This window comes from Prorops nasuta, unplaced genomic scaffold (assembly GCF_024137725.1).
Source record: "Prorops nasuta isolate Cenicafe-Biocafe unplaced genomic scaffold, Cenicafe_Pnas_1.2 PNAS00015, whole genome shotgun sequence".
NCBI classification, from domain to species: domain Eukaryota; kingdom Metazoa; phylum Arthropoda; class Insecta; order Hymenoptera; family Bethylidae; genus Prorops; species Prorops nasuta.
The window spans coordinates 6016466-6146362 of NW_027116812.1; the positions used below are offsets into that span (position 1 = coordinate 6016466).

The window sequence follows — 129897 nt, forward strand, 5'->3', positions numbered from 1 at the left end:
ACACTATACAGACTCGGATTTTTAAAGTAGCAGTGCGCTACGCGATTTCTTTTAAACGTACACTACGCGGGAGAACCGCACTACGCGACGAGCAGTTCACGACTGTCACTACAGATTCTGATTTTTAAATCAGCAGTGCGCTACGCGATTTCTTTTAAACGTACACTACACGGGAGAACTGCACTACGCGACGAGCACTTCACGACTGACACTAAAAGACTCGGATTTTTCAAACTGCACTGCGCGACGCGATTTGTCTTTAACGTGCACTAGGCGGGACAACCGCACTACGCGACGAGCACTTCACGACTGACACTACGAGACTCGGATTATTCAAAAGGCACTACGCGACGCGATTTCTTTTTAACGTACACTACCGGGACAACCGCACTGCGCGACGAGCAGTTCACGACTGTCACTACAGATTCTGATTTTTAAATCAGCAGTGGGCTACGCAATTTCTTTTAAACGTACACTACGTGGGAGAACCGCACTACGCGACGAGCACTTCACGACTGACACTAAAAGGCTCGGATTTTTCAAACTGCACTGCGCGACGCGATTTGTCTTTAACGTGCACTAGGCGGGACAACCGCACTACGCGACGTGCACTTCACGACTGACACTACGAGACTCGGATTATTCAAAAGGCACTACGCGACGCGATTTCTTTTTAACGTACACTACCGGGACAACCGCACTACGCGACGAGCTGTTCACGACTGACACTATACAGACTCGGATTTTTAAAGTAGCAGTGCGCTACGCGATTTCTTTTAAACGTACACTACGCGGGAGAACCGCACTACGCGACGAGCAGTTCACGACTGTCACTACAGATTCTGATTTTTAAATCAGCAGTGCGCTACGCGATTTCTTTTAAACGTACACTACACGGGAGAACTGCACTACGCGACGAGCACTTCACGACTGACACTAAAAGACTCGGATTTTTCAAACTGCACTGCGCGACGCGATTTGTCTTTAACGTGCACTAGGCGGGACAACCGCACTACGCGACGAGCACTTCACGACTGACACTACGAGACTCGGATTATTCAAAAGGCACTACGCGACGCGATTTCTTTTTAACGTACACTACCGGGACAACCGCACTACGCGACGAGCTGTTCACGACTGACACTATACAGACTCGGATTTTTAAAGTAGCAGTGCGCTACGCGATTTCTTTTAAACGTACACTACGCGGGAGAACCGCACTACGCGACGAGCAGTTCACGACTGTCACTACAGATTCTGATTTTTAAATCAGCAGTGCGCGACGCGATTTTTTTTAACGTATACTACGCGGGACAAACGCACTCCGCGACGAACACTTATAGACTGACACTACGAAACTCGGATTTTTCAAACGGCACTGCTCGTCGCGATTTTTATTTCAATGTATACTACGCGGGACAACCGCATTCCGCGACGAACACTTATCGACTGACACTACGTAACTGGGATTTTACAAACGGTATGCGCGACGCGAATTTTATTTTAACGTATACTACGCGGGACAACCGCACTCCGTGACGAACACTTATCGACTGACACTTCGAAACTCGGATTTTTTAAACGGCACTGCGCGACGCGAATTTTATTTCCACGTATACTACGCGGGACAACCGCACTGCGCGACGAGCAGTTCACGACTGTCACTACAGATTCTGATTTTTAAATCAGCAGTGCGCTACGCAATTTCTTTTAAACGTACACTACGCGGGAGAACCGCACTACGCGACGAGCACTTCACGACTGACACTAAAAGGCTCGGATTTTTCAAACTGCACTGCGCGACGCGATTTGTCTTTAACGTGCACTAGGCGGGACAACCGCACTACGCGACGAGCACTTCACGACTGACACTACGAGACTCGGATTATTCAAAAGGCACTACGCGACGCGATTTCTTTTTAACGTACACTACCGGGACAACCGCACTACGCGACGAGCTGTTCACGACTGACACTATACAGACTCGGATTTTTAAAGTAGCAGTGCGCTACGCGATTTCTTTTAAACGTACACTACGCGGGAGAACCGCACTACGCGACGAGCAGTTCACGACTGTCACTACAGATTCTGATTTTTAAATCAGCAGTGCGCGACGCGATTTTTTTTAACGTATACTACGCGGGACAACCGCACTCCGTGACGAACACTTATCGACTGACATTTCGAAACTCGGATTTTTTAAACGGCACTGCGCGACGCGAATTTTATTTCAACGTACACTACTGGGACAACCGCATTCCGCGACGAACACTTATCGACTGACACTACGTAACTGGGATTTTACAAACGGTATGCGCGACGCGAATTTTATTTCAACGTATACTACGCGGGACAACCGCACTCCGTGACGAACACTTATCGACTGACACTTCGAAACTCGGATTTTTTAAACGGCACTGCGCGACGCGAATTTTATTTCAACGTACACTACTGGGACAACCGCACTACGTGACGAGCAGTTCACGACTGTCACTACGAGACCCGGATTATTCAAAAGGCACTACGCGACGCGATTTCTTTTTAACGTATACTACCGGGACAATCGCACTATGCGACGAGCAGTTCACGACTGTCACTACAAATTCTAATTTTTAAATCAGCAGTGCGCTACGCGATTTATTTTAAACGTACACTACGCGGGAGAACCGCACTACGCGACGAGCAGTTCACGACTGTCACTACAGATTCTGATTTTTAAATCAGCAGTGCGCGACGCGATTTATTTTAAACGTACACTACGCGGGAGAACCGCACTACGCGACGAGCAGTTCACGACTGTCACTACAGATTCTGATTTTTAAATCAGCAGTGCGCGACGCGATTTTTTTCAACGTATACTACGCGGGACAACCGCACTGCGCGACGAACACTTATCGATTGACACTTCGAAACTCGGATTTTTCAAACGGCACTGCGCTACGCGATTTCTTTTAAACGTACACTACGCGGGAGAACCGCACTACGCGACGAGCACTTAGCGACTGAAACTATGAAACTCGGATTTTTCAAACGGCACTGCTCGGCGCGATTTTTATTTCAACTTATAATACGCGGGACAACCGCATTCCGCGACGAACACTTATCGACTGACACTTCGAAACTCGGATTTTTCAAACGGCACTGCGCGACGCGAATTTTATTTCAACGTATACTATGCGGGGCAACCGCACTGCGCGACGAACACTTATCGATTGACACTTCGAAACTCGGATTTTTCAAACGGCATTTCGTGACGCTAATTTTATTTTAAGGTATACTACTCTGGAAAACCGCACTCCACGACGAGCACTTATCGACTGACACTACGAGACTCGGATTTTTCAAACGACACTTCTCGACGTGAAATTTTTAAACGCGCTCTCTCACTCTTTAGTGAAGTCGCTAACCGTAACAGAAATAAATTATTGCATGTAATTTTATAGAGTTAATTTTAATTTATTTAACTTTAATATAATTAAAGTAAAACTGGCAGGCTTTAACAGTCTTTGAGGCTTCTGTCTTTATTCGCTGCAGCACTCACACACACATACACAATAGACACGCTCCGCACTGACTGTAGTCACAAATTTTCTATTTATTACGCGAATTACACACAGATAAAAGCTTTTATTTTCATCACACACTGCATTCATTACTATATATTCAATTAAAATATCCCAACTGCATTACTTAAATTTCCCTCTTGACATAATTAAATATGCGGAAATTATATAGAAAAGTTAAGTTTAATTTTTAAACAATCTATTGTCACCAATGCCGAATACTTATAATTGCACAACACTATTAAAAAATTTTAACCAGAATTTTAAATTTATTTAGAAATTAATAATAGTTAATAAAATCTTAAATAAATTTAAATTGTTTGTATAAAAATAATAAAAGCTAATTAAATTTATTTAAATTTTATAAAACGCGGCACAATTTTATTAATATTATAAAATAAATAGCTCATATGTGATGAAAATAAAACATTAAATTATTTTTAATCGCGACTAATTTAAACTAAATGTCAGTACTCAGTGGTTACGAAAAACCACAACGCGGGATCCACTGACGACCGGTACGCGGATAATTGATAACTGAGTTGATGTACCCGCTACGCGAGAGGGCTATGCGGAACAGGTGTCGCTTATTGTGGGCGGGTTAATTAGCAATCGCACCTGATTGGTTGCAATTTGATATATTCCGCAAATCAGTTGCGACTGCTATCGGTATGAGTAGGATCTCTTTCACCAACTTTTAAAATGATTATTTTGCCAAGTACGGATTGACCATTTTTTCGAAAATACTTATGCTAATACATTGCAATGTTAACAATTTTATATCATATGGCAAATTTAGCGTTTTAAAAGCCAGTGAAAAAGAATCTTAACGAGTAGTACCTGTCCCGGATGGTATTTTTTTGAAGCGCGAGTTTCAGTTTATCTATCAAATTTCCGCGTATGAGTTGTCAGTAAATCGCGCTGTTTCTTTTTATAATCACTGACATTTATTTCGCATTAGTCGCGATTAAAAATAATGTAGTGTTTTATTTTCATCAAATACGTGCTATTTTATTATTATGTTAATAAAATTTTACCACTCTTTAATAAATCTATGTAAATTTAATTAAAATAAATTATTTTGTTACAGTTTAATTAATTTTAAGTAAATTTTCATTCATTATTATTGATTTTATAGAATACAATAATTTAATGGAATACTGTATGTGATGAAAATAAAAGCTTTCATTTGTAAAAGAAGTGTAATAATTAGAAAACTCGTAAAAATTGTCAGTGTGCAGCACACGCGTGTGCGTGTTTAGTGCTTGCACGATTAAAAGTAGAAGACTCAAGGACTCTCTTAACCCATAATTCTCATCATTTTATTTTGAAGTTAAATGAACTCACTACAGTTTAATAAAATAATATTTGTTATACATTAGACGATCTTATTCTAAAATGAATTCGCGTTTAAAAATTCCACGCCGTGTAGTGACATTTAAAAAATTCGTGTCGCGTAGTGCCGTTTAAAAATAATTCTTTTGTAAGTGAATATCGTCATTATATATGCTGTTTTGCAATTATTTTACAATAAAAAATGTAGTTAATAAATATTTTAAAACATCTGCATGTTATAATAAATGATGTTCTGTTAAACAAATGTCTGCATTTATACTATTTATAGTTCCCGCTTACATCTGACGTGTATAACGAAATTTACCGAGCTCAGACGAAGTTTTTTATAAGTTTTTTTAATAGTGTATAGACACTGTGGAAAATTGATCGCCGTCTTTGAAATTCGTAGAGAAAGTACGAAGTGAAGTTAACTGAAAGGTCGCCGAATCAATTTCCTATGGTGTATGTAGGCCGTGTTCCGTTATTGACTGTGAGTACTAGTAATCTATAGTTTGCGTGACATAAACTATAGATTTTCAGTACTCACAGTCAATAACGGAACACGGCCGTAGTGCACAGTGGGAAATCAGTGGAAAATTGAATCGTGTGTGGTTCAGCTAGCTTCACTCTGTAATTTAACATGGAAAATGATTACTATACACTATAGCTGAAAGCACACACGATTCAATTTATAGTTGTAGTATATACATACGAACGAAGCAAGCGAGTGAGTTAGGTGCGCGAAGTAAAAGCGCTGGTCTTTTTAATGCGATTCCTAAAAGCATCGAAAAATTATGGGAAAGCCATACCTGGCGATTACTGTATGTACATGCATACATATGTGGTCTAGGCCGTGTTTCGTTATTGACTGTGAGTACTAGTAATCTATAGTTTGCGTGACATAAACTGTAGATTTTCAGTACTCACAGTCAATAACGGAACACGGCCCTAGAGTCTGGACTATATTAAGAGAACACTCACAAAAAGGGTCGTTTCTTTTCTTTATTTTAAAGAAATATTCATTAGTAATTAATTGATTTGACAGTATCCTATTAATTATTGTAATTTCATGTTTATTTAAGTTAGAGTTATTAAACCAAGGAACTTTAAATTTTATTTTATTGAAATGTTTGAAATATAAACCTTCTGATTTGTTTAGATTATCATAGTTTATATTCAAATTATTTTTATTATAGTTTTCCATTAAAGAATCATGAATGCTATTTAAAGATAGTAAATTAATGTTAACAGTACTAGGGATATTTTTGTTCTTCGTTATTTTATCTGCTATAGAAGCGTGCATTACTTAACGAAAAATTGTGAAATTTAAAAAGATTCCTTCAATAGGTAGAAGTGGTAGAACATTAGTTTCCCGCCATTGAAGGAATTTATCAGTGACGTAAGACGAAATTACGTTGACCAATAGCGCTGCAGTCCATGTGCAATATACATACATACATACATTAGTGCTTTTAGTATAGCGCGCGTCATGTCCGTCATGTCTATCAATGTGTACAAATTTCAACGTTCAATAACATAAAAATTAACAAATGTGATCTTGCAAAAATTGATCTACAGAGTTTGTAACACCTGTATGTACTTAAATGTTTCAATTCATCCATAATCAAAGGGTAAAATAATGTAATTTAGGTAGCTCATTGTTTTGACGCGAGCAGAAATGGCGGATGCTATATTTATCACGCATTTTATACTGTTGTTGACATTCAAAATATGTCCAGGTATGATGTGAATTTTATTTATTTATGGTAATTAGGATCCTTAAAATTGTCTATTGTTGTTTATGATGCATATATCCATTATATCTTATAGAGTAATTACTTATGTTCACTTTAACAAACCACTATATAGCCCTTGCCCTTATTATAGAAATTACTTCATAACACTCCAGTACAATGTAGATTTGTTATGCAAGGTTCTGTAGTAGTTTGTAAATTTTTCTGACTGAAAATTAATTTGAAACAAAGCTTTTTAAAGGAACCTTAAAATGTAGAATATACTTACAGTGACAATTAAAGTAATATATATTTGAAGTGAAATAGAGCATTCATTTAAAAATACACCTCTTATGTTTAGGAGAAAGACCAAAAACTGCTTTATTGGAGAATGATTTTTCTCCTGACAGTGAGGAGCCCCCAGATCCTTCTGAAAATATTGATCAAAAGTTTAATGATAAAGTTGGTATAAAACAACGCTTTAACTGTCATACTTGCGAAGAACCTGATTGCTATCCTACAGAAATTTGTACCAATGCTATCACAGTAAGTTTCCTTAAAAGTGCATATCCGTAAAGGCTCGTAACTTGTGCAATATATAATACATGTAACATGAACTATTAAATTTATAAGCATTTTGGGCCTTAAGTGGAACATGTTTTAGGTAATAAATAGAATGTAATTAATAAAAATATTAACAAATTCTTTAGTGCTGGAAATCCAAAATTCGGGAGTCTGATGGCAAGGAAAGAGTGAGTAGAGGATGTATTACTCAAGCACAGCAAATGCCTTTTTATTGTAATAAACTTGGAAGTCCATCTAATATTATAGCTGGAAATAGTAGGAAGAGGCATGCATATGGATCTTCAGGTGGTGCTCAATATTATGTAGAATGTTGCCAGGCTGATCTCTGTAATGATGGCCCATTTCCAGTTCTACAAGATTATAATGGAAGTAAGGAAGCTCCTATTTCAATTTAATAATTATTTAATATATTTTTTTATTGCAATATTTTTTAAATTTAGGTGTGGAGAAGGAAGACTACATCTTTAAGTTGACTCTGGCAATCCTAGGCCCGATAATAGGTTTAAGTGTAATTGCTGGAGGCATTGTTTTCTATGTCCTTGCTCGCAGAGCCCGCCGAAAAAGACCATTAGCCACTAGGAGAAATAAGCTGCTGATAGATGCCGAATTAGAACCATCAATATTAAACTTTTCTTCCCCTTCATCAACATCAACAACAACTTATCACCCACATGAATTAAGAGCAACTGCTGCAGGTGATAGTACTCTTAAGGTATGTGTTGAATGATAAACAGTTGTTATCAATAATTTTGAATAATTAAATTATAGTGAGGCTGATACTAATTTATAATTCTTTGTATTCAGGAATACTTGGATGGACGAAGTTTAACAAGTGGCTCAGGATCAGGTTTACCTTTATTAGTACAAAGAACATTAGCAAAGCAAGTCGCATTGGTAGAATGTCTTGGTAGTGGTGGCGGAGGTTTTGGCGGTGAGGTTTGGTGTGGAGTATGGCACGGAGAAAACGTTGCAGTTAAAATTTATTTTTCACGAGATGAAGCTGCATGGGCTAGAGAAACTGAAGTTTATTCACAGCTTTTACCCTCGCGACATGACAGTATTCTTGGATATGTAGGAAGCGACATGACTAGCAGAGGTAGCTGCACTCAGCTTTGGCTCGTAACTCATTATCATCCACTTGGATCCTTATACGATCATCTAAATCGTCCTTCGCATTCACTGACTCATCATCAAACATTAAATATTTGCCTAAGTATCGCAGACGGCTTGCTTTACTTACATACGGAAATACATGGAACGAGAGGAAAACCAGCCATGGCTCATCGTAATTTAAAATCGAAAAATATACTTGTCAAAACAAATGGGGGTTGCGTTATCGCTGACTTTGCATTAGCAGTGACACAAGACCGCCTAAACTCTGATAGAATTGATCTTCGTCAAGGTACCAAGCGTTACATGAGTCCCGAAATACTCGAGCAAACGTAAGTTATATTATTTTATTTGATAACAATACTAAAATATAAATAAACAAATGTTTAAGAGTAACAACGGTTTTTGTAGAATAAATACAGAGTGCCTAGAAAGCTTCAGGTGTGCAGACATCTACAGTTTAAGCTTAATATTATGGGAAGTTTGTCGTAGATGCATCAGCAATGGTGTAGCTTTAGAGTATGGAGCTCCATATTCTGAATGGCTTTCAAATATTAATCAAGAACCATCTATAGAAGAGATGCGAAAATTAGTTTCACTTGATCAACGAAGACCCCCACTCCCTAATCGTTGGCATTCTGACGCGGTAAAAATCATTCCAATTTTAAAATATAGTAAGAATTATATACAAACTAACTGTAACATAAATATTTCAATTTTCAGACTTTAGTTGGAATGAAAAAGCTTATAAGAGAATGCTGGCACGGAAAACCTGCGGCACGTCTCCCTATTCTTAGAGTAAAGAAAACACTTGTGAAACTAGCGGCTAATGATCCTCGAGTTCATTTACCTCTTGATTGACAGTGTCCTTTTTTTCTCGTGTATATTTATTATTAATATTCTATGGAGTTATCACGCTCATTGGAAGTTCAACCATCTTCATAATCAGTCATCTTATCGGATTGTTACCTCAAAAGGATAAAGAAAATATCATTTCTCAACATATCGAAATTATGTCATCGATAATTGCATATAAATCCATCTTATAATTTTAAATTTGTTATTATATCAATTTTTAAATGAATTTTAATATCAAACTATGTAATTCTTTCATAAACTCAAAATCATGTCATTGATAATTGTATAAGTTCATCTTGTTATATATTTCAGCTTTTTTTATTATATCAAATTGTTTAATGAATTTTAATATCAAATTTTATGTGATTATTTCATAAAATAATGTACAAAATCTTATAATCCATATAAGAAACATTAGCGCACTTCTTCAAATCTTTAATTATTCTCAGCTATTTGAGAACAAAAATCATGTACAGTTTATCATTATATTATGATAATAGCCTTCTGCCTCTTTTAGTTACATACAACATTCAAGTTAATGTTTAGTTTGTAATTACTGTATCTGCAATATCGCTTGTACATAATATTCTATTTTTACGCGCAGTTTTTACATTGTTTGCAATTTTAACGATAATCTAAATGAATTGTTAAAAAGCTTTGTAAATATCTCTTATATTAATAATACACATATTCTTCGTAAGTCAGAGTTATAACAATTCGTCAACATTGGTGAAAATTGCAAACGAGATAATTTTTATAATATTAGAATATTATCAATTATTGAAGGTGTTAATTTTTTATAGTACTTAGATAAATATTAATAACCCCTGACAAATGTTTAATTATAAATAATTTTTTGATTAATAAAAAATATTAAGTAAGATTTAGTATAATCCTTTAATACAATTTTTCCATTATGATAATAGCTAGGAATAAAGAATATTTTAAATCAGGAGTATCTTAAACTTGTACATATACCACTATAAGTGTTATGTCAAAATACTGTATACTTTATTCTATATTGTTATAAAATTCTGTATAACTTGACAAATCTATTAAACAATTTCTTTTATAAAATATTTAATCAGATTATTTTATATACAAAAGCTTTTCTAACATAGAAATCTCATCCAAGCCTCTATTACCTAAACACAACTCTAAAAATTGCCTCATAGTGGTAGGATTGCTTGAAGGACTGTGTAAAAGAATAATTAACATATAACGCCAAATTAATGGCTCTAAAATATTGTCATAACTTAATATTGTGGGAAACAAATCTTGGATCTCTTTCCAATAATGATGCCTTAAATATGACCTTAATTCTGTTAATGCTAATTGTTTAGCGAAGCCTGTTACTATTGCCTGTCTCCTTTTTTGCCCAAATGGAGTATATACACAATGTTGTGACATTTTTTGCTCTGATTCTTCCTCTTTTTCCAATTGTTTTTCCCATCTGTTTCTTTTTTTCCCAATTTGTGTTTTTTTTACTAAATCAAATGCTTTTTCCTAGAATTTTCAATTCAATTTCAACTAGGTTATATAAAGCATTAAATTTTTGAATATTAATATATCAAACTGATTTACTTACTATACTAGCTTTGCTAATTTGGCGTACTTCCATTTTATAGAAATAGGGAATCCTTTAATTTTCTTTTTTGTCAGATTAAAATTGTCTTTGTATAGTGTTGATGCTGTTGATTATCCGTAGATAAAGTAAATTGAAGTAAATAGAATAGGATAGGAGATGCACTCAGCTAACTTCACTTTGTTTTTGCCAGTGCAAAATATCTATTCTTTGGATTGGAATACTTTAGAACTGGAATATCTTCACTAACAGTGCTGACTGCTGAGTCCTGAGTGTCCTGAGTGAGCCTGAGTGGCCAGTGAGTGCTGATACTTCTGACTGTGTATTTGTAGGACATACAACTATATATAGGCTGTGGTCCGATACATGCCGTTTGTTTCTTTTCGCTGCACTATCGAACTAATGCAATTAGTTGAAATAAGACAAACATATGTTTTCTCCACTCTAACTTATTGCACTAGTACAGCAAACAGCGAAAAAGAACAGACCTATGCATATGCACACTTAGGGCGTATGCCACTTAAGGCCAATAACGCCCACAATATATAATACGTGTAACGTGAACTATTACATTATGAGACATTATGAGCGTTTTGGGCCTTAAGTGGAATACGCCCTTAAAGAGCTAAAAATCTATAACAAACGTAACGTAAACTATATACTCAGTCCTCAGAGCGTTTTATGCGCGAATCGGACCGCAGCTCTGGAGTTGCACTTTGCCTGCACTGTTGCAATTGTATTGTAACACTCGTAAACTGAAGTAAGTGAAGTAACTGGGACTACTGTGGCCTGCTGTGGCCTGTGGGTGGAGTATACTCACACTGACTCACACTACTCAGTGTAGACTGTAGAGTGTATGTAGACAAGGCGTGTATGGTGTATGCAGTTTAGTCTGACTTGTATGACTCGATTTCAAGGCAATAGAAAGATTTTTAAGCGATTTGATTTTGCAGTTTTTCAGGCTTTAATTGGGTAGTCTCGAGTTTGACGTTATAATATTTTCTCTTAATATGAGTTGCGGATTTGTTACTTGCGGCCCTAATGAGGCGCTTGTAGTTTCAGGTAATCCAAAATCTTATTTATTTAATTGATCAACGTGATACAAATTTGTTGTTTTTATACTTCATTTACATTATAGCCTAATTTTAAATAAGTATAGTATATACGAATATAGGCTAGATAAACAATTGATTCGTTCTTTACTTTTTGGACAGTGAAAAGCCTAGAATCGATCGAAGATAATTCTGTTAATTAAGTTCAATACTATTGTTGTGTAACTTATTTAAAAGATACACTTATTTTGATAGTATTCCTACTTTACAATTTTAGCCTTTAATAAATTCTTTATGTTTACTATCTCATAATTACCATTTATACTTAACAGTAATTTTACAAACATTATTAATTTTTTACTTTCCTTGAATTTTATGAGCAAAAATGAGTTGTTTTTTTTTTAAAGTGAAATGAGTAATCCATTTACTAATTTTAATCATTATACTATTATACTTTCTATACCAGAACATTGTAAATGCTGTTATTTTCTAATTATTTTTAAAAATCGGATTTATCCCAGTTTTTTAAAATAAGTAACTTAAATGTTGAAACTTTATTTTTAAATGTAATAAAATTTTTAACTATACTACAATCAAAAATTTTATTTTAAATATATGTAAAATATGTTTAAAGGATGCTGCTACAGCAAACCCTTATTAGTGCCTGGAGGGCGTGTATTTGTGTGGCCAGTAGTTCAACAAGTACAAAAGTAAGTTGAATCCAGTAATTAAGTAATATTATAACTTTATATTTTATATGATTAATTTAATGAATAATATATCATAGGATCTCTTTAAATACTATGACTTTGCAAGTTGAAAGTCCTACAGTATATACTTGTCAAGGAGTACCAATATCAGTAACTGGTATAGCTCAAGTAAATATAAATAGATATACTGTCTTATGGATAATTATTAAACTAATCAGTTTTGAATAAAATGTAGTTTCATAATATTTTTTCAAAAATTTAGGTAAAAATTCAAGGGCAGAATGAAGAAATGTTGTCTACTGCTTGTGAACAATTTCTTGGTAAATCTGAAGAAGAAATACATAATATTGCACTTGTTACACTAGAAGGACATCAGCGTGCAATTATGGGAAGTATGACTGTTGAGGTAAGAAAATTAGTAGTAACAATATTAGAAAAATGTTTCAAATCAAAGGCTACAAAATATATTGTGCTGCAGGAAATTTACAAGGATCGTAAAAAGTTTAGTAAAGAGGTTTTTGAAGTTGCTAGCAGCGACTTGGTAAACATGGGCATAACTGTGGTTTCATATACCTTAAAGGATATAAGAGATGAAGAGGTAAGCTTATTAATTTTTTATACATCCTTTAGTAAAAAAAGTTAATCACTGGTAATTGCTAAATGAAATCACTGATAAATTTTACAAGCTTACACACCAATACAAGTTCATGTTCAAAGTCCCTCTTTAAAACTATATAATTTATAAGAAATTGATATATTTATGATTATTATTTAATTGCTATGATGTGAATATTGAATACATTTTTTTTTGATACTTGCAGGGGGCAAAGGTATGTTAAAAATTGGTTTTACCACTGTATTCATTAGTAGCACACTACAAACCCTTCTAATGGTTCTAAATACAAGACAACGATATTCTGTGGAAAGGAATTTCCTTGTGTGTGTGTGTGTGTGTAAAATACTTGCTGAGATAATTTTGTTGTATATTGCAATATCAATATATACCGCTATTATTACACAATATTTATTAAATCATTAAAGACACAAGTGTCTTTAACTGTTAACTGTCAATTTATTTGTTTGATGTAAATTTAAATACTTGAAGTACAATGTATAGAAATAATTTCTTATAGGGCTATTTAAAAGCACTTGGTATGGCTCGAACGGCAGAAGTAAAACGAGATGCACGGATCGGGGAAGCTGAGGCCCGCAGGGATGCACAAATAAGAGAAGCAATTGCGGAAGAGCAACGTATGGCAGCACGTTTTCTTAATGACACTGAAATTGCCAAAGCACAGAGAGACTTTGAATTGAAGAAAGCTGCTTATGATGTTGAAGTTCAAACTAAAGTCAGTAGTGTATACATGGTGTAAATTGTTGCTGTGTAGTTTCGTGCTCTCTATAGATTTAACTTACTTATAGAAAGCAGAAGCAGAAATGGCTTACGAGTTACAAGCAGCTAAGACAAAACAAAGAATTATGGAGGAGCAAATGCAAGTTAAAGTTGTTGAAAGAGGACAAGAAATTGCAGTGCAGGAGCAAGAAAGGATGCGCCGTGAAAGAGAATTGGATGCTACTGTACGTCGACCTGCAGATGCTGAAAAATATAGGTACATCAGATTTTGTAGAAAATTATAAAAGTGATAAAAAGCAAACTTAATAAATTGAATATATATCTAATTAATAGGTTGGAGAAAATGGCAGAAGCCAACAAATTACGTCAAGTTATGGAAGCTGAGGCTGAAGCAGAAGCTATTAAAATTCGTGGTGAAGCTGAAGCATTTGCCATTGAAGCTAAAGCCAAGGCTGAAGCAGAGCAAATGGCTAAAAAAGCAGCAGCTTGGAATGAATATAAGAGTGCTGCAATGATTGATATGATGCTGGATACTCTTCCAAAAGTATAATTTTTCTTTCTTTTATAGTTTATATTTTTCTAAAAAACTCATAAAATGTGTGATATTTATAATGTTATTTTATAAATTAGGTGGCTGCTGAAGTAGCTGCTCCTCTCTCACAGGCAAAGAAAATTACCATGGTTTCAAGTGGCAACGGAGCAATTGGTGCCGAAAAATTAACGGAAGAAGTTTTTAATATCGTAACACGCGTTCCGGAACTCGTTAAGAATTTAACTGGCGTGGATATTTCAAAAGTAAGTTTTGTGAAGTATTACCACATTAAACTTTTTGTTACTAGTATACAAATTGTAATTTGCTTGTTTTCAATCCTTTCAGTCTGTACACGCAGCATAAATGTGCATCATAAGCAAATGAAAATTAAAAACCAACTTTTTTTTCTAAGAATAAATAATCGATATAACTTTAATAGATCTGATTCTGCTAAAGCTATTTTTACATAAAAGATAATTATGCATTCCATCCTTAAATTTTGTATTTAAAATTTTTTTTAAGCGATACGTGTTTAGAGGTAATAGAGGTAAAATCATTAAAAATTAAAAACTGTACGCACCGTTGCCGTTCAGTTATGTCATTACCAAACTTTGATGAAACAGATGACTATAAGGGACTAGACATGTTATTTTTAACTCTAGTCATTGATTAAATTTCAATATCTTAAAATAAGATTCGTCGTTGTCATCGGATTTTTCTAGTAATAATTGGTTATTTTCTGTGTAACATGATTATTTGTTTAAATATTATCAGTAACATTTGAATGAAGAGCTACAATTTAAAAAAAATGGTATAGGAGTTTTTTTTTCGAATCATTCTCTTTATCTTAAATTTTTTAATTGACAATAAATGAGCGGCCACGGTGAATTTTCAAAATTATATTTGAGATATTATAAATGTATTAAATATTAAACGAAATATTTCGCTGAATTATATTTTTAAAATGAGAAGTATATAGGTTTTGCACACAAAAGTTTCACTCGTCTTCAAGATATTTTTATACACTGACGTATTTTGTGGCAGTAAATATGAATTCGAATAAGTTATTTTATTGTATTTTTATCAATTAAAGATGCCATAAATGCCATTATGTAATTGATTTAGAATATCGTTTGAGTATATATATAACGTTTAATGTATGAATTACATTTTTATAATAATTTATATTTTTTCGATGGTAAATGTTTATTAATCGATTTATATATTAAAGAGAAATTTTGTACCAATGTGTGCCGAATATCTAGTTTAAGCAGTAATTCGTGACACAATATCATAAATATATATATATATATATAGATATGATAAAAGTTTAGCCTCAGTGGCATTTCCTTGCGTGGATTAGTGTCAACTTTCTCTCTAGTCTATTTAGTCTACAGATTAATTACAATTTATCTTTATGGAAATGCTTGGTAAAATATTTTCCCTACACATAAAATATATATTAACATAAATCGAACCTTTATTTCTAATATAAAGATAGTTCGATCTGTGATTTAAAATCTACAAAAATTGTAGTACATCTAAAAAATAAAAAATATTACAAATACAATTTTGCGACCAAGAAAGCGTTTCAAATCTAAGTTAAGCACTAATTGTAGGTGTAGATTCTCTCTAAAACAAAAATAAAAAACTGCGATAAGAGTATTTCTGCAGTTATATATGTTATATATATATATGTATATATGCATCTTTCATATCAGATGGAAGTAATTTTGATATTCTGTAAGTTTTTGGCGGATTTAAAAAAATATATACGAAGAATTGATGCGGCAATAAAAATGTATATGACTTACAAATATTGAATTGTACTAGCAGCACTGAACATCTGTTATGATTTATAGCATGATTTTTATGTGACATTCTTTTAGGGAAATTAAATCTAGAAATAAAATGTGTATAACTACCTTTCTTTGTGAAAACCAAAATGTCATTTTTTTTTAACCAACACTACATCTTTCTTTACTGTTATCAATGATTACCTACATAACAATTGAATATATAAAACATGACTCATTTTGTTTGTACAATTAAAGTTCGCTCTAGAATATCTACTGTATGATCAAACAAGTTTTAAAATTAAAATAATCAAATTTTAATTTTAAAATTTAGTAAGGAATGCTAAACATTTAAAAATTTAAATGAAATAAAGGTTTCCTTTTTATACTATTTTTCACCGTTTGTTCGGCGCTAAATGCGTTTAGGGTTATTGTGGGCTTACTAACAGCACTGAAGAAATTAATATTTATTGCAATTACGAAGCGTATTTTGTTCAGCGCTTACTAAGTACAGAACGCAACCACTAATTATTTAATTATAAAACAGGACTTTGTTTATTTCAGATCTAAAACATGTTTGATTAGTGTAATAGGTATTCAGCGCGAATATATTATAATTTAAAATGATCATATGTTTTTTAAAATCCTACACTAGATCATCTTTCCAATTAAAACAGCTTTGTTGTGTGTGTGAATCACATTTTCTAATTCATGTGTGTCAATACACACACACACTATTAACTTCTATGAAGTTTTCGTATCATTTGAGGGTTTATAAGTTTGCATTAGATTTTCATGATATCATTAATTTTATGTACTTGATAACGAATGCTTTCTAATATATTTACGATTTGATAACGATCTATAGTCTTGGCAGTAAACTATATAAACCTTATCTAAACTGCGAGTCCTTTTGATTTCTCTATAGCTCTATACTATCAATTCATCGTTAGAATATACTTTCTTGCATTGAAGTTAATAGGTACTCGACTAAATTTAAGATGCTAGAAGGTACAGTACTTGCACGGAATTCAATTAATCTTCAATTAAAGGTAACGTGCAAGGATATTCATTAATGGTTTTATATTTATTAGCCCATAATTCATACGAAGTCGTAATGATTATTTTGTTAACTAATATGGCCGGACTCGCAAACTCAGATAATGAACTTCGTATCATCCCGTTATATATTTTAAATTTTAGTTTACGAATAGTTACTGAAAACTGAATTTACCAAATTTTTGGACAGTTTTAGTAAATCAAAGAAAGTACAATTATGGGATTATAACTCTACCAACTACTATATTCAATAAGATAAAAGCTTTTAAGAATAATTAAAATAAATATTATATAGAAAATGTGAAGAATTTCCCCCTTTTCTTAAATATACTAGTACTTTCTATTTTTACGTTTAATTGATCCTTAAAGCGCAAATTTTTCGCCCGTTTAGTTTAATAACCTTCATTGTTTATTATAGTGTCGTTTTCTCTTAACTATAATTTCGATCACTATGCTTCATGCTAAATTAAATAAAATTATAATATCTAGATGGTGCAATCAAATAACATGAAGCTAGCTATCATATGCTGTGCCGTTAAAATAAATCTTGCACGAAGAAATCAATCATTAAATATATAGGAATAAAATAAGAGCATTTAGTAATAATTAAAATTACTCAAATTTGAAATAACAATTCTATATACTTCGAAACATTCGAATACAATTTACGAATACTGCTACTATTACTATTATATTTCCACGTTGAATTAACAAACAAAGTCATAATATATAGGTTTATTTTCATCAGTTTACATGTATTTCCTCCCTTGAATGGATTTCTCACACCGATATTATAGAAGAAAACGCGCGTCAACGAACAAAACGGCATTAAAAGGCGACAGATTTCAAGCTCATTATATTTTTTCAGTGACATCGCGAACAGTTCTTTCTGGTGAAGTTGTCAGTTTTTCGAAAAAACGAAAACAAATATTATTGTTAAAAGGACAATATTAAAAAAATGTTGCTTTTCTTTTTTTTTTTTCAAAAATGTGATTATTATACTCGAAAGAGCAGCTCACGACGTTACTAAAATGGTATAATTAGTTTGAGATCAATCGTCGAATAATACGTTGCATCGTTGACATGCATTTTGGAATTTCGCTCTGTATATATAGTGTCGATATAAGGGATTTCGTTAAACAGAACAGTTCACAAATCGTATGGTGATTGAATTGTTCTTTTTCACTTATTACCTTGTTCTTTGCATTATTTTCCGTATGATTTTTAAATCTCAACACAACAGCTAAAATTAGGTATATTATATATCTATAAATAAAATGTGCACAATTACTTTCTTCGCCAAATCAAAATATCTATAAAGTTTAATCTCATGGTCATCGACATAACAAGTGAATAGACAAAATATGCATATGGCTCATTTCACTTACATTTAAAAAATCGATTAAATTAAAAATCTTACAATTCTGTGTGTTATCTTGTTTCAATATTTATAAAATGGATCATCATAAGCAATTTTTGATAGACTTTCTAGCTGGAGGAATTTCTGCAGCAATCGCGAAGACATCGGTTGCTCCAATAGAACGAGTAAAGTTAATTTTGCAAGTACAACATACTTCTAAACAAATCAGCGCTGACCAACAATATAAAGGTATATAATTCTACTGAGTCTTTCCAAGCTTAAGTTTAAACTCAAATGCAAGCAATTAAGAAGTCTTTAATTATTAATTAGGTATGATCGATGCCTTTATACGTATTCCGAGAGAAACAGGATTTTTGAGTTATTGGAGAGGCAATCTTGCTAATGTTATCAGATATTTCCCGACTCAAGCGTTGAATTTTGCATTCAAAGATAAATTTAAGGTTCTATTTTTGGGAGGAGTACCTAAAGATGATTTTTGGAGGCAATTAGGTGGAAACTTGGCGGCCGGTGGTGCTGCTGGAGCTACTTCTTTAATATTCGTTTACCCTCTAGATTTCGCTCGTACAAGGTAATCTATTTGTATATAGACTATTTTGTTTAATAAACCCATGAAATTTAGATTAGGCGTTGACGTTGGCAAGCACGATAAAAGAGAATTTACCGGACTGGGTGACTGTATAATAAAAGTCTTTAAGTCAGACGGATTATTTGGGCTCTATCGAGGTTTTGTTGTCAGTGTACAAGGAATAATTATATATCGTGCAGCGTATTTCGGATTTTATGATACAACGAGAAGTCTTTTACCTAATCCAAAAACCACTCCGTTATATATTAATTTCATAATTGCCCAAGTAAGGAGCACCTTTCTTATTAGTAAATATCTTTTAACAGTTATGTGCTAATCGTACAACTGATAGTTATGAATCCTATCTATTAATTAGATAGTAACCACAATTTCGGGATTCGCTTCGTACCCTTTTGATACTGTACGAAGAAGAATGATGATGCAGTCAGGTCGTGCTGCAACAGATATGATGTATAAAAATACACTTGATTGCTGGATAAAAATTTATAAAACTGAAGGTTCTATAGCATTTTTTAAAGGCGCTTTTTCAAATATTCTTCGAGGTACTGGCGGAGCTATTGTTCTCACTTTATATGATTGGGTTAAAGATATGATTCAAGATTTAACAACAGTTAAAAAACCAAAGTCAACTTAAGATTTTCATCTTATATTTCTGCTTAATCATTAAATGTTGCTTATATACATCTATAATAAGTTTTATAATTTCCTGGTATTGTAAATTACAATAGCAACAATCTTTTCAAATTATTTACAGCACTTCTAACAGTATGCATCAAGCATTATTGTTTCTTAAAACTATATATTAATATATAATTTAGATTTGAATGGAGCATTTAAAATATGTGCATAAATAAAAATTATATTTATATACATAGCTTTTGTTTATATTTAAATAACCGTTCGATAAAAATATATATCTTTATTAAATAAAAATTAATAAATATACAGCTTTAATCAATTATGAATATTAAATTTTAATTATCTGTAGATTTGAATGTCTTAGCAATATTTTAGCTGTGATATAATTTACTGCTCGATGAAAATACATTCATTCATCACTCAAAATTGATAATAGGTTTTCTAAACCACACATTATATGAAAACTTTAAAAAGAATAATCTGCAACAGCTTATGAAAAATTATATTTATGATATTAATTGTTTATAACAATTGGGCTCTTAATTAAGCATGCTATGCCTATCATAAATATTTCGTCTTTGCTCCCTAACTTGGCGTTTCCATTTATCTTGTTGATGACCGACACGATTCAAGACATTACCCCTTTCTCCCATCGGATGAGATGTTCCAGGAGCCATTGATGCATCATCCTATTAAAAATAAAAGGCTCAAAATCTTTCTTAATAGCTTACTTTGAATTTAAAACACTAAATTAAAAGTAAATGCTTAAGAAAAAGCTAAAAGAGAAAAGAAAATTACACATTTGAAAATGGCAAAGCCATACCTAAAGTTCCCTATATTTCGCATTAAATGTGTATTAAAAATTTTACTACATTTTAAAACTATTACAATAGTTATACTAAAATTTACCTCTTCATTATTGTGTTCATGATAACCAATATTGGTTGTAGCTTTATGCATCCTTTTGTTTAATAATGGATCTAAGCATATTAAAAATAACATGTAGATGACTAACAGTGATATAATCCAAATAACTATTATCACCACAATCTAAAAGAAAAAGCTCTTATTATGCATTTAAAAAACAATTAACTTTACAAAATCTTTTAAAATAATTTACCTTAATAATAGTTGTATTTCTATTTTCGTATTTACATTCACATCTTGAACAGAACAATTCTGCTTTTGTTTTTATCTGAGCACCCAGCTTTGGTAAAACCACACCTTCACAATTACTGTTGAAACAATTATTAATATTATTTAGATGCAACAAATGGAAAATATATTTTTATCAAAATTTATATTAATTTTCATACCACTGTGATGGAGGAACATTTAGAATATATGGTAATCTTTCTTGATTTGCAGTTGTTGTATTAATAACAGACGAAAGACTAGGACATATGCATTTACATCTTTTATCATCGTATTGTGCCTAAAATAATATCTATTAGTATTTGGCAATAGCATTGAACATTATATTCAATAAAACGTTCTTACTAACCTCGCACTGCGTTAGATATAATAATACACAAATCGATCCAAGAGATATAAATTTCCACATAATTAAATAGTTTTCTATTACAAAACTAAATTTTCATGAATAAATGCACTTTTATGAACTTGCGATCTAAATAAAGAAATAATTCACAAACACAATAACGACACTTACTATTGGTATTTAATCAAAAAAGAAACACGCTATCTTCTGTTAAATATATGCTAAAGCTTTTTAATACATAATTAAAAGTACATGATCAACTTTTAATCTAAATCTTTTAGCTGCAGAACATCTGTCAAAAATGTCGATTAAAGACACTACCAATATAACACATTAGACGATTCCAGTAATTCCGCCTTTTCCATCCCTCCCCTATTCTACTAAAGTTGAGGGGGACTGGGGGGGAGATTGATTGCCCATGATAGGCTTCTCGACGTTCATTTTGTGACGTCACTTTTAGCGCCATCTGTGATATCCAGGACCGCGCGAATAACTAAAATATATGATTTCTTTTTTCACCAATCATTTTTTGGATCAACTGTAATTCTCCGATGATATGAATTTTAAAGCAAATTAGTGCAAATTTATACAGCTACGAAATTGATTCGGAATCACTTGTAATTGAATGCAATGGTTAAGTAAAATTTTTCTGATTTACACCACAAAGCTTTATAAAAGATATAGAAAAAATCTTTTCTTTATATGTGTGATCGACAACTTATTCGGCGATAATTTGTTAATTTCAGTTAATTTTACCTGTAAAAAATTATTTATGTCAAGATAAAGACACGTTGCAATTTGGAAGGTTTTCGTTGGTTTTATGGATTTTATAATAATTTATACTTATATAAAAAATAGTAACTCTTTTATTGCTTTGAATGAGATTGTAAAAGTATTTATATAAGGATTTCATTTTAAAATTTTGACATAGTTTAGTTGGTATAACATCGACGAAAACACTTTGAAGAAAATGAATAAGATCGATTTGTTATTAAAATATTTATTGTTTTCTAAGTGGCAGTTTTTCTAAGGATATCATATAATATAATTTTGAATGACAATACATTGCATACTTTTCATATCACTACATTACATATCGAATTGTTATTGCTTTTCTAATTTTTTAACAAAAGTTTTATAACATTTATGTAGAAGATATATCTAGACTCTGTTTTAATGCAAGTTAAATTATTGGATGCGCAACGATGACACTAGTAAGTGCATAAGTATAATATTGAAGTGTATATTTTATTGTTTTCGATTATAATGTTACAATTAAACGCATTAGCTTTTCCAAACGTTTAAGGCTTACCATACTGTTGAACACAAGTACTGTAGTATTGATTGAAATCATAATCCGTTTGATGAAAATTGTCCTGATAAAAGAATAGACAAATTTATAAGTTATTTGTGTGTTACAATATAGTATTGTAATTAACTGTAAGACACTAAACTACGACTCTTATAAGCCAGGGGATTAGACGTATGAAAATTGATCTGCATAACTATTAGAGAGATGTCAATTCATAGCATGATATATTTTAAAACTGATTTTTATCTGTATTCAAAGGGAGTTTTACAAAGAAACATTGATATCTCTTAAAGTTACGTAAAAAGAAACAGTTTTTTATTTTGCGTCCCTGCCCTCTTGGATATCATAAGTGCATCATTCTATATCATATAGAAGAAGCAATGGTCAATCGCACAAATTAGCGGAACCAGTAAGCTGCGGTAATACATGTGTCTTTGACATGTTATCAAGGTCAAAAGATCCCACGCGCGACTTTTTGAAACCGTATATAGGTCTGTGAAAACCATTTCAGAACATGTAAAGTTGGTTCGGATGAGGGAGGAAGTTGAAACACTTATATAGAGAAATAGAGATGGTGATCGCGAAATAAGTTTGCTATAACTTGACATTCTTAATTTTTAAGTATTAACCTTCCCACCTTCCTAAATATTTTTCAATTCCATTTGATTTTTTTACCTTCGCATCTCTTAAAGATATATGACCGCCCCACCATTGCAATGGTTCCGTTGTACTTGTGAGTTAACATTTAAATTCCAATGATACCTTGAACTCTACACCCTCTAAAGGTTCGTAAATTTGTTTAATAATTACCGTAAATTTCAACATACAGTCTGCGAAACCTTTGTTGTAATAGGGGGATGATGATACGTCATTCACCATAATTCCAATCAAAACTAAAACAAGAGCCAACAAGTACACCTTCATATATGTAGCCTCTAGTAGGGGTATGTGTGCACTGTGATTTTAAAAGTATGTATAGAAAGTTGACTTTGCGCGGACGGTCTTTATACTTTTGCGATGTAATTAATACTCGCATAAAAAAAGGTTATCTATATATATAATCGAAATTACTGAAATCTATGCATACAGTTTAGATTAATAAAATAAAAATATATGAGGAAAACTATACTTCGCGTCTTATCATTTGTAGTTTACTTGAGTCCCCTGATCTATTATTATTCTTCGATCAGCTAATTTCTTAAACGTGATGATATAATAATAAACTTTGTTCTGCGTTTATATTTTGTTATATGTACATCTCATTAAACATGTAAAATGATATATAGAAAACATTCAATGCACTAATTTTTTGTTGACAATTGGTGCTTTTCTTAAATACACATATACCAAATATATAGTAAAAAATTATTACTGCACATACAAATAATTGTTCCTTCAACTGTTAAATACACGTCTATTTATTATTTTTTCTTTATTATTAACAATGGACTTTTTTATTCATATTATCCTTTAATTAAGCACACATCAGTAAAGTTATAGTATTAATCGAATAGAATTGAATAGACGATGACCCCTATGCACCTAATTAAGGATTAAAAAACGTTAATTAAACACAAGTGGCTAATTTAATTTCGTTTTAAAGTATTAGTTTTAAACAAACGTTTATTGAAAAAATAAAATTTGTCGGTTTATTAACATTGATACGAAAGAATGTTCATATTTAAATGTGTTTAATAAGAGCCTAGATTATTTTATGGATTAATTTCGACTTATTTTGATAAAAAATAAATATTTATTAAAAAAATAGATTTCTTCCATGTATTAGCGTTGTGTCGATACAGTTGATTACTTTAAACGTTTTGAAAAATTCATTAATTCTAAAAGTAAATTTATGGTTTAACTTGATTTTCTATCAGATTTTTAATACTATCTAAGATTTATTATAAATGCTTTCGAGTAATTCTGACTAGGTATTTTGAGCATCCAAATAGCCGGCCTTTTAAAGATTCTCTGAAATTCCGCCGCCCTTATTCAACAATTTTCGAAATAGAATGTATTAACATTAAACACGTTAATCATCGTTTTCTGACATGTATATAATAGTGCTGTATTGTCGAATGGAAAAGTGAATTAATTCCCACATTCATGTGTTTCACTATCTATTTATCTATTTATATATACATATATTTTTTCTATCATTTATTATACAAATCACTTAAAATTACAAACTCGAGTTTGAAAATTATGCGCTTCGGTGATTGAGCCACTGTACGTTTAGGTAATCATTATATTAAAATTTATAAACTTTTCTAATTACAAATAGTAAAAGGCTTAAAAGAATCTTATGCAATAACTGAATATATCTTATAACAGCAGAAATGCACGTCTTTTTCCAGCTATGCGTTGAGACATTTTAAGAGATGAATTTTGTAAATCAAGATATTAGAAGTTTATAAAACATATACATCTAATATATTGTGAAATACATGCGTCTATGCGTTTAGCTCACGCATTTCTCTTCGTCGAAAAATTAACAGATCTACCATGTACGCTTTTAAAGACATAGTCTCATAATTATTCTCACTTAATAATTATTTTCTAAATATGACAAAAACAAACAAAAAAACAGTAGGATTAAAAATGTATAAAACATTGATATGGTCGTGATGAGGCTATAATAAATATGACCAACATTTTTATCGCATGCATGAGGATAAGCGCTGGAATGTCGTGTTGGTTTCACATAAATTTTAGATAACTATAGTTACTAGCCTTTCATCAACTTCAATGTATTTTTTCCTATTTTTATCATAGCTTACATTTGTTTCACAATTTTAAGATATCATTTATAGAATTATTATATACTTATTATATTGTCAGTTAAATTTTACAGTAGATTAACTTTATACTTCTAGAGATGTTCTTCATTGAAAATCAATTTTTCTGTTTTAGTAATCTGGAACTTTTATTGCATTTTTAAGATTTTAATAAAAAAAAAAGGACTTAAACACTTGATAAAATCGAGTAGTTCAAGAAAAGTATAACTTGCGACTGCTTTGTGAAAATTTGAACTTCGTTCTGTACCTACTTTTGAGACGAATATCATTTAAAGGTGTTACTTACACTTGAAATTTATTTTTGCTATATAATAAAAATAACTGTATCATGCGAGTTCGCGGTGATTTAACGTGAATACCTTATATAATATGTATATCGACAGTTTTGTAGATCTAAACTCATGTTTTAAAATTTAACCTTGTACTTATTCTTAGTATCGTACTTTAGTAATAATATAATGATACTGGAAATAATGATTGGTTAAATTGTTTATATCCAATCTGCATACTACATTTGACATTAGGAAAACCCATAAAGAATTAAAAGTTAACTTTTTTAAATCTGTTACAAGAAAACTTTATTTTGTATATTAGTTTTAAAATTTCAAGTAGGTGAAAATAACAACTGGAAACATTGTATCTCTAAATTTTGGCAGTAGTGATTTTACTAAATTTTCGTTTACTTTTTTATTAACAATTGTTAGACAAAATATTTCTGTGTAAAATAAAAAAAATATTTTTACCTATAGGAGCTGAGTTATTTGCATCTATACTCCCTTTTTTCCCTCACTCCCTCACTTCATCTCCCAATCTTTCATAAAAAAAGGGCGGTATTCATATTCAGATCTTGAAAATAAATAGGACTGTATCAAAGATCGATTGTTCCCTTTCTTTCAATGGTAATAGAAAAATATTACCTATATTTAAGACGGTTTTATTTATAAGATTTGATTGTGAATACCGCCTAAGATATATACTTTCCTCGCTTCTTACAGGCCTCAAGCTACCTCAAGCATTCTTTATTTAAATTTGGACGTATCGATCGAGGGATTTCATGCAAAGCAATGGTATGCTTTGGTAAAGTGATATTTAATCAAAATTTCGACTGGGGTAAAGTTATTAATTTTTATTATTAAAAAGAATATTTTACATTGAAGGAATAATATAAGTGCTAATAACCAATGTCAAATATATATAAACTTTTAAAATAAATATACAAATTACTTCATTCGCGATAAATGAGCTTTATTATATCTATAAGTCTCGATTTAAGCAATATATTATAATACATGAACTTATATAAACTATACACTTGTTTTATCTTGGGTTGTATCAATAAACTGACCTTAAGCTTAGTGAAGTCTTAAATAAGATCAACTGTCTTACTTTAACCTTCAATACAATACTTAGCTCAGTCTTCGTCTTAAATAATTGTTAAGCTGAAATTCGAGCATAGTTCGGTTTATTGATATTGCCATTTAAGCTTTTACAAAAGCATTATTACTTTTATCTTTAGGAATGAATTAATTCAATCAGCTTTTAAACCAGGCAGACATTATACAATGTTTACAATAATTCAACATTCATACAATATTGATTCATTCATGTCTATTTGTATAAGTATACATTATATATTTTTTACTCTCTAAAAACTGTATATTCATTAAATATAACATTAGTACTAATGAGTACACTATTCTTATGTCACTGTGTAATAAACATTATGTAAGTGAGTAATGAAAACTACAAGTGGACAAGGCAGTCACAGACTGGCCATCAAAAAGATTTAACAAAGAAATTAAAACTTGCACCAATTATTATCACAATTAAAATATACAGATGTTATACCTTTTTTTTTTGTTTTACGATAATGATTTGTTAAATACTCATAAACAATGATCATAATATTATTGTAAGCAATTTGCACAAATAGACTGTCCTTTAAGGGTCTAATATCAAAATATTATAACAAAGTTTTCTTTAAGAGCTTTTCCATATTATAATCCCAATTAAAATAGACACTATTACAACTCCTATAATAATTAGGATGCATTTCTTTTTTCGTAGTTTATTTTGATAGATACTGGCTTGCCGAACATGGGATGTAGCTTCACCCACACATACCTCTGTTCTCTCCACAGAAGCTTCTATCGAGTCTATAACTTCACCTTGATCATAAACTAAAGCCCCAAGATCTTTAAATATTTGATTGATATCACTGATATTACTCTGGAAAGTTAAGATTTTGCAATAAGAAAAATATTTAAGGACATTTGTACTTAAAGCTAGATGTAAATAGTACTTTGTTAACTAAGGAGAGCAAGTGAGCAATTACTAACAAGGTGCATATTTGGTAATGCCAAAGAGCAAAGCTGATGACTGAGCATAAAGCTACAGTTATTAGTAAAACCAAATGTAGCTAAACTCTTTATTTTTTAATAATTAATTTCTCTCTATGATTAACATACTATCTATTATAAACAAGTAAAAAGAATGTATTATTTTTCATATTTGCACACGCAAGATAAAAATATTTTATATTTTTTCAATAAGACCTACTCTTCTTCCACTAACTAGCAGATATAATTTTTATCACATAAAACAAGTAGAAATAAATAAAAATATTTACCTCTAATCTTCTTATACTAGCTTCTTGTTCCTCTAGCATCCTCAAATTTTGCTCTTCTTGCATTTGATGTTGCTGGATCACTTTTTGAGTTCTACTATCTTGTAGTTCAATTAAAGTTTCTTGCTTCTTTTCTCCAAATGGAATAATTCCTACACTTGCTTTTGCTTTTTTCACCATTTCTTTTTCTTTAGAAGCTGCGAGTCTTTGAACACTCTAAAAAGAAGAAATTAGTATATGTAATAATTATGTACAATACACATAAAGCTAATACAAATAATTGGCAAGTTAAATATATACTTGGAAATTGTTTAATGCACTTGTAAATTCTTCTTGAAGTCGTTCCTTCTGCATTCTACGTTGTCTTTGTTCCCCAGGACTAACTGCACTAGAATTATTAGTTAATCTTGATAAATCAAGAAGATTTACACTTGTGTCTTTAGCCAATTGTTGTGTATAATGTTGTATCTGATGTCTAAAATAAAATATATTTATTGGATTAATTAATTATTCCTATATATTTAAAATCATTAAATAATTATTACAATTGATTTCTGAGCTCTTGGGATTCAGTTGAACCACCCAATTGATTGACCATTTTCTGCATTGACGAAACTATAAGAAAAATTAAGAAGTTATCAATGTACACAAATTTTATCTAATAAAAGGATTTACTTACCATTTTGTAATATCTTTAATATCGAAGTCCCAATTGTTTGGGATAACCTGCCAAAATCTTGTTCTCTCGTAGGGCCACCATTGTGGTAAGAAGAAAATCCAGTATCCATTGTCAAAACTTTAACTAAAAAGCAGTATGATTTTAAACTTAAACTTTATTTTCTGGAAAATGTGAAGCTTTTTATGTTGCACAAAATCATACACAATATAGAATTAGCATAATTAAAAACAAAACAAAATATACCTAATATTTCAATAAGCGATTATTCAATTTACGGAAAACACAAATATCAATTAAATTAATTATAAGATTCTCTACAATTAAAAAAATAATTGTTGTTGCAAATGTCAAACAAGATCAATAAATCTGTTATCAGCTTTCTCTTCTGTCAAAAAGTTTGTTTGCGACGTAACTCGAGAGAAGAATAATTTGAATGATTCATCCAATTAAGACATAGTCGTCATATTTTTTTCTAACGATATACATTGCGCTAAAAAGGCAGTACAATGTCAACTCCATAAACGAAACCTTAAAACTTCTTAGAAATCGATAGAGAACAATCTTGACTGACCAATTTCAGTTTCAAACCATTTTATGTTTGATTATTAACGTAATCTTCGTCATGATAAATGATTTTTTTTTTTTTTTCGAAAAGTAAAAGTATTTAAAATTTATTTACTTGCAGTAACAAGTGTCTGAGAATGACTATAAACCACTTGTGACAAAAATATGACGGTATTGGCCTACCTTTTGAAGCCCTGTATAATTTTTAGTTTTATGGTTTTAACCAGTGTTTTAGCTGGTTTTAGCCTATTTTGTTATAAACCGTAAACTATCTGAATCTATAGATATGTAAAGTACAGTGACCGACAGATATGATGTTCGGAATATTGCCGATGTATTTAGGAACGATCTACGCGGCAAGTATTCCATCTGTCAGCAGTGTCGTTAGTGTCGTTACTCCGTACTCGTCAGAGTCAGAACTCAGAACTCTACTAGAGAGTTCCATTTTATGTCAGCAGACGGCGTTAATAGTTTCGATACGTTCATCCGTTCATTAGCCATTAGCTCACCCACACACACACAAATCGCACATACAATATGTACCTATCACAAAATTACATGTACTAAATACCTGAAACTGATTAAATTCAAATTAGAATATTTTAGCAAGCCTATAATTCAAGTAAATTCACGATATGTTATTATTTCAAATAAGCTCAATTTCAAACTTTAAAACTTTAACAAAAGTAAATGGCGTATTGATAATAAATCTTATTAGTTAAAATAAAGGTTTAGGATATATATTTTATTATTAATAAACATGTAAATGTTATCAAAATGGAAAATCAATATCTTAAAACAGAATTTTGTTGTATTTGTTTATAATGCAAGACTTATGAATAGATTATTAAATTATTTTATGTAAAAAGTCATAAATATGAAAACCGTGTGTAGAATAATTGGCTAAATGTTGTCATCAATATTCTACATAACATGTTAGGTTTTATTTAAATTCGTAATAATGCGATATCACATATAATGCTGCCAATCAAATTGTTAAAAATAATTTAAATACATCATGAAACTTTTTCTTCAAACATAGATTTAATTGACACAATTAATTTTTCAATTATTCCACGTTTGAATTAAAGTTCTGTTAAACGAAGCTCTAACTAATTTTTATTATTAACATAAAATATGTAAAAAAAAGGAAGAAACTGTTACCCAGAATAAACCTTAGACCTTGGATTCCATCGGATCGTCAATAAACTCGTTTTCGTCATTAGTTTTAAAAATATACTCTGTTTGAATTATGAAAATATGAAAAGCTTGGGTAAATATTTATTAAGAATAACATTAAATTTATATTTTAGAAAACATTCAACTCATTAATATACAAATAAATTTTAAAAGTTATTGATACTTAAGTTTGCTCTAAATTAAGTTATTTACACTCGCACATCTTAACATAAAATCTTGTGATTAATTATTCACTTAGCATTTAGAACAAAAATTATAAAAAAAATTAAAATAACATATAAGGATAGATTAGGTTGGTTTGAAATACTTGACACAAAATCAGTTATGAATACTGTTCTATATCTTGTTAATATTACTTTTGATTAACCTCTGATGTACCATCTTTAATTCCTTCACCTGCCTTCATAATTGAAAAGCTTTTTGAAACGTTTGTATTGAAATGCTTAGAGAGCCTATATTGCCTTAATTCTTCCTGTAAAAAAGTAAATTACTCATGTTTTTATTAAAAATTAATTTGGCACCTTTATTATGTTTTATTACAGAAGTATTTGTTACCTTCTCCAGCAAGTCGTTTATTCTCGAATCTTCATTGGTAATCACTATACGTGGCGTCGCCATGTTTACAACATCCTCGGTACTTTCATCTCTTGAATCCGAATACAATCTTATTTTCGAAGCTTGCATAAAGTTAATTCTATCGTTTTCGTCGAAAATAGAGCCGTCATCCGATAATTCAAGGCCAGCATCAATATTATTATATTTTTTCTTCTCATTCCGAACTTTCTTATGCGATCGTTTAATTGATGTACTTTGTAGCAATCTCATGTAGCTTTTAATTCGTAAACTGTTAGGTGGTGTCTTTTTTGGATTACTAACTGCATGCACCTTATTTTCTAAAGATTCTGCACTTGTATTCCAATGACTTGTAGATGGTTGAGGGTTATTAGAATTTACAACTTTAAAATGATCGCTATCATCGGTTTCAAAGCTTGAAGTACTGGCATTTAAACTATGATCCAAGGATGGTACTTTAAAATCTTGACTGGAACCTTTGCAATTAATTTCGTTACTATTGTTTGATGCTATGCGGGGCGAGATTCTTTTGCGTAAGCTATTAGTACGCTTATCCTTCTTATGAGACTTTTTAATAGAATTCACATTTAGCAGTATTTCAGGAGTGATAGTATTTTTTGGAGTCACTCTTCCATCATTGTCTGTAGTAGCAGTAGTAACACTATCTTCTGCTGAACTTAAATGATAATTGTTGAGTTTATCAGTTTCGTTCTCATCATGACAACCAGTATATGTTTTAAGTTCTGGACTTTGTCGCCATTTTAAAACCGGTGTCACGCACCTAGAAATATCAAGATTCTCATTAATGTCTTCATTGCTATCATTGGGATTTACGGTTGTCCGTAGTTTATCGCTGTTTTCGTTTCTTCGATCTATAATTGATCTTCTTTTAATTGGTGTGAATATTTTAAATTCTTCTTCATCACTTTCGTAGCCTGTTTCTAACTCTTTAATATCATTAAAGTCATCTTTGTTTGAAAACAATTCAGAAGATATTTTTAATTTTTTATTTGGAGACAATTTACAACAGATAATTTCATCATTCACAGATAATTTTTTAATACCGTCAAATAAATGATCCTCCTTATTATCATCTTTTCCTGTATCTTTTGAATTATCATTTTCTCGTTGACTACGAGTAAAGTATTTCATACGGTTTGCAGATGCTGTAAGAATTTTGCAGTGCTTGTCTTTCTTATGACTCTTTTTCACTGAGCTGAAGTGATTAATCAATTGCCTACTGGAGTTAACATTTTCTGGTGTACCAGATCTTTCAGTTACTTCAGCATTTGAGTTACTTTCATTTTGGTGTATTTCTAAATTTGGATGAAGACACTTAGGTCTGAATAATTTTTTTTTATTTTCATCTTTAATTTTTTTATGTGATTTTTTGATAGATTCAGATAAAATACGATCTAAGAAATTCACCCGATTTTCGGGGGTTTTTCGTACTGTGTTTTCTGGCGGAAGACTATTATTTTTTGGAGTCAGCGAAATGCATCGGGTGCCAGCACTGGAAGGTGATGCCTCATTCTTAGGTTCTAAATTTTGATTTGAAGACAAGTTGCTAATATCTTGCATTGATTCGTCAATCGATGAAGAAGATTGCTGCAAACTATCTGTTTCCAAAACCTCTGTTTCCTTTTGCAAATTTTGATGTCTATAATCAAGGTCATCATTTTGAAACGATTCATTTAGTTCTATTGAAACCTCTAGATTATCAGAATAATCATATATTGATTCATTTTCAGATATTTCATCCTCAGAATGATAAGACTTCTTTTTGCTTTTATCTTTTTTATGGGACTGCTTTATAGAGTTTAAACTATATGTTGGGCTTGCTTCTTTATCAAAAATTTGTGGTGTTTTTGGTCTTTTATCATCTGTCATTAATAACTTAATTGTTTCCTCTTCATAAGAACCACTGGTATCTTTAATTTCCATTTGCAGATTGACACATTCCATGCGACGTGTTCTCTCCTATTTTATAAACAATTATATATGGTTAACTTTTGTAATATACACACAAAAAAAAATATTTAAACATGAAATTTTATAAAGATACAGATTGAATTTTGTAAAAAATAAAAAATATATAAAAACAAATAAACCAATGTGAGACTGAATAAAAATTGAAATTTAGTTAATACCTTCTTGTGACTTTTCTTAATGGAGCTCATACTCTCTGGAATTATCCTAGTTTTATTTTCAGGTGTTTTTGGCTCTTCATTCTCATCTTCGTTAAAATCATAAAATAAATTTCTTGGTGTACTAATCATAATTTCATTTAAATTTTTAACACTCTTTATACTTCTCCTAAGAGAATGAACATTTGGAGTTTGAGTCATTTGTACAATGTTATCAATTTTCTCTTTAAGGTCACTACGTAGTAATGGTGATGAATGTAAAATTGTATTTGGAGAGCCTGCTACATTTTTCACGCTGGGTGTAAGATATGTTAATGATTTTTTAACGCTCCTTCTCTGTATTGGTGTTTGATTTTGATTCTCATCCATAGACTCATTTGACATAGGTGGACTGATTATAACAGAGCAGCTAGGACTAGTATCAAAGCTTAAAGTTTTATTTAACTGAGGAGAAGGTGTACTTAAACTTAGTATAGACATACTTCTAGGACTTTTATGCATAAGTCTTTTAGGACTAGGACTTGAATCAAAATTTAATGATTTTTTTATCAATTTTGTTCGGCTATTAACTGGACTAATATTTAAGTTTAAAGCTCTCATTATTTTAGCTGATCTTGACAATTTTTTTTCATCACTTTCAAAAGAAGCACTATCAGAACTTGAATTAGGTGATTTATATGTATTATTATTTTTCACACTTCCAATATCAAAACTCAGTGATCTATTTATTCTATACCTTAATAAACTTTTATTTCGATGCGGTACAGATTTACTGAGTGATTTAGGTGATATAAATTGCCTCTTAGAAAAGAGTTTTCTACTCTCTTGTGGACTCCAGCTCACATAAAACTTAGGGTTTCTGTCAATATGATAAATATCACATTCTGAGTTGTTGAACTGATTATTATACATGATGCTGCTTTACAATTATATTTTTGATCGTTAATGATTTGCTTAATGTTTAATGCAAATACCAAATAATAGTAAATGTTAGCAAATGCACTGGATTATGTCTTAACTGTTTTATCTTAGTTTAATCATTCTTTGCTTTACTTCCTGAAATATAAAATAGTTGATTTTAGCATTTTGAAGTATAGCACAAGTAAACATTATAAATTTAATACATATACATATCAGTCTACAATATAAGAAACATTTACTCTATATAGTGACTAATTACTAAACAAAGCAGAAGTTTATGAAAAAATACATGTAAAAAGGATTCATATTATAAAAGAAAAGTGGTAAAATGCAGTAATGCCTAGGGAAAGTGGTTTCCTTTGTAAGGTAGAATATCAAATTATATATCTTCCCGAAAATATGTGTTTAGCGAAAATTAAGTTATATCATATGACACACTTTAAGAAATTTGAAATTAAAGCATCTAACAGAAAGCGCGTCTAAGTTTTCTCAACATAAATTTAAAAATTTTACAAGCGTAGTAATTTAAACTTATTTTAAACTTTACCGCAATAATCTCGTCTTTTTATAAAAAGTATCAAAATTTTAAAAAAGATTCGATTGGAAGAAAAACGACAATAGGATTTAAATGCTTGCTTTTGATAATACAAACAGAATATCGAGATAATTAAAGGTTTAAAATGATTACCAATGCAAGTTACCGTGAAGCTTTAAAAAGACGTAAAACGCTATATTGGTGAGGCACAAGAGAAGAATAGAAAGAAGGCATAAGCCATGCGAATGCAACAGGCGAGTTTTAAATTTTGTTACATGAATCTCACTTACACTTTGAATTAACGTGTACACATCGATGTATTGTATTGCTATAACCGCACTCTTATTGATCTGTCAAAGTTTGAACCGTTTCCTTTGATCAGAACACTTTAATTTAAAGAAAATCACGATAACCTTGACCACATTCACGTCGCGTGCCTCACGTTTAAACTTTTCTGGCTTTTCTGAGATCACACGACACGTAGTCCGGTAGTTCTATGGCGTGGTATATAGGGGGCACTAAACTAGAGTCCTAAGTTTGATCCGATATGTTTTATTACTTTTAATTTGTTAGTTATTAAGTAAAAAGAGTAAACATCTCAATGGAAAAATGTATATTATGTTTTTCTTTAACAATTAGTCATTATTTTCTGTGGAAACAATTGAGTTTTTAACGAGTTTTTTTAGAAATAAAATTGTAATTTCCTACGGCCGACGATAGATGGCGCGCTTGTTCGGTTTTATTTGGCATGTGAGATTTCTGATGTATTTGGTGTTATACTGCTATGTATAATAAAGAACGATTCATTTCATTTAACCTAAAACTTATGTTTATTATATTTTGCTAAATAAATGCTGGGAGAAGAAGGATCGTTTTTGTTTATTAGTAAATAATCAGTGAGGGATGATAATGTAGATTGTATTCTATATAAATGGGTTTATTTTTTTGTTCCCAACATTTTATGAATCCTGTCTGCGATGCATTTTGATGCACATGGCACGCGCACCTGTTGCTCATCCCTCGGGTTGCTACACACAGCCCAGTGAGCTATTTCCATCCCTTTCCACACTTTGACCCACCGAAACCTGGATATAGTCGAGTGTTAGAGGCTCTTTTACGAGTCCGGGCCTCTGTTCTCTCTTACAATATGTAACTTTACCTGTTTCTCGCCATGCTACTATATCTTTCACAAATTCCTTTATAATAAAACATTTTTTGTACCGAAATATAACACGACGCGCAACATTCAAATGGACAAATTTATTGCAAATTTTACAAATTGCAGCATTTTTTTTATTATACGCATAGAATAGTGAAATTATTTTGCCCTTAATATTAATCCATGGACATACCAAGCAAAAAATCATGGAATATTCATAGGAAAGGAAAAATCGCTTTTCCGGTATCACTTCCTTTCTATGGGTCCTTTTTTAAAACATTTCACGCTTATGCTAATCACATGCAAATTTCCTCATGCACAGCGTTGGTATTCAGGACTTTTTGCTCATCTACAATCTTTTACAAAAGAAACATTTATTTATTTATTTTATTTACGGGCTTTTTACAACTTATTACAATACTTATACATGCAGTTTATTTACAATCAGTTATCTCAATGATAGCGTGACATAACAGAATCCAGTAACAAGCGTACACGTGTAGCCGTAGTATAAACAAATGCTTTCGTACTATCAATTTTTATATTTCTTCAAATTGTGTTATCCTATAATAGTCGAGTGTACAGTATAGTTTTTAATGACATACTACCATATTACGTTCAAATGGGGTTTGCCCGTAATAGAAATGTAAAGACGTTATACTTTTACGATAAACATTTTATATTAGCTGTATTAATGGCATAATACTATAATAGTAGAGCAAAGATCTATTTAAAACATGGAATCGGAGTCGATTAATGTTATTTAAATTAAAATATTTTTAACGAATTGTCTTAGACTAGTAGTTATTAATTCAATAAATGTTAAATCATTTTTTTTTTCATGAAAATTTTTTACGTATAAAGAAAATTTCAATTTCGTCTATTTTTTACCATTATTGATGCACATATTATGTGTTGCGTGGCGTTTAAAATAAATATTTAATAAACTCTTAAGGATATATAGAAAAAATAAGGATATACAGCTATCTCGCGGTCAATGTATAATTGAAAGTATAGGTGTATATTATTAGCTTTCTCCAAGTGTAAAAACCGATCCTTGGAAATTTTCGAAATTCATGCTTTATCATAAGTAAACCTACTGATACCCTTAAAAGTAGAATATACAATATATTATGTATATTTTATCCCGTGTAAAAAATATCGAAGGAATGCGTAAACGATAATCGACTTATACATTGGAAAGATATGCACAACTGTCTACTTATGTTTATGCACTCCTTGGAATTAACGATTTTGTTCATATTGGACATTGCAGCGTTGTCCCGATAGCCTCGATTTACTAAATGCTAATTAAACTACTAGGTTAAGAATTATTTTAATATGGACAATAAGGGAAGGGACACGTGGAGATTACATTTATGGACGACAAATATTTTACTTTTAATTAATAATATCGATCGTTCTCTATCAATGATACTAATTTTTAAACAAGTATCTTATTGTGAGTTTAATGTTACAATAATCGCAATGACAGAAATACAGTCTTTGTCAAGCAACATAGATCGATATACTCTGCGATTTTGTACACATTTCATTGTTTCTGCCATTTAATTCAATAAAAATTAAATCGAATACTGAATAGATTTTTAAAAGAAATGTGTTAAAATATATGTTAGGATTTTCCACGACTATTATAAAACAGTATTATATTACTTTAAACCTATGGTTATACGATAGTGTTTATACTCTGTCCAGTGAGAGAACGTCACCATTTCGTACAGGTAAACTAGGTTCTCTTCACTAAATTATCCTACTCTGGTAATTATCCGGCTTTATAGCTGTTATATAACCAATTAGAGATGATCTACATATTGAAGAACTAAAACTTGTAAAAATTAGTGATGTTCTATCGCTGGACTCGTTGCGATCGAAGAATAATTTAACTCAAGGAAGCGATTTAGCTAAAGTTTCTTTCGAACAAGCACTGCTGCTTAATATTTTTTTAACATATTCGGTATATATCAAAGATTCAATTTTACTTAAAATATTCGTAACTCCAAAATTAATCATTCCCAATTAGTTTCACATCGATGCATGACCATAATTAATACGCTCGAAGTGTAGCAAATCGTATCAAGATGAATATATAGGATTTCTTTTTTCCTTCTTTTAAGAATGCTGCCCTTCCCATAATTCGATTTTCAATTTGAAATAAGCTAGGAAAACTTGACGATCGCGATCTAATATATATATATATATATATATATATATATATTATAAAATTTATTTACTTCTCTTACTTACATACTCATTCGATTCAAGTAACAGTTTGTCTTAAGCTTCTAAAATACTGTACATTGGCGACATTTTTAATAAATATAAATTTACAATAACTTATAGAATTGAATGTGGACGGTTTAAATTTTCGCGATCTGTTCTCTGATACCGATTTATCAACAAAAAATCTTACTCTTAACACTAGATTTACGGACTGAGCCAATTTGACTCATTCAAAGGTATTTCAAAATCATAATTTATACGTAAACAATGTTTTAAATAAATTTTTTAATAATAAATCTTTCATTTAATTTAAAGTAGAACTAATTTCTATATATAAAATTTCAATTTTCGTGTATTATTCAAATAATCTCACTTTGGTAAAAATAGGTCTAATCAACGTTCGTAAATCTAGTGTTAATACGCTTAAGATTACAGAAAATTATCCACGAACCCGTCTAAAATCTCTCTGAATAAGTTTAAGAGTTATGAATAAAAAATTAAACAATATAGTGGAGAGACGCTGTCGATGAAGGGAGATAAAGTTACGTGTGGATTTCCTGTATGGTAAAAGATGTAAATGAGTCGAGTATTGACGAAGGAGGAAAGTTTGAAGTGATGGAAGGGGTTTTCGATGCAACGTTCATGAATTATAAGGGAAACTGGGGTTTCTTTCTAAGGGTGAGAGGACGGGTTCTCGGCTGGCTCACGATATTCGATAAGTTATCTGGTAAAGTCGTGCGGGTCGTAGGCAGCAGCCTTAAATGTGACGCATACCGAGAATTATCTTAATAAGGGCATAACACACAGAGGCTCGAGCAGAGCTCGCTGTGTTTACGCGCTCCCCATTGGTCCTTTTGGCTTAATCATCATTACAGCTTTCTTCAGCGTGTAGTCCCAGCCTCTCCAGCGGAACCAAACGATTCCTACGTAGAAAGAAAAAAGAAAACGTTAATCCAGCTGTCCATCTCTCTCACAATCACTCTACTGTAATCATTAAAGCGCTTAAAAGGGGTCGCAGTATTCTCGAAAAAATTAAACATTCTTTTTCCTATTATTCCTTTAGAGGATCCACGATAAATGAAATATTTATAGGAGGAAACAGAGAACATTGCGTCAAAAGTCGGAAACGATCTCCAACTTTCCAAATACCATATATGCCCTATTTTTAATCCTTATGGAAGACGACAAGTTTGCTTCTAATGAGCCGTTTTGTTTTCAGGACTTGGAAAACACTTTTGACAAAGAATGGGAGAATTAATAAGATCCTGAAAGTTGACGTAAATATCCATATATATATTGTGTTATCTTTTAATTTTATACAACAAGACCTCCGATGTTTGGTCAAGTGGGGAGATGTCAGATACTATTATAATGGTCAATACCTGTATGACAAGGCTCTCGAATTTTTGTAGAAGGATGTTGCTATGTAGGAGGAGATGAATTTTAAAAGAATTTTACCTTGTCGAGCTGTGAGATCTTGGGGATCGTTCAGGTAGAGGCCGTTCAACCCACGTCCACAGGATTTCCACCACCATCCTCCCTTCAGCATAGAGGCACAATTCAACGACGACCTGTCGTTATCCCTGAAAGAAAAATCTCATACTCAACATCTACGAAGAAAATCTTTGAAATAAAACTACCATACTCGATCGTATATGTAGCTAAGCTAAATGAAAAAACCAAAATTCTCACGTATTCCGTAATGTTTATTATCGTAGCACGGAGTGGCATTTACCACGCAATTTAAGCTTTCTTCGCTAAAATTTTTTTGTGCGTGAAAATAATTAGATACTCTACACGTGGGTGGTAAGTAATTGGATTTGCAATACTTATGCGTTATAATTGTGTGATCCCACGTATTAATTAGCGCAGTGACAGTATAATAAAGTTTGTGAAATTAAGTTAATAATAATTCCGCGCGTAATTTATGTAATAGATCTTAAATGTTTGTTACCGTCAGTCTTTATTGTAATTGCCGATTGTGAGTTAGAGCTTTGACTGACTTACCGATTGTAGGTCGAGAAGGGACTGTTATTCGAGCCATACCACGGGTCGTTTAATGAATCACCAGCGTTTCCTTCGTACCCGTCGATCTCCAATTTGTAATATTCGCCTTCCGAATAAATCTTGAAGTGTGAATATTGGGCATATCTGAAAATAAATAAATTAACCATACATTGTTAAACTTTGCAAATCCCTTTCTTTTCCTATATCTCAATATAGATGAAACAAAAAAGGATAAAAAAAACTAATATTTATAACTCACAAATTTTAACTTAGGAATTGAAAAAACGAAAGAAAGAAAGGTAAATAAATAATATAATCGGAGCGGTAGCTATTATAGAATCGTAGAAAATGAACGCATAAGTCGTTGTTACAGTCACTTACATAACATGAAAGTAAGGCTAAAGGTTTCTAGCGCGAAATAGAATAAACACGATATCGGCCATGTGCGAGTGAGATTACACGAGATTCCATATATACTATATATATAATTCTGCACTTTTAAAGTATACATAGCAAGGTGCACGCGATTAATTGGGCCAATTAATGTACGAGAAACTGTTCATGGGAAAGTAAAGCATTGTATAATATTATACGAGCAAAGTCGCCAAGAACCGTGATAATGAACGTTAATTACTCGCCTAATTTACACTACGCGATTGGGAAAAACCTAACCAGGCTTAATGATTACGTTTCTGTTCAATGTAGGGAGCAAAAAATCAGATAAAAAAACTAGTGCCAAGATCATGCCTATTATTACTTCGATATAAGGAAAATTATTCTATTTACCGTTTCTGAGTGTTTCATTGCGAAAGAGAGACAGTTTTAATTGCCACTGACAACACTGAATCACAGTTTAACTTGGATGTTCGACGAATCGTTGCTCGCCTCCTTCATATGTGGTCAACATCATAAATATCATGAAATAACTGTATTTTTTACACGTGGGGGATTCGATCGTAAAAGATCTTGAGATTCGTTAAATTTGTCGTCTGGTCTTCGTCGAGTGGTTTGGCGAGTATTGATTGGTCATTAATGTACGTTTTATTAGTATCTTCGGTCGATTCTAACATATAAAGGAGGTGTCGATTGAATTGTGTGAGTCTCTAATATACATATGTCACTCTCATAATCATTTTCAATGTGTACTTTGTCATTAGCTCGTTTTGCACTGGACACGATTCTTTCTGTAAAGCAGCACATGGTACTGGCAGAGTGTTTTGTAAGAAGAAATCATGGAGGTGGAGAAAGAAAGAAACTCCTTTTGCTGGAATACATGCAGTGATTGTCCAGCAATCTGCAATTTCTACGCGATCCTTAATCAAATCTTTACTGCAAAACTTCAACGCCACTGATTCGAAATCATAATTGTGAAATTCTCTTGGAGAATTTGCATCGTTTGCCCTATGATCTCTCGCTCGTTTCTCGTAATCAATCGTTAAATATTAAAAGATTCCTTATAAAACTTGAGTACTTTTGTTAAATATCCTCTTTTCTGCATTGAGTTCATTTGGAAAACATAAATGTTTGGAAGGTGATTCTTCTATTCGAGATTATAATTGCGAAACTCTCCTCTCAAGAACTGGCGTCGTTTGCTCAATGATCTCTCGTTCGTTTATCGTAATTGCTTTATACTCATGTATCGTTAAATAGGAAAAGATTGTTCGTGAAAGTCTTAGATAATATTTGTTAAATTTCCGTTTTTTTTTTGCGTTCATTTCGTTTGGAATGTTTAAATGTGGGATTATTTTAAAATAGTTCAAAAAACTGTTATGAGTCTCGAGTATAAAGTTTAGATTCATTTGAGGCTGCTATATCTGATGTTGTTGTCTATATCGACGAGTTAGGAGGTAATCGATGCATCCGAAGAAGGAATGCCGGTGATCGCGATTGATGGAATCCTGAAATGGCTTTTTCACCAGGGTCATTCAGCAGTATCTGTTGCTTTTGTTAAATAATTATGGACATGCGTGAGATTTTTTTTAATTCCAGTGTCTACCTGACCAGCATCTAAATAATCAGGATACTCCATTATCGCCTTATTTGTCTTCAGCAACGTGGCAAATAAAATTCTCTATCATATTGTATATACTGAATGTGAGCAGTTAATCAAACGAACGATAAGATAAACGAGCCTACAGCATCCTTTATTAACGATATCGTTTAAATATTGAATAATAAAAATGTATATAGATAAATTCGTACCTTTTGTTCCCCTCAAAATCTTCCAGCTCGACTCTCAACATGTAATCTTCGTTGTTCGTCAACATATAAATGTTCTCGTTTCCAAGCCAGAATTCTCTAGCTGGGTCCCCAAAACCATTCTTATAGTCCGCCCAGTCTCTGTTGAAATTTTCTCGCGGCTCCCCAAAATCATCCCTCCTTTGAATAACCTGTTGCAAAAGCAAAGTACAGTAGCTTTCAGGTAGAAAATAACAGAGGTTGTGTTAAAATTATAAACAAAATTTGGTAAGATAGGTTTATGCAAAATTTATTTAGCACGAAATATTGTATAAATAGAGATATGTGGAATCAAAGGAATTATTATATTAAGGAAAAGATACACTTAATTATTGAAGAAAATTATTTGATTAAAATCAAACTTTCTTAGAATTCAAAGAAAGAGTTATCTCAATAAAATAATTTTTTATTCTCAATGTGCTGATTACGTAAAATAATTTGGTATAAGTAAAATTGTAGAGAGTTTGAACTCTGGCATAAGCAATCATGTGGTCGAAATGGAGAATGACTGTACATAACTTGCACACTGCAAAAGGTTTACAGTTTTTATTAGAAATACTGAAAAAGTACAATAGTTTGGAATAATGACTATAATTATAGTTTCGAAGAGGACAGGATACTGTTTTTTTGTTAGGTAGTGAAAGAAACAAAATTTGCAGGATAAAAGTGATTGGATAGAGCAAGGTATAGCTGAAATTCACACTAAGAAGTTTAACTTATATTCGTCGCATTTTAATGATGATCAATAAAATAAATGAAATTAAAAATCTGTAACAGCTACAACACTGAGAAAAATATTAGTTCTTTTTAATTAAACAAGTGTATAAATTAATAAAATCAACGAAAAGCTATTATTTGATTGTAAATATTGTAAATGAATATATAATAACAATAAATAAAGAACATAATATTAAATTAAGGAGCTAATTACCGTTTCTGGAAAATAAAGAATAAATTTTATATATTCCAGGCATAGAGAAAATTATTCTCTAATAACTTAAAGAATATGAATTTTTTCTGTATGAAAAGCACGAATGAATATAACGTGTATAAATGGATCGAAAGTAGCAGTTTTCTGGACATGTGTCATTGATTCGGTGGCGTGTCTAAAAGCGAAAGGCCTTTTACTCATTTTTTCAACTTCCCTTCTCCCTCAGCCTCTTCTTCTTTTCGCCGAATCTTCCCTTAGGGCATAACTTGGTCGCACGACTTTTTCTGCTAGCAAAGCAACGTGGGGTCCCGTTACTCACGCGCGGTAGCATATCCGCGGAGAAACGGTTATTACGGTAAATAGATTAATTAACAGGAAATTATATACGACGAGGAATGCCAAGAGAATTTGATTGATGGTCAATCGATGAGAAAAAGCCAGCCCAGCTTACCTTGAAAAAAGAAGAAACGGAAATGTGTGAAGCACACTTTCGACTTCATCGGGGCCCTCGACATAAACGAATTTTAATCAAGACCCTATAATATTTATGATTTAATTGGCAAGTTTTTTGAGAATTGATTAGAGTTTTTTGGAAAGTAGCCTATGCAGTGACAGAGCACTTCTTGCTTTATTGACACACTATACATGTATAGTTAATGGCTCCCTTATTGATATTTCCATTAAGAATCGAGGCCATACGATTTTATATATACATATATCGTTATATATTATAGATTCAAACAATTAGCGAAGACGATCAAATTAATATTTAATTTCCAACTTTCTTTCGCGGCGACGCTTTGATAATAATTCACAGGAGCGAGAAACTCCTTATTAGGATTACAATCGGGCTAATATTTATTTTTCTTGTCAACGAAAGTTTCAACGATTAGTCAGTATTGGAATAATGAAGCGTGAGACAGTAAATTGACAATCGCGAAGGGGAAACAGTCGGGGATTAAAGAGTATAATGCTTCACCGAAAGTTCACGGTACCAATTTATCGGTTTCGAACAATATTGCCCTTGGGCAATGAATGGTGACCAGCAATCGGTGGATATTAAAGGATTATGAAACTCCATCGTAAATAAGGACTGTACGTTGTAAGGGGGTACTTCGTACAAATTAGCGTTGCACCTGCAGGAAACACAGTATAGATCCGTTTATAAATACAAAATAGTAAGAAAATACGAAGAATAAAATTACGATAAAGCTGGCGGAGCAACGAAACTCTGTATATCTGCAAGTATACTGTACGCTATCTTTATAAAGATGAGTGGCTCTATCTTGGTCGTCTAGTAATTGTATGGCCAATAGATAAAGAAATTTTAAAAGGGAGAGGATTTTATATTTCTCTTCTATTAACACACTTTTTTATCTATAGGCATTAACGGTTGAGTTTTTAATGATTAATGATTCTTCGGTTTAAGGTTTAATACGGTGAATAGTCATAGCGTTAATAGGACAAATTCACAAGATTATGAAGCAAACAGGAGAAAAAAATTCTTAATAGCATTCTAATCAAAGACTATTAACAATTTTATAACCGTTACTTTTTTCAATTAGGCTACAATTACTCATGGACCTGGTTCACTGCATTTTTTTCATGAAAAATAGAAATACCATTGAAATTTTTTTTTGGTTCGAGAGAAAATTAAATAATTGGTATTTAGGTTGCGCAAGTTAATTACTATCACCTGATGTGCTATAGCTATTCGCGCTAATGTAAGTTCGTTGAGAAAAATGTCAATGGACTGACCGGAAGAGCGATCCATCGTTGCAAAGCACGCCAATTAATGTTATAATAAAGTAACAAAATCAGCTCAACTCGTAAGTCGTTACACTTTCACTGCGTGCGTCCTGTCAGCTTGGATCTCAGCTGTTGAGGGATTTTTCCCGGAAACTTGTTCATTTCATAGAAGTAAATAACCTGCAGTGGCGTTAACGACGTTCAGAGAAACATGTGGGAAATTGGCTACCATAAATTCTACCGAAGGATCTTCTTTTATATTACACTTTACATGGCGATTTAATTAAATTATAATTATTACTTTAACGCATTGGTATAAATTGAAATTAATTAATCCACTCAAAGCCAATTAATTTTCCGATAAAAATCTATTCCGTTTTCAGAAACGAATGCTATAAACTCTAGTAGTAATTGTAAGTGTATCCGTGTGCATCCTAAACACACTTGATGTTGTTTTATTTTATTAAAAATATTATTATACGATTCACGAATGAAATCGAGCATGAAATTCTCTAAATATTAATAATATAAGTGAGTGTCCTTTCTGATCGAATGGGATCAAGATCGCGGGTAGTTATTGTGGAGAATGAAACTACATATTAATGAGTTTGCGTTCGTCAGAATATGATTCGCTTGCACGAAGAATCATTGGAGCGGTTGAAAAATGTCTTCTGCTATATTTGCAGTTAGATGAAAGTCTGTATTATCCTTGTGAAAAGGTATTGCTTTGGTGATTTGAGAACGTTCGTCCTTGCTTTCATCTTGACGCGAACCTGACGCAAAGTTGTCTATTAACTTGAATTAATAACTGACACGGGAGTATATACTATTACACGACCACTAATTAACGTAATTAGCAGTGCCGTTGCAACCCGAAGGCGTAACGCTAATTAAAAAACACGCCGTTTTCCTAGTCTTTACACTTTTCAAATGGCAAGTAGTAAATATATATAGTGATGATAGTTTTTTTAGTGAAAATAAAACGAGAAAAGAGATCAATAATTTAATCAATGCAAAATAAATTTTCATGGAATCGCTGAGCGAGGATTGCAGAAGATTTCGCAATTCATAAAAAAAAGACGCATCCTTTCCCTAGTCTTTACAAATTAAAAGTGATAAATAATGAATATAGCGATCAAAGTGCTTCTAACGATGATAAAACAAGATAAGACAAGAAAAAAAAAAAAAATAATTTAATCGAGATGCAAATCGAATTTTCACAAATTCGTTGAACAAGGTTTTCAACAGATTTCGAAATTAAAAAAGTAGAAAAAAGTCGTTTGCCTTTATAGACTTTGCAATTTAAAAATGGTGAATAATGAAAATAGCGATTATAATGTTTTTGCGATAATGGAACGAGATGAGATAAGAAATAACAATAATTTAATTGATGCAAAACGAATGTTCACGAAATCGTTGACCAAGGATTTCGAGAGATTTCGAAATTGGCGAGTAACACCTCGGGAAATTGAGATTCGGGACGATAGTAGGATAAAGATAGGGAACAATCGTGTAAGGTAAGGCAAGGAGTACGGTATCTCGATGCTGGTGTCGCGGTGCATGAGCACCATTGTCTATTTCCCAAGCGGAAACTTACCGTCCAGCCTCCTTCAGCAATTTCCTGCTCACAGTAGACCTTGAGGAACCAGTAGGTCGTACCACGAATCTGCAAGTAGTAAACTCCGCTATCCCTCATACCGGCATTCAGCAAATCGACACAAGAATAACCCTGAAATCACAAAATTAGGTTCATTAAATTTCATTTCTATATACATCGAGATAAATCTTGGTATTTTTAATGATACCAAATACTCTTCAAACAATATGGTAGGTGCTGTTGTATGCATTCTTAAAGATTCTTCAGAGATTTCACGACTTAAAAAGCAATGAGTATGATTTTAATTTTAGAATCTTTAGGTTTGGTTTATTATAGGTATTGCTTAAATAAGATAAATCATATCGTTTAAATTGCTTTGAAACATGGATTTAACAATTTATTTTTCTCCAAAACTATAAAAAATATGAATTTTTTGCACAACATCTCTTAAAATGAAAATAAAGGAGGGGCGTGTAATAAAATGGGTCATGATAAAAATTGATATCTTATAGTATACACAGAGTTTAACGTCTTCTTTCTTCCATATCATCCAGAGCAATTTAAATAGTACATCCTGTGTAAGACGAACGCAGAGGTGAATGTAAAATGAATAATCCACCCGTTAATTACTATTAACGAATGATTAAACAAATCCAACTAATTCATGTATTACATCGACTTAATTAAAATAATCCTAATAGCGTTTCTCGCGTAATTGACTAGACTTGTACTTCCGTATATTAATCGGATTAAAGTAAATGTAGACTATATATAGAGTAGAATATTATATATGCCCCCTCTTTATTTATATACTTCATGCTTTAAATTTCTCTGAGAAATTATTTACGCTCTTTTGACCGATTACGATAAAATTCATGGTGGATAAACTGCTGTAAAGTTCACGAGCTTTCGATAAATTCGTCATGGCTTATCGTGTTATTTAAAAAAAACGTGGAAACTGGCAAATTGATTACAGCTGCGAGAGAGGAATAGCGTGAGAAGAACCCGGACGTACGTTTGACGGATGTTAATTTATAAAAGGGATTTTGGAGAAAATCATACAAAGTAAAGTGAGAGTATCGATGGCGAGTCGATACATATCCGATGAACCGTGCAGTGACGGCTTTATTGGCTCGCGATCTTTCACTTTAATGATAGATAATCGTGACCATTACCATATAAAGTGCGCGCTCGTAATAATTAAGCCGGGCTATCGAGGGACGCTCGAGAGGAGAAAATGAATTCATGAAACTCATGAAACAGCGCGGTGAAGCAAATTTTATCGACAGTTTCCATTGCTCGTTCATGACGATGAATTCGAAGAGCACATATTGGTATACATGCACTTAAAAAAAGAAAGAGAATTTTATAAACCTGTGAAAATTCACCTTATTGGCACGTGTTATCCTCAAGCTCGATATTGATTCTGAACTGGGAAAGAAATTAATTAATTTTAGCAAGCAGAGACCGGAAGCGAATTTTCTACGCGTGATTCGATATATAGGCTCCATTATGGTTAAAATTTAATTTTTCAGCATACAGATCCATAAACACGTGTATCCCCGCGTAATATAGAATATGAGAAATATTAAAACGTTTTGTTATATTTGCGCGTTCACAAATGTCTTAATGCAAAATTTGGATAACTGTGTAGCAGTTGCAGAGATACACATGTCTTCTTGCATCTGTGCTCTGGGGCGTATTTCAACTGGAGGATCCTATATATAGTATACATTGATGAAACACCTGGCCAGTTACATGACCACAGTTTCGGACATAGGAAGCAAAGCGTTCTCCAATCTCGTAATAATCTCTCCTTGCGGAGAGGTCTCATTTATTTGGCAACGACGCACAATTACATTACAAAGTCTATTATATAATTTTCACCAACCGATTCTTAATTCATTTGGGAAAAGATTGCTTTCTTTTTTATTTGTTTTTTAATAGACCTAAGTGTCCCCCTGCAATTATCGTCGGCTACATTAGCGAAGAAAGTTCGGCTTTCTTTTCCTTATTTTAACGCTTTAAGAAGGATGCCTTTTCTTTGGTCGTAAGTACTGTTTGGTGTACATACATAAATAAACGTGATATGGCTTGCATGCCTATGTTGTTTGTGTTGGTGTTAATAGTGATCTTAGTGTCTGTGCTGATATCCTTGCGATAGCCCTGCGACAGAGGTTTCTGGACGGAGACAGCCGTCGGATATAATAAATTGTCTTGCAATTATTTCGCCGTCGTCACGCTCTAGGCTTGCTGTACGTTCAACACTGGTACCATCCCATCTACCTTAATAAGCACAACAGTAAAGTGCAAATACCCCAACTTTATCTTCGAAATAATTATTCCGTCTAAACTACATTCATTTCTTTATTTTTAATCAATCAAACTTTTCATATCTCGACGACAAGCTAGTAGTAGGTGCTCTATAAATCAAAAATATTTGCTATTCTGCGAATCTTGCTTTTTCAAGATTTTAATTCTTCTCCTTCTTCATGGGACTACTTTCCTTGTAATTATTGCTTGAATTTTATGAAGCAACGCTGCGGCTTGCCAGAACGTAAAAGATTTTGTTAATGATAGAGAACAAACGGATTCTTGTTTGAAATTAGATATAAAATTTTAAATGATGCGTCAAGTTGCAAAACTATTCAATTCAATTTTTCAAAATTTTCAAGGAATTATAAATTTATATCTAAAGTTTGTACATTTTTATGATATTTCTAAGAAAGTATGGTGCATGGGTTTTTATAAACATCTTTTATCCATAATATAGATTATGCGCACGCTGTTTCCAGATTCCAATTAGCAGAATATTTTTTCTTTTAATAAAGTTGAATTTAGCGAGTTTTGCAATTTGATATGCTTAAAATCTATAATATTATTATGTTGAGCGCTACAAACGATTCACTCGAGCTTTCAAGTGAAATAAGAAATACTGTGGATTTGCGAGGATAGTAAATCACGCAATAATTCATATATGGGTTTGGTTCTGATCGTTGAGATAAAAACGACAAAGTCGCGTGTGAAAGGAGCGCGCGCGCGTCATTTTAGTTGGCACAATAATTCAAATAAGACTGTAGTAGGAATTGATGCTAATTAGTTGTGGTCAATCACCATTTTAAAATATGTATTTAAAATTATATAGTATAAAATTCTAGGCTAGTACACCATAGTTTTTTCCTTTTTAGTGATTTCTATACATTTTGCAAGGATAAAAAAGTCTAATTATTTTGGAGAAAGTATCATTGCTAAAACTAATAATATAACATCGTTTTAACGCAATTCCCTTTCAAAGCTATAAGATAAAATTCATTAGCTACATCTTCTAAGCTAAATGTATAGGTACTACAATTTCTACCTTTTAATAATTTCTACAAAATTGCTAGGATAAAAAAGTTGGATTATTTTGGAGGAGGTATCTTTGCTAGTAATAGTAATATATACTATAAGTAATCATTATAACGCAAATTTGTTCAAAAGTAGTAAGATAAAATTCATTAGTTACATCTTCAAAATGAAATGTAGCTATTATGGTTTCTATATACCCTTAAGTGATTTCTACAAAATTGCTAGGATAAAAAAGTTGGATTATTTTGGAGGAAGTATCATATCTAACAATAATAACATAATTCGTCGAAACGCAATTTCCTTCCGAAACTGTGACATTAAGTTCATTATATCCATGCAGTGTTTAGTCATTTTACCTTTTCGTTGCTGTTATTATAGTCACTTTCGTCCATTCGTCGGATATTCGTGAAACGTGAGTTGTGCGATGTTTGCGGTGCTTTTCCATTATCAAGAGGGATTCGTAGTTTCATCGCTATTACACACACGAGAGAATTAGACATTTACGCGCCATTATACTGCGTATCTCCGTCGTCCTTTACACTTTCGGTTTGATGACGTTGCCACAGTTTATAGCAAAGCCAAAGGAATCTAATGGCTAATCATACCAGCAAGTTACTTCACAAATTCTCTCACGTCTCGTCATTTTCATTTGCATTTCTTCGTCCTGTCGTACAATCAATTTAATCGCGAGTTCTGCCAATCTTCGAGCAGTATCCAACAATGCATACAAAGTGTCTTGTTTCACTCATACCGAATCGATAAATTCATTTAGATAAAAAAATTGATTAAAACAATTTTTGTATACAATCTCTTTAAATTCGACACTTTTATGGTTAGACTCTATCAAATGTTTCTTATTGGTCAGGTATCGCTTAGGTAATACGAAAATTAATTAGGAGCTTCGACACTAATAACTTTAAATTTTAGTAGTTTTTTAATTAAAAGTTAAATAGAAAATTGCGCAAGAATTTCATTCTTTAAAAAATTCCTAATAAATTTTTATTTATTAATTAGACAAGAGTCAATCGACACTTTATGTTTATACTATACTATACTTCACTCTTAAATTTATGTTCAATTATCCTGAATTGTTAGTATATAATGAAAATACCATTTTCTCACCCTCGTATAACACACTCTATACAAAGATTTATCGAAAGAGACGAATCATTGAAATAATTCTATCGTCTGTTTTAAATTTGAATTTACAACTTTATACGCGTTTCAGGGCTTAATTCGATTGTATTCTACATTCGGGAAATCTACAGAATTGATCTTATAGAGTATCGTGAGCGTAATTGAGAAATACGGCGCCGATCTTATGTAAACGATAACGAGGATCTATGGTTAGGAAAATGTAAGCTGAGAGTACATAACTGTGAGTACACTATATTAGAAAGACACCCAATTCTCTAGTTTTTATATTATTCAACAGTTAATAATTTCGTAAATAGTTTCAACTGTAATAATGTCAATATAATTAATTAATTGTCAGCATTAAACCAAACACTGGAATTCCCCTCACTAGCCTTTCTCATATTTTTCTGCCACTCCCTTTTCAGCTTATTTATATATAAGAAATTTCAGTAGCCTCGTTGGTTCTCATTGAAATTTGCAACGTAAAAAAAACTAATGAATAATTATTTGTTTTTAAACAAGACTATTTAGTATTTTTATGGTTATTGCTTCAATCAGAATCGTTTAAAATAAGTAAAATGAAACATAAGTTGTGTAAGTAAGAGTGGTATAAAGTACAAATATTGCAAGAGGTTGTATTCACTTGGGTTTTGCGGCTTTTACTGAATTGCGGTTTTCTAAGCAGCCGTCGTCGGTTATAGTTAAAACTTCTGTGACAAATTGCTGGTTTGCTCAAATAACTTGTAAAAATTCGTCGAAAGATCGGCAAGTGCTGGCAAAGAAGCTCGCAATTACCAAAAGAAAATTATAGTCGAGTGTATGCTTTGTGAACCTAATTATTCTCTTTTTTTAAGGAGCTATGAATTTTTCTTCGTTAATTGTAGAAAAAAAAACCTATTTAGAGCTCATTTACATAATCGGTCAAGCATCGACAGCCCGTATACTACACTACATGAAACAATAACCTTTTCAAGGCTTTTAACAAATCTGCAAGTGTATACCATAAAGTATACAAACGTGTTTGCTTAAACGACTCAGCTGGACATAAATGTTTTATGTTTCATAATAGCCATAATTGCAATTTACTTAAACTATGATTCAGAAAACGCTTCAGATTCTACTTCTTTAAATAATTTAATACATTAATCCAGAACTTAAAAATCAGATAGGAGTACACACATTGGAGCTGTACAATTAAAACTGTAATATCAGTACAAAGAGAAAAATATATAATATACGAAATATATATATATATACAACTGGTAAACCGCATAAAAAATGAATTCATTTCCTGCTCCCCAGTAGCTACTCCTCCACATAACACAATGTTAATTATGAAAGATTACCTTTCTCCCCATATAAAATCGTGTCCAAACAGTTGAATTCAGTAGAAGGTATAAAAATTTCTGCTGTAACGTTATAGTTCGATAAAAAATATATAATTTAGGACCGAAGTAAAATTATGTGAAATTTGAATAATTTTCTGACATTTGTCGAAAGAATTTGATAGTTGTGTGTGTGTGTGTGTGTGTGGTTGACGGGAGTAGCGATGTCAAATGATATCCTTAATATCTATATATATAGGTATATATAATTCGATATGCAATAATAAGTTTGAAAAATTTGTTTTCCGGTTGGTCTTTGTTCGTTTGGTCATAAAGGAAAATACGTTGAATGTTATACAGGTGTAACGCTTGCAAGTAAATTGGACAAATTGCGTAAGGGAAACCTGAGCGTTCTAACTATGCATACCCAACTATTTCAAGTTTGAGTTTGAAACTGGCAAAGTTGCCACAGAGATCCAAATGCGAAAATAAATTGTTCGTTTATTTTCCTGATAATCACGCGTTACTGGAACTAGCGCTGAATAGAATATTCGAGTAATAACTAATGAGAAACATAGATAGTGATGATTGTAAAGAACCGAGCAAACTCTCAAAGCTTATTCATTCTATGCACAGAAGGAGTGCACTACATATCTGCGTGAAGCATGTGAATTTTTAATGATCGTGCATATAGACTTCAAGTTACTTTATGAGGTAAACTGGAATATATCATTAAAATTCTTTCATATAGTGATGGAAAGTAGTCGTATACATAGCATTAATAAAATTCTAATATCTTGTTATGATGAATACTAGTACAGATATTTTAAAACGAATAAGAACTGTGAATTAAATTAGCTAGTTCAACAATGCTTTTATTCCTTGCTTTTGATCTTTTACTAAAGCGCTAAAAGGGTGACAGGAAAATAAACGAGTTTACGATATATAGACATTTAGTATAATTGAAATCATCAATTTCAATTAAGTAATTATTATAGATTATTAACTGTACGACTAGAAAATTGTTGTATTAATTATTTTGTGCATTAACAACTTTCTTGCCGCTTATTTATTTCTCCTTGGAATTTTTAAGGTGGTTCAATGGCTCGCGTGATCCTTATCACCAGGATAATTAATAACGATTTTGCAGAAAAATACGAATTGATAAAATCGTTTTTCACTGGGCAGACAAATGACAAGTTAATTGCGATCGGCAGGAATAAGGTGACCCTGTTCCCGGGACCACCCAACGCAGAATATTACCATCAAATCTGATTTCACTTCGGCTGATTTATATCAGCCCTCGATCTCCCACTTTGAAATTGCTGGAAGAGACAATGACGATCGGCAAATGATGACTGGACCACTGCACGAATCGTCGCTAAATATCGATCGATATATATATATATATATATACTGCACATATTTTTCTATAAACCAATTTTTGGAGCCTCTTAAGACAAATTTTCCGTTTTGAATTCTGTGTTTTGGTCATAAACCACGCCAAAATAGGATTAATTAATGAACAATCCATTCTAATATATATTAAAATAACATATATACCGGATATTAATAAAAAATGGCAATCTTATTATACTTTAAAATGAAAAAAAATGATAAGTTAAAGAGAGGAACGTATCAGAGATCAAAGACAGGGAAATATGAATACAAAACTGTACAACATTACGAAGCGTAAAAAATGAATCGTTACATTAAATCTAGAAACGAAAAGGAATATTCATTCTACGAAATTCTACCGCATGCGTGTATATTATGGACCATTACACGGGCTTGAAACGAAAACAAATGTCAATGATACTTTTGTAGGCGTTTTAATGACGGATGGCGGCGCATTGGAAAATAAAAGTAACTCTGCATCGTAAATCGTTAATCACCGTGCAGGCTAAATTTTAAGCCCGGCGTTATTGTTACGGCGGGCTCCGCTTTTCTCATTGAAAAAAATGCCTTTTACCACCCCCTTTTCTACCGCAACGATTTCCCTCGTAAACCGCAAATCAAATTGGCCACAACAGCGATTACAGTTTAAAATTCAAGCATTAATGCGAGCTAGCTTTATACAGAATTAGTCGTTTCTCGTAAGGTTAATATATAAATCGTTTAGAAAACGCTAATAGTAGAACAGTTGAAAATAGTTCTCATCGATTGGTATTTTTAAAATACATGTCGCAACATAGAGTTTGCATTACACTGCATGGCATATACCATTACGGGACTGATAAGAATCTGCATGACTGTTTCTACTGAACTTACCCGGATGTCCTTGTAGTTAACGAGGACGTCTGTGGTGAAGGTCGAGTTCGCCGGACTCGGTTTGTTTTTCACGCTGGGGAATATGACACCACGGTTCCTAGTGGCTGACCTCTGTGAACTCGATGGCGTTGGGGTCATTGGTGTGGTTGCAGGTGCATTACTGGACAGCGAGGACGTTGACGATGTTGACGTTGCCGTTGGTATCGTAGGGATTGGAGTGGTCGACACTGTCGACAACGGTGTTTCTGTTCCAATATCATCCGTCAGACCGATGTACCTGACGACACAAGTGGTTGCATAGACTACATATATATATATATATATATATATATAGCACTTGCCAAAAGATTTAATGTACGAATCTCGACGAAAAAATGTACGAGTGAAAGTGAATACGAGCGGTGCTGAAGAAAAGCAGTTCAATCAATGGAGAATTACAGGAATTCCTATTTTAAGAAAATGTGGTGACGAAAGAGCACCACAAAGTGCACGTGTGAAAATCGTCGAGGTTATCTATAGAATGATCTGGGTGTCCAGGTAGAAAGAGGACTTATTACCGAGTAAAAGGGCCTAAAGAAATAACGTAGCGCAATAAACTTGTTGCAAGCTGGTGATAAATTTCGAGTGGTCACGGGTGTTACGTTTATAGCGATCTTTTTTTCTCGTTACATGGTAGCAAGTTCAGATGAGTGCTAACCTGCTTGGGTCATATTCGACGAGTCGATCGATCGTGGGATCGAGCAGCAGCTCGGCGGGGATTGGTCGTTGAGCCAGGGTGGCTACGTCGTCTTCCTGTTTCTTCAACCTGCTCTCCACGCCTTCCAAGTTCTCGATGATCTTGTTCGTCTTCGATCTCAGATCAGCGTGGATCTCGCTGATGGCTCGTTCCTGACGTTGCGTTTGCGTCAACAGCTCGTCCGATTTCGGCACCAAATCATCCACCGAACTCTTCGTGCCCACCTGAGAACCACCAGAAAGAAAATCACTGTGTAGTTTTCACCAGAACCACGCCGAACTTTCAGCCTTCAGTCGTAAAGCCACAAAATTCCTTCGTAAAACTCCGGCTTTAAACTGAATTCCGGAAACGTCCGTGTAAATATTTCTCTTTACCGCCTCGCTTTTAAAATTCATTGAATTGATAAACATATTACTTAGAGGTTTGCGCAATTTCAGCAATTTGCCATAAATGCATCTTAAATAATACCGCGGTCATAAATACCATTCGAATCCATCATTGAAAATTGCGTTTTCCTTTCTACTCTTAAATCTTTTCAGCGGTGCGTAAAACGCGGGCATTGCTCGGAAAATTCTTTCGCGTTTCCCGAATGACACCGCGCTTTCCCGCAATTATCTATATTATAGGGTCGGACGCTCAAAACTCTCCAAAACATGCACGTAAGAGAAAATTAATATTTCTTTGTATACGAAGATACGCGTCTTTCTGCATCTTTGCTTTAAAGAGTTTTTTATATATATATTCATATATGTAAACCACGCGTGATTTTCACAATTTTTGAAGTAATGAGTGACTGGCCCTTCCAAAACGTTCGGTCGTGCTCGAGTTCAGCACTAGGTCAGAAAAGTAGCCTCGTATACATTCGACGATGGTAACAGTATCCGCACCACACCGAACATTTTCCTTTCTCTTGTTCGAAAGTCACATGTATATTCTGCGCAAACAGTACCGTTTCCTACGCGAACAATCTAATCGACGTTAGTTTTCCTGCTAACCTATATATAAACATATACGTATACATTTTGAAAAATCAACTGCTAAAAAGACAAAAAAAAAAAATAAAAAAACTCCCTATTAAATCACAAAAATAAAACACGTAAAAATATATTCCATCAAATTTCGAACAAAATCTTGTTTAACGCATAACAGAGTGAGGCAATAAACAGCCCCTAGAGCATTAGAGATAAGAGAACATTATCTTATTTTATACTTATTAAAGATCTCAATTTTTTAAGAACCTTTCCAAAGTTCCTTTCTATTTGTGTTCTAAAATGTCTTACGCAAAAATTTCTATGTCTCTCAGAGTTACGCAAATAAATTAATTCGTATACTCTAGTTGTGAGACGTCATAAGAGCCTTAGCTTATATTTAGCATAATGGTACATTAACGTTATCGATTATAGGCTATTAGATAAGCACCATTTATTCCGTATATACAACATATATAGATCACCATCACAATGATAAACGATCAATGACAAATGAAATGAATCAATCGATACGAAATAACGCGAGGGTTTCAATAGAGAAGCAAAAATATTACACACACGATGATGATGGAAATTGATTTGTTACATCGAGAAAGCGTCGTTCGGAGGGAAGGAATAGTTTGCGCGAATGGCGGAGGAGGACATTACGTCACTGGCGTATCTGCTATCAGGGTTTACAGGTGTACTTAGTCAGCTGTATCGGACATCTGTGACGCGAGCGCAGGTAGACAGCAAGTTGGCGGTTACGACAGAATGCAGATTCATTTCAGGGCCAAGTGAGTGTAATATCGCATTACCCTCAGTCCGTTGCATTCCAATCGCCTCTGGCAACCCCCACTCGGACCAACCGCAAGAAAACAGACCGCATTGTTTTCTACACGCCTCGAGACTTCTCCATATTCCTATAACCCGATTTATCCCACCACCAGAGCAAAATTATGTTATCTCTCCGTATCTACATCTGCAAGCTCCAACTAAGAGAGCATCGTTCCATTTTTAAAACGACGATTTATCTTTGACACACCGTAGTCCCTCGATTCGTCTTACCGGAGGATGCTTCGAATTCATAGAATTAATCAATTTAATGGCACGAGTACCTTCGGTTTGGTTAATGCACCTGGCGAGGATAATAAATTAGCACGGTTTGTCGAAAGTGATCGGGAGTGTATAGTATGGCGGCGGACTGTGGAAGAACTTACCACCACGTTCCAAACTTCATCCATCTTTTCGGAAACGGTGAGCATCGGGTGCATCTGTTGGACGATACGATCGATCTTGCTCTGCTTGGGTGGTGACTGCGTGGTCGTCGAGTTGTAAGCGTTTCTCGCGTCCTTATCTACCACCGCATCGTGCACGTCGCGAATCATATTGTAAACCGCTCCTAGATTATCCGATACCAGATTCATGTGGAACTGCAGCTTTCGGTCCATGTTGCCCGTCGCTTGACGCAGATTCTCTATCTCGATGGTCACGTGATTCATCACCTCGTTGCTCATTGCCTTCGTGATCTCGATTACATTCATGCTGACAGGTTTTTTCTCACTGGCTTCGGCGTTTATGTCGTCGCTCGGCAGGAAATTGTTGTCCAGCTGGTTCTTTAGGTTCACCAGTTTGTTGTCGATGTCCGAGACTTTTTGGTCTAGCGAGATAAGCTTCTCACCAAGGGACTCCGGAGATGGTTCGTCGTGATGAATCAGACGTATTATAGGAACTGTAAAAACCACCACTCTTAATTATTCGATCCCCTTCAATTTTATATAAGTATCATGTACTTGTATTATGTTGCAGGATGTAATTAATAATTCTGCTATGTAGACCGGATTAGAATCATTCTAGCTTTGACAGTCAAATACTTACGGACATTATTGCTCAATACTAAATTATTTTGTCAAGTTATGAAATCACTTGTTTCGTCTGTTAACATATATATATATATATATATACAGATTCTCGAGCAACATTTCATGGAGCAATATTTTTACAAGTCATAGGAGTTTACGTGTAATATATACCTAGATCTTGATCGCTCTGGGCTATTTTGGCTGTGGACAGAAATTAATCTATAGTTTCTCAGAGATGCGAGATTATATCCTATCGATTTGCAACGTCAATTAAGAACCAGCCCAGTGTCTGTGTGTATCGATTGTTTGTTGAGATTACGTTGTATAATTTTAAGGGATTGTTTTGATAATGCATATACCAGTACATTAAAAGTGAAATGGGAATTTGTAGCTATGTATGTATACAAAATAAAGTTCGTTGAAAATGATAAAATTGACCGATAAGTTTTGTATATAGTGTAATAATATGCTTATACAGAGTAAATACACGTTAATATTTTAATATCATTGTGTATATATATATATATATATATATATATATATATATAGTAGGTGTGAAGATAGGATCTTACGTGTAAAAGTTATATAAGTTATACCTTCGTCTTGTCCACTTCTGCTTTCAGCAGCCCTAGTTGCCTGATTGAGATCTATCGGAAGTGGTGGTTGAGCATGGAAAAGTTTGAGATCCAGCGTTCTCAATTTCGTAATTACTGCGTCTGTTTTATCTATATTGTCGTTGACGCGAGAATCAAGTGCCTCCACCCTTCGCATCAAATGTTCCACCGCCTTGTCCAAATTCTCGATCCTCTGCAATTTTGACTCCAGCGTCGACACGATAACCTCGAATACATTGAACAAATATTGTTCCCTGAAAACAAACAATTCAATATTATTTTATCAATATTGACTTTCCTTTTCATAAAAACAAGCAGACGAAACGACACAGTATAATAGATTATAAGTATTCATTTAACTAACGTATTATTCACTACAAAAAACGTTGAATAATCACTTGGAAGTTTAGGTCCCTATTAGCCGCGCATAGCGACTGAGGGAATTTATTTAAAAAAGATTGCTATCTCATTGTCCAAATTACCGAGTATTATAGGCTGCTCTGCAGAACGATCTATTATATTTCGCACTTCTCTCCTGGACTGCCTATATAAGCGATACAAAAAGTTTGAGTGCGTAAAGGGGAGTGTAGGGTGAAAAAAGGCATATGTTAAGAGGCCATTTAGCATATAATTAGCCCTAGATACAAGCCAGATTACCTGCGCGATACATGATTATCAAAAAAATTTAAATCTGAAGAAAAATGACTTTTTTGATTCTTATGGAGTTTTATTTATTTAAAAAACTGTACTTTGCGACATACAAAAGAAAGCAGGATAAGCATTGACGTTTATAATACTCTCAATACGTTCGTTCCACTTTTTAGGAGATTTACGATAGTTAACGCGAAAGCGAAACCGTCGCCGTGTACATTTAAACGATCTTTAATATCCGCAAATTCGTACAGATAATTACTTGGTTGGCTCGCATCATCGCCTGTCCGGAAGAGAAATGTATGGATTTTTTAATGGCTTTTATTTGTTTTTTAATCCGCGATTTCCCATAAATTATTCATGAGTTATGGCGACTGAAGCTTTGAAAAACACGCTGCGTAGAAAAATATAGTATATGTGTATTGATATGGAAAATTTTCTCTATATGTAAATTAATGTTAGGTATAATTTATGAAACAGTTGGCAAACGTGAAAATTCGAAAGCTTTGTTTTTAGGAGATTAAGGAAAAAACACCACGAGCATTTGCAAGAAGAAGGAAGTTATACTTGTCGAGTAACGTTGGCATTCGAAGAACTTTCCGCTCTCATTCGGTAAACGTCAGTGATTTTCGTTATAATTTATAATTATCCGTAAAAGACCCTGTGGAAACCTTTTAGAAAATGTAGGTCTCGATAGATTTGTCCATAAATTTGAAAAACTGTTGCGTGTCCCTTTCTTATTACAAGTTTTCATGATTTTAGTTCTATGCATTTTCAATTTAATTTACAGAGAGATTAATAAAAAGTACTTTTTACAATCTAATTCTAATCAAAGTTTTTGCTTAACCTTGGCTGAAGTTTTAAAGGCTGTACGAAAATCATTTTAAATGTAAAGCCGTGTTTTTATTGTATAAGTTATAGTAGCTGATTTCGAGAGCCATCGGAGCCACCATATTAATGTACTGTTTAATTCAAGCGCGCACTTACGGGATAATTATATTTGAAATTAATGGAATATCGAAATTTGAGCACTTATGGAGCTTAAACGTTATTTTAACGAGAATCGTGACCACGAGAATTTTCGGATCAGAAAGGTACAACAACAGTTTCCTAAAGTAATGGGCAAATCCACCAATACCCCATTTCCATAAGTTTTTTATGGGATCCTTTGATTATATCGTGGCTATCAAACAGTCTTTGGAGGTATTCTTCCTTGTTTATACATCTCTCTAGTCATTATTTTAACTTAAAAGGTTTTCATGTACATATATTCTATATTTTATCTGTATATATAAGTACTTATTTATTAATTTCTATTAGCTAATTATCATTTCTAAATTACCACTAGGATAGAAAGAAGCTTGAATTAATAAGGCGTCTGCGCCTGAAAGACGATAAATGGACGATAAGGCCATGTCAACGATCTCTTAATGTTAAAGAGTGCTCGTCAAGAAAGTCATGGTAAGGTCGACACCGAAAGATTCCAAAAGATGGAGTGGGGACGTTAAAAATGTTATGGAAAAATTACTATTTTTATTCCATTACGAAAATTATAATATTATTGATTCATTTATATATATGTATATCGACCAGACATACTGTAAACACAATTACGTCTGTTTAGGAACATTGACGAGAAAAAGGAAGAAATTTAGGTAACTCTATATAGAGAGCACACTATGCTATATATGCAGTGATCAGTTCCCGAGTGGCTGCACTTGCGTATACACACACATAATTGATTGAAAGTGAAATTCGGGCATTACCTAACGACTCGAGTCGGAGCAGTTTCATCGTCACTTTAGGTCCAGCGTGAAAAAGAAATAAGAGGCGAATGGGAGTGCAGCCGGGTATGTAATAAAAAGAAGTCGAAGACTGCATGAATGAAAATGGACCGAGCCTGGCGAACACGTTTCTGCGAGTTATCGTACTTCCCCCTATTGCGACTCCTCATTGCACCTACAGCGTTCCAAATAAAAATAAATTAACTTTCGATCAAAGCATACACAACCAGCTTATAAATATATTCCTATGGAGTACCTATATATATTCTATTTTAATTGCCATCTTTATACGAGTACATTGGTCTATCAACTTTGTAATTCAAAGTGATTGCAGCAAATAATAAAATTATAAAAGACTGCAGATTAAAGAACTACACTGTTTAACTAGCTTTATTATTCTTAAAAATTGTAAAGAATTATTGCGGAACTGCAGTTTTATTTATTTGTTTTAGAAAAAGATCGGAATACAAATTAGGCATATTATGCATAAACATCAGCAAGAGGAACGAATGCCTAGATTCGTTCTATCGTGAAATATCAGTGGTGGAAGATCTGCCTTGCGAAACTTCCGAGAAACTCGACTGGTCCATGACCTCCTGGATTTCACGTTCCACGTATATAAACGCCTGAGGAAAGACGTTGAAAATCATGCGATACCCACAAGAGAAGGTTGTACTGATTCGCAAAGTAGAATTATCCGTGCTAAATGGTAGAGTGATGAACTGTCAATCATTCTCAATAGAGTCATGATCGATTTGGCCTTATTAGAATCTCATCTTCTAATATCAAAGTTTTATTTTGACTAATGGAAATTAGTTCGGACAGAAATTTCAAAGGCTAACGCGATTCCAATCCTATAATCAACTTTGGTGACTGAGAAGGACGCATTTCTGATGAATCTTATATACCAACACATTAGATCACGATGGAGAAACTGACAGTTTCCTGAAGGACCTTATTTACACGAGCGAGCAAATTTTTCACTTGCTTAGATCCTTAGCGCGATATAATAATACTTGAATTTATTATAATTATATTATTATTTATAGTGAATATGACATGTTTGAAATTAGTGTCAAAATTACATGTAGTAAAGCTTATATATAATACGTACAATCAGAATAAATGATTTTATTCAAGTATAATGCGCTAAACAACCGAAGAATAAAGGAATTAACTCATTTGACTCAGAGCGAGGTTGAGAAACAAAAATTTATACACCAAGCATTATGAAATTTCTATACCAAATGCATTTATGAAATCTTTTGGAATTTATATATGTTTTTGAGAAAGATTACGATTAATGAAGAAGTTCTCGGAACGTTATTCTCTTCGTGGGACATTTTACAGGAATGTGAAAACGAAAGCGTTGTGTAGTTAAAAAAACTGTTACTCTTTCCTGCGACATTCTATCAGCATCTTCGTGAAAAAGGAGTCTTGCCACGTGAAAAAGCCGCGCGTTCCTCCATTAATTCCTATAGAGCAACACTGCAGCGCAAGGAATTTGGCCGTAACGGATCTTTCGTGCGATTCTTTTAGAATCCCGAAGCACTAATCGTCCGGCAATAATAGATCAGGGCTACGACCCGCGCGTACCAAATTAGAGATGAAACTCTTGCAATTAAATGATTTTCCCTCGATGCTCGATTACGCTTTCTCCTCGCGCCCTATCTCGCTTCAAGCGATTCCAGATGAGATCTTACTATGTCTGCGTGCTTAATCATTGCTTCCCAAGTAATTGGACCACCGGAAAGATCAGCTTTATCGAATTTATTTGCGTCTTTGTAACTGATTAGCTAAAATTGCCCAGGCATTACTCTTGCACGACAAGATAAACGCTATAAATTGATTTGCATGGCTAGCATGGCTATCTCTAGAGTGTTTTTCTTTAATGCCTGTGTTAGAATGATTTTGTGTTATTTGACTATATAGAGTGTGAACACACATACACGTGCACGGTATAATCATTGTTTGATTTAAATCTGAATCGGACACAGTCAAAGAAATTAATCCTTCATTTGCACACTGGGCTATATTGCTGTAGCCCCGAAATTGTGTTCAAACTTAGCGTTGAATGACTGCTGCACTCTTCTGGAACAGCAAGATACACTGGAGATTATTGTATAGGTTTTAGGAAATTTGTCCGAGTAGTATAAGAGTATAGTGGTAAAAGTTGGAGGGATAGGAAACGCGCAACGATAGTTGCAATGGAGACTGAAATTTCAGGAAAGATCAAGCGTGGAGAAGCGGAAGAAAGTGGAACTAGCCGGAGGCCACCTGCTGGACTTTTAACCTGCCATTATTCGCGTGTGCGCTGTCCAGTTGTTTATCGCTACACGAAGTGAACCGATCCACTGTGGATTTAAGTGCGCCCTAACGCTCGGTGATTTAGCGGGAATTAAGATCATACAGTCCAGCAGCCACGATCACTCACCGATGAGTACCTCGTAAATTGCAACCAATGGGCGTTGTCCTCCTTATGCCCTTTGGCGAAAATACGTGCAGAGTCCTCGAAGGAAAAAGCACGCGGTATAATCCCAGGCTCGAATCGTTTAAACTATTATTTCTTGTCCTTTCTTTCCTTTTTATATTTGTCAAATTTTCAAGGAACGCAGAATAATATATGTAAGTGCTATAGTATACAGATGACACTATTTTATAGAAGAAAAAGTAAATAGAGAGAGATTTTTAATGAACAGAAAATTGCGTCTATGGATTGAATTGTCTAAATAAACTATTTATTCAAACCTTTAGACAATTTATCAAGAATATTATTAGGCATGACTGCATAGAATAAAAACATCGAATTAAGGCATCAAGTTGCAAAGCTTGTTGAATTTATTAAAGATTGTGAAGAAAATTTAGTGCTTCTTCAGAAAAATTCTTTTGTCTATAGATGGATATTAGAGTTTAAATAAATAAAAAATAGTCTTTTGTCTGTTTTGAATGTAGTAAGGTTTGCAGTCTCATGGCTCAATTATACGTTCTGGAAAGATTGAAATAAAAGACTTACAAGGGAGGGAAAAAAGAAGGCGAGTGAAATTTTATGCTCTCTTCATGGCAATTGTTTGTCTGGATTGCAAATTAATAACAGATCGTTGGTGCGCGTCAATCATCATAATAAGGAATGTCTTTGCAACAGCGTATGTCTCTCAGCTGCTTCTTTTACAGTCTGTGATCTTCCTAATGCGCCGACAACGACTCTTCAGTTGTAATGCAAGAAAGTTCGTATGAGGCAAATGAAAGTAGACACTCGACTCAAAAGTCAGCCAAATTTAATCACAATAATTACACAAATATTAATCTTTACTTTAGAGAACCCGTTACAGAAAGGCTGGGACAGGAAGTTTGATGGACTGTCAAAAAGGTAGTATGAAAGTCGATCCACCTTAGAGCAGTAAAACAGTCGACATAAAACATATATGTATATGCATGTTATATCGAGAAATGCACACTTGGGGATAAAGCGATTTGCATGCCAATGATACACATCTACAGGACCTTTTTCTATTTTAAATATAGCACTCAGTACTAGCATATTACGTTTAAACTAGCAATAAACGTAGTGAGTGACACAATTTGAGAAAAAAATTATATTTATAATGAACAGTGGAAGTTATTAAATGGAACATGCGATTAGAAATCAACGTTTTCAAATTTTATTCAATCTCACAATATGTAGTATGATTAAATAGGATGGATGGGCGAGATATGTAAAAAAATTAAGGAGTTGTGTAGGAGAGATAGTTTGAAACAACTAAATTTTCTTAATAAATATATATATATATATATAATCCGTAAGTATATATCCATTTAAATTTTGCCGAAATTTTAACAATTCAAAAAAACCTGAAAACTCCTATTAAAGTAAAACTGTACTAACGACTTACCCCACAAACCAACCAGTCATATAACCTGCACATTTTAAGGATGAAGTGTAAGTGTAAGCTTTCTACTCGCTTCTTTTTTTGTTTTTCTCCACATTATTGCGAGACGAAGGAAAACTTCCTATTAAAGCCGAACTAAACTCGACTAGCCCAGATAGTAGCACGATGAGCTATAATTCACTTGTTTTATCATGATCGTTGGCTTTCGGTCTTGGAAATATATTGGAAATTCTAGAAAATCTTCGAGCTCCGAATATCGAAGAATCAAATGACAACAAAATTCTGAGCATTTACATATAATGCTAATCAAACGAAATACTCTTGTTTTACCGCTATCATTCTGACTTTCGTTTCGCATTCGAAATGCTCGAGGCTAGACATTTGGAGCTCAAAGATTTGTGAGTATCATGGACATTCCCTATTGTTAAACGAGGTCTTACGATTACAAGACACAAAAGAATAAATTTAATCGCTCTTCGTGCTAAGATTGGGATTTTTTGGAATTTAATCCAGCTTTATAAGAAATTTTTCTCTATATCAGAATATAATTGAGAAAAAAGTGAATAAAAATCTTAACAATTGTTATTACGCCACTTGTAAAGTTCATGGTGCCATAAAGGACTAAGTGCTCCAGATTTGGGAGTTATATAAGTATTTAACATTTTTCTATTTTAATATTTAGTACTTACACTTTTTATCAATTTGTTATTATTTTAACTTGGTTATAATTTAAAAGAACTCAGCAATTAAATATTTATTGATAAAAGCTACTTGTAATCATCTCTCTTACAACTCCTTAAATCTTCTAGAAATATCTGCAAATCCTTAGTTTTATTATCAGCTCAGTTGTCGTACAAGATTTAAGCACAGTTAACACTAAATATTGACACGAATTTCTGAAAGTAGCGGTCGCGAACGTATTACGTGGAATTATCCGAGGATGTGTAGCGATATTTCAAAGCATATACCACTCAAGAGTGTATAGAGTAGTGTTTTCTCCGGAATTATCGCTTGGCAAGAAGAAGCTCAACGATGTATGTACGTACACGGGACGTGCAGGATGTTTCCGTGATTACAAGACAGGGTTCAAAGTACACAAAGCAAATGGGAGCAGCTGTAATAAAGATGAACATAAACCTTGACATGAAAATTAACATCTTCCAGAGAAATTTGACACACGAGTAATTTTCTCCGAGGAGATAGATAGAGATTTCAGGAACTATTTTCGAGACATTTAGCTGTTTCGGTAGAATTATTGATATTGCGGGAAAAGAAGTAGGTAACGACGTGGCATAAACGCTATTTTGACGGAAGTCTTGACGTTTTATCGGTGGGATTAGCTGGAAGCGTGCAAAAGTCAGCAGGTAGCACAATAGACTTTATATAATATATATACATATATATTCGAGAGAAAGAAAACGTGGAAAGAATATAAAAAGAGGCGGAAATAAAGGAAGACATCGCGTTTTTCAGTCGTGTACGCGCGCGAGCGATTTAATTAAAAATGAAAAGAAACTTTTGTTGGCTCGATTGGCTGATTTGCATTGGAGGCTGCAAATTTCTTCGTTACAGCTAGCACTTCCTGTAGAATGCGGTGATCCCGCCGACAAAGCACAGCGAACCAGTGAAATTGGCTTCCTTCGACGCTTCTGCCGTATCGTTGAAAGGTCGAGCGTGTTCACCTTTGTTGAGGCTACCGTGTGCTGTCAGGCATCCTAACGGTGCAAAAGTAAAAGCAGAAGCGACTTCTTTGACCGGTGTACACTCTTCTACCTGGCCTCGATTAATTACCAGCCAACTTAGAGCTATCGTTCGTTCACACCTTTTACCACGAAAGATTATCATCTGCCGTGATCGTCTCTTGTTTTTTACTAGTAACGAGGAACCCTTGTTATAACGTCTATTATGCAAACCATGGTCTTTTTTATTAGACAAGTTCACCGGTCAATGGCCACAACATCAGCTCTTTCACTAATACGCGAAACTTACAAACGAGCAGTAGTTCCAAGAAAGGCGCGTGCTTCTTTCTTATTTAACTTGGTCCTCGACAAATCTCGCATTTATAATCATGAAAGAAAAATATTTATGAATATTTATGTTATTATTACTGTCACGCGTAATCACTCGGCTAATTATCAGCTTCCCAGATACATTGTGGAAGTCATAAACGAACCACTGAACTTCTGCAGTGCACGCAACATTTTTTCATCGATTATATATATTCGTATTACAATAGCTTTTTAATGAGAAATTTTGACGCGTCGCTTGTATTTTTGAAAGAAATTTATTAAATTCTGTAAAAATGTATATTTTTATGATATCCTGGTTTCTATACAGTAACGGATGTTTGTATTTGTGAAATCGCGGTAAAATGTCCTTGATACACTGATAAACGTAGTTTGAAAATCGCAGAACTTATTTTATCCTCGCTAGTATATAGGTTTATCTGTTTAGAAATGCGAATAGTCTTGACATAATTACAATTTCGTTCCTGATTTTCTTTTCAAAGTGCGAAATCACGATTGTTCGCAGACTATGGTTGATTTCGTCTTGCGAATTGGAGAAAGTATAACTGCGGTGAACCACGAAGATAATATTTGTTTAAAGCACACGATCCCTGCCTTAATCCTAATTCAGACATAACGGAAACTGAAGAGGGTGACTCTCGAGAAGAAAGTGTATGTACGCAAATGAGAGGAGCGTGGATCATCCCGCGATCTTCGAACAACTCGACAAACAAATCTCTCTCTGCAAAGTCAAGATTTACACTCCACGAGAGGATTGCGTGAGGCTTTTCGCGCGCAAATTAGTTGTCTAAGAAATCAAATAGACTTTTGAAATACTCCCACGTCACGATTTAGCGACACCTCTTTGCATCAATACATGCACGTAGTACGAGTCCCCCTCTTATCAATGCCAATTTCGGGTGAAGGCTGAAATGCGGGGAAATTATGCCAATGAAGTTGGCAAAAAATACCGTCAAAGTGAAAGGTGATGAATGCTGTTTTTGCAAATAGCATGTGAAAAAATGTTTGATTAACGTTTTGGACCGTATCGCAAAACTTTATACTGATCTAGGAAAATGCTAATGAAGATTTTGAGTGGACATTCGAGATTATCTCCGGGAGATATCTGATAGAATCCGTGGCCATACCTCAAGGAAATGACGAACAATCGTAAATAAACGAAATAAGTATATTTAAATTATGAAAAAGCTACAGTTTCAACTCGGTTAATAGTTTTAGTTTACATTCGTACGTCGTCTTCTACAATAATTCGATGATTTTAAGACTCTGACAAACTTTTATCGATAAACATCAAGATTTTATCAGTAATAAATTTTGACAAGTATGTTTTTTTAACGCGACGAGATTTGGGTGCCTATATATAATTAGTATAAGTATTAAGTTGAGAATATTATACTAAGATGCTAAATAGCGAGAGTATTAGTTGTACTCTTATATTTTTCTGCGTTTCTTGTTTTGGTATAGCTGCAGCGTATCGTAGGTGTGCACCAGCTGTGGTACAGTTAAGGTAAATAGGTTACGGTGTAGTTTCACCGAGCTTGCACGTACACCACGTAATGGATCATTTTCCAAACTTTTTTTCAAACACTCGTCGCGAAGTGCTTGAAGCAGTTGGAAAACTAGTTTCATCTAAACTCTCTATCAGTATTTTCAACTCGCTCGTTGCGATAAACTATGCGGTATCCCGCTGCTTTAACGCTTCTATATAGTAATTTGTTCCTTCTTCCTTTATGCACGATGCATTTGTCAAAATTGCTATCGGCTAATAATGCATTCGTGATTCGCTGCTGTATAATTGACAACGATATAAATGAGTCTGCGAGATTTCCGCCGTGAACTTTAAATATAATAATAATATTCAATATATGCATTCCATCATAGCGCTCATCACGAAATATCGCGATCATTATCGCTTTTATTTTCTATATATGAATATTACTCAAGATAAAATTTCGTTCCTGTATATAGCTGTTTATTGAAACATTTTCGAAAGTTTTTCTCAATAACTGCTCTCTGGATAAACTTTATCTATCTCTAATAATATTCAAAATGCATTCTATGTATTGGAAGCATCAAGTTTTTTTTCCATTACTGGTCATGAAATAATTGAGGTAATTGGAAAACTAGTTTTATCTAAACTCTCTATCAATAATTTTAACTCGCATGTAGTGATAAACCATGTGGCATCCCGCTGCTTTTACACCTCCTGGTAAATTGCACTTTCTTCCTTTATGTACGATGCATTTGTCAAAACAACTAACAGCTAATAAATCCATTCCTGATTTGTTGTTGAATAATTAACACTGATATAAATGAGCCTGAAAGATGTCCAGCATGACATTTAAACATCTCTAATAATGATTAAAATGCAAGGAGATAACATTGTCAAGCTACTATTAAGAAAATTACTTTCTCTATATTTGAGATATGGAATTTTGTTATCTTTTGGAAAAGACAGAGTTATCATCATAACTTAATCTTAAATATTTTTAATGTAGGTCATCAGTAATGATTGATTTAATAAATAATAATTGTTTCCAATCAGAAATGTATTTAGTGCTAACTGCTTTCTTGATTAGATTAATTCGCATACATTATTTCAATTAATATTATCTAATATCTCCCCCTCCCCCCCCCCCCCCCACGTGCATTCCGTTATTGCGAGTCCTGTACGAATATCATTAATGTATTTATATTCCACATGAATATATGTTATTCAAGAATTAATTTCATACCTATAGCTGATAGTAGATGTTGAAAATTTGATAATGTCGGTCGCGTATGCAATTTAATGAATGGTAATTATGCACGATCGCAGGTTAAATAAATTTATATAGCATATTGAAGTAGAGTGAAGGCGTGTGCATCGGGTAATTTCATTCACGGGCGCGTCCTCAATGGAGGGCTAGGCCATTCATTCATCTTGACATTTCCTCTTTTAATGTCAGACCGAACCTTCGTCTCTCCCGGTACGAGAGGTCACTGATGATCGCTATCGAAACAGCTCCTTTCACGGTCAGTTACACTTTCTGGCTCTCCGCAATTTTTCCCTATCAGATGAAGGTCACCGATATTCATCGACCTTAACTCTCTACTCCATAACAATTTTATTCACACGATATCTATCCTCGACATCCTCCGAATTTATGGCGATCATTCAAAACTACTTACACTCTACAAAGTATCTCTATAGTACACTTTAAACTCAATTATAAAACGTACCAAGCTCGTTAGTTTTCGCGCAGAGTTTCTCCTAATCGACTTGATTGATTAATTTTGCTACAATCCGGAGCAGCACTGATGTAATTGATTAGAAGATATATATATAGGTATATAAGATTCTAGACAGATCATGAATTTATTGAGAAATCTTAGGAAAAACTGCATAGACGTATTTATAGAACTCGGTTGTCATTTCTCGAGAGAGACAAAGCAGTCTTTCGTGCCTGTAATAGGATTTGTATTTTCCGTAGGCTGCGAGCTGGTTAACATTAGCCGTTCGATTGAAACTGGTCGTAGAAACGTCGCCACTGTCATTACCTGGTAGCGAAAGGGTTACTTGACGAGATTTCACTCGGTTGGACGAAAAAATTGCATTTGCGTGTGCAGTCGGTCCTTCGAAAAGGTCATTTGGTATCGAAACCCAGAGTTCACTACAACTTACAAGAATTTTGTTACAGCATAATGCCCTGAGTTCATTTTCAACCCACGTAACCGATCCTGCGCGATTGCAATTAAAGGTCCTCTCAAAATACTCTATAATTTCCTTAAAGTTTATATATTTGCTCACCGTTCGTAATAAATATTGCATTATTCATTCAATAAAATGACATAGATTCAAATGATCATGTTCGCACCGAAGAAAATGAACGCTCTTTTACAGGATTATTATCATTGCAATATAATATATATGTTACCATTATAGCTATATATTCAATTATATAGTTTTTAATAATTGTACTTCGTCATTTATGTGTTATTTGAGTGATTTTACTAGTGAGCGTGGAGAAAGATAAGCATTGAGAACTAACAGCATGGGGTTTTCTTCTTACGTAACATTAAAAGTTGGAAATTCTATGATTGCCTACCCGAAGCGATCTCCAATCATATTTAACGCGAATAAGAGTGAACTTTCTTATACATGCTAGATTAGATAATTGCGTCTGCGAGGCCTCTTCCGAATAAACCTGCGGGAACTCATATTATTGTTTCAAACACGTAAGGAGAGAGACGAAATCGATTCATGCATAATCAGCTGTAATTCTAGGAAGCTTCGAGCGACGTCATTTTATATTTGTGCGAAGATGGAGATTTAATTTGAAAATTAAGAAGCATGTGAGTTTAAATGTGAGGAAAGTATCGTGTACGGTTTAAGGAAATGACAAAGGTCTTGGTATTATTTGTAACGCTTCTTTTACCAAATTATATAAATTTACATTTTTCATCAATAATTTCAGATGAAAGAAACATTTCTTATTTTCAAATGCAAGAGTATGAAGCTTGCAATTTTCATTAATTTTTCTCTCAACAATTATAATTGTTATGAAAATTCAAATAAATTAAGAAGTGTTCCTGATATGGTATAATTATTTCACGTATATACTTAGGTATAAATTTAATCGAATAATAAATATCGGTAAGAGTCGGAATAGTAGTTTTGCGAAATCCGATATAACCTGTGGTTGGTTTAAGAAAATGGGATTGGGTGTTGCGAATAGCAGTGGCTGAGAAGTTTAGGCTTCTCGATGGTTTATTATTAGTTGGTTAATAGACGACTAAGTGCATGCAGTCACTGCCCCTCGATCTATTGCAATCGATACTCACGGCCTCGTTGAACAATCGATTATGGCAATTTGATACTCCACCCACGGACGATTACGTACGAAAGCAATAATTTTCAAATAGTCTAACAGATCTTGAAATACAATCGATCTGCTTGCTGTCTTGAGTTTTGTCCATTTTTTGACCATTATCGACAGGTTTGAACGTAAAGACCACAGTATTCCAAGGGTTGTGAAAAATTTCTGCATTGGACACAAGCAGTTGCACTTTATGAAAATAGACCAAAGAGTTCATGAGCGAGTCAAGTAATATCTAGATGCACGAACAATATTTCAGTAATGATATTACGAGACTTTATATAAGATTAGCACGTGATATTGAAATTTTCAAAAAGAACTGTACCTACGTCCGTGAGAATAGCGAAGCAATATTATACTATGGTATACTTTCCACGGACTGCCTGCGGAGACAAAGTATTGAATAAATCCTGATTAATATAATGTTATGTCGGATATTGATCCTGTCTAACGTTCTACAGCTTTAAAAGTGAGTTTCCTTTTCGCTTTTATGGCGTAATTAATTCCGAGATCGATGCACTTTTACCAACTACGTTTCACGATATGCAATTGTAAACAGCCAATGTACAAGACAGTCGCAGTCGTGACTTTATAAGAATCGTTCGGAAAATCTGACCTCCTCTATGAATACTTTCTACGGTAGCATCTCCTTTTGCTAATAAACTATTCCAAACAAAAAATCTAATAATCTCCATACTAGGCATAAATATCAATGAAAAAGAAAAGTCTCCATCTCGGATTTAAAATATATATTAGTTGTAGATTCTCTATTCATAGATCCTAGCCTTGAATCTTTTTTAGATTTATATCATCCACGGTGGAAAAGTCGGTATTAATAAACGCAAATGATTTAATGTGTTTTCTGAAGCTTTAATGAATATATATATATATATGTTTACATAATGGCACAAGGTAAGACTGGAAAGATATTAATTGTACAGTTTAATCTGGTATGCATAGGAGAGTCGGTGGTCGCACCATCGCCTAGATCCGTCATGGAATGCAAAGTCAGGAATTGAAAAGGGATCTCCCACGAGAGAAAGGGAGCTTAAGAGAAAAATATGTACCGGCTGCTTTCTGGATCACGATTCAACGTTCTTCGATCATTCCTTTAATATACGCACCAATTTCTTTAATATACGCTTATGAGCCGCTCCGAATCCATAATTATCCATACCGATGAAACCTTTCCCTGTTCGGGCGAATCCCTACCGTTTAATTTGCTGAAGAACAGCCTCATCTCACTGAAACTAAATTATATTCTTAATTAACTCGACCACTCGATTAAATGCAGATCAGAAATTCATTAAAAAACCATCCACTCAAAGTTTCGCAATTAACAAACTCGTATAATTCTCAACATGCGCATATACATTTTTTCTAGAGCAAATGAATGATCTAAAGGTTTATTGTTATTTCCACGGAACAATATCGTCGAAATAACTATCGCAGCGTTCCATTCGTGAAATGGTGAAAATTTATTGCGAGGCATCAGTCGTAGATCCAGCATCAGCGATTATCCTAATTAAGTGAATTCTTCTGGTGCCACTTTCCCCGGATAAAGCGTAGTATTTTCTAAGCTCGGGTGACCTTCCATTTTCAAATCTGATTAATTTCCGTGGCAGACAGAGGGGCAAACATCGAACAATCGCTACGTGCATAATCGAGCGTGTTAAAGGATTAGTCAACTGGCATTATATATTTATGCTTCACCTTCGATCAGCGCATGAACTCGACTTTCGATCTGGAAATCCATCGCTTGTGTATAACGTGGGCTTGAAAAATGGAAATTCTCGCAGGCGAAAGGAAGTTCGAAAAAAATACTGATCCCGACCGGTTCTCGAACCCGGTTCGCCGCGTGCAGCGTGCGCAGTGCGCACTCGCACGCGTTGCAGCCGTTAGATTGCATTTGCAGCCACTACTCTGGCTTAGTCCTTGATCGATGGATCAACTCCTGCGCGACTTCCCGTCGTCGTTCCGTAATTCCGCATGACCGCGGAGAGGGAAACAGGCTAAATCTCCTTACAGGTTCGCCTGCCTCACTTGTGCGTCGAATGACAGCTGCGCCATTCCGGAAATCGGGAATTTACACTCAGAAAAAACAAACACATTATTCTCTCTCCCTCGACACTTATTTTCCTTGCAATTTTATCGAATCGTGTCTGATATCCTTGATTGATGCAATCGGAGAAAATTTTTCATAAGCACAGAATTTATTAAGATCGTATATTGGATAGAGTGAGGCATTTATGACGTTCAGAATTAAAATTTAAACATTTGTTTGTCTATAAACTCTAAAAGATATATATATTTTGCGTAAGGCCTTTTTAAAGGAAAATAGAAAAAGGAGATTCAAAAAGTTGCTATGTGAAAAATTCATTTCTATTACACGCAACGTCGAGATTACATTTTCTTACGTTTATGTCTCTACATGTTCTTGGGCGTGTTAAAGGTGCCTCACCATATATATATATATATATATATAATATTGATTAAAAAGAGGTAAAAGAGATTATGGTCGAGATTAGGAGCAAGGCCACGTCCTAGCGCATTATTCCTATTAAAATAAACCGTAGAGGCCATTGACGCCTGAGATTTTCATGTTGCAACCGGATTCGCAATGAAAATGCCCGCAGGGATACTGTCGCTATCCAACGATCGTCAACGTATAGCTCGAGGGTATTTTCTCGCAAATTCGAGATCAAGCCGTGTCGCAAAATTTCCCATGGCCATAATTTCTTGCGACAAAAAAAAATATTCCGGCTTGACACATTGGGATCCCTGTTTCCGCCTTCATCGCACGTTCAACTTTCTAACGTTGTCTCGCACATCACACTTTTTTCCTTTGCGATTCGTACAGCTGCTTTGGCTCCAATCATGAAGCATGAAAAATCCCTATCCTTTTACGAAGACACCCTCCCCCCTCTTTCTCCATCTCTCTCTTTCTCTCACTTAATTTACTGCAACATTAAAAGCCATAGACTGTAAAGTATTTCAAGTATATATAGTGCTTCGGTACGCAGGCTTTGTAAAGGAAAAAAAATTGAAATTTATTGTAGCCACGCGTTGTCATATTTGGTGTAAGTTTGAAGTGTTACATATATCACTGGGAAACGGGTACCAGTACCTTTTGGCTTCAATGGTGACTGCAGATTGTATAATCTGCGACCATAACTCCTTTTTTGCGACGGACCACACACAGAGAGTCTCTCGCCGTACATGGTCGCTCGAGAAAATTTCCTCGTATCAGCGAAAGTGCCATCAGAGCGATCAGATGTCGGAAATCCTAGCGAACGATTCGTCTCGCCGATGAAAACCCTGTAGGAACTCGATCCTCGGCAAATTTAATGTAAGATTGGATTTCCTGCACCTAGGCCTGGTGTGTCCTTATAATACACCTTACACTCATTAATTTATTCCGTTTTCTTCCTATCCTCTTCTGATGCACACAACACACTTGCATCACTGGTGAATAAAATTGATGGATTATTCCAGTGTAACCTATCGATGTAACGAAGCCTATAATCTTCTATTATCATTAGTAAGAATAAACATTATACTCTCCCAGTCATTTCCTCAAAAAACTATATAATACAGCTCGAAAATTACGTACATCTTTTTAAACATATAGTTATAACTTTAACGTGTGTGAAATTATATTGTACAGTACGATTGGTTGTCGATAAGGAAGTGAAGAATACGAGGCGAGTGTAGGAAAAATTATATTTTTTAAGGTTTGTATAGGAGCTAGTGTGGGTGGGGATAAGGGTACGGGCTTCGCGATATTTTGTCTCTATCAGAAACACAAACTGTGATGATAACAATCACGACTTTCATCTATAAGGATTCCTCTCGAAGCAACGAGGCAATTTTCTCTCCCTGATCGACGTGTGAGATTCACAAGGTGCACTTTGATTATACATCTGAATGAACGTCGTGTATACATACATACGTACGTGATCTCTTGTCTATCAAGATATCTGGAAAGTATATAGAAGTATAGTTTCTTTCATCGCTATATAAATCGATTTTTCTAAACTTTAGCTATATATAAACACTGACTACGAGTAAAAGTTCTGTTATTCTTGATCATTTTTTAATTAAAAATTTAATATAAAAAGAATAATATAAGAATTTTACTCTTAAAATCATGTAGTTTATCTGCGTTGCATGAGTTAACCGGACACCTTGTATTTAGTATAATGGCTTATTTACAAGTCTCGGCTTATCGTGATCTAGAAAGTATCGAATTATTTCGCAGCTTATTCTGCCACATTTTTCAGATCATTTTATTATTTACTGTATAGGACAAAGTTGGAAATTTTTGCATTACGCTTGGTATAGATCATCGTGGCTTAAATTTTTCGAGAATTTCGAATGTACCCCGTGTATCTCGACAAAAATGCCATCGAGCAGTTATAGAAGGCCAGCAGTCGTACTTGCGTTTGACTGCATAACGTTAACCCAGATATGCCCCGTTCGTTCTTGCTCTCCGCGAAATGTCAGTTCTTTGGCCAGTCTGGATATTAAGCTTGAATAACGGCGTAGCTTTACAACGAAACTTCTGGTAAAGGTCGACCAATACCAATTCCAAATTATATTATCAATAAAGATATATAATTACACAATGAAAGCAGTAATTTATCTTTAGTTCTCGATTTTTTTATTAACAGCTGACCTTCGTATAGTCAACAGCTTTTACTTTTATAGCAATACTGGACCATGAAACTTAATTCTCGTTCGATTGATCTCTTTCATCAACCATTCGAAGGCTCATCCATTGCAAATTCCCTAGCTGGACATTAAACAATTTCAGCTCTACTGTTTCTATGATTTCATTTGTACAAATTCATCGATTCTCCTTTTTTATTGAAGGATCTTGTGATTATTGCTGCATTTAAAAAATTATTTTTCATAATTATTTTTAGTCAAGCATTGCGATTATTAATAAGAATATCGAGACAGGCGTAAATATCATTATCTCAGTTATTATACTTATTTATCAATACTCGATTGAAAAATCTTTTTAAATCAATCTTATCACTTTCCAAACTCAGCGACCTACTACTTTTGACCAGGACTATTTTAGAAGAATTAAGACAGCTCGAGTAGTACTATATCTCGATTATTGTTCAGAGTTTTCGAAGCTTGACTGAAAAGTTCTTCTCCTTTCGCAGTTGTACCGTGTTCAACAAAGTGTTTATGCGAGTCCTCCGGTGTTTGTGGACACACGTACCGTGACGCATGACGATATAATTGTACTGCACAAGACTTGCGCAAACTGCCTATCGTTTCCTAAGACTGGTAGCTCGCCTGTCAGAATTGTCACGATGAAAATCCACTCGCTTGTCCATAAGAATGATTTGCAACGAAGAATCCGCCTCTCACTCGTCTCTACGTTTCTGTGACAATATTGCACTTAACACCCTATCGTAGAGGCTAACCGATCACGACCGAAATCTGGGAGCAGTGGAAGTAATGGAAAATTGTACAAGATGTCGCAGGATACGCGATTAAAATGAAGCTAAAATATGCAAGTATTCTTCGACGGAAAAGGATATAAATCAGTTTTCCGAGCTGAATCCGAGGGAATGAATAATGGTCTCCCAAAGGATTCACGATTCTAATCGTCGTCCATTGTACGTGAGATGGTAGCACAATACTTTAGCTACTTAAACGTCACGATTATTTCCCTCGGAATACACTTTACAATGAATACCTTGCCTATAAATTTTCTCCTGCAAATGAGACATCGAAATCTCCCTTGAGCTATTTGTTAGTAAAGCTTTTAAAAAATTACTCCCTTCTCTCTCATTATTGTCAAGCAAATTTAGCACAGGATATTATTCTGATTCGTACAGCACGAACACGCGTGAAATTGTCACCTGCAGGCTAGCGATCGATGAGGCTTCGCAGATATCATTGTTTAATTAACTATACATTATGCAATTTTTGAATGGCAAGCAGTTGGATTCGGAAATGCAGATCAGATCTATCTAAGATTTCGTTGCAAGTTAATTGAAGCAGGTTTCTCACATGCGTGCAACAGGTACGAAGAAAAAAGTGGTGAAACAATGCAAGGATTTTTTCGTTAGCTCTCGTAGAGGCTGCCTGGAAATATTATGCAAGAGAGCGATTTCTCACATACTTTCGATCGGTGATCGAAGTGGACTGGAAAGATCCTACTGGGTGACCGCCCATTCACTTTTCTAGCGCGTGCGGAATGACTCAGACGCAACCAGGCTTGTATATATAATATAATTGATCGCGGTATGATTTTTTTGCTGCTACTTTTAACGATTTTTTTGCGTCCGAGTTTGGAAGAAGAAGGCAGTCGGTTGCGCGTAGATAGAGCAAGGACAAGTGTAAGTGGCAACCTGTTCGGCAGACAGCCTTGGTTAAGCTTTTTGTCGGCACCGAAAATCTCTTTAATCTCCGTCAGTCGCTTCTTGAACGCTCCTCGCTCGATACATTTGCTCAACTATACGCATTGATAAACTGCCATCTCCCACTCGAAGCAACGCTCTCACTCAGACAGTAAACCCTATTACGATTCTCTTCTGAAATGGTTAAGAAACAGGCAAGTGTACCAATGTCAGACATACCTATAGTATATTAGAAGAAAAAATTCTTCTATAATGTCTAAATGGTAATTTCTTGACAAAAAAAGAAGTGTACAGCTTGTACCTGGAAGAGGCTACAGATAGGAAAGCAAGGATAAATGGCAAAAGCCAATGTTTTGGCTTACTCTTTTCAAATGGTTAAAAATCAAGCATTTGTAGCAATGTTATAATAGATTATAAGAAAAAATCTATCGATAGCACTTAAATGGTAATTTCTTGACAGAAAAATCTACAGTTTTCGCTTGGAAGAACTGACAGACAGGAGAGCAAGGATAAATGGCAGAAGCCAAAGTTTTAGTTTATTACCGTAATCGAATCGTGAATCAAACGTGCAGTGTACAATGAAAGGTGATAGGTCACAGATATAGGATAAGAGATCTCAGACTTTTACCTAAAAACGGCACACCTATCTTACATCGAGGATAGCATGCCAATGACAGCTGGGCGATGTTAGATATTGTGTGTTGCTGCACACTCTGCTGCTCCTTATCAAAGCTGCAAAATCAGTTTACTTTTATGCGAACTTTCAATAAAATTCCATTCGTATACAATCCGTAGAGAAGCGATATATTTTTAAAATTTTTAAGAAAATTTGAACGTTTCTATTTAGAGAAAGAAATTGGTCAACGCTTTATATGGGAGCGTTCACGGTTGAAATCATATATTAGATATATGATAACAGATCTCGGACATTTACTTAAAACCGCCAAATGTCAGCTATAAGCGATACAGTTGGAACACACTATGTAGCTTCTGATCAAATCTAGAAAATCACTTTACTCTATTAGGCCAACTTTCAATATGATCCTGTTAATATAACCTGCAGTTAAGTAGTACATTTTGTAGAAAATTGAATATAATCTCAAAATTAGAGAAAATAAAGTTTCTTGTAATTAGGAATTTAGGTAAGAATAATTGAGCTACGCGTCGTGGGAGTGTAAGTTGAAATCATAGTTGTTTTCTTTGCGCAAAGTAAACGAATCGGGGGCAGTTGAGTGTATCCTATCTCCCTTCTTCCGTCTTCCTGCCATTATCTGTTCGAGGATCAATCGTGATACACGATTTACAATGCGATGGGGTCTTAGGGCACCGGAGACTCGACCAAAACAGCCTTTTTTAATTACAGAGCGGCGTGGCCAACTCTTTCTTCGCGGCACGATAGCAGATTACCGGCGCGATATACGATTACCGTGTGTGTTTAATGTAGGGACACGCACTTGCAAATATACATATATATATATATATATACACATACAAAGAAGAGCGAGAGCAAACGGGAAGCAGTCCAGCAAATACAAACACGATCGTAATACCTCGATCGCCTTGGACCATGCCATTAGCAGAGCGTAATCATTATTATATAACCAACGATCTTGCGATTTAAATACACCGATCCACGTCAAATCCCACATGACATGAAAAATCACCATTACGTTTCTTCGAAAAATTTAACTTTTATATACTCTCACCTGTGTTTCGGTACAGTTTAATATAGATTTGAAATTACAAATATACGATGTGATAGATGTAGTAGACGGTCGAATATCAGTCTGGCGAATAATTCTGCTTTCTTGGGATGAAATTGAAAGCGTTCGGGTAAGATCGTGACTGAATTCTTCGGATTCTGAGCTTGGCTCATAAATCAAATTTATTATATGGAAGCGGGCGCGGCATAACGAACGGTACACCGTACTCAGGCGATAAATATTATCAAAGATGCTTGAAATTTGACGCGTTACCCCCACCCCTAGCTTTTTACCATTTAACAGGTGCATTTTTGATTAACCTTGTTTAACCAATATGTATATGTATATACAGTACTATTATTGCTGCTTTTACTTTTTATTAATCTATTGTTCAGCATTTTATCGTTTATGCAAACAATGTAATCCGTTATTACAAATAAATTATGCTCGCTGCTGTGTGAGGTAAGTGTGCGAAAGTAGGTGAGAAAGTAAAAGGGGAAGATGCTAGTTTCCTCGAGGGGACAAAAATCCTCTTTTTTTCTTGCATCGGTTGAAATAGTAAAGAAAATGACGTAATAGTTGCAAACGAGTAATATTTTGCGACAAAATGTAAAAATTTTGGGTTAAGCACATGTTTGCAAGATAACGCGAGATTTTTTTTAATAAGCGCGTGATTTTCGACTATCATTAGAGAGATCTTGAAAAGCAGGCTGTGCACCTCCTTGTTTTTGCAATCGCATTGTTAGCAGTTGCGGTAAGAGGTCGGCGACAATTCGGGGTAACGTGTCGCTGACAGAAAATTGTAGTAATCCCTGTACTAACTTATAACTATAGCATCAACACAATCACGCAGCAAGGCCACGCATATTTTCCTTTGTTTTTTATTGATCCAAATTACCACCACATTTCGCTCAGATTTTCGTTCATTCACAACTGTAGTCGCAGCTTTTGCTACCTAAAAATTACATTATTTCTACTGAAAGCGCGCCAAGAAAATTTTAATATTTTATACAAAAAAATTAACAAATAGAAAAGTTTGAATTGTAAGAATAACAGCTATATCCAGATAGAGAAGTTTATTCGTTTTTAAATAATGTTAATTAGATAGCCAAATCGCGTCTAATTATTTAGATAATAACTATTATAAGGTAAACAATTGGCAAATTAGAATTATATATATTTTACTTAGGAGGACTTGGTTTACCTATGCGAAATGGTGATATGTTCTCTCAGAGAACAGAGTCGGCAGTCAAAATCTATTTTTAAGAATTATTTGGTTTCCCTTCACAGTAAATACGATCTCTAACTGAAAAATAAAACTATCTTCTTATTTAACATGGCATTGTCGACCACAAGTATGCTAGAAGGGTAACCGCGTAATTTTAGAGGGGAGTAGTGCCTCGAAACTGTAATGAAATAAGTGAAACAACGAAATCACTGTGAATAATAGCACGTCGGATGCATCGCATCGGTCCTTGAATATCTGTTGCTTTTACAGTAACTCAGTCAGTTGTTGATAAATACATCCTACTGATTAGATTTCACGGAAAAGTAAATAGTCTATAAACGTCATCGCGATTAAATCTTTTGGCTTTGTATATTTTCCTATCTGTGTGTGTGTGTGTATGGTTTCATATAATCATTACGCTCATTCAACACGAAATAGCAATTAACGAAGCTTATCAATTCTTCTTAAAATCTGAATCAAGTATTATCTTACATGTTATTACATACAAATTTTATTCTTGTCTTTTGTATCCAAATCAATTAAAGTTATATTGTCATGCTTGAAGTAGTAAATTGCTAGAGGAAGAAAAGTATAATAGCTACATAATTAGAGTATTTAGATATTATCAATTTTAATTGAGTCTTTCTGAATGGAAGTGCATCTGTATTAAACACTTTAAAGTCTTTAAAATGGAAAAAAACGAATCACAAGTTAAATTTTGACTGTCACAATGAAACCTTTATTCGCATTTTGTCTTGTTGCTGTGCTTCATATTTTGCCTGTGTCATTAACAGTAAGTATTAGGAGAGATTCTTGTGCCCTCGTGGATACTTTCTTTTACATTGCTGTAAAAAAAAAAAAAAAATATTATTTAGACTGTTTTACATATTGATTTCATGCCTGATTTTTAATTTTTTCGTTTGCAACCATATTAGTAAATTTTAAATCTCAGCAAATATTTAAAAGATTTATTACATTTAGGAGAAATTAAAAAGTGTCCAAAGTTATAAACCAGGCTTCTACAAACTTTTGGACAGAATGTTTGTGTTTTTGGAAAGATATCGAAAACTACGAAGAAATGTGCATTTTGCTTAATCAAAAATAAAATGTTTATTTTCCAAATTGATATGTAATACGTCTTATAAAAAAAATAATAACAGAATAATATTCTTAATAATTCATCTATGCTTTTAATATGATTTAAGTTTATTTTTAAATATTGTGTTTATTTCGTGAGTTCAAAAAACATTGACGCATTATATCCAATCTGTAACAATTGCATTTTTTTAGTCAAATTCAAATAGCTTTAGTATTAGAGAAATTATGAATATCTTGAGGGATAATTCTCTATTGGTAAACTTTTTGTCACAGTTTGAAATGTTTAAATAATATTAGCTTACCTATATGGGTACAAGATTCTCCCATAATCTACACGCATTTGATAAACATATATATTTGACGCAGTGTCTAAGACTGATTAAAATTTATTTATTTCAGAAAATTCCACATTTTGAAGTTGAAAACATCGATGTTGATTTAAAGGAGAATCCTTTCTTTAATAAAGTGGAAGTTAAACCCTATAAAAAGGGTTATGACAGTTTGATGGATATTACTATTGATTTAAAAGATACTGTAACGGATGATGTAACTGTACGTATTAAAATCAATTGTTTGAAAATAAAATTTGTAATAGTCGTCTGAAGTAACGACGTTAATCCTGTTTCATATTTAGGTAATATGGAAGGGTATTCTAGGACATTCAGAAGTTTTTAATATTGAATATCCATTCAGCCAAGTTTTCCACTACGAAGATTTTGTAAATGCTATGTTAAGAATTTTACAACCGCCTGAAAAGATTGAATCTAAAGGACCAATGTATGGGGTAAGTATCAATTTAGCTTGTGTAATTTTAATACATTATCGTGTTATTTTTTAATCTCTATTTTTTCATTATGTTTAAGCCGAATGTATATCGCTTTAGTGGATACACCGCACCTCAAGAATTTATGCATAGTGTTGGCAATGGAAAGTTGAAAGTGGTTGGGTGTTTATACATCGAGAACAGATTTAATTGCTTTTTAAAAATAGATATTGATGGCAACATTTTTCGTACTTAATTTCAGGATTAATGTGAGAAATTGAAATTGAAAAGCAACTTAGACCGACTTGATCCAATACGTATTATTGATTTTTCTCACAAGATATTAGATAATTATTTTTAAATAGCACATGTAGAATTATGTTATACATTGCACATTTGAATAGCAATACATGATGGTACTCATTTCTTTCGTGCGAAATATATCCTAAAGGTAACATGAATTGCGTTAATTCGTGGATTGTGTGAATAAATAATACATCGATAATTCGGAATATCCTGAGAGCGGAGGTACAATTTCAAACAGGAAACTGGCAATAAATTTGGAGGTAAGATGAGGCACGAGAGAGAATAAGGCAGGTTACAGACCAAACGCGTTTCTATCGTGGTTGACTCGGTTATCTCGATGACTTCGCATCGTGGGTTGTGAAGCATTCTTTCATGCTAATATAGCAAACAATGCTGCTTTTTTTTAAATGTTCGTGTGTCGTCTATCGCCAATCCATTCACTCTTTAATCGATTCTCGAACATTCCTCTTTTTATTACAAAATTATGCTTTTACTATAAAAAAAATGAAACTTTAATGTACTTTGCAATTTGGCTAAAAATCCCTAAAATGTTTGATTTTGTTAAGAACGGTAGAAAAATTGTGCGAAACATGTATATGTATTTTCTAAAATGTACAGTACATTTCTCAATTGTAAGTGTTTCATCGCGAGTGTAATAATGTCAAGCGAATCTTTCATGTAAAGACAGGGTTTTAGAACTGTTAGTTGAGCCACGTACCCGTTTTAAATGACTCAGTGAAAAGGTCGACAACTTGGTCCTCGATGAAACTCGCAGCAGACCGGTCGGACTATGATCGAAAGTATTTGTCGACACACTCTCCCCTCGGTTGATGCGATAAATCCAGAGATTGCGGTTTGACCGATTGGAAAGCAAACGTTTAATTTTTTGCTTACTGATAGACAGAAGCTACCCAATTTAGAAAATTCCACGAAATTAAGCGAGCCGTAAATTCATAGCGTTTAATAAGTATCTTTGATTTACGAACTTCGTATCAATTAAATAAATTCTCAACGTAACGAGATTTTTCCATGTTTATTGCGAAAAGGCGGATAAGACCGTTGAAATCTATAGTATATATTTCTAGTTTTACGTTTTACACATGAAACTTGGAACACACGTGTTTGTCAATTGCAGCTGAATGAGAAGTTTATACTGGCGTAATAGTATATGGAGATTATTCGGAATGGGAGTATCTTGAAATCTTTGATTTTACAATACTCGTCGAAGGAATCGTGAAAAGTTTCGAGGGCATCTGCCATAGCTATTTGCTTATTACGTTAGAATTGACGATGGTGGCGGTATATATAAGTGATAGTCGGCTTGTTAATAGAAACAGAAGTCGATCTATTGCGAGAGTACGAGGCAGCGTACGCGAATTATAGATGGATGGATGAATCAGAGCGCAGGGATAATAGTTTGGCTGGCCGAAACCCCCATAGCTAAGCGTTTTACCATGACGGTTATTATTTTAATAATGGACGATAATGCGACGATCCTAATTCTCTCGGCATCCGATGAGATCGAGCCAGTTCGTGACTTGAAAACGAAATATTTCGAGACACGTCCTCTTTTGCAAGCAATCTCCGATGTACCAATACAGGATCCCCGAGTGCTGAATTTTTAGGAACGCATCTAGGACGTGTACGTACACCAGGCGCTACCTTAACCTTGCGCAACGTTCCACTCGTGTGCTAATAATCTTCTCACTTTACACTTTACGCGATTCGTCGGACGAAAAAGAAATAAATTCCAAATTAACCAGCAGTGTCTATAGACTAACGCAAATTAGTCAATATTTGTTCGGTATAAAGTTTTACGTTGGCTCTTTTACTTAGTTTTTCCTCGCCGAGAAGGAAGTAACGACGATTTCAACAAATCTGGTTTCTTATTGCATTATTCCTTGGCCAGACAACTTTTCTCTCACCCCTTTTACCTCCGTGAGCTACGCGCATGTAACCAGCTGCCGAGCGCAGTAATAAATTCCGCGCTTTAATAAAGCATATTGCAATTTTAACGACCGAAAAGAATACGAGCGTGACTGAAATTGAAGCGGTCATCGCATCTGCGCGGAAGAACAAGTGCAGTCTGGTCGACTGAGCATAAATTGAAAGTTTGCAGTGCCGGTAGTTTTCAGCATAATAACCTGGCATGACAAGTTCCATAATTATAACGATAAACATGTTGTAAATCGATTAGAAGGTTGTAACGGATGAGCAGAGTCCTGCGGACTGGAGAACCAGTTGCCGAGGAAAAACTCCGGATAGAATTATGCAAGAGCGAGATGAATGAACGATTTTGATTTGGATGCGGCTACGAAACCTTTGCAAAACTCTATTCGTCTATACAATAAGCTGCGATGGACCGTAGCCATGCTGCAATATTTAATTATGCCGTTAGCTTGCGTCTGCGTATGCATGTGTGAGTGTGAGTGCATGGGTATAGATTTTGCGATGAACCAATTAAGTTCAGCAGCTACCATGAGCGAATGGAAGGTGCCATCATTTTCCAACAAACTTTGCCAATAAGAAGCTGCGAGGGAAGCACCTATTATTAATTATACACACTTTATAATAGCGATAAATAAAAAATTACTAATTGCCATCTCGTTTCTTTCAAGCTTCGCACATACAAATTCAATATAAAGTTCATAGAGGAATGAAAAAAATCTCATTGATCGACCTCGCGCAAAAAGAGGATCGAGCAGGTTTTCAAATTCGTCAGAGTTCTTGCGCAATATCTAATTAGGCGATTAGTGTGAAACTACTCGATAAATCAATTAGGTTGCAATCAGCTGAGTTAATGGCACACGCGTTTATTCGGTGGACGCGAGTTATTGCTCGTCTGCCAGCTATTGCAACAGCTGATGACATTCGAAGAGGCTGCTGGGGGTAGGAAGTGCACTGACCTTCGCTCATGATTGCTCCTGCGAACGTCCAACAGATTTATACGACGATACTAATCCTCCTGAATATTAAACGAAACCAGCCAGATGATTCGAGTCGATCGGAAAGGATCGACCAATCAAATTCCAATCGGTTTCAATCAAATCGATATGCGGACTGCAATTATGTTATACTTGAGCCGTAGCGATTATTTTCTTCATTCAAGTAAAAGGTTTTATATAGCGTGTGTTCCTGCTTATTATTCAACGAAAATCATGAATTCTCTCCGAAAAGAATGCCTATCTCAGGTTAATTTTTTTTTTTTATAACGGAACGGTACTCGTTGGAATTATCGAAGAAAATTAATGGGAATCACTCGGGAGCTATCTCGAATTCGCAACGTTCCAGCCTGTAATTAGTAATTACGGTCCGCTGCATCTCGCGAAATACTTCTAAGCCAGTCGTATTGTCTTTTTTTCCGTGGTCCGGGCGTTACACACTCGCCGGCCGTATAAGGCCCGTGCCGGTTCTCAGCCAAGATGAAAGGAAAGCATACAAGACTTGACGAGAAAACAGAAATCAACGATGGACAACACTGCATACCCCGGGCAAAACGAAGTTTTTAGTCAACCAATAAATTCTTTTCATCAACCACTCTCTCTTATCTCACATTAAATTCTTCGCGTAACTTTGATTCTTCGAAATTATACCCATTTTATGTATTAAAAACTCTTTGCACAATTTACATTCCCTATCTTATTGTGATTTCTTTTTTCTAGTGATTATAAGTTACCATTGTGTAATACGCGCGAATTCTTTTTTTTTTCGGTCCTCCCAGACACAAGACCTTGTTAATAAGTTGTGCAATTTGAAAATAATCCTATAAAACTTGGAAAATATAGGCCAGTAATAAGTCAAAAGTTATATGAGCAAAATATTAGACTTTCATCCGTTGATTTACTCTCAACTTCAACGGACCATGAATCGACATAAAATTATAGAGGTTATATACTATACTCCTAAGGATTCAATCGGGGGTCGAGATTATTATTGTGCAAAGATCGTTAAAAACGCTTTTTTTTAATCTAACCGCTCATTATACACGGTCGCAAGTATAGTGTAACTCTGATCAATTATAGTAACAATGCCATGAATAATTTGACGTAGTTATGCAAAAAGGAATCAACCTACAAATTTGTGAAAATCAGGCAACTGTACCAAATGCTGCGAAATCTCCAACGCTACATAAATATTATATTTTCGTAATAAAATTGCAAATTACAATCCACTTAACGAGATATAATAATCATTTATTTCTATATCAGCTCAGAATTTTTTTAATGAAGTTTAAGAATGTCAAAATTTTAATTCTCTCTAATAAATTATGTTTGCAAGATTCGCCGTTTCCAATCTTATCACGAAAATTCTTTGCTAAATTAAGCTTAAATACATACATGTACAATAGTATAGTTTCACTCATGCTCTGATCATTCGTCTTACCTGAAAAAGCAAAAAAATTAAATTGTAGTAGACAACTCACTTAATTCCTATATATAATATGTATATATATATATATATATATAGCACAAGCAATTTAATATGAAAGAGTTAGATCATTTGTGAGAATTATTCGTTTGTTTGCAGTATATAAATCGGTGAATGATTGATTCGGTACAAGGATAGAAATTCCCAAAACATGGAACATCATGAACTCGCTGGCTGACTACCGATTGAAGTTACGCGATTTCGGATAATCATCACGAGCGAACGTGATTTGAAATAATTTGGACAGACGGGAATTTCGCGTTTTACGACAGCTGCACGTGCCAATTATCGCGAGTCAGTGGCGTCGACTGACGTGAATCGCAACAAAATTGAGTGATTTATGTTGGAGTCTGCCATTGAAATCTAAACGTCGTTTAAATATAATCTAGACAAGAGGCATTTTTCGTAAAACCGAGGACAGGGGGATCCACGCGTCAATTATCGCGTTTAAAGCGCCAAAGTGTCCTCGGGCGAATCGTGGTAGCACCGTTTGTAAATAAAACCAGTCACGTATAAATTTTCGTCCGATCGATAAATATTAACACAGCCTCTAACTGACGCTGGTCAATGAAATATGCAGCGGACAGTCCAGGGTGCCGCCCACCTCGCAATCGAGACTGCCTTACACTTGACATAATTTGCTTTCCATCGTTAACTTTCTCACGCCACGATTTCTGTTTAACTCGTCGATTTTCGTTCTAACTAATACGTGTGCTCGGATAAACTGGTATAAGAGCAAAGCAACGTTTAATCGGAGTAAGCTGCAAACGAGGACGCGTGGGGTTTGCTGGAACACGTACTTATATATATATATATATATATATATATATATATCTAATAATAGTCGCGAGTCTTTTTGTTTAATTTGTTTTCAGCGAAATTAAAAGTTTAACAATAAAAATATATTATAAACAACTTTCATTTACAAATTAATAATAAATTAAAAAGACCAGCGATTTAATATATAATAACAGATGTTATGATAAAGTATACTTTGAATAGCATTTTATAAATTCTTATCAAATTCTAGTTCAAGCTTGGGACGGATTTTTAATAATAAAGTGCAGTACAAACTATAAAAGGTTAAATAAGACAATCAATGCAAGAGTGGATTAATCCCAAAATTTAGACGATTCAAAAATGGATTATACTTGTTATAGCAAAGGCCATATCTTAAAAATGAAAACAAGTACTTCTGGTAGAATGTTTGACGCTGAATCCAAATCTAGTGATAGAAAAAAAATTCAAAATTTAAAATTACAAAAAATAGTATTTCGAGATTCAGTCTGAATTTACACTCATCGTCTCAAATATGATGATACAAAGTGTACATTATAACTTATATCCGCTGGTTTTTGAGTTACGACGCAGTTTTATCTAATAGGCGATATTATGATTTATTTACGAGCAAATGCAGGTGTTTGTAGAAAAAAAGTAGCAGCGCTGCTTAGGGAAATTTAAAGGCCGCGTCGCGTGTCTTCCGATAGTGTCAAGTGGAAAGGTGGCGGCTTTATTTGCTCGCTCTCGCGCTACCAAGCTGTTGCACTATGTTAGCCTTGCAAGCGGCCTTCGTACTGATCGAATCGGGAGAAAACTCAGCGCTCGTGAGAAAAGGATACGCGAACACATTTACTACATCCGCGAGTCGTGACGTAACAGACCGCGAGGTTTTATGCGGACCGCTCAGCCGGCAAAATTATAGAGACCTAATTTGGCTAATTAATTTTCCATGAGATATCCCACGTGACAAATTGATTTTTTTCTACCAAACTCCATTGTGCAGGCATCATAATGCACGATAAAATCACTTATTAGCATGGCAAATATCGCTATTGTACCGCTTCGATACACCGCAGACACGCGTATACATATACCACGCATCTATTGCTTTACGAAACACTTCCGGGATTTGAATATTCTCGATGAAAGAAATTGTTGTATATACGCTTGAACGACGTGTACTTTCATTCTTCCAAAGGTAAAAATTTGGTAAATTTTCAACGACGAATTGCTTGACCAAAAAATTTCCGACCGTATATAAAATTTTGAGATTTACTTTTGAGCAAAATTTCAATATGACTTTGAAAAATATTGGTCAACGATGCAATCTTTCAACCATAATTACACGTTTAAATTGCTTATATCGTGCAGAAAGTATCTATAAAATCATCCATCCGTAATGAATTTGAGCAATAAGGAAAGGCTTCCGTTTTTTATTATGCGTCTATAAAGCGAGTCGGTGTACGTCGAATCTCTTCGTAATGAAATTGTCGCCACGCATTGAAAGGTGAGGAGCAGGAAGGAAACGCAGATCGGTCGAGTGAAAATATTAGAAAACGCTTTCCTCGTAGTGGATAATGCGTCCGATCGGGGCAGTTTGAAACGCGAGAGCAAGCGGCAGGGGCGTGGCTTTCGCTTTGAAAATAAATTATGTAAGACTCGAAATGCAAAATTATTTACATATCGAGATGTAAATCAAACGCGTGTAAAATAACCGTAAAATTGGTCAATAGCCTCGTGGTAATTGGTCTTTTCTCCGATGAGTTACGCGCTATTACGGGATTGGACGAAAATCCAGTGTCTCGCGAAATGAGCTATAATCGCCAGAGCGGCGCTTTAGAAGTCTGCGTGCTTATCTGTTGGTATAGGTAGAGGCATTTCCTGAAGGAAGCTTGCATATTGTGGAATGGAAGATACAGCATTCTTCGGATGCATGCTTGTAGTTCTATTTGGTGCTCGGCAGCGCAATATCAGCGAGAATTTATGTCCGCGTGATCGTGTAAAGAAGCGATCGTGTTCCTACGAGTAGTCGCTCGATATTTTATTCTACCGGTGTGGTCTTCTCATTGTTCCAACCACTTACTGACCAGACCACACTGAGACTGTCTTGTATATATATATATATATATATATATATATATATATATATATAGCTCCTTCTCCCAAATCCTAAAGTATATGCACTACTCGTAAACCGTTTTTTCAGTCCTTGAGCTCTGCTGTCAATTTATACAGTGAAAGTATTCATCTTTCTCTCCGCTCCTCTCTTTTAAAATTTTATTATATGGCAACATAACTGTTTCAATTAACAAGAATCCGCGATGAATTTATCGCTGTCACTGGCTCGTATTTCACATGGAAAATTTACAAGTCCCTCTATTGCTACTGCATCGTCGTCTTGATACGATTTACGTTGACAAACTTGCGAGTCTCTTCCGTGAGTTCAACGATTCTATTTGTATTTTTCTCAAAATACTTTCGAGAGCTAATTTCGAGCAAAAATGTAGCAGCTTCCTGATTATTTGGTAAGTTGTAAATTTTTATTGTTTGCTATATAATAATAAGCTTACGCAACATACGCGTTAATAAAGTGGTATATATAACAATATAAAATCATCCGTTTTCCAGGATTGTTTAAAATGAGCCCAGCAATTGGCAGAAATGTTCTTGTCCCAATAGTGGGGCTTATTTAGTAAATTCCGGACGTTTCGCAGACTCTTACAAATATAAATAGCTGTAATCGCAATGGGGAAAATTCTGCTTGATGGTATTTCTCGATTGGGCACTATTGTACCGCGGAGAAATCTCTAATTCTTTCTAGTGATTTGTCTGAGAGTATTATGAGTCGTTACGTTATGTACTCGGACCGGTGTATCTGCGTTCCCATGTGGAGAGTTCCAATTGAACAGGTTGTTTATTTTTTTAAACGATAGATGAACGTAACAGTAGTGTGAATTCGCGTAAAGCCACCGATGGTTTCTCGCGCAAGAGACCAGCAGCATTGTTTCCAGCATTTCCTTTAAAAACTCGTGCTTTCTTCCCTCTATTACGCCGAATGTGTTCATTATATGCAGATTAACGAGTCATTTCTCACTCGCTCGGCATGTCGAGGAATTTTTCAATGGCTCTAACCACGCGAGACGATCGCGAGCTACTCGGGACTAATGAATTAATTAACTATATATATTTATACTTCTTCTCTCCCCATTAAGCTCGGTGCGAGTACACTTGCAAAACGGAACCGCACGAAAACTTTGTACTATATACGAGTATAGTTAAAGCACCATTGCTCGGTATACGTTATTTCACCGTGGCAATTATCTTTACCAGCTCATTAATCGCACGAGTCCCCTATATATATGTATATATATATATATATATATATATACTTGCTCAATCCTATAACAGAGCCAGATAATTCCTAAAAAAATTCTCTTTCATTATTCCTTTCACGTGATTTTATCAGCAAATATCTATGACTGGCGCGAAACAGGAACTTTCCGCATCACTTCCTTTAAATTCAAATAGCCTACTGAAATTTTCATTCCATAGGTAATATTTTCAAAGGAAAAAAAACGCGTTCGTGCATCGTAAATTGTGCATTTTTAAATAAATAATTAAAATGATAATTTAAAGTTATTTCGGTTATAATTGATTTAGAGAATATGCACGTATAGGGGCTAATATCATTAGTGTTAAAGAAACTCGAGAAATTTTCGTTCTAAAATATATTTTTAAAAAGCTTAATGCTCTTTGTTATATTATATTTGATTATGCACGAATACAGACAGGCTGGTGCTAACCATCAGTGTTTTTTGAAGCATACACGTATTATATTATTACGTTCGGTGACGTTGATTAAAAGGTATTGAGCGCGAAAAAAATATATTCTTGTCGAAGCAAGAAGGGAGCATTCAACGGTGAGAGCAACATCAGTACACAGTAACATTGGCGCTGAGGTGCACTTTCACTATCGGCGCGGAGCGGTAGTTCATATTCGTTTGTACTTGAAGTGAGCCGCGAACGGGGGCCCCCAAAGCGGCACTCCACTCCACTCGGGACCCGATCATTATGGAGCTCGATTCGTTTGCGAAACTTTTACGCTCACCGACTCTTCGGAAACTTTATTTTCGCCATATAAGATCCACGGAAAATTCGCCCAATTCCGTTTTTACCGAACGCACAAACAGAACTCGACGTAACTTATTAACTGGAGCAATGTAATAACACTTAGTCTAATGATCTTTATGATAATAATTAATGCTAATCGTAAAGTAAAAATTTACGACTGATCTGCAAATCGACCGATAATTCAAAGGACAAATTTTCTATTTCTGAAGATATTGGTGGTTGGACGGAGAACTGGTTATTTTATTAAAGTTTATATAATAATTAATAATAAACGTAAAGTGCAAATTTACGACTGATATGTAAATCGAATAGCAATTCTAAGAACTAATTGATTATTTTCGAAAGTTTGATGTGGCTAGGATAAAGAACTAGGGTCGTTTCACGAGAAAATTTATAGAAATAATGTGACAAAGATATAGTTATAATTTAGATATTAGAATTGTTACAATAATTTTGGTATTTCAAAGTCCTGGAGAATTTTTCATTTTTTTTATATCGAAGAAATAAAGAATAAAAAAAATATAGTTAATTGAGGGAGAACAGTGTGCAGTAGACACTTGTTCCTCGTATTACGCAAGGTTCCTTGGCCTAAGGCCACACACATTTTTTTTTTCTCCCAATCCATCGGCAATCTTTTTTTTTCTCATTTCTTTAGACCATTTAACGATCGCGTAATGCCGGGCACGCCCTGATCTCCCGTCTCTCGGTACTTCGTGCTGCTCACTGAATTTCTGCCTATACGCGTACCTATACACCTCCCCGTGAGAAAATAAACTTTTATCCTTCGGCAATATAGTTTCGACGAATGCAGCGCCAAACGAATCTTGATCGATGCCTACGGTTATCCTTGTAAAGAATGCGTAAATATAATCTATCATTGATCGAATGGCGTTATATCCCACCCAATTACGTGTTATATTAGAAATAAATATTATATTCTTTATGTAACCCATAAATCGTCTCCTTATTTGGCTCTTAGCATCCATAAATTATATGACATAATTACGTAGCTTATTCATATATATATATATATATTTACAGATTTAATTAACGAGTCTTATGAAATCATCATATTTGTATTATCACCTAACTGCTTTTGGGTGTTAAGAAGAAATCTCTTATGCAACTCTTGTCCAAAATCAGATCACTTTCATAGTCTTTTTACGTATAATAAGGAGACACGGGCGTATTAATAATTATATAAGGGACGTAAGCAGGGGATCCCCGAAAATAAGACTCGAGAAAGTGTATTCACCAGAGGCATACGTAGCGAGCGACATTTAGCGCCATCCTCATAATTATACATACAGTTACATGATTGTTAAATAATAATTGATCGGTTATTGTGCAACAGGTCGTACATTCGGTATCAAAGTGTCAAAGGCGGTGAATGCGATTGATAATTTATAACAAAATAAGTGTGGATCGAATTAACTCTGTCGACCTTCCTAAAGAAGCATTTGTATAAGTTTTTAATATAGCGAGAGAAAAAGAGTCATATCGATTGGAGAACTTTCGAGTCGATGGCCAAAATGAATGCTCACGAGTTTCGTTGATTAGATTATGTAATAACTCGAGCTTTACCCATATGGCTGTGAAAAGGGAATATCGCATTAGCCATAAAAGAGGGAAAAGACAAAGAAAAAATACCTCTCATTTTGGCCAAATAAATTGCACCCGCATGATCCGAGGGATCAGTAAAATTGGACGTTATATTACGGTACTTGAAACGAATGATTGCCCGAGGTCGAAGATCGGGTAATTCGAGTGAGTTTTGGAATTCTGCGGATGAATATTCATCGAGCGAGGCCATATTTCATATTTCGTGGTCCAGCAGTATCTGGCTCTCGTACGTCATTTTGTAACAGGTGCAAGTTCATCGCCGTTGCTCATTTTTGTTTACGTAATATTCTTTTGCAATCTTATACGTATGCCATCCTTCTTGCCATTAAATTTAATCCTTTCCGCTCGAATTATCGTTCAACTGCAACAGAGTCTCTTGGAACATCGTTTTATAGTACATTGTTATATACTATTACAAAAAAGCAATCCTAGATTTTCCTTAGATCACGCTAATTTTATTGAATGCTCTCAAGGAGAACGACGTTGTTCAATCTCACGATTATCGATTTATTAGCGATATCTTTGATAGTTTTCTACGGTATGTGACTCGTAACGACAATCGTAAAAGCGGATAATACTTTATACTGCATGTATTCACCGAGCTTTTATTGTAATTTACGAAGATGTATCGGAGAGATAGTGTAATATTTAGCTAACAGCCATCAGCAGAAAATGATGTTCAACGTATTACAAAGTCCATTCATTTTAATGCATCTTATTAATTATTTTAGAAGTCTTTAACGTTAAGGTAAACAATTCTGTAAAGTGGTAGCATTCCCGTCTAATAATACTGATGGAAAAAAATCCTAAATAAGGCCAATTGGATATTGCAAAAGAATTTTATACGCAAGGTCTTGGAGGGAAAAGAAAAATTTTAATTGTCAATCGATTTAATGAAAAAAATTGTATTTTCTTCACAGTGGCATCTCGCGGATAAGCTTTTAGTTGCATAAACAGAATTTTATGACCATAATGTAACGACAACGCAATGAAGAATTGCGAAAAATTGTCCTGAAGAGAAAAACAAACTGGCAGTAACAAAAGTTTTTTCATCGAAATAGAAAAAAAAAATATCAGATAGAGAGAATCATCGTACCCTCTTATTCCTTGGCCTTATTCGGTTTAATCTCGACAATTTCTCGAGAATGCTCCTCATTTCTCGTCATTCCTTTTACGCGACAATTTCAACGACGAGTCTGACAAAATTTACGACCGCGCAACAAAATTTACCAAAACAGAGCGAGGACTTAATGATCGTAACCGTGATCAAAATATCAAGGCAGAAACTTATCTGGAGTATAGTGCGAGCATCTCAAATAAATTCATGACGAAACGACAGATTACCGCTGAGTTTGAAAAAGTGTTCCAAGGTTACAGGGAAATAAACGCGTCTTCGTCAATCTACTTGTCGTCAAATAATCGAGAGATAGTTTTACTCGACACAGCTCCACAAAAATCGCAGTGAGCACGATCAGTACCATATAGATAAGTTTACTATATATACAATAATTGTTAATAAAGTACTGACAGAAAGAAAGGGACAACAAGTTGAAATAAAAAATAAACGTAAACGCCACAAATCGGGATAAGAAAACAATTTTCACAGCCATTAAAATTAATTGGCAGCGATTACTTGCACGAGGATCAGAAATTTCGGGGGGATTACGCGGGCTTAAAGGAGATGAAGAAACTATAAATACGTCTTTATAATTAATCAACTGGTGATTTTCTTGACGTGTAAGCTTAAAATACAGGGAGATATGGAAGATTTTAGGAGCAAACACGAGCGCGTAACACATAGGTGGCCCGTTTGCTTGGAAGACAGGTTGCCATTGCGTAAGAACCGCTTTTATAACTTGTTGCCAACGTCGAACCTACAGCTGTGAATGTCATCCTTCTCATCCGAAGCTGTTGCAGTTGCTGTTACGATTGCTGCTGCTTTCGGGGGGGCAGGACCATTCACGGAATATAATCATCGCTATATACGCGCATGTCCTGCCTTTTTACGACGTAAATTCTTCGAATATTAAAGTTGGAAATCTGCGAATATTCTCGATAAACGTCTTTATCCACCTCGAAATACATGTGCCTCGTAAAGAAAACGTGTCAAGTGCGAGTTTTCCAATATAATCCGACTATTATAATTCATTACGCGTTTATATCGAATAATATCCGAAAAATATGAAATAATTTCTTTCCTTTATTCCAATATTGTATAAAAGTAGAGGATGCAACGTCAGGTAGAAGATTTGATCCAACTTAACGGTACACGTGCGAATGCATGAATGAAAATAACTCGCGAAACTCGTATATACGTTTGGTTTTGGTAATATAAATGCCAATTAAAACTGGTCGACGAATTTTTCTTGCGCAAATCAACTTCCTGCATATATAGCTTGCATTATTTAGAGTATTCCTCGATAATTTAAGCAAAGCTCTATATCGTGGGAACTCCTTTCCTTTAGCAGCCTGCAGACCGTGTGCGATCTGGTTTTGATTCGACCAAGAAAATTATCAGCTCGAATCTCTTGCAAAATCTCTTTGGTATAATTTGTGCAACACTTAAAGATTTGATCCTTCAATGGTCAATTCGTGAATTTTATCCATACATATACAAACGCGTGGCCTAGCGTTAAACAATAAAAGTTTAAATTTTTTAATGAAATAATAATTTATATATAATATAAATCATAGACTCCAATCGGAGTTCGTAATTTTGTCAATATTGTTGCAGACGAAAAAATATTATGCCAGGCCAAGAAGGAAATGATTTCCAACGTTGCGTGTGCCCTTATTAATTCTACCCGCTTGATTGTAATTGAGGCGGAAGTAGTTCCAGATAAAATGAGAGTCTTTTTTGCCGAGGACGGTGATGTACTGGTTCAAAGTCGTGTAAAAAGCAGCCCAGGCATCTAGTTAGATTTTTCTATAAGCGCAACGCGATGTTTTTTAGCCACGTTTTATCCGGCTAAACACCTTAATTACACCAATCCTTATGGCTGTCGTCGATGATTTATGTACGTCGTTGCGACGCTCTGGCAGCACCTAGACACGCTTTGTACCGGAAAGAAAACTAAACGACCCACGAAGGTACTCCGGATTTTGCTAGAGCGTTTTGATTTACACGCTTGAATTGCTGCCTCGTTTCGAGGAACGCAGAGACCAAAAACTTGACAACTTCGAGGAATCGAAAACCACGGCCAAAACTTCCGACCTAACGCAACACCGATAATGACTTTTAATTCTCGACAGTGTTTTATACGGAAATGCCAAGAAAAATTTGCCATCGAAATAATTTGAGGCAATTTGGGAACCAGAGGTATATATTTCGCTAAACGCAAACTGTCAGAAGTTTATAACACATAACGAGGTACAAACAGTGTAAATATGCGTGGCACGAAATGCCACGAGATAGAAAATGGCAGGATCTATACTGACGAAACCAAGTGGAATCTTTAATGTAAGAAAAAATATATGAAAAATGCGTGCACGAATAGCGTGAAATTCACCTCGGATTTTTAAGGGTTTTTAATCAGATGCAAAGTACCTTAGGCAAAATTTTATAAAGATTCACAAGGGTTTCGTAACATTTGGAAGAAGATTGCCTATTAGAGTAAGCGATAAGCTATTATTCTAATTATAATTGATGATGGAATAACGAGGGTACAGTAAAAAAAAAAAAAATGTTTTGGAGAGGCTCGGGATGGATAACAGTTGGGCTGTGTTAGCTTTATTAGCCTGTATGAAGTCCATGAAAATCTATTACGTGATTGGTAGCCCAGGGTGGCTCTCACGAGCAAATATATAGTCGGGCAGATAATAGCAGCCGAGTCGAGGGGACAGACGGGGAAAGCTGGAGAAAGGAGACAAGCCGTGGTTTTTGAACAATGCTATGTCGACAGCATCGATAATATTCTCCCTAAAGAGTAGTACGTGTCCCGGCATTTCCTTGGCGAGTGACACGATGTTGTGATTTCCCCGAGAAAATTCATCGCAGACAAACCAATTACCTCCAAATATATAAATGTCATTCCGATCTGATGTCAACTCCCCGGACCACCTATAGCGGGCTTATCGAGCGGTATACTTGAAAATGGCAGCTGCTTCACCGCGAAAGCGCTGAAGAATCCATGTCTGCGCGTGGTTTAAGGGCCAGTTGACTCGAGTGGAAGAAAGCCGAGGAGAAACTGTGTTTGAAGAACGGTTCTTAGAGCGTAGCGATAATATTATCCTACGTTGGAATCTGAAGCTTGACGTTTCCGCGTTCAGTGACAAAACACGACCTTTTTTCGCCAGAAAAATCAACCGGCACGTTTGCTCACTTCCAACGGAGATTATCTACTCTCCCGGCAGATTCAAATTCCATCTTCCAGTGAACTTTAGAACAGGGCCAGCTACACGGTGTTTCTGATATTACGCAACTGGCGAAAAGTCTCGCGAAGATGCGCATCTTTGATAAGAGCTGCATTCATTCAAAAGTCTGTCAACCAAATGGAAGATGTTGCTTATTTGAAGAATAAAACTATATAAGCAGTAGTTTGAAGCGAGCTAATGCTAGAATTATTCTCCCCATCCCCCCTTTCCTACAGTTTAATTGTACATAATAATCGCAGGAATTTTAGAAGAAACTTTTATAATTGCATTTTCTGGAAAACTTTAGATTAAATGTTTCTGATATTACACAATCGGTGAAAAGTCCCATAAAGATGCACATCTCTGATAAGTGCCGCATTCATTCAAAAGTACTTGTCAACGAAATATAAGGTTGTATGTTATACCGTGTACTATTCGAATTTGAAATCTTTTTAACCTTTCTTCATTTTTTATAGCCTTCTTCTCTAATTAATTATTAGTATATGATATATAGGATTTGGAAATTGAAGAAAGCTTTTTTTATCAATCGATCACTTGACACAGCTGTTTAGATAAAATAATGTATCTATTTGGAAAATGTTGCATGATTTCTTTCAAGGAAGCCGCGTATATAATTGAATCGGATGAAAGGCAGAAGAATCGCTTGGGCTCGGTATAAGAGAAAAGTACCATCTGGAAAATGGTCACCTGTCTTGCACCGATACTCAGCTGGTTCTATCATATTTTCAATGTAATTATATCTTTATTCGAGTGTCCAGTATCCAGTAATTCTCATTTATGGCTAATATAACCGGTGGACTCGACAGATTAACATACAATCGCCACCAGTCATTTCTGAAACAGATGCTCATTAATCTCGTTTGGTCCATGAAAGGTGACGGTAACGATCAAACCAAACGAGTTCTACTATTTTCATAATCCCCTTCAAATGTCAACGCGTTTACCGAGTTCATATCTCCATTTCTGCTTGTAGATTGCAATTGTCGCTATTTTGGTAAATTTGCGTATGAGAAATGTTGATTTGAATACAGTTGAAGTTGAAGTAAATTGTACCATGATATTTTCTATGGCGAAGGAGCAGAACGAAACGATACTCGATCGACAATTACTGTAGCTGTCGCACTTTCGCTGGCAGTTCCAGAGAATTTTACAGGGAACCAGTTCCCGACGAGTTTTGCAACGACATTTGACGAGGCTCCAATGAACGCACTACGTAAAATAGCTGGCGTGTCTTTAGTACTTCCAGCAGAACGCTCGGGGTCTCTTACAGCATCTTCGGGACCAAATATTTGCATAAATTTCTAAAATACTGCTCAACACACCCAGTCGTTTCACTCTAATTAGATAAATATATTTTTCAAGAAAATTACATAATTAAGAATTTCACGGATATAGAAATGGGAGGATTTTAATGAAAATCACTCAAATATTTAATTAGTAACGAATCAACACTTTCCACAGCTTGTCAGAGTGATATCAATTTGTTGGGTGGGTGATAAGTGTGCCTGCAGCGGTTTACATACAAATTGTCGCCTGTCTCGTCGGTATATGGAATAGCTGCTTCGGTGAAATCAAAAACGTCACAAGAGGCCGGACATCTTTCATCGGATAACTCTCGAAATTGCTGATTTACATAAATTTGTCAATTCGAATTTCGTTGCTGATAACAATAAAAATTCTTTTAGTTTTCCACAAGAGTGGCATTCTTATTTGTTTTCTTTTTAAATTCAACGCTATAAAAAATATATAATAGTTTTGTGTTTTTACCTTTAATAAATATATATCGACAAATCTTATATAATAAGCTAATTCAGCAAAAATCGATACTTCTCCCTAAATCGCGTTGTACTCACAATTATGCTTTGTTTTTTAATTTGAAATTAACGCACGACATGGGTAAGTCTTCGATCCCTTGTGCAATTTGCATGCAGCGATCAAATTGACGTTTATGACGAGGCGGAGAAAGACCCAGTGATAGACGATCGGATCCTTCGCTTTCTTCCTACAAAGAATTTGTATACCCGGCCATAAAAACTATTCGAAAATTTTAACGGAGTTTGACGAAGATGTTAATCTCAGTGAAATGCGTTTGTACAATCGTAAAATGTCACCTACGTTTGGAGTATGATCCTGGGAAATCAGAATGACAGAAATGATGGCTAATTCGATCGAGTCATTAAACCTTTCGTTTGGAAATTTGCATAATTTTACGATTGTGTCTCAATTCTGTCGCGCGAGCTCCAGCAAAACTGCTTAGCCAACAACCAGAAGTCATCAGCATATCATTCACGATTCCACAAATTTGCCGGTCCTCGTTTTAATGAAGATACAAAATAAATCACACCGAAGTCTCGTAGGAGAATCGTATATAAGGGAAATCTCTGATTTCTCATGGATAAAATGCTGTGTTACGCCGAACGGATGAAATTGAAATATTAGCAACGTAAATATTGAATTATTAACGAGGGAAAAATAGATCGTAAAGAAGTAGGCTGCTGAGGCAATTTGGCGTTAAATCGGCTATTTAAAAGCTGTCAGCCAAATGCGTCTAGTAATTTTCTGGTAGGAACGAAAAAAGGATAAGGCATGGGGAGGAGAGGTGCAGCATGAAAAATGCAATCGATTTATTTTTCCAGTTTCCTACGATCTCAACGCTTGACAACGGGAATAGAGACAAGGGCCACTGACCGATTGAAAAGTTGGCTAAAAAATATATGCTGTTGTAATATCGCTTTCAGCTACAAATATATATATATATATATATATATTATCTGCTTGTCAAAGCTCTCTCATAGATCTTGGTGAGCGTGTACATATATCTATCATACCGTTCCACCTTGTAGTTAAATAAACGAGTGCACAATCTCGCACTCGCATTAGCACTCGTTAGCGAAACGAAGATATTGATAACAGCTGCATAAGAATATATAACTCATACACCCTTCTTGAAAAATACAAATACCACAATTACTCTCCCTATATCATTCCTCTTTCATCGTTTATAGTTACAATTTAAAAATAATCGTATAAATATTCTATACTTTAAAATAGCAAATATTAGAACTAATCTTCCTATCATATTTCTTCTCCTGTTTAGAGTCAACATTTTTTAAAATAACCTACATATTCTTCTTTAGAATGACAAAAACTAGAATCATCCTTTCCATCGCCCTTCTCCGTCACTTAATCATAATTTCAAAAATTTTAAGAGACTCTTAAGTAATTTTATACAGCATATAGAATAGCGAGCAATTTATAAGGCAAGTATCTCGCTTAAGGTAATGCTAATAAAACGCTTAAAAGGAAATAGGTTTTTTGCGAAAATGGGAAGTACGGATAGGCGAATAGCTCTGTAAGTGGCGCTGGAATAGAACAAGGCGTTACCGACCAGATTTGCTGTAAGGTAAAACTTGCTGGTGGCATAAGGCTAAAGGTATATGGCATAGGTAGGGAGGGTTAAGTCTAGCGTAATGTTATATATAAACGCACGCATGTATAGGTTACGTAGGTACGCACGCGCAACGCACGCGCCGCCCCCGAGGAACCGCCCGCGGATTTTCACCTGTTGCGCCTCAATTTGCTACGTCAATCTACTCTATATACAGAGTGTTTACATTAATTCATTCTAAAGTATGGACGTAAAAATTCAATTATCTCCGTAATTACAAAAGATATGAATGTTTTGCATCACACCTTTTTAATGCTCCTTTTTATTCAGATTCTAAACGACAATATGCGAAAAATTGATATCTTTTCTAGTTACGAAGATAAATAAATTTTTCTCGGTTCTACAAACAATTAAAGTAAACACCCTGTATACACACACATATATATATATATATATCATATCAAAAAGAGAATACTGGAGAAACCGAAGAATTACAAGAATTACGCTGTCCAACTAGCAGGGTGACTTTTCTCTCGCTCATTATGGAGCTCAGTAATACCATCAATTAGATTGCTAACTGCTGGAACGTTTAACTAATCTTTCTTTCATTCTCCCGTAATCAATTCTTACCATAAAAATATGCTTTCGTTGGGATTATCACGTTTACGTCGTTTCGTAAAGCGTTTGTATCCTATATATATGTATATATACGAAAATTATTAAATACGTTCGAAATAACGTGGATTTATGGGGAGGGAGGAAAATCGTGTGTCCAGGTGGGTTACGAAATTCGCTCGAGGTTCTCCAGTGCTCCGGATAAAGATTGCCGCGGGAAATAAAATTAATGTCATTGACATTTCTCGTGGCTGGCGTTATAGTATAGTCAGCTACGGGTCCCGCGAGCGCGCGCCTTGCGCTTGATGTAGGTGCACGCCTCATGTAGATACACGCCGATCGTTTCATAATCGCGAGCCGGCGCGAAACCATACGGTGAATTCCGTTTACATAACGAGAACTGTGCGCGACTCGACCGTCCGTTCCTTTTGCCTCGATTCTTCGACTAAACTCGACAAAAGTATCTGCATTGCTGAAACATCGAATCAATCAAATCGTAACGCGAACTTGCTCCTCGTCGTCTGCAATATTTCACGTTTACTTCATCTTATGCAGCAATAAAGTTTTTGCTGTAAATACTACTTGTATTCGAAATTTTATATGCTTTTTTGATTTTCCTGAAAGATAGATAGCTATAGCGAAGGTTTTTAAAATTTTTAATTAAATAAGCAGGTTTTTTAAAATTATTTGCCATCGAGGCATTACCGTGTCTTATGATCTATATTCGGTCAAAAGTATCAACGTTGTTAAAACATCGTATCTATCAAATCGTAACGCGAACTTGCTCCTCGTCGACTACAATATTTCACGTTTACTTTATCTTATACAACAAAAACGAATCGTTACATATAAAGCATAACTTGTATCTCAAACTTCATGCTTCTTTGGTTTTCCTGAGAGATATAGATGCAGCAAAAGTTTTGTTTTATTTTTAATTGAAAAAGTACGTGTGCCCTTTTAAAAGTTAGATCCAAAACTTCAATAATTAATTCAGGAGTAAGAGATAATGGTATCTTGATTTTTTTAAAATTATTTTCGATCGAGGCACTAACGTGTCTCATGATCTATATTCGACCAATAGTTTCGACATTGTTAAAACATATTAAATCCATTAAATCTTATTACCAATAACTTACTCCTCGTCACCTCCAACATTTCACATTTACTGTATCTCTACATCAGCAAAACCATCGTTACTGTAAATCTTAAGCCGTATATACTCGAAGTTTATACCTCTCCAATTTTCCGGAACAGTAAATTTATATTCGATGAAAAGCATCAACGTTGCTAAAACATCGATTTTATCAAATCGTAACGCAGACTTACTCCTCGTCGTCTAGTTCCAATATTTCACATTCACTGTATCTTTTAGAACAGTAACGTACGTCATTATGTAAATCTTGAATTGAAAACTTTATACCCGTTCAATTTTCCACTATGATCGATCTATATTCTTTATGGTAAAAGTGAGCCTTAGGATATTTCAAGAAAAAGAATTAATTTCGCATAGAAAAAAGAATTCTCGTGGATCTGATAGAATCTTGAGGATTTCGACAAATCACAAAGCAAGTTGATTCTTCGCATTCGTTGGAAAATAAAAATTAATAAAGGAAATCGTGTGATTTCTGGTTAAAAGTACGAAAGAAAGGTCTCGAAATTTCTATAACAGATTGAGTTTTCACGTCTATATGTAGCGAAACAAGCATTCGACGACCCAACGTCGTATCCGGTCACGTTTCTCTCTACGCTCGACTCGCTTCAATTTTATTCGATCTTGTTGATGAAAGCTTATGTGCGACTCGATCCACTTACAAAGTAGATTTCTCGAAATCACAGTCATCTAACGCATCTCGATACCGTTAATCAACATTATTCCTTCATTTTTGTTATACCGATACAATCACGCGAATTCAATTCACAGAACTATAATAAACGCAACAGCGTTTAATACCATTAAAAACAGCTTTAGTATCGATGTTTAGCTTTTTTCTACCAGTTTCAAGTAAAATCGTATACTTTCTGATTTGTAATTCGAGTAATAAGGTGAAATTACGCAGTAACAGCGTTGTTTCCTTTAAAAATCGTCACTATATCGACATTTATCAAGTGCTATAATATAATGAATCGAGGACGATTAATTACGAATGAATACTGCAATGTATCGAGCTTTCTTATTATATCGTCTATACTATTATTTTAGGAGTAAATGTCCGTGGGTGAATGATTAGACATTGTGTGATAATGAGCGGTTGACGTGATTGTCGGTGAAAAAAAGCTTTCTTCTTTTTTCCCCCGAAAAATACAGCATTGCCTTAAGGGTACAATCGCTAATTACGGTTACGCGACTCGATTGGCCGCGTCGTGACCGGAGAAAGGACGAAATCAAAGTGGCCGGCTTGTAAATCTCATGCACATCCTCTTCGTGCATCGTTAACGAGTACACGCGTGATATATCGAGGGCTCAATTATGCCAGTAACGTTACAGCAATTATAAATTAACCTATTTGCGCTGCGTCTTCAAACCTGCGACATTTATTATCCGCGCTACCACTTCCTCTCTTCTCATACGAATACTATGCATGGAAGAAAAAAAAATGCAATACTGTACCACAGGCTTCTCTATTCATTTTACTGTCCAATAACTCACACTTTTCTCTTGAATATTAATCAATAAAAATCTGTTTACCCGTCGACTAAAATTAAGCGCGTATTACCGCTGCAGATGGCTATAGCTTTGAACGGATAATGATTTATCGATTTTCGTATTATTATACTCTCGAGAAAAATTGCTCATGGAAATTTGTTGTTGGAAACCTTTAGACGTCGTTACAGCATTTGCTTAACAAAAAATGGTCTAAATTTGACGTTAAAGAAAAGAGCGGGAACTGGAGAGTGACGAGGATAAAATTTGTAGGGTTGTTACGAGAGTGATTATAAAATTTCTTATGACAATTGTCCTGCAATTGTTTTGCAATGGTGACAGCGCGACGGTACGTAGTTTGTGCAAGAATAAAAGGAATAGCCGAATAAAATGAGCAAACGAATCATTTAAGAGTTTTATATGCCTTCGTAAGAAATAGGTATTCTCGTGATGGAATGGAATTACGAAAGCAACCTGTCGCTTTATCGAAATTGTAACATTCTTCTCGTTGCGTCGTCCGTGACTCGACGACTCGGACGATCCGTTCGACTTGATTGCATTTTTTAAGACTGCAGCACACTGCTATTTGCTTCTCCTACAATTTCAAAATGTATCCTCTTCCTGCCCCCCCATTGCACCTCGCTTCCGATTCGAACGTACAACACATCATTATTTATTCGTTCGCTCGGATTTTCGACTTCTGAGAAAGATGAATAAAGAAAATCGGAACACACGACGAAGGATGAAAAAATACCTATCGACTGAAATCGAAAATGGCCAAGTTCGCATACGGAGAATATTATACTGGGTTCCCATGCAAATGTGATGTTTATCTTCTTGTCTCGAGATGCGTGGAATAATAAAGAAGCGAGGTCCAAAGCAAAACTTTCTATTTAGATAAACCAATTGTGAATGGACTTGTCGCGGTGAATCCACACACGATTCCACCAATTATGGTTACCGAAAGTCACGATTCGCCAAGAGAAAACTTCTCACGTGCACCGATAGGAGTTTTCAAGTACGATAAGAAGCTGTGCAGAAAGAGCAGAATGGAACGAACGAATCTCGGCCTGCAACTGTTGTGAGTGCTATGCTCAGCTTCCTTCAATAAATCACAACCATGCATTATTTCTATTTCAAATTGTTCACTGTGGAACACACAAAAGGAATACTTATCGATTCATGATTATCGGAGCTTCGAATCTGCTCGATCATCCGAGTGCTTAGACTGTTCGGCTTCTCTATCAATAACATATAGACTGGTAGTAACAGTGCGAATATCCCGTATACAATGATCCCATTACTTTCCTATAGCTATAGTGACAATGTTATATATTTATTGTATTTAATATAAAAATAATTTTAATTTCATTGTTCTTTTAGAAATCATTAAATTAACTCAAGCTAAAGGAATTTTGAGATGAAGATTGAGTGGAATGTAGAGATATTATAGGAATGGGGTGAAGATACAGGTATATGCCTGCCGGAAAAATGTTCACTGCTCCTCACTATATCAGGTAAACCATGTCAAAAGTAACTGTAGCATATCCATAATTTTATTGTCTATATATTATATTACCATATGATTTTCAATCATGAACTCGCACAGCCAGTACTTAAAAAATTTATCACTCGTAACATGGAAAGTTATGGAACAATCTGGATAAAAGCAACGGAACACGTTATTGCCTTGTGTATCGTTATTTCCTATGAATATCTTAAAAAATAGTTATTTTCCTCGCGGAATCGGTTATGGGAGAGCGGAAGAGAGAATGGAAAGGGATGAAAAGAGGAAACTCGGTGCGTAACGAAAGCGAAACGACCCAACTGCACGGTCGTTGGTCCTCAACAGCAGACTAAAAATAATCCCCTAAAGATACAGGAGAATATTCTCGAAAGCTATTTAATATTCCGTAAATTGAACAAATTTTGTATATGCGCTCCTTAAATTCTGTTTTGTGTACCGTAGCCTTCTCAACATTGAAGCTGAATCACCAGAGCCACATTTAATATTTATTTAGTTGAGAAAATTTTATACGCACACTTTAGAATTTGTTTATGTATACCATTGCTTTCTCAAAGTTATACAGCTGATTCGGTATCAAAGCAAACGGTTCCGTTCGTTCCATTACAAAATATAAATGCATGCATGGGACAATGCTCTGACGTACATATGTACGATAAAATTTGATTTTATGAAGAAAACAAAACTTTTATTGTGTTTCAAACTAGATAGTCGCGTGTCCACAGATGTAAGGGCTTCTTGCGTAGCTGAAAACTGTAGCTCGTGCAGATGTAGAATAAGGAAATGAGGCCTCTACTAGTACTCATGGTCGTTGAGATTGCACGAGGACAATGCTATATGACGTACGATAAAATATAATTTATCGGTATTAAAGGGGAGACAAGAAAAGAGAAGTCGTGTGTCTCAGGCTGGATAATCGTGTCCACAGATGTAACGGCTTCTTGCGTGGAGGAAAGTGTAACTGTTGCAGAGTAAGGAGATGCTACGGGTATAGGGACTGCGGGTATAGGCCAATGCTGTGAGGGAACTCGACGCGCTATTCGCATGCGAGCGACGCCTCCTAGTAATACGTGAACAGCCTGCGATTAGCCACTGAATTCCTTCCAATGACGTTTTTCACAAGCTTACCCCATAAACGCATACCGCCTGGAAGGTAAAAAGCGACCCTAGATAGACTCAAGCCACTGCTTCTTTCACTGCACACTATACGATCTTTTACCAGGTAATCCCTTTTAAGCACCATAGACAAAAATGTACTGCAAATTTCTTGGAAAACACGAAACACCTAAATCAGCTTCAATCTGAATTAAGTTGTCTCGGGTAGGTAGGTAATACCCATATACACCCACTGCGTTACAGGCTCCTGAAAATGATCCATTAACGCTACAAAAAGCGATATCGCCGAGGAATCCTGATCGCAATAGTATAGAACAGTCCAGTCACAGCTCTAACACGATATTCGTTATGCAACGAATGAATAATTTTAATGACGTTCCAAAAGAATTTCCGAGGACAGATTAATTAATGTTTCTTTCCCCAAAGGTGTCCAATTTTCTTATTGCCCGAGGAGAAACTGATACGATTTATCGATTTGTACGAATTATCGCTAAAGCTACAATTTCTTGTATAATAATTTAGAGAATGGTGATTTCTTCGGCCGAGGATGATAGCTTTGGTGTTAAAATATTATAGTGTATGTTGAAAGGCGAATTGTCTCAACGTTAGAAAAAAGAGACGAGTTGGTGGAAGGAGGTAGCTGGCCCCGTAAATTTGTCTTCTTTTGCTGGGTGAAAGCTGCGAGTAGCGAGTCGTCATCCGAAATCTCCCGAAAAGTTTAGTACCGCCAAAGGCGAACTACGTGCCACTTGCGATGCCGCGAGCATCAACCGGTACAACACTATATAGGGAGAATTATTGTACTTTGTTCAAGGTGTACATTGGTTAAAACCATATTTATAGTTTTTTTTTTATTAACAATTTCATTTATTGACTATAAAAAATTTGTTTATTATAGTAAATAATCTATATATTTAAATATAGCTTGTTTCGAATCTTTTAATTGGTATTTATGTGTAAATTAATAAGAGATAAAAATAAATACACCATGATTCTTCCTATATTACTGCTCCACGCAAGATTCGAGACATTCTCTTGATTATCTCCCGCACTTGCACAGTTTGCCTTTGCCATTCTCGCCAATCTCGACACGCACCTTAATAAACGAGCGCATCGCCCGCTCAATCTTCGAATTTCACGCATTCCCACACACCGTCTCCCCTCCCCCTCGTGTTAAATCACCTCCTTAACTTTTAATTATTCTATACATATAAGATTCCACCCACTCCAATTGCTTCCTTAAAACTATATATACGCTCAAAACGGTACTCTTCCTTTATTTATTTTCAATATGACATTTCCTGTATATTCCACTCTTCTTTCCCACCTACAAAAGATCGCCGATATCCACTTAAGATTAATCAGATGTGACTGACATTCTTTAAAAATTCATTTAAATAATCAAGTTCTCGTCGCAGACACGTTTTGATTAGATTTTATCAGAATGCTTTGTGAGAAATTCTTCCATAGGATATAAAAAAAAAAATAACCTTTTATATAATATTCACTGGCAAACGTATAATTTATTTATATGTATGTTAATAGATTCTTCAACTGTCAAATATACCATGGACTTTTGATGGAATCAGTTGCTAATACACCTGCGCGGAATAAATTACTATTTAAATAACAAATTGTTTGGCAAATAACGTAATAATTTAGACAAAAGTTATACGGAAGCTGGTATCTTGTCACGTGTGCTATTTTACTGGTTAAACAGTAGCAAATGTATGCAAATCTATGGTTTTATTTCAATTATCCGCTTGCTTTACGGTCAAGCAGAAGCTTCAACTCAGATTCTAAGAATAAAGAAAGTTATCATTCAGCGTTTAAGGAAATCCCACGTAATATGTGTAATCTATCGATTTATGTAATGCTATGATTGCGTAATACTACGTGGTATAAAAAAAACTGGAGTACAAAGCACTCAACGAGCACCAACAGAATTTTCTCTTCTTCGTCAAAATTGACAAGTCATAAATTTTAAAAATTAGTTTAATTGGCTTAAGCGTTTTCTTGACAAACATGATATTGCCTTATCGTGCATTGATAGTATTCAGGTATTACAATAAATACAGAATGACGCGGCAATGTAAATACAATTTCGAGAAATCAGCCGTAGAGCCCTGTTGCTAATTTGTTGCCTATCGATCTTACTTTGAATAACATAACCCAATGAATTTTACTCGTCTCAAACTCTCACTATATACCTGCCTCAAAATACATCGATGCCAATTTACCATTGGCTATAATTGAAAGCATAATGCTGGGAAAGCGCAAAACTTTTTTCCAAAGCCAATTAGTATAATATTAATAATGTTTTCCAATTAAGGCGAATATTCAAATGGAAATATAAAATTATATTATTATTCTTCAACGTTTAGAGAATTTTGTATGCTTACGTGATAAATTTTATATGTACTATTTAATCCAGACGTTCACGAAATATTTGGTTTTGAAATTTTAAATATATGTGGATTTTATATACACATGCGTTCGCTCATCTAACTCTAATTTCTAAAAAAATAGAAAGGTCCATGATAAAAAACCTAGAGTCTTGAAATCTTATAAAAAAGGCATTGAAAAAAATCAAATTATAAAATATATATAAATATTCCAAAATCAAAACCAATTTACTATTACAATATTTTCGCACGTCTCTGATATAGTCATAAATTTACCCGTCAAACAGAATTATCGATTAATCTTATAAATATTAGAATATTTAAATTAATAAATAAATCAATTAAAAATTGCAGCAGACTCTTAAATAGAATATAAAACCGACTCAAAGCGAGTAAAAAATATTTTAACCGAGTCGTGGATGCAAGATCAAAAGAAGGAGAGGTCAGATAAAAATTTACACCTTTCTCTCGTGCCGAAATTTATCAAAGCGAAGCAGCCCGAAGTCATGAATGACCTGCAGTAATAATATAGTACGTGCACATCGATTGGAAATATCTCACATGGACATTAAACACAATTCTTTGGTAAATGTTGCAAACATATTGTGGGGATCTCATTGTTCCTGCATCTTCTATCAAGGCATATAAACGAGCTAATTTGTGTTAAATTTCATCTCTCAATAACCCTCCCCCCCCCCCCTCTCCCCTCTCTTCACACACACTCTCTTATTGATCTTTTTATACCTTCCCATAGATACCCCAAGTTAAATTAATCCTAAAGGTCCGAACAAATTGAGAGGTCAAAGGCCAGAATCATCGAAGAAAACGAAGCTAAAATTAAACAATCATTATTCTTATTAGTACCCGTAAAAGTTTCTTCATCGATAACAAATAGCGGTTAAAAATAAATTGACTTTCTTTACAACGTTCGTTGATCTGTCAATTTATCAAGTTCCAGCCACGTACATCGTACATTGTAGCTTGTTGCTGACAGGCCCGCCAGGTGATGCTAATTAAAGGCGAGCTTCGATGAGATTAAGATTTTGTCACTCGGTAACTTTGTTTCGATCCAGCGAGAAATAATTTATTGCACGAGTTTATCTCGTCTTTAATACAATTATGCTTGTAAAACGAAGCACGGACTTTATACGATTGATATACTTATCGCTCTACAATGGGGTCAATTAAAATGATATTATTAATTTAGAAATCGAATTCGTGCCAGGGCATTTATAGATACTCTTAAGATTAAGACTAAAAATTCGAGTTCGTTATATAGAATCGCATTAGCCACTTGTAGTGTCGATTCAGACGAACTTTCAGATTACCTTAACACCTGGCTATATATATATAGTTTCGCTAATTAACCAGTGACCTCGCGGAAGATTCATTAATAACTCATGAAGGAAACGAGTGTTACTTTTCAGCATTTATTAACAGGATTAGCGTGTGATGAAATCTGCCTTATGTTACAGGACCAATCGCGACCAAAATTATTTTTTGTATCTAAATTTGGCCTTGCCTGTTAAAGACAAAGAGTGGATGATGCAAAAGGTCAAAGAGAAAGAGAGAAGGAAGGGAGGGGGGAGAAAAATTTGACTTTCTTCTATTCTTTTGAGAACGCTCCAACAAAAACTTTCTTCCGGATTTTCGAGCCGGCTTAATTAGACGGTCCGAAAGTGGAATAAGGCTTTTTGTTAACAAGAGGCATTAAGAGTTGCGAGAAAACGGTATAGGCTAGGGAGACAAAGCTAAACGAAATTCGCTGGAACAATGAAAAATAAAAGGTTTGCTAGATAAGAAAAGTCGTGAACGGTCAAGAAAAGAGCTGACAAAACGTATGTGATTGACATTCCGTCGCTTAAAGTATGACGATGACAATGCAACTTTCTTCCTATCTTCCTTTGAGAATGACAACTTTCTTTCACTCAACGAGCATCCAGCTACACAATTCGGGCGGGGCACGCAGACCCTCCTGTCAGAAATTGACCCAATTAAACTGCAAGATAAATTGCATTTTTGGATGACTTGGTGTTATTTTTTTAAATTAAAACTAATTATCACGCTAAACCCCGACAAAGAAGTCCACTATCGACACAACTTTGAAAATTGCAAAATATATATGAAAGGCTCCGCCTGACCAATGTCTCTTTTCTATATTTTCTCATGTAAATTTTGCCTCGAAACAGCTGCAAATCTCTCTCTCGCCAACGAGACTAACTTCACGATGTGGTTATATAGTATACGTATAGCCTTTTTTCCCTCTTTAGAGTCTCTTACTCTTGGTGATAATTTCGTCAAAAGAAATTAGCCGAGACTGGCGAACTACCGAAAATTCATCGAACATCGAAAGCATACCGTGTAAAGTCAGCGAAAGCAAATTTTACACTCGTTTTCTCCGCGTTGTTTAAGACACCTTCGCTCTATTTAACTCATTTACGGACAAACTTGTTTCAATCACCGCTATCTCCCTCTTTTCCTTATTTTTCTTGCGACTTTTATCTTTTAAAATAAAACTAATATTTGTATTTAACTTTCGATTAAAAACTAATTTTTTTCGTGACTGAATAAACGAATCAGTATAGACTGATTAAATATTTCACAATTGCACGAGAATTAATGAATAGTTGATTGGAATCTTTGCTCATCACCATGCATCAGAATTCGGTATTTTCCAACTCGATCCTGATGCAACGTATCCTCGAGACGAAAATAATTATTTTGTTTATCGTATAATTAAAAAATAATTTTTGTATCTTAACCTAACGAGTAAAATAGACTTGGTGAGTCGACTGCAGGTTTAACTAGCTCACTTACTATCACGACACGTAAATATAGTATAGTTGAATGGAATGTTCAGTGTTCACGATGCACCAGAATTCGGTAGCTTCTGATTCGATCCTTATGCAACGCGTCCTTCCATTGTGCCGTGGCACAAACAAACGCTAATAGGAAATTCTCTCTATCGACTAGCTATCTCACTTTCTCCCGGGATTTATCGACAATGCATTCGCTGCGCCTTTTAAAGAGCTATCGTGTTCCGAATTTCCCCTTCTGTCATAATGTGTACTTCAATGCTTAACGCTTCAAACCTAAAGTTTCTATACTGACTACTAATCGAGCTGACAGTTTCTCAATCGACAGTCTCGGCACCAAAAGGAATAAAAAGGTCGAGAATAAAACACGCGAAAATATAAGAAAACACAATGGACAAGTATATACCGTGTGTATATATATTATAGTGGAAGAACGAAAAGCGCCTATTTGCATTAGAATGGACGAATATTTTCGGTTGGTTCACTTTTGTTTTGTTTCTGCAAATCGCACAAAGAGAAGAGATAAAGGACAACAGTTGTTACGTGAGCTATCTATAAAAATGCAAATTTTGGCGACTCGGACGGGAAAGTTTTTTGGCGATCGGATGGAAAAGGTTTATGCGGGACGATCGGGCGATGTGTTTCGCCGAAATCGATAAAGCTGCATGCGCCCTGCAAGACAAAGTGCCTTAATTAAACGAGCACCGAAGTCCGAAGCTTGAAATTCGCCGCGCGACTCCAATTTGCGGAGAAACGGTCGAAACGGATGCCATTCGTAGCGCGAGTTATCGTCTCGCCCGTTTCTTTCCCTCAACCAAATCGTGCCCTCGCGTTTTTTCTCCAACCCGCAGCTTATTACACCACGCCTGCAGTAAACCGGATGCGCTTGCTTCGTTCGACGCTCAATGCCCTCCTATTACCGTTTTAACCCGCATTCGTTTCGACTGCCCTAACAGGAATCGTATATACAATCGTACGATCTATGCTAATACCAACCCGGAAACAAAGAAATTCTGTCAATTCAATTTCGCAGTGAGTAAATCGAAGACTCTCGAAAGTAAATTAAAGGCAGGATCGAGTCATTCGACTAATGAAAATCAATTAATGAACGTTAACACTCTGACTGAACTATATATATATAGTACCATCATCCAATCTATGGTAATTCCAACCCAGAAACAAAGAAATTCCGTCAATTTAATTTCGCAACGAGTAAATCGAAGATTCTCCACTGCAAAATAGAAATTGCCATTGAATAAATGAAAATCAATTAATGGAACCTCTCTCGGTGGAATATTCATGCGCACGATGAGAACCATCAGGCTCAAATAATTTGTACACTTTCTTTCCTAATGATTTCTAACGTTTTGTGATTATAATTCGAGGGGTGGTATTGTATAGTTGATTCATGAGATTGATTATCGATTCAATAGCTTGATTGATACTTTATTGGGATTTTATTGGATTAACTTTATAATTCCAAGATAAAAAATAGATTATTGAGAAATCTAATGATTGAAATTAGCAATAAAGTACATCAAGAGATAATTACGGTCGTTTTACGGTGTTCTCACTGTTTCGTTCGGCGATTAATGATAGAGTACCGTTATGTAAATTATCTTGAATGATCTGATTTACGTTTTCTCTATTCCTTGAAATTCTTGTCTCTCAAGGGCACGTGCAGCATGGGAAAAATTACGAGATCGATCGCGACACGTATGCTAAATGGGAAAACACGAGGGGGAGTGGCTATAATGTAACAGCTGTGTAATGTTAATAGCATCGACAATTATATTTTTCACGTTTGACTGTTATATATCAGTCACCCTCGCTCCTTCAATATATATGTGTATATATATATATATACCAGAGACGTAGAATCTCGATATTTTATTCGAGACGACTTTCAAAGGAATATTTAAATATTTAATATCGATTCGAGAGTGAAAAATTTTGCAAATGAAATAAGAAGTGTGTCGAGATTGAAGCTGAAGCTCGGTCGAGTCGGGATTGCACGAAGTTGAAGTTCAAAGATTGATAGCTGCTTCGATATACTATGTATACATTGGAATAAGGATAATAAGGTCCCTCGAACCGGTATTTTGCGCGTAGGACGCCAAGGATCGAGATTGTCTCTCGGTGTGGCGAAGGACGCGTGGCACGCGCGACACCGCAACTTCTATCTCGACGCGAATTTATATATTCACCCATGCGATGCTATCTCACCGCTCTCTTCCTACTTCTTTCTCCAATCACCAATCAACGCGAATCCAACTGAAAATGAATTTTAATTCACGCGTGTGTCTACGTCCACGATTTGTTGCTTTCCCGATAACGCTCGAGTCTCGAGTGTTACATCGTTTCTGTTTTTAGCCGTGCTTTAATTAGTAATTTGAAGACAGCACAAACACTTTTTGCATGCTTCCGAATAGACGTCGAATCATTAACATAACGTGTTGTATAATCGATATTAATCCAGTTATTCGAATGGCTTTCGTGTACCAATTATAAGAGCATAGCTTTAGTACCGCTAAATAACTGTTCCTTAGGTGGCGCATAACTAATTTATGGTAAATCGATGATTGGCCATTTACGAAGGATCACACTTTGTTTACTTTATACAAAACGGATTATAATCTCTCCGTGGGAGTGTCAGTTTTATGGCATAAATCTTGTAACAAGCGTTTGTCAGAAATTCAGTTAAAAATCGATTTTTAATTGGCGTTAAAACGCGAGATTGAAATCGTAATAAATATTTGTATTTTTTATACCAGATTAAAGTGATTTTACAGAAACTGTTACTAAATTGAAACGCTGAAATTTGCCAGAAAAATTTACGATCTAGCACGGATCATTTTACATTTGCCGACTCGCTTGAATTTAAGCAAAAAAATGTATGCTGTAAAAAGCGAAGCTTATAAGTACACAGTGTAGTTTTAGCATCGATCAAGCAACTGAACCGGATAGGATCTTATCTGGCAAAAAGGACTTTTACTTCAGATTTTGATGAGGTAGTTGATAGACGAAGGAGAAAGTGAAAATAAATGATAGAAATGAAGCGAGGAAAAAGGAGAAGAAAAATAGTTGGTAGATTTTTCGCAGGATTCGTAAGGAGAAGAGGTCGACGAGCGCGTCGAGTAGATTTATAGCGTGAATGGTAACGCCTAAGTAGAAAAAGAAGGTTATCTTAGAATTGTACGACTCGGTAGAAAAAGGAGTTTGTATTAGAATAATGCGTCCAAGTAGAAAAAGAAGGTTAACTCTGAATAATTAGATTTGCGAGTAGAGCGAATATTGGCGAACGTTAGTGAGATTTGTCATAGTTTTTCGCACTAAAGGTAATGCGTGAGCAAAATGCTAGGATATTGCTTCCGAGTAAAAGCGAAGCAGCGCGAGGTAGGAAAAACTGGAGCAATAACTGCATCATTATATGCGTGGTGAACGTGCGAAGGCAGCGAAGCTTACACATAAATCGCGGAATCGCCTTTCCGTTTAATTGCGCGTCGTACCTCTTCTTCTTTTCATTCTTATCCCCCCCCCCCCCCCGCCTCCCCCCATGCATCTTTTCATTGCTTTTCTATTCTCCGCATGCATGGCTCGCACGACAAGCTGGCTGGTCGTGCCCGCGAGAAACAAAGGAAGGAAGAAAAAGTTTGACGAAGGAAGAGAGTATGGAATGCCAGAGGATACTGGCCAATTACAATTGCATCGGAGGCATCATCAACCACCTGTGCTCCAACACAAAGAGATTCCTCCCACTCAAGGATTTTCTCAACGCCCAGACTCTCTACAAATTCTAACGAAACGTTCGATTTTACACAGCATTTATCCAACTGTGAATAATCTCTCCTTCAAACTCCCATGCAACTGCCTTTTATTACTGGAAAATTATTTTTCTTCCTATTCACCTAACGAAATTATTTGAATTTGCAAAAACCTTCAGTTTTACTCTCATTCGGGTAACAGTGTTATTTTTTGTTATTAAACTTTATAGACTAACGTACATTTACATAGTTTAACTTGCGTTGAGACGACTGTTAGAATAATTTACAGCTCTACGCAAATTTCCACCAGACACGCGACACAACTCTGGAATTTTCTTTCTCCAAGCAGGGAAAGTATTGAATATTTTTCTTTCTTTCTTTTTTTAATTTTTTTAATTTTCACGGAGATATTTATCGCGATCGAAATTCGTCATAAATTAGAATCATTAAAACTGGGGAAGTAAACCGTATCGGGTTGCTATGCGACCTTGGAAAAGTTTCTCTGGTCGTAAAATTCTAATCTAAAAATTCTGTAAGTTGTATACGCGCGTTTGGTAAAATCCATCGGTTTCTGCTACTGCTGCTGACGTTGCTGGACGATCGAAATAACTGGCTAGAGACGCGCGAATCTTTATTAAAGCGAGGCCCGTTTCACTTTCTCAAAACACTCCTTTCCGTCCGTAAAACGTCAAGTTGAGGTGAAATTATAGACTCCATTCCGCCGACTCAATTTTGGCGATCATGCAGTGCCAGCGATTTCTTGTCTTGTTTACTTTTTTATCATTTAGAGAAACCCAACCGATTCTGCATTGCAACGCGCGTTACATTCGTTTTTTAATTCTATATTATTTGTTATAATTCACAGGATATAAAAATAACATCCATAAGAAGACACATTGACAAATTACTCAATAGCTTTGTAACTTTCGAGTGTAATATTATATCGATGGCGAGCCGTACGATAAGAATTACATTATTAAATTTTGAATTACTCGAAATTTATCGACGATTGGTCAAAATTTTTGTCATTCGAAGAACGCAGTGTTAAAATTATTTATAAATTTTAAAATACGTTCATATACAAAAGAAAGTCGACTCTAGCGTAAATTATACATGCTACTCGATCGACATATGTAATACTTTCAAATGCTCTACATGACATGCACGATTAATTTCGAAATTTCGTTACGACAAGCCCCTCGCGTAGTTCGCAGTAAACCTAATTCCACTCTTACATCTTTCTCCACTCGTTTAATTCCATCACCTCCAAAACATCACCAATTAACATTCACCAACATTCGTGTTTCACGATTGTGCAATATTTTGAGAAAATTTGTTAGAATCGACGCTTGTATATTTATGCGGTATACAAAACACGATGTTTCTTCGATAAAAGAAATGTTTTCCGATAATACCGCGTTTCGATTCCCAAAGCTGTCGTGTTCCATCCGTTGGAAAACATTGGATATGATGAAATTGAGAATAAATTAATTGAGCGTAAGAAAATAAAAGCGAAGAAATGAGGTTAAAACATATATATACGTATATATGTATGTATACAGGAAAATTTACCTATTTCTCTGAGAGGTACGAGTGTGCGGTGGTAGGAGATTACCAGTGATATTGCTGATGTGTGCATTTCGTATACTGCGCTGATCGGCGGAAGTTCTGGGTAATCTGGGACTGCCGGCTAAGACCAGTCCCAGGAAGCATGCGGTAATAACCACCGCCTCCCTCATCCTCGCAATCTTCACTTTTCCACTGTAGCAATCACACCGATCCAGAACCACAAAGATAACCACGAGTTTTCGCGTGAAAACAAAGTCCGAACGTAACTTTCACTATCGAACCACTCTGCCTGCCAACGTCCAAATCTGTCCTTAACAATTGTTTAACGATAACATGAACGTCCGAAACTCCTCCCCTGGAGAAGCCACGAAAGGGAGTCAGCTCGATTAATGATCCTGGCAAAATTTGGCAAGGATGCCAACGACGAAATTTCGTCGTCCTTGCAGTGTCCTTGCGTGCACTTCCGCGACACTTGATATCCTTGTACGACTTTTGGTCCTTTCCTGCGTAGCTTTCGCGTCCTTGGGCTTATCGAGGCACGGGTTCTTCTCGTTTTTCTCGATGCAGACGGAGAAAAGAGAGAAAGAGATAGAGAAAGAGAGGAGAAGAATGGATAAGAAGTCGTTGATGCGTTTCGTCGTAGCGTGCGTGTAGAGGAGAAGCAGAGAAGAGTGTTGATGCGATGCTTTGGCGACACTCCGTCTCGGGAAGGTCCGCTCTAAGGCACGGCGTCTGGCAAAGTGTCCGCCAAGCAAAGCGTCCGTTGGCCGTTGACTCGTGGCGCGGCACAGCGTGTACGGCTTACGGTGTGTACCCCCGGCTGCTTCGGCTCCGCAACGCTCTTCCACCACGTCCGCGGCTAACCAGGACCACGGGCACGCGTTCTCAGTCAACTGTAAGACTTACTTTCACATAAAACCACCGCGCGGCCCACGTGGTAGTGGGGCACGATAGAACGCCGCGACTCGCCACTACTCCTTCGAACCTCCTCTCCCGCGCCTCTACACTCCTCTATACTCTTCTCTTCTATTCCTTCCTTCCTTCCTCGCCATTATCTTATCTACGGGGGTGTGCTGAGCTCAAGATTCGGATTAATGAAAAAAATTTCAAGAAAAAATTCTTTATCATAGTGGAGTCACTGGATTGTGAATAAAAATCTTACAGTATTATGGATATTTTTATAACAAGTTTTCTCATATGAGAATTAAACTTGGAAATTAGGTAAAAGTCTCTATTTTTAAATATAATTGTTTATATATAGATTATTTAGTTTATATTTTTAGATCAAGCACCTAAGTATACTTATATTTTGTTATATAGTTTTTTCAAAATTCATTGTATTTCTTCTTGGATCTTTATATATTTGATTCATTGGATTGGGGTAGGAGGATTTAAAAACTCGTCATTCACAAAGAGCGATATTAGGCTGCTCTAGGAATCGCGTATGAAGTATAAAGTTTATGTCATTTTTCTTATGGATTTTGAGCGGTTTATGCATGCGCACACATATATACATATATATACGTAAAACGAAACGTGAGCCTACAGTGTTAGCGTTTTGTGAAGCAGTTTTTGTAATTAATCTTTCAGCAGCCGGTGAGGCGTATCTGGTTGTCCGATTCCATTTCGAAACTGAACTTTACAATGGATAATGAGAAACGAGTAGAAGTTTTGAATGAGACACCGCTGTGTGCTCCGATTGTGTACAGTGGTCGAGAGACCCACACTCTGCCCACGCTCGCGTTTCCCCGTCGATTTCCTCGAGCTCGGAAGGAAAAGTCTCGACAGGGCAGGGGCTATATTCTATATAGTAGCGGCGATGTATAGAAAGCCTGAGAGCACCAACAACGAGATAAAAGGTGTTGTTGTTCGCTAACTTATAGTCCTGTCGAAGGCCACGCAAAGTTTACAAACCACACATTATATGTAATAATTCGAATATGAAACTGCCCGTGGTCAATTACAATCGTTCTCTTCGCATATTCACCCTGCCCTGAAAACCCTCTTACAATAGCACTCGTAATTCTGAAATTGCGAACAGCGAAGGCGAACAACATTGCAAAGAGAATTTAATACAGCAGTGCACCTCGCCTATAAATATTTTCTTAGATTTTTAAAAAATTTTAATTAATGTGATTTTAATTATGTTTGAGTAACATCCTACTTTTTGGCATGGAAGTCATAAACAAATAAAATAATTAAATTTTATATTTATTTTGTTTAAACTTTAAAAATATGTATATTACAACAAATTCTGTAAATAAATAAATCAAAAACTTTGTGTCATTAAACAATCTTAGAAGAACTATTTTTACACACTGGTGACACTAAACTTTTTATCCTGGTTGTACACAGCGAGAGTTAATGATACAACTCGTTCTCTTTGCCGTAAAAAATTCATACAACTGCACTCGTAATTCCAAAGTTACGAACGAACGCGAATGACTTTGATCAGAGAGTTTAATGATGGAACTCTAATTTTTTCTATAAACCCTCATTAACATTACTCGTAATTCCGAAATTGCTAACGGACGCGAATGACATTGAAAACAGAACTTAATGACCGAGCTCACTTTCTTCGATATACTAACGATCGTTAGCTCCTTAAGGTCACTGCGGATACGCGAATGGCGAACAATCTTGACTTTAAAGCAAAGCGATAATCTCTGAGGAAAACCTCAAGATTTATGCTATATATATATATATTCTATCAAGAATTCGCCGTGTAACGTAAATAATGGTCGCTCGCGCGTTTCTCTAATCGATTTTACTTCCTCTCTCTCGCACATGCCAGTTTCGATAACCATAGAACCATAATGGATTCCACTGATCGACAAAATCGTGAGGGTTTTTCCAACAGAGAAAGCCGCAACATCGTTTCTTATTTCGACGTCATAGATCGGTACACGCATCGAAGGATGCGCTTAACGATCGATATCATTTCCGGTTTGCGGATTATCAGCCAATCCTCGAGCACTCTGCTTAATTACATTATTGGATTATCGACCATAATCGAGGAAAATCGGATGGGAAGTAATCTCAAATAAAGAGAATGTCGGCTTTCACGACTTTGCCAAAGAGATTCTCCAGATCAGATTAGTATTAATAATGGTAGTATCGTGTTAGCTGTAATACCTGCGCATTCTCCGGGTAAGCGCGAAAAAGAACCAAGTTCAATGCAACCCTTTGATCCTCTCCCTTTTTTTATCTTTAATGCTGGTCTTGTTTTCCCCGGTACAAAGTGTTGATTTATAAAAGAAAACAGGAAATTCGTACCTACCTGCATGGCCTTATCGATTCCTGTATCTTCCTCATTGTTAGATTTTTTATTCTAATAATAAGATGAGATAAAGGTATAGCACTGGTATTTCGTTAAGAACGAGGTATAATTTTGAAAAAAATGATACGAAGACTATATGGTACAAGACGTTTATTTAAAAACTGGCTGATAAATTAATGCTATGGGCAACGTATAAGATCCTGCCGAGTCTTTTTTCAGCACTCTTCAACGTATATAATTATTATTTGAAGAATCATCTGCATATTATATATACGGATCATACTGGCAATTAATAGCTGCTTTCCCTTCACTCGTGCCAAAAGATATCCACGCGAGCACTGAAATTTTGCCAACGAACGAGTTTTCGGCCTTATCAGAGATGCTTCGAAATTATTACAAACAGAGCCACGTATATTTAAATCATACGAGATACACGTATACGTGTATAATTATTATTCCACAATATAGTATATTTTCGTTCGTGGCAGCACGACGCGATTGCGTATTACAAATATCGTTATCGTACGATCTTTCATAAAACGCTTGGAAACGGTGCCTTGACGTAAGTAGAACGACTATGCTTTACCCTTAAAAGCGTTACATAACTAGGGAGACCTAAAAAGCCTAGCGCTGGCAATATTTTAACCAAATAAAGAATAGGGTGAGGCTATTGCACTGCTTATAAGCAGAGGTCAAAGGTCAGCGAGTCTTGCAGAGCATATATATATACAGTAGAGCACACCGCGGAGCAGAGCCAGGATTCTCGGGTAATGCAATTTTCTCGTTAAGACTGTCTCGCGTGGCTTCCGAAATCAACGCAGCTTCCGCATAGCTCCTATCAACTGGAGTATATATATACGCGTACCACGAGTATAAAAATAGGAAATACCAATTCTCGCGTATAATCCTGCGAAATCGAGAGCTTTCTAATTTTTCGCGAAATAAATATAAAGAAGGAGAGAAAATATAGCGGTTGATATATAAGAGGAAAATTTCTGGGAAATTCGAAGGTGGTGTGTTCGACGCTTATTAAGAGACGGAAATGGGAGACGGGCGGAAACAGCTGATGGTAATGCATACTGTCAGTCCTCCTACACGATTAGCGCTTGCCTTATCGCGCAACGTTCCGCGTCTCAAATATATATACTGCATGTACTGCACCGCTGTTAAAACACGTTTGGGGAACCACGTGGATTCGTGTCAATGGGCGCGATTGTTCCTTGCGTCACATTTGCTCTCCGATATCCCCGAGCCTATAACACACAAAGCACGTACCAATTAACGCTGTGGTAAATTATTCTTTATCCTCCGGTATAATCTCATTTTTCTCCGCTCCTTTTTCACGCAGCGTTTCATTTATTTTTTTCCCGCGATGCAATCACGCCGACACCTCGTTTTGCGAGGCTCGCGCGCTCCAGAGCAAACTCACCGCCTCGCACCGGGCGTCCGGTCCGTCCGCCCGCTGCGGGGCTAATTTCACGATAATCGCTACCTTCCGCAGCTCGTTAAGACTCCCGTGCGCCGTGCGGAACAACCGATCGCCGGCGACCACGTCATCCTCACGAGCTTTGTGCGCGCTCCAATCAAAAGCGCCGATTCGCCCTCGAAATCTCCAATTTCAATAATAATTATTCTTATCCGGCTCCATCCTTAATTATTGGATGCGCAGCGCTCGTACTCCGCTTATGCCAAACACGGAGCTCACGCTCGTTCTTTGCTTCGTGATCTCCGAAAACTTGAACCGTCCGGCTGGACCCCGATTAGCTCCAGGAAGAAAGTGAGTTCTTGACTTTAAAATTCTGATGGCTCCCTCTCACGGTCATTGCACTTTCTACTTTTGCATAAAGCTGAATTTTCTACTCTTTAATTCGCAGAAAGTTATACAACTTTTTTCGACGGAGATTCTCAACGGAACGAGCATTTTGTCGCCCAAAATCTCCTATCCGTCTATGAAATCTATTTTTAGTTGTGATATCACGCTGCTGTCTTTCGCAATATTTCGCATTCGCGATGATGCTACCGGAGAATGAAATTAGTATATATGTTTTATTATATGCTCTTATAGATGCGATAAAAATCCATCTTCTTCCGTAGTCATGTGATTTTTTTCAGCGAATATTTTGTGCAGTTAACAGAATTACATGGATAGTAAAATTGTTGGATGTTGAATATTATTTAGTTGATGGTTTTCATGCCTCAAAATCATCGTACTTGAAAAAGAAGAAAATTGTTATACGTATATCGTACAAAGTATCAAAATTTAAAGCATATATACATGGATTTAAAATATTGTCGGGAATGGATAAAAACTTGTATGGAGTTACTAATTTTCACATACAATACTCCAAACTTTCTAGAATTATAATTAGGATGTTTTATTTAAGGTTGGAATAAACATTTATTGCAACAGTTTTTCTCAAAAATATTGAGTATAGACGTAGACAAAAAGACTGTTTGTCGGCGAGAGTTTAACCAATTATTTAAATTATTGTCACACGATGGCACAAGGACGTTGCATGCTTAATAGAGCATGAATGTCTGGTTTCTCCACTATCGGGATTCTCCTGTGTCTACACGCTACTTTCGTCTAATTACAAATCTCCCTGGCAAGCCTCGCGAAAAGTCCCTCCGTTCGATTAACATATATATCTGTCGATGAAAGCGCTATACACTTTGTACATTTGGACAAATTCAATCTGAACCACTCTCCTGCTTAGACTAAGCTAGAAAAAATATTTAGCATTACAAAGACAATCGTGAGCATATGTATATATACAATCCAGACTGTGTCTCGTACATTTGCACTGTAAACCATAAAGTACAATTTCATAATTATTGCGAAATAGTTTCTTGGCAGTTTCTCTCGATCGAAATAAAATATCAATAAACAATTTAATGTAGTTATCACTGTGAAATTATTAGTTATTTAGATTATTGTAAACGCACAGCTCTCACGTTGTAGTTTTATTTGCTTGAATTGTATAATGATGTTCAGTATTGATATAAACATTTTGTACAATAACACAACGCAGTATAATGATTTTTCCATAAAGAGATCGGGTGTAGGGATGGAATAATATTAATAGCTTGGAGCACGATGGATTTTACAGTGTGATATACGTCCATTGACGCATAATTCTGAATAGCGCGAAATGATTTCAACGGACGCAGAACGAATTTGAAGTTATTTGAGTGATTTGAGTACGGAGAGAAAGTAAAAGGATAAATATACAAAAAAAAGGGATAAAGAAAAAAAGTGATTAATATATATAAGGATCGAGTATTTCCGAGTGCTCCATATATTTTTGCTTTTAAAGGAGGCGAGTATCCACGGAGCACAGGGATCAATGATCCAGAGGAACGGTGGAAGGTGGTACGGTCACGCATGGCTTGTCGCGTGGGTGAGAGGCGATCGTGGCCGGGCCACGATACACACAATACCATCTAAACCCAAACACTGCCAATTGAGCATTTTTACCACTACACACGCAGCTTCGCGATATAACTGGCTGGCGGCTGAAACCAAGTGGAGCCATCAGACGCGAAATTTAAGAGCCCTCCCAAAAAGGAGCTGTTAATTGTTTAAAGCCCGCTTAATTATCTCACGTACGAATGTAGCATTGAAAAGGCATAAATCAAAATAATTAATTTGGAAATTCGGTTAGAGGCAATCAGGGTTGATCTTAATCACGACAAGCTTTCCGCGCTTTTGTTCCAGCAAACAGGTGATAAATCTTTGATTACCTGCGAGAGGGATAATTACTTTGACGGATAAGATCTAGATTATCGAATGTACGTGGAAAAAATCAGTCTTAAGACCCCCTCGGCGGTAGGAAGAAAGTGGCTTACGTAAGGAGTTACAGTTTGCGAAGAAGAAGTGAAGAAATCGCGTGCATTTTTATTCTCTAATCTGATATCCTCCAACCGGATCTAACTCTAAAGAGGGTATACATATGTGTGCATGTGGCGAGGCCGAGCGGTTCGCGATTTTTCACGATTTTCAATGATTTCTCGGTACGACAGAACAATGATAATTGACGGCTTCGGCCGGTAATGACGAGATTCTCAATGATTCATCGTCGATTGCCACGGTCGATAATCGATGAGAACGTGTTTATAGGTTAACCGATCGCTTGATGGAACCGAGTCAATGACAAGCTACGTTATTTAGGTTAATGATTAGGTGCAGTCACACGTAGCACCTTATACATTGTATTATAGCGTTAACGTCAGCCAACGCACGTTCTTCGCGAAGAACCGTTTGGTCGCGGAACAGCGATACAGATCGATCACGAAACTCGTTATCTCTGGATCTCTCTAAGAGAAATATCGCTTACGCCCGATAGCGAAACAAAGAGAGCTACAGAGTATGGTCTGCAACTTTGAAAGCGTCAACTTCCGGTTAATTTCGTACAATTTACGAGCGTATCGTTTGCACTTTGGTCGCGGTGAAATCGTTTAATCGAAATCATCTTGCAAATAAGGTCAGACCATCCACAGTGGGCTCGATTAATCATGTTATAGGATATATATTACGTGTCGGAAGAGGGAGTAGCAAAGGAACCGGGCGGTCTGTCGGTAAAGAAGATTTTTCGCCCACTCACGAGACACAAAAACACACAGCGGCAAGTAGTATTTCGCGGTAGGATGTGTTTTTTCTTCCTACGCACCGACGTCCAACAATTTTCTACGCCTCTTACATTTGTTCCTGAACACGAAGACACACGCGTGCACGGTACACCTGACAAGCCAACCGTATAGCTGAGCACGAATCCCGGTGAACATCCGCCACTCCTTCCTGACAGGTTAATTTTGGACCTTGATCGAGAGATGCTTCGTACTTTCCGTCTAAAATGAGAAAAGGGAATCGATGACGCGCAGACCGTTCGACTGTTACGTTATGCACGCGAATACGTAGTACGTCCGTATGTACGCCGAAGCGCTCCCCTCGCGGCCCTCGAACGCCCGAGCCTTTGTTGACACGCAGTTCGATAGCACTCGACGCTCGGTCAACATCCTCGTACGTATAGTACAGCTCTATGAAAGAGATCGTTACGCAGTTATATGATAGAGAGCATCATTGTCCCACATTGACCAACGAAAACTTCAATAAAATCCCCATTGTTTCCGAGGCCTCATAAAGCAGTCATTAATCTTCCCCAGAACAATCATTGATTGATGATACTTTTACGTATTATATTTGAAGAAATTAAATTAAACGAACACGGCTCGCGCTCCTCCATGAGAGTTCACAGTGTCTGCGATCTAAGAGAGCCTGTAATAAATAGTTACTTTTAGCCAAACATAACGAAGCAGCGCCGAGTATTATCTTTTTTGTCGATAAAGGTATAAATTCCGGATACTCCTACGTGCGATAAAGAAGAAGAAGAAGAAGAAGAAGAAACGAAGGTGGTATAATTCCTCTGGCGTTTCTCGTTTCGACTAACATGAGAGTTTAATGGACCAGTGCGTTAGTGGTGTGTTTCGACCGAAAGTTAGGAGCGCAAATGCTTTTAACGTATGACGCTCGTTAAGTGGAGAAAATTTAAGTGGCGAGCAAAAAGGGCGGACAGCGCGAGGGAGGGCATTAAAGCGAAAGATGATGCACTTGCGGCGATAGCGAACTTCGATTTGCACCGAGTTCCGAGTACCGCCCGCGGTGCCAACTCACAGACCGTTAAAAGGAATCCCCTGTCCGAATATCCACAATGCGCAAGGTGCCCTTGTCACTGTAAAAGCCCCTCTTGCGTCAAGCAAAATTTAATCGTTTCATTCCTTTTATCAGTGACCCTATATACATATATGCAATATACCACATACACGCATATATACATAGGTACACACACACACACACGCTGCAATATCCTGTAAACCCATTCCGCGCTCTCATTAAAGAATAGACGCGAGCTTCGCGTGACGAATCACGAATTTTACACGCATTGACCATCTTTCGATATCGCTTTTGACTTGTAATACCGACGAAATTTCATTGAATTATCAACTTCGTCATCCCAACTCGCGTTGTGCAAAAAATTCAGATTCCTCGCTCTCTCGCTCGCCAAACCATCCGAAGATAATTAATTATCCCGTACATTGCTTTGTTACACACCTGACTTGGTTTTCCAAAGCTCGTACGCGAGTGTAGAGTTTAATCGTGACGTAACGAAGTCACACATACGTGTTAATTTTTTTTTCTTTTTAATCAGAAAGGAACGCGAAGCGGACAATATTATTGTTGTCGGTGTGGTCGAGGGGGTTATTAGAGTCGTTCCCTTTTAAGGGCACAATTGGCACTTGTCGACCTCGCCACTGTGAAACGAATCTGATTTTACATTTTCCAAGAGTGGCCTGTTGTATAGCGTTAAAAGGAGATGTATTATATTATTATGATTATTATTGGTAATTAGAGCGAGCATGTACGCGTAATATGTAATATATACGAGTCCCCTGTGGAGCTCGTCGACTTTCTTCGTTGCTGCGTTTTATTTTTCATCGCTCTCATCACCGTCTACAAAGTTGAGGGGCGGTGAGCTCGGCTCGCAAACTTTAAAGAAGACAGTTATCTCGCGACATCGATCAAGCGTTGCACATTATTGTGCCGGCTGTGTGCCGAGTGCTGATGTCTCAAGACTGGACGTGTATAATGCACGTGTCGCTTTTTAGCGTAAAACACACGCATCCGCCAGGAGAAAGTTACCAGCAATTAATCTTGTCAGGGTACACCGAAATCTTCCTTTCGTGCCATTTTTTCTGCTACATTCCTCCCACCCCTTATATAGTTAGCCCCCAGCTCGATCGCCAAAGCAAACATGATCGAGAACCACCTAAATTCTGATTCTTCTTTTTCATCAGGAGGAATTGGAGAACAATCCTCTTGTTGGGAAGCGAAAATACATCTATCGCTTCTGGCGAACGATCACTGTACCATGAATAATCGTCTAATTATGATGTAATGATAGATAGAGTTATACTCAGGGTGACCTGTTAGTTCATGCAAAACTGAGAAATACAGATAGACTGATTAATATTACGAATATACTTTTTTTATCATTTTGTACACAGACAGTTTTTAATAAAAAGGTTTTTATATATAAATTAATTAAAAATTTTTTTTTTCCACACGTCCTATCAATGATCGTTTATTAATCAGGTATTGCTTAATTAAATAATTCGGAGATTAATAGAAAGTTGCGAAATACAACATTTTCTGTTCTTAACAATTTTTTATTCGAGAAATGAAAGTGCTATAAGAATATTTTTTTAAATTTTCTGATTTGGTAAGTGTAAAATTTTGAAACTTTGTATAAGTAACGTCTAGCTATATAGTCAAAGCAAAGGTTCGCAAAACCATCAAAAGTTCTTTCTTTTTTCTTGGAAAGATAAGGAAACTGCAGTCCTCTGAAAAACATTACAAATATGCAGTGAATTTGCTTATGGATATAACGATGACTGTACGATGATTAATCTCGCAATTGTGATGCAAGACAATAGCATCGATAGAATTTGTACCTAATTATCGTCCATCTATAATAATACTAATAATAATGACGTTAATCGTATATACTATGCGTGTCGTATCTGCATATAATTATTAGTCTTGTTAAAACGAACGTTCCATAATAATAATCAGTATAATAATTATCAAAGGAATAGTCACGTTCTTGTACTTTGTACATCACATAATATTGTTTAATATTTCACTCGTCTTATTATTATTTTAAAGAAATCTTTATATTTGCTTTATTCTTGACCTTCGTCATCATTTTTACTTTATATCTCAAGATCACGCGGTTCTGTAACTATTCGTACACAACGCATTGACAATTGCATTTT

At 35.1% G+C, this 129897-nt stretch overlaps 7 protein-coding genes across 12 annotated transcripts; 4 read left to right on the forward strand and 3 right to left on the reverse strand.

Moving 5' to 3' along the window:
* Positions 1-6381: 6381 nt before the first annotated feature.
* LOC136778883 (activin receptor type-1-like) lies at positions 6382-10272 on the forward strand. Its single transcript, XM_066736039.1, has 7 exons — positions 6382-6637; positions 6993-7177; positions 7342-7585; positions 7657-7928; positions 8021-8658; positions 8738-8972; positions 9050-10272. The coding sequence occupies exons 1-7, from the start codon at positions 6577-6579 to the stop codon at positions 9185-9187; spliced, it is 1773 nt and encodes a 590-aa protein (XP_066592136.1). The 5' UTR covers positions 6382-6576; the 3' UTR covers positions 9188-10272.
* A 1420-nt stretch (positions 10273-11692) lies between these two features.
* Flo1 (flotillin-1) lies at positions 11693-16337 on the forward strand. The gene is made up of 10 exons (XM_066736051.1): positions 11693-11831; positions 12456-12531; positions 12609-12699; positions 12794-12937; positions 13010-13129; positions 13665-13880; positions 13954-14141; positions 14219-14429; positions 14516-14680; positions 14763-16337. The coding sequence occupies exons 1-10, from the start codon at positions 11780-11782 to the stop codon at positions 14778-14780; spliced, it is 1281 nt and encodes a 426-aa protein (XP_066592148.1). The 5' UTR covers positions 11693-11779; the 3' UTR covers positions 14781-16337.
* A 1409-nt stretch (positions 16338-17746) lies between these two features.
* Positions 17747-19873, forward strand: LOC136778841 (ADP,ATP carrier protein-like). The gene is made up of 4 exons (XM_066735968.1): positions 17747-18881; positions 18963-19221; positions 19273-19504; positions 19595-19873. Exons 1-4 carry the CDS (start codon positions 18728-18730, stop codon positions 19871-19873), a joined length of 924 nt encoding a protein of 307 aa, XP_066592065.1. The 5' UTR covers positions 17747-18727.
* A 270-nt stretch (positions 19874-20143) lies between these two features.
* On the reverse strand, positions 20144-21747 carry LOC136778895 (uncharacterized protein CG1161). Of its 2 annotated transcripts, none has more exons than XM_066736065.1 (6): positions 21551-21747; positions 21383-21456; positions 21195-21313; positions 20999-21113; positions 20788-20928; positions 20144-20567 (listed from the first exon to the last, which is right to left on the reverse strand). In XM_066736065.1, the coding sequence occupies exons 2-6, from the start codon at positions 21440-21442 to the stop codon at positions 20418-20420; spliced, it is 585 nt and encodes a 194-aa protein (XP_066592162.1). In that variant the 5' UTR covers positions 21443-21456; positions 21551-21747; the 3' UTR covers positions 20144-20417. The 2 variants fall into 2 exon arrangements, with proteins under 2 accessions (XP_066592162.1, XP_066592161.1); XM_066736064.1 differs by having other exon boundaries at positions 21383-21467.
* Positions 21748-26605: 4858 nt separating this feature from the next.
* Positions 26606-29710, reverse strand: Syx7 (syntaxin 7). 3 transcript variants are annotated; one of them, XM_066736058.1, is made up of 6 exons: positions 29542-29710; positions 28795-28917; positions 28661-28730; positions 28416-28590; positions 28119-28331; positions 26606-27718 (listed from the first exon to the last, which is right to left on the reverse strand). In XM_066736058.1, the coding sequence occupies exons 2-6, from the start codon at positions 28901-28903 to the stop codon at positions 27470-27472; spliced, it is 816 nt and encodes a 271-aa protein (XP_066592155.1). In that variant the 5' UTR covers positions 28904-28917; positions 29542-29710; the 3' UTR covers positions 26606-27469. The 3 variants fall into 3 exon arrangements, with proteins under 3 accessions (XP_066592155.1, XP_066592157.1, XP_066592158.1); XM_066736060.1 differs by having other exon boundaries at positions 29474-29573; XM_066736061.1 differs by lacking the exon at positions 29542-29710 and adding an exon at positions 29038-29427.
* A 605-nt stretch (positions 29711-30315) lies between these two features.
* LOC136778874 (peptidyl-prolyl cis-trans isomerase G-like) lies at positions 30316-119599 on the reverse strand. Of its 3 annotated transcripts, XM_066736021.1 has the most exons (12): positions 118788-119599; positions 58900-59171; positions 57662-58173; positions 55435-55697; positions 54738-54897; positions 46657-46788; positions 42344-42531; positions 40142-40285; positions 39593-39717; positions 38972-39057; positions 31114-32664; positions 30316-31030 (listed from the first exon to the last, which is right to left on the reverse strand). In XM_066736021.1, the coding sequence occupies exons 1-12, from the start codon at positions 118952-118954 to the stop codon at positions 30911-30913; spliced, it is 3720 nt and encodes a 1239-aa protein (XP_066592118.1). In that variant the 5' UTR covers positions 118955-119599; the 3' UTR covers positions 30316-30910. The 3 variants fall into 3 exon arrangements, with proteins under 3 accessions (XP_066592118.1, XP_066592119.1, XP_066592120.1); XM_066736022.1 differs by lacking the exons at positions 38972-39057; positions 39593-39717; positions 40142-40285; ... (5 more) ...; positions 58900-59171; positions 118788-119599 and adding exons at positions 33282-34334; positions 35025-35194 and having other exon boundaries at positions 30330-31030; positions 31114-33111; XM_066736023.1 differs by lacking the exons at positions 38972-39057; positions 39593-39717; positions 40142-40285; ... (5 more) ...; positions 58900-59171; positions 118788-119599 and adding exons at positions 33282-34334; positions 34901-35004 and having other exon boundaries at positions 30330-31030; positions 31114-33111.
* LOC136778896 (uncharacterized) lies at positions 82025-83712 on the forward strand. The gene is made up of 4 exons (XM_066736066.1): positions 82025-82235; positions 82940-83092; positions 83175-83324; positions 83404-83712. The coding sequence occupies exons 1-4, from the start codon at positions 82173-82175 to the stop codon at positions 83557-83559; spliced, it is 522 nt and encodes a 173-aa protein (XP_066592163.1). The 5' UTR covers positions 82025-82172; the 3' UTR covers positions 83560-83712.
* Positions 119600-129897: the final 10298 nt, after the last annotated feature.

Coding starts and splice junctions, on each gene's coding strand:
- LOC136778883 (XM_066736039.1), top strand. CDS start 6,577: ATGGCGGATGCTATATTTATCACGCATTTTATACTGTTGTTGACATTC. Junction 7,929..8,020: donor CAGGTGATAGTACTCTTAAG/GTATGTGTTGAA, acceptor CTTTGTATTCAG/GAATACTTGGATGGACGAAG. Junction 8,659..8,737: donor CCCGAAATACTCGAGCAAAC/GTAAGTTATATT, acceptor CGGTTTTTGTAG/AATAAATACAGAGTGCCTAG.
- LOC136778895 (XM_066736065.1), bottom strand. CDS start 21,442: ATGTGGAAATTTATATCTCTTGGATCGATTTGTGTATTATTATATCTA. Junction 21,314..21,382: donor TATATCTAACGCAGTGCGAG/GTTAGTAAGAAC, acceptor ATATTATTTTAG/GCACAATACGATGATAAAAG. Junction 20,929..20,998: donor GAAATACAACTATTATTAAG/GTAAATTATTTT, acceptor TTTTTCTTTTAG/ATTGTGGTGATAATAGTTAT.
- Syx7 (XM_066736058.1), bottom strand. CDS start 28,903: ATGGATACTGGATTTTCTTCTTACCACAATGGTGGCCCTACGAGAGAA. Junction 28,591..28,660: donor CAAGAGCTCAGAAATCAATT/GTAATAATTATT, acceptor ATTTTATTTTAG/ACATCAGATACAACATTATA. Junction 28,332..28,415: donor GTGCATTAAACAATTTCCAA/GTATATATTTAA, acceptor TCTTCTTTTTAG/AGTGTTCAAAGACTCGCAGC.
- Flo1 (XM_066736051.1), top strand. CDS start 11,780: ATGAGTTGCGGATTTGTTACTTGCGGCCCTAATGAGGCGCTTGTAGTT. Junction 12,938..13,009: donor TGGGAAGTATGACTGTTGAG/GTAAGAAAATTA, acceptor ATTGTGCTGCAG/GAAATTTACAAGGATCGTAA. Junction 14,142..14,218: donor GCAGATGCTGAAAAATATAG/GTACATCAGATT, acceptor TCTAATTAATAG/GTTGGAGAAAATGGCAGAAG.
- LOC136778874 (XM_066736021.1), bottom strand. CDS start 118,954: ATGAGGGAGGCGGTGGTTATTACCGCATGCTTCCTGGGACTGGTCTTA. Junction 58,174..58,899: donor CAGAAGTGGACAAGACGAAG/GTATAACTTATA, acceptor TGGTTTTTACAG/TTCCTATAATACGTCTGATT. Junction 42,532..46,656: donor TTGCTGAAGGAGGCTGGACG/GTAAGTTTCCGC, acceptor CTTTTGCAACAG/GTTATTCAAAGGAGGGATGA.
- LOC136778896 (XM_066736066.1), top strand. CDS start 82,173: ATGAAACCTTTATTCGCATTTTGTCTTGTTGCTGTGCTTCATATTTTG. Junction 82,236..82,939: donor TTTTGCCTGTGTCATTAACA/GTAAGTATTAGG, acceptor TATTTATTTCAG/AAAATTCCACATTTTGAAGT. Junction 83,325..83,403: donor CTAAAGGACCAATGTATGGG/GTAAGTATCAAT, acceptor ATTATGTTTAAG/CCGAATGTATATCGCTTTAG.
- LOC136778841 (XM_066735968.1), top strand. CDS start 18,728: ATGGATCATCATAAGCAATTTTTGATAGACTTTCTAGCTGGAGGAATT. Junction 18,882..18,962: donor CGCTGACCAACAATATAAAG/GTATATAATTCT, acceptor ATTATTAATTAG/GTATGATCGATGCCTTTATA. Junction 19,222..19,272: donor CTAGATTTCGCTCGTACAAG/GTAATCTATTTG, acceptor CATGAAATTTAG/ATTAGGCGTTGACGTTGGCA.